Source organism: Salvelinus namaycush, chromosome 4, assembly GCF_016432855.1.
Source record: "Salvelinus namaycush isolate Seneca chromosome 4, SaNama_1.0, whole genome shotgun sequence".
NCBI classification, from domain to species: domain Eukaryota; kingdom Metazoa; phylum Chordata; class Actinopteri; order Salmoniformes; family Salmonidae; genus Salvelinus; species Salvelinus namaycush.
Window position 1 is genome coordinate 56,253,513 of NC_052310.1, and position 133,902 is coordinate 56,387,414.

Below are 133,902 nucleotides of genomic sequence, written 5' to 3' on the forward strand. Positions count from 1 at the left end.
CCAACATAGAAACAGAAAACATAGACTGCCCACCCAAACTCACGTCCTGACCAACTAACACATACAAAACTAACAGAAAACAGGTCAGGAACGTGACACATGAGCTTCCTGACTCCCTTGTCCAGCTGGATGCAACCCACCAGGCATTACATAAATATTGTACTCAGTATTGCTGCAAACTAGATGAATAACTCAGACTCTAAATCCCTCAAGGAATTGGAAGTCATGTTTTGGGTTCAAGTTTTAGGAAATATGTCTGGCTGAAGAATCTTTATGTTGGTAATGTTGTCTTTTTCTAGGGGGGGGTTATAATAACTTCACACCAGCGTCATTATTCCTGCCATTCTGTCATCTTGATCAAGGTGGAGAGCTATAAAGTGTCTTCACTGCCCCAATAACATCAGAGGTCAATGAGTCGGTCATAGAAGGGAAAAAAAGCCATATGGTGAACGGCACCGCAATGACCTGAAAAATAAATGCATCGATGGGTCATTTTAGAGAATTTTCTGGCATGTATCCCAGGTGGTGCATACTCCATCAAGCTTTAATGTACAGTAGCAAATTCAGGAATGTGCAACGTTAACTTTGTCGTCCAATCAGGTCTCTTTATCTCTTGGACAATGGTTGCCATTCATTTGTCATGACTACATGTGTTTGGTCACTATCCAGAGCAGGAATTTCACTGTCTGACGCCGTAAATGAATTCCATGTGGTTTCGTCAGAAATGTAGAATTATCCAGATCGGAGGGAAGTCGATAGAGGGAAAAGCCATGCTGACTGGCTCATGTCACAGTGTTGCTTTCCAGCGACTTCCCCCGGTGCTCAGGACGGGTTGGGGGGAAAGGGCCGGAACAAAATGGCCGGCTCTACCGTGGCAGCTTGGCCCCTCACTGAGCTGTGCCTCAAATCCTGGGTCAGGGAGTGGAAAAACCCAGTCATGTTATGGCTGTGACAACAAACCGACAGCACAGTTACATATGGTGGACGAGGGTTAGATCTCGGTCATTGCAGAATTGACCTATCCAAGTCTAGTCATTGTCTCAGGAAAACCCACTGCTTTAGGTTAATCGGTTGGATTGACTGAGCTGACCAAAGTCCATACCTACCTTCCTTCCACAAATCACAAATGCTTTCTATGGAGCATACTGTACAGTATCTGTTCCTCAATGGAGGCTGCTGAGGGGAGGATGGCTCATAATAATGGCTGGAATGGAGAGAATGGAATGGCATCAAACACATGGATACCATGTGTTTGATACCGTTCCACCTATACCAATCCAGCCATTACCACGAGCCTGTCCTCCCCAATTAACGTGCACCAACTTCCTGTGCAGTTCCTCATTTATAGCTGCTTCTTTTTATGTCTGCAGTTTCTTACTTTCACTTGCTGGAAACTGCAATGAAATACACAGTTTCCTAAAGCAGCCAGAGAGAAACAAAGAAGTATGACCAAAAGTATTCTGAGTACTCACACACACAGAGAGAGAGAGAGAGAGAGAGAGAGAGAGAGAGAGAGAGAGAGAGAGAGAGAGAGAGAGAGAGAGAGAGAGAGAGAGAGGGAGAGAGAGAGAGAGAGAGAGAGAGAGAGAGAGAGAGAGAGAGAGAGAGAGAGAGAGAGAGAGAGAGAGAGAGAGAGAGAGTGAGTGAGTGAGTGAGTGAGTGAGTGAGTGAGTGAGTGAGTGAGAGAGTGAGAGAGTGAGAGAGTGAGAGAGTGAGAGAGAGAGAGAGAGAGAGAGAGAGAGAGAGAGAGAGAGAGAGAAAAAACTGTCTGCAGTTCTTTGATTTGTTAACTGATTCGAATAATTGGAATGACAATTCAGCTATGCATGTGTTGTTTCCCTTTCCCTATAGGTGCACATTTGGAGTTTGGTACTTCAGTATCATGCGTTGCAAAACCAGATCCATGCATTGTGTCTTGCGGTGTCTGTGCTTCATGCTCCTTCACTTGTCTTGTGCAGCACAAGATGAGGACATGAGATTCAGTAAGAGTGCTTCTTCATCGTTATATGTGACACATTTCCATTGCATGGTGTCCATTATCGCTCACTTTTACTATAAATGCAGAATGGATGTTCAGGAAAGCTTTCTATGTACTGTATTGGTAAAGGCCATTCCTTTATAAGAAGTAAATACTCTTCATTCATCTTTTTTCAAGGCTGTGTAAAACCACTCATCTTTATCATCTCTCTTACAGGTTGTAAAACTGTTGCAAGCGATTTGGTCTTTATCCTAGACGGCTCGTGGAGTGTAGCTGATGTGAACTTTGAAATAGTCAAGCGATGGCTCGTCAACATCACCACAAGCTTTAACATCGGCCAGAAGTTCACCCAGGTCGGTGTGGTCCAATACAGTGATGATCCAATCATAAATATCCCGTTAGGGAAGCACCTTCGTAGCAAGGATCTCATCAGAGCCATGGAATCCATCGACTACATGGGGGGAAACACAAGGACTGGGACGGCCATACAGTTTGCTAGCGACAAACTATTTAACCTGTCTGAACGAGGCCCTAAGGGTGTTGCTAGAATTGCTGTGGTCCTAACAGACGGAAAGTCACAAGATGAGGTGAAAGCAGCAGCAGAGGAAGCCAGGAGAAGAGGAATAATAATCTTTGCCATTGGTGTGGGATCTGAGACGGAAGAGGAGGAGTTGAACGCTATTGGAAACAAGCCCTCCTCCACCTATGTGTTTTATGTCGATGACTATAAAGCTATTTCCAAGATGCGTGAGACCATAAGGCAGAAGTTGTGTGAAGGTAGGCATTTTCTAATGAAGAAATGGGGATTCTCATGAGCCCCATCCCTCAGCTTTACAACAAACCAAGTGGTGGGGCTGATATTTCTGTTGTTCAAAATTAAGGTGTGGTTCTCTAAAGACCCTTCGGTTGATTTAACATGTTTGCACATTGCTAAACATTCAAGCTCTTATACAGGAAATGTCTTGAAATGTAATGTTTTCTCAAGATCTAATGATTGGGAATCTAATGTTTTCTGAAGTTGTTTACTGTGTTGGATGACTAGCCAAACTGTGTCAAGAGAGTCATGTCAACGTGATGTCACTGCTTCAGGGTGAAGTAAAGGTTAGGGAAGCTATTGCTAGGACACCAGGTTAAACTTTTATTGACCTATACCTAATCTTTGTAAAACTGAAAGGGGTATAGTATGTGCATGGCTTTTGGCACTTGGCGTCATGGTAGTCAACATAACCAGAATACGGACTGGATGTTTACAGCCTTGTTGAAAATACTTCTAGAACAAAAGAGTTTTACCAAGAACAACACCCAGAACAAAACATAGAGCAATAGTTTGGAAAATAGTACCTATTTGAAAGGTTGTATCCACATTCAAACAATAAGGACGTATGATCCCTTGTAAATGAATAGCCTACTGGGACTAGAAGGTACTTTTCCATTAAGAACAATTGTGGGACTTGCTTTATCTCTTTGAAAGTATTTATGTGGTAGTGGAAGAACTGTTCTAAGTTTAGATTTAAATGCAGAGAAGTAGACTAAGATTTTGTCTGACTTGTTGGGAAAGTAGTTAACTGTCACGTTGTATAATGATCAGAGACAGGCGCAAGAATATGTAATAGGGCTTTATTACTCCCCCCAAAAATACATGTCATGAAAAAGGCACGGGGACGAATCCCAAAACAAACACGTATATAAAATACACAGGGATGTAACCCAAACAAAAGAGTGAGGTTTAAACCTCTAATAATTACACAGGACAAGACCCGTAAAAACACTACACGAGACCCGAAATAACAAGTGCACAATACATATACTACGAAAGTTGAAACAACAAAGCACAGGTACTCATAAGACAAATGGACATGGGAACAATAACCGACAAAGACAATGGGGAACAGAGGGCACATATATAACATACTAATCAGGGGGAATGGGAACCAGGTGTGCGTAATGAGACAAGACAGTCCGGGGCTGGTGGTAATGAATCCAGTTCAGTGATGCCTAGAAAGCCGGTGACATAGACCTCAGGAGCTGGTGAATGGAATGAGCAGCAGTACCGGGTGATCCGTGACATCAACATTCAAGTTATTTCGAAAAATGTAGAGAAAATGTATTTAATGCAGTTACTAAAACAGCTACATTACATTGGTATAATATGTCTGTTCTGATTTTAGATTTGAATAGCAGAGAAGTAGACTAAGATTTCAGGTGCTCTAAGCTTTTGTCTAAGTTGTTGGGAAAGTGGTCAAAGTAGCTAATATGTGTCAAAAGTCACATTGTTACCTAATTGTCTAATGTTTAGAATATGCTCCACCAGTGCTGAATTTAATTGAATTGAATTTATTTGGGTAACAGACATATACAGTCGTGGCCAAAAGTTTTGAGAATGACAGAAATATACATTTTCACAAAGTCTGTAGCCTCAGTATCTTTAGATATTTTTGTCAGATGTTACTATGGAATACTGAAGTATAATTACAAGCATTTCATAAGTGTCAAATGCTTTTATTGACAATTACATGAAGTTGATGCAAAGAGTCAATATTTGCAGTGTTGACCCTTCTTTTTCAAGACCTCTGCAATCCGCCCTGGCATGCTGTCAATTAACTTCTGGGCCACATCCTGACTGATGGCAGCCCATTCTTGCATAATCAATGTTTGGAGTTTGTCAGAATTTGTGGGTTTTTGTTTGTCCACCCGCCCTCTTGAGGATTGACCACAAGTTCTCAATGGGATTATGGTCTGGGGAGTTTCCTGGCCATGGACCCAAAATATCGATGTTTTGTTCCCCGAGCCACTTAGTTATCACTTTTGCCTTATGGCAAGGTGCTCCATCATGCTGGAAAAGGCATTGTTCGTCACCAAACTGTTCCTGGATGGTTGGGAGAAGTTGCTCTCGGAGGATGTGTTGGTACCATTCTTTATTCATGGCTGTGTTCTTAGGCAAAATTGTGAGTGAACCTACTCCCTTGGCTGAGAAGCAAGCCCACACATGAATGGTCTCAGGATGCTTTAGTGTTGGCATGACACAGGACTGATGGTAGCGCTCACCTTGTCTTCTCCGGACAAGCTTTTTCCGGATGCCCCAAACAATCGGAAAGGGGATTCCTCAGAGAAAATGACTTTACCCCAGTCCTCAGCAGTCCAATCCCTGTACCTTTTGCAGAATATCAGTCTGTCCCTGATGTTTTTCCTGGAGAGAAGTGGCTTCTTTGGTGCCCTTCTTGACACCAGGCCATCTTCCAAAAGTCTTCGCCTCACTGTGTGTGCAGATGCACTCACACCTGCCTGCTGCCATTCCTGAGCAAGCTCTGTACTGGTGGTGCCCCGATCCCGCAGCTGAATCAACTTTAGGAGACGGTCCTGGCGCTTGCTGAACTTTCTTGGGCGCCCTGAAGCCTTCTTCACAACAATTGAACCGCTCTCCTTGAAGTTCTTGATGATCCGATAAACGTTTTTTTTTTTAGGCGCAATCTTACTGACAGCAATATCCTTGCCTGTGAAGCCCTTTTTGTGCAAAGCAATGATGATGGCATGTTTTTCCTTGCAGGTAATCATGGTTGACAGAGGAAAAACAATGATTCCAAGCACCACCCTCCTTTTGAAGCTTCCAGTCTGTTTTTCGAACTCATTCAGCATGACAGAGTGATCTCCAGCCTTGTCCTCATAAACACTCACACCTGTGTTAACGAGAGAATCACTGACATGATGTCAGCTGGTCCTTTTGTGGCAGGGCTGAAATGCAGTGGAAATGTTTTTGGGGGGGATTCTGTTCATTTGCATGGCAAATAGGGACTTTGCAATTAATTGCAATTCCTCTGATCCCTCTTCATAACATTCTGGAGTATATGCAAATTGCCATCATACAAACTGAGGCAGCAGACTTTGTGAAAATTAATATTTGTGTCATTTTCTAAAAATTTGGCCACGACTGTACAATAAAATGTACAATGTGGACCCAAAGGATAGCACTTAAAAGTGGTCATCGATGGTAAAAACAATAACACATACAGTACCAGTGAAAATTTTGGACACACCTACTCATTCAAGGTTTTTTTAAATTTATTTTTTACTATTTTCTACATTGTTGAATAATAGTGAAGACATCACAACTATGAAATAACACATTTGAAATGATGTAGTAACCAAAAAAGTGTTAAACAAATCAAAATTAATTTTAGATTTTACATTCTTCAAAGTAGCCACCCTTTGCCTTGATGAAAGCCTTGCACACTCTTGGCCTTCTCTCAACCAGCTTCACCTGGAATGCTTTTCCAACAGTCTTGAAGGAGTTCCCACATATGCTGAGCATTTGTTGGCTGCTTTTCCTTCACTCTGCGGTCCAACTCATCCCAAACCATCTCAATTGGGTTTAGGTCGGGTGATTGTGGAGGCCAGGTCATCTGATGCAGCACTCATTCACTCTCCTTCTTGGTCAAATAGTCCTTACACAGCCTAGAGGTGTGTTGGGTCATTGTGCTGTTGAAAAACAAGTGATATTCCCACTAAGCACAAACCAGATGGGATGGCGTATCTCTGCAGAATGCTGTGGTAGCCATGTTGGTAAAGTGTACCTTGAATTCTAAATAAATCAGAGACAGTGTAATCAAATCAAATCAAAGTTTATTTGTCACATACGCTGAATACAACAGGTGTAGACCTTAGAGTGAAAATCTTACTTACAGGCTCTAAACAATAGTTCAAAAAAGGTATTAGGTGAACAATAGGTAAGTAAAGAAATAAAAACAACAGTAAAAAGACAGGCTGTATACAGTAGTGAGGCTATAAAGGTAGCGAGGCTACATACAGACACCGGTTAGTCAGGCTGATTGAGGTAGTATGTACATGTAGATATGGTTAAAGTGACTATGCATATATGATGAACAGAGAGTAGCAGCAGCGTAAAATTAGGGGTTGGGGGGGGGGGGGCACACAGTGCAAATAGTCCGGGTAGCCATTTGATTACCTGTTCAGAAGTCTTATGTCTTGGGGGTAAAAACTGTTGAGAAGCCTTTTTGTCATAGACTTGGCACTCCGGTACCGCTTGCCATGAGGTAGTAGAGAGAACAGTCTATGACTGGGGTCTTTGACAATTTTTTAGGGCCTTCCTCTGACACCGCCTGGTGTAGAGGTTCTGGATGGCAGGCAGCTTAGCCCCAGTGATGTACTTGTCCGTATGCACAACCCTCTGTAGTGCCTTGCGGTCAGAGGCCGAGCAATTGCTGTACCAGGCAGTAATGCAACCAGTCAGGATGCTCTCGATGTTGCAGCTGTAGAACCTTTTGAGGATCTGAGGACCCATGCCAAATCTTTTTAGTTTCCTGAGGGGGAATAGGCTTTGTCGTGCCCTCTTCACGCCTGTCTTGGTGTGTTTGAACCATTCTAGTTTGTTGTTGATGTGGATGCCAAGGAACTTGAAGCTCTCAACCTGCTCCACTACAGCCCCGTCGATGAGAATGGGGGCGTGCTCGGTCCTCCTTTTCCTGTAGTCCACAATAATCTCCTTAGTCTTGGTTACGTTGAGAGATAGGTTATTATTCTGGCACCACCCGGCCAGGTCTCTGACTTCCTCCCTATAGGCTGTATCGTCGTTGTCGGTGATCAGGCCTACCACTGTTGTGTCGTCTGCAAACTTAATGATGGTGTTGGAGTCATGCCGGGCCATGCAGTCGTGGGTGAACAGGGGGTATAGGAGGGGACTGAGCACGCACCCCTGGGGAGCTCCAGTGTTGAGGATCAGCGTGGCAGATGCGTTGCTACCTATCCTCACCACCTGGGGGCGGCCCGTCAGGAAGTCCAGTATCCAGTTGCAGAGGGAGGTGTTTAGTCCCAGGATCCTTAGCTTAGTGATGCGCTTTGAGGGTACTATGGTGTTGAACGCTGAGCTCAGCAAGGCACCCCCACACGATCACACCTCCTCCTCCATGCTTCATGGTGGGAACCACACGTGCAGAGATCATCCGTTCAACTACTCTGCGTCTTACAAAGACACAGCGTTTGGAACCAAAAATCGCTAATTTAGACTCATCAGACCAAAGGACTGATTTCCTCTGGTATAATGTCCATTGCTCGTGTTTCTTGGCCCAAGCAAGTCTATTATTCCTATTGGTGTCCTTTAGTAGTGGTTTCTTTGCAGCAATTCAATCATGAAGGCCTGATTCACGCCATCTCCTCTGAACAGTTGATGTTGAGATGTGTCTGTTACTTGAACTGTGAAGCATTTATTTGGGCTGCAATTTCTGAGGCTGGTAACTCTAATGAACTTATCCTCTGCAGCAGGGGTAACTTTGGGTCTTCCTTTCCTGTGGCGGTCCTCATGAGAGCCAGTTTCATCATAGCACTTGAAGAAACTTTCAAAGTTCTTGAAATGTTCCCGGATTGACTGACCTTCATGTCTTAAAGTAAGGATGGACTGTCATTTCTCTTTGCTTATTTGAGCTGTTCTTGCCATAATATGGACTTGGTCTTTTACCAAATAGGACTATCTTCTGTATACTACCCCTACCATGTCATAACACAACTGATTGGCTCAAATGCATTAGGAAGGAAATAAATTCCACAAATTAACTTTTAAGAAGGCACACCAGTTAATTGAAATATATTCCAGGTGACTACCTCATGAAGCTGGTTGAGAGAATGCCAAGAGTGTGCAAAGCTGTCATCAAGGCAAAGTGGAGCTACTTTGAAGAATCTTAAATAAAAATATAACGTTTTTTTATTTGTTTAACACTTTTTTTAGTTACTACTTGATTCCATATGTGTTATTTCATAGTTTTGATATCTTCACTATTATTCTAAAAAACCTTGAATGAGTAGGTGTGTCCAAACTTTTGACTGAGACTATATAATTATTAAAAGGCAAGACAAAATTTGAAACAACCATAAATACATTAATTTATATTGACATCCTAGAAAGTGGCACTATTCATTGCGCTTTTCCCTAACCTATCATTTGAAATGTATGTAAGTTCTGTGGCAGTTAATTCAACAGTGGGAAGTTAGCTTCATGAAATTAGTTGTTGACCTGTAGGTTGCTCAAAGACCTCTCCATCACGGTTGACAATTCCACGGTTTCCCCCTCCCAGAGTGCAAATAACCTTGGCATGACCCTGTTGTATTCTGCAAACATCAAGGCAGTGACTCATCCAGGCACTTCTCATCTCCCATCTGCACTACTGCAACTTGCTGTTGGCTGGGCTCCCCGCTTGTGCCATCAAACCCTTGCAACTTATCCAGAATGCTGGAGCCCGCCTGGTGTTCAACCTTCCCAAGTTCTCCCATGTGACCCTGCTCCGCCGCACACTCCACTGTCTTCCAGTCGAAGCTCGCATCCACTACAAGACCATGGTACTTGCCTACGGAGCAGCAAGATGAACTGCCCCTCCCTACCTTCAGGCTACACTCAAACCCTACACCCCAACCCGAGCACTCCGTTCTGCCACCTCTGGACTCTTGGCCCTACCACCCCTATGGGAGGGCAGCTACCCCCTTTTTTATTTTTTTTATATAAAATGCCTTTCGTGAACTAACATTCACACTTTACTTTTTTCCCCTCTTACTAGCTCTGACTTTGCTGATAGCTACTTTATTGAGGGAAAATGTACTTACTATGACTGTGATATGTGGTTGTCACACCTAGCTATCTTAAGATGAATGGACTACTTACTGTAAGTTGCTCTGGAAAAGAGCATCTGCTAAATGACTAAAATGTAAATGTAAAATGTTGATGTGGTTACTAAAACAGCAGTACCTATTGATTGGTGGAATATAAGTCTGTTCTGATTTGAATAGCAGAGAAGTAGACTAAGATTGCATACCATGTAAGTTTTTGTCCAACTTGTTGAAAGATGTGTCAAAATGTCAGTTGTTTGTATAGGTTGACAGAAAATATAGTTGATGTGGTTACTAAAACAGTTGTAACGTTTGATTGGAAGAAGATATTTCTGTTCTGATTTGAAATTTCAAAAGCAGAGACATTTACTAAGATTTTATACGTTCTATGTCTAACTTGTTGGGAAAGTGGTCAAAGTAGCGGATTTGTGTCAAAAGTTGTATTTATGGGTTGCACCTCTGTCACTCGTTTGCGTCGTTGCCACTGTCAATGATCTACATATGCTGCAGCATATTTATTTCCGACAGATGGGTAATGCTCAGTCTTTCTGAACGGGGGCTAATGACTGTTTCATCAAAATTACACTATAGTGGCCTGGAAATACGATGACTTTGCTAAAGTAGACAAATAATTAGTAGAAAACAACTTTGCAATCATTATGATGTCGTCAAGTTTACTTTAGAGAAATGGCAATGTTGCCATGAGCTAGCAAAGTTAGTCAGAAATAGCTATCAATGCTAATGTTAGCTAGCAAAAATTCTGGTGCTCTCCCCTCAATCTTAGTGAGGTAGCTAAAGTTTTACTGCATCTAAAGTCAATCTGGTGACATCACAATGATGACAAAAGCTTATCCTACTAATTACTTGCCTCCTTTTGAAATGTCATTGTGTTCCTAAGCCACGCTAATGCAATTTAGACTAAATCTTCATCAGCACTGACACTGCATTGAGTAGAATGCTCAGCTGGGCATCAGTCCTAAAACAGACATTCAAAACAATACTGTGCTGAAACGTGCAACCCGTGAATTGTTAACTTGGAATAGAATTTTGGAGGTCATGGGAGTTTTTAAGAACGGAACCTTTAGAATGCTGACAAAATCTTATTTAAGTAGATGAGGACAAAAACGTTTTGTAGTTTAAAATTATAGATGTTATCAAAAAGTTGTATAATAGCGTAATATTCCAGACAGTCTACACATTTGAATGTTTGAATGGCGTTTTTAGCTTAAACAATGTCAGAGGAGTAGCGTTCTAAATAATAAATATAATAAAAAGGCAGGAATAATTTTTACCACATTTAAAGTGGGCACTTTTGCTTTCGCAAGTCCTATTAATAATTAAGATGTGTGTTTAGGGTGTGGGTGTAATGGTCAAATTCTGTCTGTTTTTTTCCAATGAGAGGAATGTTCTTTAGCCAGACTGCATATTTGCAAAATGTCCAGTGTTCTATGCCAATGTATTTTATTACAGATTTTTTTACACTTCGGCGTCCAGGCCAAATGAAATAAATTATTGCGTTCCATGGATTTACTCTAAATGAACATACAGCCCAACCTGAGCAAAGAATGGTGGCGCTTCTATGAAAAAAACACACTCTGCCATGTTGTATTTCTGTACATTTCATTCAAAACTCTCTCATTCGCTCCATTTCAGAGACTGTTTGTCCAAGCAGAATCCCAGTCGATAACGGTGATGTCAAGGGCTTCGATATTCTACATTATCTGGATTTGGCCAAAAAAGTAAAAAAAACTCAAGGGTCTTTTTATGGTGCCAAGGCCTTTCAGGTGACATCTCGTGTTGACCTGAGTGAAAGCACAAAGTAAGCTTAAAACATCATGCCATGTCTGTATTGCTAAGTCTACTATATCTCTCTGGTACACATCAGTCTGGTTGTTTTATAGTGATGTGATTAACTGATTGTTTTATTTTTGGCCCACAGGAACTTGTTTCCAGATGGCCTGCCTCCCTCCTATGTCTTTGTGTCCACACTGAGGTACAAGGGGTCTCTGATCAGGGAAGAGTGGGACCTTTGGAGGATACAGACCAATGATGGGAAACCACAAATGGCAGTCACACTAAATGGATTTGAACGCAATATCATGTTCACCACAACCAGTGTAGCACCAAGTGGTACTCAGAAAGTGGTCTTCCAACAAGAACCTGCTAAGGTACGTGAACATCATGAGTGATTGGCTTCCAAATCACCAAAACAGACACATGACATGATAGTACTTTACCAAGGCTCAATGAAAATGTCAAAAAGGAAAAGAGAAACAAAAATAGTCTGTCTAAGTCATTCATTCATTTCTCATCGGAACTGGTAATCAACATGAACATCTCTAAGGCAGATGTATAATCCATAAAGTCCATAAAACACAGAGAGGGCTCATAGAAAAGTTATCACTGTGATATGGTTTATTATTGCACACATTAATGATATTACTATTAGTATACATTATACTAATGACATGACAGAAAACTACATTGGTGCTGTTATATTCCAAATAAACATTTTCAAGAAAACGACTAACGTTCATGACTATCTGAGGATTAGGAGGTGGGGGATTGAAGACATGAGAAGAATGGAAGGTAGAGAATTGAAATAATAATGTTTGAATATGGTCAGATGATCAAACTTCCTAGAGCAGTCACCATGTCAGACTATTTGAAATCATCCAAAGTTTTCCTAATGGCCATATGCTAGCCGAGGCCTACTTTAAAATGTATTCCTGACATGCCTAAACCAACACAATCTCACACTAAATTTGTGCAAATGTTTTTGTGCGTTTTTGTGTAGCTTAATTCATGTGAAAATACACACACTTTTGTGCGACTTAACTCATAGGAAAATACACACATTTTTGGGGGGCAAACTTCTGAACAATCTTTTGAAAGTTATTGAAGCAGTGCATTTTGGGCAATGATGTTCTACACTGCCTTTTTTTGTGTCCCACATTTATTTATATAAAACAAAAACGTGTTAACAACAATACATGGTTTCCAGATACTCCCATAAAGCCCAGCTCATTGGCTATCTAGCTAGCTTTGTTTGATCCCGATTGGTGCTTATTTGACAAAGATACAGCCGTTCAAGTAATGGCCGCCCACGTCATCGGCGTGCCATGAAGGCGTCGCTCTCTGACCAAATATGGTGTCCTATAGGATATACTACACCCCTAATGAAATATTGAAGTCTTGTTACCTTCTAGGATCTCTGAGGAATAGATACGATTGTGATTTGACTCATTGAAACAACGTTTAGGGTGAGATTTTCACAGATTCCTATCTTTGCAAATTGAATGAGTGTAATTACAAAATCGATCGTGCATGCTATATGGACCTTTTTAGGACATGAAAAAGGATTTTATCTAACAAAACGACACTTCATGTTATCTCTGGGACCCTTTGGATGATAAATCAGAGCAAGATTTTAGAATGTAAGTACACTTTTCACCTTCAGAGGTGAATTTATCAAACCTATCGCAGTGAAAAAACTGTTTGTTGTTAGGAGCTCGCCTCAAACAATAGCATGGCATTTTTTCGCAGCAATAGCTACTGTAAATTAGACAGTGCAGTTATATTAACAAGAATTTAAGTTTTCAGCCGATATATGACACCGACATTTGTTGTTTCTCTAAAATCTGCGATCTTGACATAACGCACTGCATGATTTGCAACGGGACGCTGATCCTTATTAAACAGGTTAATGTAAAATAATGAATTATGTTGGCTTGCACTTATAGCATTTCCAAGGCTGTTTCATGATGATTATTACGGTCATGTCACTCATGTTATATACTTAGGCTATTGTAACAAGGCATACGCCAGCATTGTAGGCCTACTGCCTGTGTCCAGAGGCCTACTAGGCTTTCATGCAATGGCCATTACACGGAACCCAAACCGGTTGCGCGCGTGCGCCATCATGCATACATTTATTTTGTCCCCCCACACCAAAAGCGATCACTATACGCAGGTTAAAATATCAAAACAAACTCTGAACCAATTACATTAATTTGGGGACAGGTCGAAAAGCATTAAACATTTATGGCAATTTAGCTAGCTAGCTTGCACTTGCTAGCTAATTTGTCCTATTTAGCTAGCTTGCTGTTGCTAGCTAATTTGTCCTGGGATATAAACATTGAGTTGTTATTTTACTTGAAATGCACAATGTCCTCTACTCCGACAATTAATTCACACATAAAACGGTCAACCGAATCGTTTCTAATCATCTCTCCTCCTTCTAGGCTTTTTCTTCTCTTGACTTTATATCACGATTGGCAACTTCCATAAATTAGGTGCATTACCGCCACTGACCTCGTTCGTCTTTCAGTCACCCACGTGGGTATAACCAATGAGGAGATGGCACGTGGGTACCTGCTTCTATAAACCAATGAGGAGATGGGAGAGGCAGGACTTGCAGCGCGATCTCCGTCACAAATAGAACTGACTTCTATTTTAGCCCTTGGCAACGCAGACGCTCGTTGGCATGCGCGAGCAGTGTCTTGGATTCCTTAAATTCTAACCTTAGTGATTTTAACAAAAAAGAAAACTGAAGTACTAAAGCTATGGCTTTTCTGCGCTCTGTGTCTTTGTTACATGTGAAGTTCTTTATTCTTTGTTTCTTCAATGTTCTTTCTATCAATGTTTTGTGATTGCACAACAATAATTCAAATATCCATTGCACTCAATAGTTGCCAAGTTGTTAGATTCTCCTAGTCTTTGTTAACCTTTGTACAGTGGTGTAGTGGTACATGGAGAAGTGGGTATACTCACATTTTCCTTCTAGTGTTTAATGAGTTTCCCTATAGTTTTTTCAGGTTTTCACTCTCAAAATAAAATATAAAACAAGAAAAGATGTGGATGTCCTAAGTTCACAACAATGCTAAAACCACATCAGGAGACTATTTTTGAGTAAAAATAATATCAAAAAATATAGTTGCCTTTTAATTCAATTGCGCACCTAGCAAGAGACCATTTGGCTAATTGTGGTTCTGTACTGTACATTGTAGGCCTACAGTGACTGAGTTTGCAAAACAAATGCCCTCCAGATTTTTGGAAAAGCCTTTAGAAATGTTCAATAAAACAAAGATTCAACCAAGACTTTCAGACAACTTTTTCCATACCTAATTTTGCCCATTGTTGCCTTAGCATTTACTGGTAGATATTATAAGTTGAAACGTCTTTCCTACATTACCGGCTACCGATGTCGTTAAATTCTGTGAACTGCTCCATGTGTCTTGAGGTATATGAGCTGAGAGGTATTGCTGCCTGATATTCTGCTGGAACTAGCTATGTGTATGGGCCAAATGTGAATGTATTTCACATGCTTTGCAGTTGTGTAGGCTACTTTGTGCATGATTTCTCTATTGTACTAGGGTGAATAAGGAATAAGTATAAATCTTTTTGCATTTGGTCTTCTGTAACCTCTTTCAACATCTATCCAACATATTAGCCCAACACATGATACAGTTCCAAAATCTTCAAGATATTTCCTAATCACACACACACACACACACACACACACACACACACACACACACACACACACACACACACACACACACACACACACACACACACACACACACACACACACACACACACACACACACACACACAAAATGTTGATATCATATTCACAGGAGGGATGACACACCCACCATATTTTCAGTTCACATTTGGTAGACTGGGACAGCAGGTTAGATTAACTGGGACACCATTATAGCCTAATTGTACCTCAATGACAATTCAATTCAATTGTGTGTGATTAGCAATAATCTGAAGATTTTAGCAATGTATCATGTGTTTGGCAGTGGCGGTCGGTGCCGTTTAAAATGAGGGAGGACGATAATTTTTTCTATAAGCATAGCCTTATTTATATTTCAGCATATTGGATGAATGTCATTCATATTCCATTCACCCAGCTCTTTGTAACATCGATAGGTTTAGGCTACTACCCATCATGAGGTTGCTACAAACAATCCTATGGATGAAAGTTTACAGCGTTGGTGCACAGGTGTAGAGAAAATGTTGAATAATCAGACAGTGACACATTCAATACCGCCTCGCACACTCTTGCCTGCATCTAGCTGATCTGGTGTAATCATTAGTAAGTTGCAAACAACAGTTTCTATTGGACAAATTCATGTATGTTTATCCCCGTTTAGTTCCGTTTGCTTCCATTTTAGAAACATTTTTCAACAGAATTGGCGGAATGAATACACCCCCGATTACACGCGAACACAGTTCACTTTCATAACAGCCACATACAAACAGCATGATAATTTTTTTCATTGTATAATTCCTTCTAGCATCTATGTGATCTCCTCCTCTCACATTTTCCATTCGCTTATGGACTTCAGTGCACAACACATCAGCTGTCTGTGACCAGGTCAAAAAACTTTTCCAAGCCAAAACTTCATATCATAACTGATAACCGTTAGAGCTCTACCAATTCGTTTTAGAGAATTTGGCAGTACGTCTAATCGGCCTCACAACCGCAGACTACGTGTATAGCGTCTTGTGGGTGAGCGGTTTGCTGATGTCAACGTTGTGAACAGAGTGCCCCATGGTGGCGATGGGGTTATGGTATGGGCAGGCATAAGCTACGGACAATGAACATAATTGCATTTTATCGATGACAATTTGAATGCACAGAGATACCATGACTAGATCCTGAAGCCCATTGTCGAACCATTCATCCGCCTCCATCACCTCATATTTCAGCATGACAATGCACAGCCACACGTTGCAATGATGTGTACACAATTCCTGGAAGTTAAAAAGTCCCAGTTCCTCCAAGTCCTGCTACTCACCAGACATGTCACCCATTGAGCACGTTTGGGATGCTCTAGATCAACGTGTATGACAGTGTATTCCAGTTCCCAGCAGTATCCATCAACTTCGCACAGCCATTGAAGAGGAATTGGACAATATTCCACAGGCCACAATCAACAGCCTGATCAACTCTATGTGAAGGAGATGTGAGGCAAATTATGGTCAATGACTGGTTTTCTGATCTTTGCCCCTACCTTTTTTTAAGGTATCTGTGACCAACAGATGCATATCTGTATTTTCAATCATGTGAAATCCATAGATTAGCAGCTAATGAATTTATTTCAATTGACTGATTTCCTTATATGAAATGTAACTCAGTCAAATCTTTGAAATTGTTGCATGTTGCATTTATATTTTTGTTCAGTATATTTAGTACAGTTTTTACATAAAAAGCATAACTTTTTTAATGTTTCACTATTTATATTTTTTATGAAACTCACCGAGGAGGAGGATTCTCCTCTTTTTCCTCTGAGGAGCCTCCACTGGTGTTCGGCTAGTATGTTGGATAGATGTCTGAAGAGGTTACTGAAGATGGAAATGCACACCATCCCGCTTTTTCTGAATTTACTCAAATAACAGTACTAATAACAGGATATAGTACTACAAGAACAAGAGCCCTGCCTAACCTAAGTACAGGGGATCCCTCCCTAATGTAGACTGGATCTCTTTCCTCCATTGCAAAAGCCTATAAGACTGTCCCGCTTCAGCTACTCTATGCTGTCCTAATTTAGCTAACTATGGTTGGTAACGCGGGACATCAACACAAATGACTGAATTACAAAATGTAAACATAATATTGGCAACTTTTTTAAATGTATTTTGATGCACAAGTATATAGAATGCATATTTACATCACAATTTGTCACAGTGCATTATTTATGTCAGTTTTATAACCTTAACATCAAAACAGAAAAAAATATATTTGAAGCTTGCTCTGCCCCCCTCTATGATGTCACACAAATTAAGTGATGTGCTTTTGTTAATACGGTTTCTCTGCAAGGGCTTAGTAACAATAGTTTTGATTTTCTCTTGTCAGACCAATAAATAAACGGTTCAGGATTAAGCTGTCCCAGTTTATATGATGTCCCATTCTTTCTGAATTCACCCTACATAATTGATACAGCGTAGGCTATAATACTATAATATTTTGATACGCATCAGTGGGGATTAAGATGTAAGAAGTGAGTAGGCCTATACGCAAAGCCCACTGAAAAAAAAGTGGGTATACGGCGTGTACTTGCGTATAGCTCCCACTACACCTCTGTCTTGGTACACATAATAATTCCTTATCCTCTTTTTGGTCAAATAGAAACTATTTGATGAGAACTGGCACCAGTTTAGGTTACTGGTCACTGAGCAAGATGTTATCCTGTATGTTGATGACCTGGAAATTGAAACCCTGCCGTTGGAACCTCCTGTTGGTATCTTCATTAATGGGAAGACCCAGATCGGAAAGTATGTCAGCAAAGAGACAACTGTACCAGTAAGTTTATCCAGAGACAACATTTTCACAACCAATAACCTGCATTTGTGCCTCTTTGAGCAAGATAACTGTTTATATTGGATCACATTTGAACCTCTACTGGTCTAACTGTTTAACAGTAGGATGTCAAGAGTCAAGGGTCTGCATTATCCTCTGAAACATACTGACCTTAGATTAGACAATCTTGGCATGAAGATCCTCTCTGTCCTCTACGTCTTATTTAGTCTTTATTTGGCCATGTTGATAATTGGTGTGCCAAACATGCTAACCTGCAATCATTCATAATGATGTTGTGTTTTAATTGGTTTGACATGATCTATTTTACAGTATTCAAACTACTTTTGGCTAAGCAAATTTGAGACGTGCAACCAGAATGTATCTGGATTTGTTTTTAAACCCATAAAACTATCGTAAATATATTGAAGTTGTCACTTAAGTCTAAAGAAATAACATCCTGGTACAGTGACGATACAGACTTATGACTCATTGATCATTAGAAAACTGTTAGCAAGATAAAGCAGCCTCTTGTTAGGGATGAATTGCTTTTCCCCCAGACTCATGGATGATTCCTATCTTTAACAGTTTGAGATCATGAAACTCAGGATCTACTGTGACCCCGAGCAGAACAACCGTGAGACCGCCTGTGAAATACCAGGAGTTGTGAGTATAAACACCTGTTTGGATCTGTGCTTGTAGTAAATGTGCCACATTAAAACCAAGCTCTGTTTTTTAAGGGATCTCATATTTTATTTATCTGTTCTTGATCACAATGCACCACTATATGCCACCATACCACCATGGCTTAGTATCAGAAAATCCAAGCCTACGATCAGTAGCGTGTCCAGGGGGTGGCCACCTAGTGGCCCCCCCAGAAATTATGTTATCTAATAGGTCGGCTCTGAATATATTTTTATATAAATTATATGCATTTTTACCAAGATGTGCACCGACAGCAAGACTCATCAATCTCACTGGAGAAAGCATTCGAGCGAGCGAAACAACGCCCCTCTGTCTTAATGTGTAGCCCATGTATCTGATGCTGTCTGGCCAAAAACAGTATGAAATCAACGCGGATAGATAGGAATGAGAAATCATTTTATACTTTTGTTTCTTTTTTATTGTTTCTTTTTTATCCATGAATATACGCCACTTTGTAGTCTGAACGTCATTAAACTTATGGTGTTTGTAATAGATGTCCCTTTCCATTCAAATGGCGGGTGTTGGAGATGTTGGATTTATTTTGGAGTAGATGAACGTGCGAATGTAACCTACTTAACCTACTTTTTGAATCATGACTGGTTGCGTTCATCATGACACATTTAAAGGTAATAGATTTTTACAGTTAAATTACGTCTTCACTATAAAGCCCATAACACATTTTTGACCTTAGTAGGCCCGTAAAAAAAATAGAGACCCCTGAAAGTAACATTATAATTCGCACTCTGGATGCCAATTACAAGTGAATTTACTCCTGTATGCTAATACCCTTATATAGAATCCCGACTTTGAACGCAAACACTGTAACAAAACATTGGAATTGATTAACAGGGAATTGTAGCAAACCTAAGCTGAAGCATTTCATGCGTTGAACCATCATAAAAATATATTGAAAAAAAATCCACCTTGCATCGATTCATGTTCAGCATTTTATGGCCCCTCTAAACTGGGTCTGTGCCCCACCTTGGCCACCCCATTCAAAATGACCTGGACACGCCATGGCCTATGATGTTATTTTGAAATCTGATGACATTTTGTCAAAAAGTTACTTTCTTATTTTTCCATTTCAGTTGTGCATTGAAGCATATGGTACCAGGAATATGATTAGCCATTATATAACCATTGTTTAATAGATTATTACATGTATCGCTTGTGATTTGCTTCATCCTGCTTCTACTGTGGTGGAGCGCCTTCACCTCTACTTACCTCATGCATATTGCTCTCATTGTTATTTTACCGTCTGACGGCAACCTCTCCCTGGCCGAGTCTGTAATACCTACATTCAAGTTTCAAGCAGATCACCATAGTCCCTGTGCCCAAGAAAGCGAAGGTAACCTGCCTAAATGACTACCGCCCCATAGCACTCACGTCGGTAGCCATGAAGTGCTTTAAAAGGATGGTCATGGTTCACGTCAACACCATCATCCCGGAAATACTAGACCCACTCCAATTTGTATACCGCCCCAACAGATCCACAGATGACGCAATCTCAATCACACTCCACACTGCCCTTTCCCACCTGGACAAAAGGAACACCTATGTGAGAATGCTGGTCATTGGCTACAGCTCAGCGTTCAACACCATAGTGCCCACAAAATTCATCACTAAGCTAAGGACCCTGGGACTAAACACCTCCCTTTGCAACTGGATACTGGACTTCCTGACAGGCCACCCCCAGCTGGTAAGGCTAGGCAACAATCCTCCATACGTGGGCCCCTCAGTGGTGCGTGCTTGGTCCCCTACTGTATTCCCTGTTCACCCACGGCTGCGTGGCCAAGCACAACTACAACACCATCATTAAGTTTGCTGATGACACAACGGTGGTAGGCCTGATCACCGATAACGATGAGACAGCCTATTTTGGGTATTTGATATTTTATTAGGGAGGAGGTCAGAGACCTGGCAGTGTATGTTGTGCCAGGACAATAACTTCTCCCTCAACGTGAGCAAAGCAAAGGAGATGATCGTGGACTACAGGAAAAGGAGGGCCGAACACGCCCCCATTTACATTGACAGGGCTGTAGTGGAGTGGGTTGAGAGTTTCAAGTTCCTTGGTGTCAACATCACCAACAAACTATCATGGTCCAAACACACTAAGAAAATCGTGAAGAGGGTACGACAACACCTTTTCTCCCTCAGGAGAAAAGTGCGTACAGCTCAGTACATCACTGGGGCCAAGCTTCATGCCATCCAGGACCTATATACTAGGCGGTGTCAGAGGAAGGCCCAAAAAATGGTCATAGACTGTTCTCTCTGCTACCGCACGGCAAGCGGTACCGGAGTGCCAAGTCTAGGTCCAAAAGGCTCCTTAACAGCTTCTACCCCCAAGCCATAAAACTGCTGAACAATTAATCAAATTGCCAACCCCCCTCCCCCCTTTGTTTTTACACTGCTGCTACTCATTGTTTATTATCTATGCATAGTTACTAAACCTCTACCTACATGTACAAATTACCTCGACTAACCTGTACCCTACGCACCTTGACTTGGTACCGGTATCCCCTGTATATAGCCTCATTATTGTTATTTTTTTCTGTTACTTTACATTTTTTTTACTTTAGTTTATTTAGTCAATATTTTCTTAACTCTATTTTCTTAAAATGGCTAAGTTGGTTAAGTGCTTGTAAGCATTTCACAGTAAGGTCTACTACACCTGTTCGGTGCATGTGACAAATAACATTTTATTTATTCTGTTTGTGAAGCAGTGGCCAAATGCTCCACTGGCTTGGCTATTTATTTCACAACTAATCCACAATGCCAGACCATTGTTTTGCATCTGTGGTTTCTGGATTTCAGTTTGGGAGCAACAAAGAGAGAGCGACGCACTGAAAATACTTCTCCGCATGCCAACATCTCTCTCTCTCTTTCTGTCACTCCCGGCATGACTTGCAATGATTAATTGACCTTCAATTCAACCTGTGTTATTGTCTTAATGGATTGGTCTATTATGGTGAGATTACAGGTTGCCAGGTGCTTCAATGACATAATCTCGCTCCTTTTATTTCCAGAACGGAGAGGTATGTATTTTGGCTGATGGCTTTGCTTTATTACAAAGAAACCCCTAGTTTCATTTTCATCACTAGAGGTAAGAATTATTTTATTGCATGGTCTTTTGCAACAACACTTTACCTTAAGTTACCCATATACCTATGTAACTACACAGGAATAACTGTAGTTATAACATTGTAATAACATGTAGTGACAAAGTAACTGCTTTGTAATCACATAGTAATAGCATTTAGGCACACTTTACCTTAGGTTGCACATACCTGTAGTTACATGGAATTTTATGGATTTCAGGGTAAGTGAGTCTAAGCTAATATTCTTCACTTATTTGAATGAATATGCAGTCAAGTACTGTGTTTGAATACCCATAGTAACATACTGTATTCTACATACTTAATGAGTATATACTACATACTAAATACTATTAGTTCACTTTGGTATACTGTAAACGAACGCTAGCCTTTCAGTTGAGCATACTAGCGCTACGCCTGTCTACCGGAAGTTGATTCTGTTGATATGCAAACTCTTGCTAGCTTGTTAGCATAACAAATTACTAGCTAAACATTTTTGTGTTTGAAAATTCAATCTGGAGAGCCAGAGTAGTTCTTAAATTCAGAGCGTTGTCTGATTGTCCATTCCTAACTTCTGAGTGTTTCCCCTCTCTGAGCATTCAGAGCACACACTGGCTGAGGAGTAGGGTTGTTCCGAGCGTTCTGACCATCACAACAGCACTGCAGTCAAGCACACAAGCTAACTGGCTAGCTACTTCCAGACACAAATAAGAAAACACCTCCCTCTAACCATTTTACTCACCACAGCAGAGCTGGTTAGACAGTTTTCATGTTATCCAGAGTGTTGGTGACTGTAACTGTGCTGCTGGCAACAATTTAATTCGCTTTTTTGCTGATGTTTACTGAAATCGGCCATATAAACGGGTGTTGAGCATTCGTAAATGAGTCAGTTATTCTGCGCTCTGCACACTCAGACGAGAGTGCTCTGTAATCGGAGTAGATAGCCAGAGCTAATTTCTGTCCATTGAGAACGCACAACGACTATACCACTTAGCTAAGACTGACGTGACGAATTAAGTCAATAAACTTTGGGTAGTTAGTTAGATAGCATATAATTAATATACTGGCAAGTTCGATGTATTAGTAGCCAACTAACGAGGTAGCTAGCTAACATTACCGGTAGTACCTACTGCTGTAATGATATGCTATGCGGTTCGTAAGGATAGCGTAGCCAACACATTGTCAGCCAACATAACGTATAGTGTAAGTAATTTAAAAAGTAATTACTTTATTACATTGCTCAACATTTTCTTAACATTTGTCATAATTATTTAAAGCAATTCATTTGTATCCGCTCTTGTCGGACTTCGGCTACATATTTCTTCCACCATTTTCTTCAAATCTGAAAACGTTGTGAAGCCCTGCTTCAAAAAGTACGGAAACAATGTCCACTGCGTGTATACTTTGTATTTTGGCAAATGTACGGTAGTACAACATCCAGGAACTTTTGGCATATCTAGAACTACAGTTGAAGTCGGAAGTTTACATACACTTAGGTTGGAGTCATTAAAACTTGTTTATCAACCACTCCACAAATGTATTGTTAACAAGCTATAGTTTTGTGCATGACACAAGTAATTTTACCAACAATTGTTTACAGTAAGATTATTTCACTTATATTCACTGTATCACAATTCCAGTGGGTCAGAAGTTTACATACACTAAGTTGACTGTGCCTTTAAACAGCTTGGAAAATTCCAGAAAATTATGTCATGGCTTTAGAAGCTAATTGACATCATTTGAGTCAATTGGAGGTGTACCTGTGGATGTATTTCAAGGCCTACCTTCAAACTCAGTGCCTCTTTGCTTGACATCATGGGAAAATCAAAAGAAATTGGCAAAGACCTCAGAAAAAGAATTGTAGACCTCCACAAGTCTGGTTCATCCTTGGGAGCAATTTCCAAACGCCTGGTACCACGTTCATCTGTACAAACAATAGTACGCAAGTATAAACACCATGGGACCACGCTGCCATCATACCTGGGGCGTCAGGTTGCCTAGTGGTTAGAGCGTTGGACTTGTAACCGAAAGGTTGCAAGGTCGAATCCCCGAACTGACGAGATAAAAATCTGTTGTTCTGCCCCTGAACAAGCAAGTTAACCCACTGTTCCTAGGCCGTCATTGAAAATAAGAATTTGTTCTTAACTGACTCAGGAAGGAGACACGTTCTGTCTCCTAGAGATGAATGTACTTTGATGCAAAAAGTGCAAATCAATCCCAGAACAACAGTAAATTAACTTGTGAAGATGCTGGAGGCAACAGGTACAAAAGTATCTATATCCACAGTAAAATGAGTCCTACGTTGACAGCAAGGAAGAAGCCACTGCCATAAAAAAGCCAGACTACGGTTTGCAACTGCACATGGGAACAAAGATAGTACTTTTTGCAGAAATGTCCTCTGGTCTGATGAAACAAAAATAGAACTGTTTGGCCATAATGACCATCGTTATATTTGGAGGAAAAAGGGGGAGGCTTGCAAGCCGAAGAACACCATCCCAACCGTGGAGCACTGGGGTGGCAGCATCATGTTGTGGGTGTGCTTTGCTGCAGGAAGGACTTGTGCACTTCACAAAATAGATGGCATCATGAGGGAGGAAAATGATGTGGCTATATTGAAGCAACATCTCAAGACATCAGTCAGGAAGTTAAAGCTTGGTCGCAAATGGCTCTTCCAAATGGACAATGACCCCAAGCATACTTCCAAAGTTGTTAAAAATGGCTTAAGGACAACAAAGTCAAGGCATTGGAGTGGCCATCACAAAGCCCTGACCTCATCCTGTGGAACATTTGTGGGCAGAACGGAAAAATCGTGTGCGAGCAAGGAGGCCGACAAATCTGACTCAGTTACACCAGCTCTGTCAGGAGGAATGGGCCAAAATTCACCCAACTTATTGTGGGAAGCTTGTGGAAGGCTACCTGAAACGTTAGACCCAAGTTAAACAATTTAAAGGCAATGATACCAAATACTAATTGAGTGTATGTAAACTTCTGACCCACTGGGAATGTGATGAAATAAATAAAAGCTGAAATAAATAATTCTCTCTACTATTATTCTGACATTCCACATTCTTAAAATAAAGTGGTGATCCCAACTGACCTAAAACAGGGAATTTTTACTAGGATTAAATGTCAGGAATTGTGAAAAACTGAGTTTAAATGTATTTGGCTAAGGTGTATGTAAACTTCCGCCTTCAACTGTACGTTTACAAAGTCATTTTGCTGGTAGTGTCTGCTGTGTCAATGCTTCTGGGCTGCTAAAAGCTAAATGATAAGGCTGCTGCTAAGAGACATGAACTGAATGCACTCTCTTGGCTTCTGTTGTCTGAGAGTGTCTGTTAGCAGGAAATCAGATACAGTGGGGCAAAAAACTATTTAGTCAGCCACCAATTGTGCAAGTTCTCCCACTTAAAAAGATGAGAGAGGCCTGTTATTTTCATCATAGGTACACTTCAACTATGACAGACAAAATGAGGAAAAAAAATCCAGAAAATCACATTGTAGGATTTGTAATGAATTTATTTGCAAATTATGGTGGGGTCATAGTTGAAGTGTACCTATGATGAAAATTACAGGCCTCTCTCATCTTTTTAAGTGGGAGAACTTGCACAATTGGTGGCTGACTAAATACTTTTTTGCCCCACTGTACAATAATTGATTAATTGTATAGCTTAGTGAAAGTGATGTAATGTGTGATTAGTGAAGGATGTGTTTCTTGTTTATTCCAGTGTGCAAACGGCCCTGGTGATATAGACGTGGACCCCACTCCAGAACCCTGTACCTGTCCTCCCGGACCCCCTGGCCTTCCAGGCATGAAGGTCAGTCAGAAGGCTTACACCCCGAGACTTGCCAGTTTCTAAATCCAGTGTCAACTCCTTCCATCCGGAACATGCTGCTGTGCAAATCAAATACACTTCTGAAAGCATTCCACATTTGAACAGTTTTGTAACAAAATGTTTTGTCTCCCCGCAACTTGCATGAGCATTTCGTCTAACACCATGTAAGTACAGCCAAATAGAAAGATAAGGTTGAGGCAGATGTGGCTGTCTGCCTACAGTACATCAAGGTGACAGCAATGCATGTGATTGGGTTGTGGTTGGGAGATGTTATCAATAAGACCTGCCCCACTGTCCTATGTCTTTATTGATGGAAATAACTAAACATTGAAATAGGGACTAGTTCCAGACTGTTTGGCAAGAGAATGACACGTTGACTAAAAGTGGAAACAGACTGGCTTCTAGGCAAAATTAAATGTACTGAAATGGGCCACAAAATAAAATGCTCTGTGACCCATTTCATTGTTCACAGAGCATGTGCCAAATAATTATAAGATGTTAAAACTAACACTAAAGCTTTGAAGTAGCGTACCTTTAAGCAATATTACCATAGCAACTGGTCCCTTTATTCTATAAGAGTGTACAAGGTTTCAGACATGTTTGTGTTTATAAGGGCATGGTCATGCATGGGTGCAAATCCTGTTTTTCAACAGGAAAAGATTGCTCATCAAGGTTTTGATGGTAGATCCAAAATGCTACAAGTGCTATATTAAATGCTATATTAACAGGAATTGTAATAAATGGCATCTTGAATAAAGTAAAGCTAAACCTATCCTGCTGAGACATGCACTTGGAAAGATGTGTTTTACTGATAGTCAGTAAAGCCGTGACATAAAATTTTCCAGGAAAGGTCAAAACCATTACTGTTTGATGCTCCTCACAAAGAACATGTTTTAAAACAATTTGCAGCATGCAATCGAAAAACGTTTTCTGAGTAGTTCAACGGTTTCATGAGTGGTGCACTTGCATTGTTTAAAGGTCCAAATGGTCCAGTCAATAACCTGCTGTGTTCTCTTTCAGGGGGAAGCAGGAACAATGGAAAGGCCCGGTCAAGCTGGTCCTGCTGGTGCTGATGGTAAGCCTGTGAGTACTCCATCGTTTTATATTCAAACATCCACTCATTGTTGAATGGGTATTCAAATCAGTCCGATGCCAATTGGAGCTCTTGAATATCAAGATAATTCGGTTTTAACGGTTAAAGGGCACACTTGGAGAGATGCACAGTACATAGCTGTGCTAATGGCACCCTTTCTCCAATAGGATTTGCCTGTCAAGGATTCCAGGGCATTTCCACGTTTTTAAAATGAAAGGAAAAGTGGTTTATACTATATCAAATCAAATCAAACTTCATTGCCACATGTGCCGAATACAACAAGTGTAGACTTTAACGTGAAATGCGTACTTACAAGCCCTTAGCCCTTAACCAACAGATCAGTTCCAGAAGAAGAAAATATTTACCAAGCTAAAATAAAAAGTAATAATAAAAAAGTAACACAATAAGAATCACAATAACGAGGCTATATACAGGGGGCACCGGTACAGAGTCAGTGTGCTGGGGTACAGGCTAGTTGAGGTAATCTGTACATGTAGGTGGGGGCGAAGTGACTATGCATAGGTAACAAACAAACAGCGAGTAGCAGCAGTGTACAAGATGGGAGGGTTGTCAATGTAAATTGTCCGGTGCCAATTTTTATGAATTGTTCAGCAGTCTAATGGCTTGGGAGTAGAAGCTGTTGAGGAGCCTTTTGGTCCTAGACTTGGCGCTCCGGTACCGCTTTCTGTGCAGTAGCAGAGAAAACAGTCTATAACTTGGGTGACTGGAGTCTCTGACAATTGTATGGGCTTTCCTCTGACACCGCCTATTATATAGGTTCTGGACAGCAGGAAGCTTGGCCACAGTGATGTACTGGGCCGTTCGCGCTACCCTCTGTAGCGCCTTATGGTCAGATGCCGAGCAGTTGCCATACCAGGCGGTGATGCAACCGGTCAGGATGCTCTCGATGGTGCAGCTATAGAACCTTTTGACGATCTGGGGGCCCTTGACAAATATTTTCAGTCTCCTGAGGGGGAAAAGGTTTTGTCGTGCCCTCTTCACGACTGTCTTGGTATGTTTGGACCATGATAGTTCGTTGGTGATGTGAACACCAAGGAACTTGAAACTCTCGACCCGCTCCACTACAGCCCCGTCGATGTTAATGGGGGCCTGTTGGGCCCGCCTTTTCCTGTAGTCCACGATCAGCTCCTTTGTCTTGCTCACGTTGAGGGAGAGGTTGTTGTCCTGGCATCACACTGCCAGTTCTCTGACCTCCCTATAGGCTGTCTCATCATTGTCGGTGATCAGGCCTACCGCCGTTGTGTCATCAGCAAACTTAATGATGGTGTCGGAGTCGTGTTTGGCCACACAGTCGTGGGTGAACAGGGAATACAGGAGGGGACTAAGTACACACCGCTGATGGGCTCCAGTGTTAAGGATCAGCGTGGCAGACATGTTGTTGCCTACTCTTACCACCTGGGGGCGGCTCGTCAGGAAGTCCAGGATCCAGTTGCAGAGGGAGGTGTTTAGTCCCAGAGTCCTTAGCTTAGGGATGAACTTCATGAGCACTATGGTGTTGAACGCTGCGCTGTAGTCGATGAACAGCATTCTCACATAGGTGTTCCTTTTGTCCAGGTGGGTAAGGGCAGTGTGGAGTGCGATTGAGATTGTGTCATCTGTGGATCTGTTAGTGCGGTATGCGAATTGGAGTGGGTCTAGGGTGTCCGGGAGGATGCTGTTGATATGAGCCATGACCAGCCTTTCAAAGCACATGGCTACCGATGTGAGTTCCATGGGGCGGTAATCATTTACGCAGGTTACCTTCGCTTCCTTGGGCACAGGGACTATGGTGGTCTGCTTGAAACATTTAGGTATTACAGACTCGGTCAGGGAGAGGTAGAAAATGTCAGTGAAGACACTTGACAGTTGGTCCGCGCATGCTTTGAGTACAAGTCCTGGTAATCCATCTGGCCCAGCGGTTTTGTGAATGTTGACCTGTTTAAGGTTTTGTGCACACGCTCTCGGCTACCGAGAGCATATCACACAGTCATCCAGAACAGCTGGTGCTCTCGTGCATGCTTCAGTGTTGCTTGCCTCGAAGCGAGCATAAAGGCATTTAGCTCGTCTGGTAGGCTCGCGTCACTGGGCAGCTCGCGTCTGGGTTTCCCTTTTGTAGTCCCTAATAGTTTTCAAGCCCTGCCACATCCGACGAGCGTCAGAGCCAGTGTAGTAGGATTCAATCTTAATCCTGTATTGACGCTTTGCTTGTTTCATGGTTCGTCTGAGGGCATAGCGGGATTTCTTGTAAGCGTCCGGATTAGTCTCCCGCTCCTTGAAAGCGTCAGATCTGGCCTTTAGCTCGATGCGGATGTTGCCTGTAATCCATGGCTTCTGGTTGAGATATGTACGTACAGTCACTGTGGGGTCGACGTCATCAATGCACTTTTTGATGAAGCCGATGACTGAGGTGGTGTATTCCTCAATGCCATTGGATGAATCCCGGAACATATTCCAGTCTGTGCTAGCAAAACAGTCCTGTAGTGTAGCATCCGCGTCGTCTGACCACTTCCTGCTTTAGTTTTTGCTTGTAAGCAGGAATCAGGACAATAGAATTGTGGTCAGATTTGCCAAATGGAGGGCGGGGGAGAGCTTGTATGCATCTCTGTTTGTGGAGTAAAGATGGTCTAGGATTTTTCCCCCTGGTTGCACATGTGACATGCTGGTAAAAATCTGGTAAAACTGATTTAAGTTTGCCTGCATTAAAGTCCCCGGCCACTAGGAGCGCCGCTTCTGGGTGAGCATTTTCTTCTTTGCTTATGGCCTTATAAAATTGGTTGAGAGCGGTCTTAGTGCCAGCATCGCTTTGTGGTGGTAAATAGACGGCTAGATAGTGTATGTGTGGTCGACAGCTTATCATAAGGTACTCTACCTCAGGCGAGCAATACCTCGAGACTTCTTTAATATTAGACATCGCGCACCAGCTGTTATTGACAAAAAGACACACACCCCCACTCCTCTTCTTACCAGCGGTAGCATCTCTGTTCTGCCGGTGCATGGAAAATCCCGCCAGATCTATATTGTCCGTTTCTTTGTTCAGCCACATCTCGGTGAAACAAGATGTTACAGTTTTTAATGTCCCGTTGGTAGGATAATCTTTGGTCATAAATTTTATTTGCACGTTAGCAAGGAGAATGGAAGGCATTGGGAGTTTACTCGCTCGCCTCCGGCTTCTCAGAAGGATCCCCAATCTGCGTCCCCATTTCCAGCGTCTTTTCTTCACGCAAAAGGCGTGGATCTGGGCCTGTTCCAGTGAAAGCAAGATATTCTTCTCATCCGACTCGTTAAAGGTTTCTTCCAGTCCGCGGTGAGAAATCGCTTTTTTGATGTCCAGAAGTTATTTTCGGTCATAAGAGACAGTAGCAGTAACATTATGTACACAATAAGTAAAAAAATAAGTCACAAAAAATGCAAAATAAATAAATAAATTGCACAATTGTTTGGGAGAATGTAAAACGTCAGCCATGTTCTCGACGCCATTTTATAGGCGACCAAAAGTATGTGGATACCTGCTCATCGAACATCTCATTCCAAAATCATGTGCATTAATATGGAGTTGTTACCCTCTTTGCTGCTATAACAGCCTCCACTCTTCTGGGAAGGGTTTCCATTAGATGTTGGAACGGGAACTTGCTTCCATTCAGCCACAAAAGCATTAGTACGGTTGGGCACTGATGTTGGGCGACTAGGCCTGGCTCGCAGTTGGCGTTCCAATTCATCCCAAAGGTGTAAGATGGGGTTGAGGTCAGGGCTCTGTACAGGCCAGTCAAGTTACTCCACCACGATCTCGATCTTGTCATGCTGAAACAGGAAAGGGCCTTCCCCAAACTGTTACCACAAATTTGGAAGCACAGAATTGTCTAGAATGTCATTGTGATGCTGTAGAGTTAAGATTTCCTTCACTGGAACTAAGGGGCCTAGCCCGAACGATGAAAAACAGCTCCAGACCATTATTCCTCCTCCACCAAACCTTATGGTTGGCACTATGCATTGGGGCAGGTAGCGTTCTAATGGCATCCTCCAAACCCAGATAAGTCTGTCGGAAGCGTGATTCATCACTCCAAAGAACATGTTTCCACTGCTCCAGAGTCCAATGGCGCCGAGCTTTACACTACTCCAGCCGATGCTTGGCATTGCGCATAGTGATCTTAGGCTTGTGTGTGGCTGCTCAGCCATGGAAACCAATTTAATGAAGCTCCCGACAAACAGTTCTTGCACTGACGTTGCTTGCAGAGGCAGTTTGGAACTTGGTGGTAAGTGTTGCAACTGAGGACAGATAGGTGATCCCGTTCTGTGAGGTTGTGTGGCCTACCACTTCGCGACTGAGCCGTTGTTGCTCCTAGACATTTTCACCAAACAATAACAGCTCTTACAGTTGACCAGGCGGCTCTAGCAGGGCAGAAATTTTACAAACTGACTTGTTGGAAAGGTGGAATCCTATGACGTTATCACGTTGAAAGTCACTGAGGTCTTCAGTAAGACCATTCTACTGCCAATGTTTGTTTATGGAGATTGCATGGCTGTGTGCTCAATTTTATATACAGTTGAAGTCGGAAGTTTACATACACCTTAGCCAAATACATTTAAACTCAGTTTTTCACAATTCCTGACATTTAATCCTAGTACACATTCCCTGTTTTAGGTCAGTTAGGATCACCACTTTATTTTAAGAATGTGGAATGCCAGAATAATAGTAGAGAGAATAATTTATTTCAGCTTTTATTTCTTTCATCACATTCCCAGTGGATCAGAAGTTTACATACACTCAATTAGTATTTGGTAGCATTGCCTTTAAATTGGGTAAAATGTATCGGGTAGCCTTCCACAAGCTTCCCACAACAAGTTGGGTGAATTTTGGCCCATTTCTCCTGACATAGCTGGTGTAACTGAGTCAGGATTGTAGGCTTCCTTGCTCGCACACGCTTTTTCAGTTCTGCCCACAAATGTTCTATGGGATTGACGTCAGGGCTTTGTAATGGCCACTCCAATACCTTGACTGTTATCCTTAAGCCATTTTGCCTCAACTTTGGAAGTATGCTTGGGGTCATTGTCCATTTGAAAGACCCATTTGTGACCAAGCTCCCTCATGATGCCATCTATTTTGTGAAGTGCACCAGTCCCTCCTGCAGCAAAGCACCTCCACAACATGATGCTGCCACCCCGTGCTTCACGGTTGGGATGGTGTTCTTCTGCTTGCAAGCGTCCCCCTTTTACCTCCAAACATAACGATGGTCATTATGGCCAACTACTTTTGTTTCATCAGAGCAGAGGACATTTCTCCAAAAAGTACGATCTTTGTCCCCATGTGCAGTTGCAAACCGTAGTCTGGCTTTTCTATGGCGGTTTTGGAGCAGTGGCTTCTTCCTTGCTGAGCGGCCTTTCAGGTTATGTCGATATAGGACTCATTTTACTGTGGATATAGATACTTTTGTTCCTGTTTCTTCCAGCATCTTCACAAGGTCCTTTGCTGTTGTTCTGGGATTGATTTGCACTTTCGCACCAAAGTACGTTCATCTCTAGGAGACAGAACACATCTCCTTCCTGAGCGATATGATGGCTGCGTGGTCCCATGGTGTTTATACTTGCGTACTATTGTTTGTACAGATGAACATGGTACTTCAGGCGTTTGGAAATTTCTCCCAAGGATGAACCAGACTTGTGGAGGTCTTGTTGATTTCTTTTGATTTTCCCATGATGTCAAGCAAAGAGGCACTGAGTTTGAAGGTAGGCCTTGAAATACATCCACAGGTACACCTCCAATTGACTCAAATTATGTCAATTAGCCTATCAGAAGCTTCTAAAGCCATGACATAATTTTCTGGAATTTTCCAAACTGTTTAAAGGCACAGTCAACTTAGTGTATGTAAACTTCTGACCCACTGGAATTGAGATACAGTGAATTATAAGTGAAATAATTTGTCTCTAAACAATTGTTGGAAAAATTACTTTCCATGCACAAAGTAGATGTCCTAACTGACTTGCCAAAACTATTGTTTGTTAACAAGACATTTGTGGAGTGGTTGATAAATGAGTTTTAATGACTCCAACCTAAGTGTATGTAAACTTCCGACTTCAACTGTACCACACTCCCTTGGGCCTTATTTCTTCAGTAAGGTACAGTACTTGGCAAGAGCACTTGGCTAACTCTAAAGGCTGTTGCTTCCTACTGGGAGGCAGGATAAACTTTGTTACTCCTACTGGTGTGATAACTGGGCATATGAGGAGGGCCAGATGGAGACCATTCATATATCATTATTTGCAGGAAAGCTTTGAGTTTTAAATAATACGTCAAGATCTACAGTACCTAAACTAGATTGTAGTCAAATGTAAGTAATCATTGCTGCCACAGTTTTTTAACATACAGTACATCTGCAGAGACTGAGAGTAGACTTTGATATAGTGATCTGGTTGGCACTGAAGATATTAAAACATATTGGATCTTCACCTGATTATATGTTAAGTGGCCTATAGTCAGAATATAATGATTATGAAACAGACCATGAAGATAGTAATTGAAGCAAGTCCTCCCTGAGATGCTCTCTAATATCAAACAGAAAGAAAAAGAGAAGAATGTGTCATTTCATTTGTGAAGGTGAATGTCGCTCTGACATACAGTACAGTGTCTAGGTTAATGATAAAGTGCCTACATATCTTCACTCTATGTTGGTGAATGGTTTCTTTGTGTTGGAGCGGAATTGTCTTACCGGAATTCATTGAATAGACCCCTCAGAGTGTGTTGAGATTGCTAGCTATGATGGAAACATGATGAAGACCTTGAGGGGAATATTACATTTGTATGAATGAAGCAAATGTTTTAGGGGGATGCATGGTCATTGTTTCCATGAAAGAGTACAGTATATCGTACCTTGCAGGGGACCGTCACTGTAACTTGATTCAGAAGGTGTTTGTGCGTTAGCAGTCAGATTTCATTGAAACTGTTGAGCATGAAAGGTAACAGTCTCTGCATGAATACTCACATAATATCTTTGAAATTCAGTAACAAAGATCATGACTGGCACTTTTTCTGATATTGCTTGTACCAGCTCTATTACTATCACACTGAACTTGTGGGGGCGGTTACCCAGACACAGATTTAGCCTAGTCCTGGACTATAAAGCAAGCTCAGTGGAGAATCTCCATTGAAAGTCATTTTTAGGTTAGGACTAGGCTAAATCTGTGTCCGGGAAACCGCCCTGAAATTTTTCAGTATTGTTTGCCCAAGTGGCATATATATATTCAATTTTAGAATATCATCATTATTCAAGGGCAACTTGTGTCCTTTTCTGCCTAAACTATATCATGGATGAAAGACCTATTGTTTCAGTAATTTTCATGACTTCAATTTGTTCATTGTTTTCTGTCAATGAACTATGTATCAACTCGCTGTTCGGATGACATTTTGAAGTAATATATTTTCATTGCTTTTTCCATTAGAGGCTTTGAAATACTGTAAATTGGTCTGTGTGGGGTGTTCAACTTGCACTCAATACTGATCTCTACTGATGACTGAGGTCATGAGAAGTGTCGACCAGTTTACAGTACAATATGTTCTTTGTGAACATACTGTGGCCTTTGAATACTGGCAGTGCATTGTTGAAGCAAATCTTCCTACAAAAGTGCAATAAAGTGATGAGAGAGTGTCTTTCACAAGTGTTTTGTGAAGTCATCACTTGTAATCAGAGGAAAGATATCAGTTTATTTCAAATTCTACACTATGTAACAATGAAACCCATACATGTCATCCTACCACTGAAGTTAGGGAAGATGTTACATTTGAGGTTATTCCAAAACATGGGGGCTGTTTTATTGCATATGTTAACGTCCTTAGCAACTAAGAATCTTTGAGTTCAGTAAACATCGTTTAGTGTTTTGAGTCATTAAATAGAATTGAGCAATTATGTATAGAATAATTATCTAATTCGGACAACCCCAACATTTTCCCCAATGAATTTGTCGGGCACACTTACTGTACATTAAATAAGCAAATGGTGCCCACTTGCAGTGTAATCAAGTATGGGTGTGAAAGTGTAAAATACATTACAGAATTGGCACTGTACCCTGTACAGTAGCCTAGTTTCCCATGGTACTAAGGGTAAAGATCCATACAGAATTGTAAGCCCAGACAGTTTTTTGGGTTATTACATACAGCCGGAAATAACTTTTGGATATCAGAGTGGCGGTAACTCACCAGCATTTTGACCAGAAATACAACTTTCCTGAATTGGATCCTTTGTTCGTACCACCCAACTCTACTGAACTTATCCCAGAGGTTGCTCCAAGACGCCGCCAGCAGAGAAGAGGTATTCTGAGTTGACTTTTAGTCTGACTCAGGAGGCGTGCACCTTCCTCCACCGCTTCCGAGTATATTACTCGCTAATGTTCAGTCCCTGGACAATAAAGTAGACGAGCTCAGGGTGAGGATCTCCTTCCAGAGAGACATCAGGGACTGTAACATACTCTGGTTCACGGAATCATGGCCCTTTCCGGATATACTGTCCCCGTCCATACAGCCAGCTGGGTTCTCAGTACATTGCGCAGACAGGAATAAAGAACTCTCCGGGCAGAATAAAAGCAGAGGTGTATGTTTCATTATTAACTACACATGGTGTGCTTGTGGTAACGTACAGGATCAGTCCTTTTGTTCATTCGACCTAGAATACCTCACAAGCAAATACCACAGCGGCTCTCAAGGAACTACACTGGACTTTGTGTAAACTTTGTGTAAGCTGGGACCAAGAGACTAAAAACAGCTTCTATTTCAAGGCCATCAGACTGTTAACTAGCCATCACTAGCCGGCTATCACCAGGTTACTTAACCCTACACCTTAGAGGCTTCTGCCCTATGTATATAGACATGGAACACTGGTCACTTTAATAATGGAACACTGGTCACTTGTTGCGCTCGTCGTCAGATGATAAATGACCGGACCAAGGTGCAGCGTGGTAGGCGTACATTCTCTCTTTATTTGAAAACGTAACACCGGGAAAAAACAATGAACACAAACCGAACGTAAAGCTAGTCGTGCAAGACAAGATCCCACAAAATCCAAAAGGAAACTGACAACTTATATCTGATTCCCAATCAGAGACAACGACTGGCCAGGTCGCAGTTGTAAATGAGAACTTATTCTAAACTGGCTTACCTGGTTAAAAAAGGTGAAATAAAAAAAATACGACATGAAGAGTGATATAAAATGTCTTTATATCTGATGCTTTCTCAAATGTATCAAAACCCCTTTGTTACCCTTCATATAGCATTCCTTATGAATGACTTTTGAAGCATCTATGTATATAAGCCTTAAAAAGAGCTTATGAAGGGTGTATGTATGAATGTTTTAAAAAGTTGGAATTTAATTTAACACACAGCTGATACATGTGTTTTATCTATGAACAACATTAATAAAGGGTGAATATCTCATGACTTCTCATCTCTCCGCTTTTTAAATTAAAGGGCATCCATGGCAACCGAGGATTTCCTGGGCCACAGGGTCCAACTGGGACAGAGGTATCAGCTGCACTCTAAAACAAATTATGTTTTGATCAGACTAGGGTATTTGATGGTAAATCAATGGAGCTGCTCTTTCTGTTCACTATTTCAGGGGCGACGCGGGGTTGATGGTAACAAGGGAGAACAAGGACGGCCTGGTGATTCGGTAGGAAGGTCAAAAAAGGGCATTAGTATTACGTTTTATTGGCATGATCTATTTTATGACACTGAAGACCCACTTTAAGCATTATCACTAATGATTGGATTCCAGAGTACTGATCAAAAGCTACTTCTAATAATCTACAATCCCTTTTATCAAACACACATTTTATGTATAAATTCTTGTCTTTTCAGGGTGAAAGAGGGGTTCCGGGATTACCTGGGCCATCGGGCCAAGCAGGTGAAAAGGTACGCCATAAAAGTGGCTTCACTGAATGAGGTTATCAAATGTTTGAATCTCTGTAGAACAGGGTTTCCCAACTGGCGGCCCGAGGGTGGTTTTATTTGACGCCCCATGTTTTCTGAGCAAAACATATATAAATATATACAGTATATATATATATATATTTTGCATTTTCATTGTTGGACATAAAAAAAAAAATAAACAGATCAGCTCTAAGTGATCTTAATTTGGGAAATCTGTTCCCAAGTATTTCCACGCATAGTAGAGAGATAAATGCAGTCTCTGAAGTATCATAATAGAACTGTCTTCAATTGAAATAAACAGCTGCTGAACTGAATCCCACATCAAATATGATAATGTGTATTTTATGAGATCAGACCAAAGTAAATAAGAGAGAACAGCACATGGATGAAACATTGTAGTTTATAAGGAAAACAGCAAGATGTTTTCCCCGGACATTCCCAGGTACACCACAGGATCTTTGAATCTGAACCACATGCAGTATGTCGTAGGCCTACAATAGTATCTATAACTATTAGTATCTGATGACTATTATATGTACAGTAAGAGTTTACCGTTGATATTATGAACATAGCAATGCACAGTAAATGTATGTGACAATACAACCCATTTTTCCATTTGAATCCAAGAGACCAGCTCTTTTTATGAGGCAGTGTCTGTTTTATTATCAGCACATTGTCACTTGTCATTTTGCTAATGGAGGTGTTATAGGTAAAGTTTCAAATACTTTCACTGCCTCAGTTTCCGGAGGCACTTGATCAAATGTTATCAGAGAAAGGTAGGTAAGGAGCGTTGCATTTTAATAACTTGTTATCAAACTTTCAGTATATTTCATTTCTTTCCCAGGGCTCTTTAGGTCTTTTAGGGGGACCAGGACTTTCCGGCAAAGATGGCCAAGTGGTAAGAATATCACAACACTGTCATTTATCACATGGTTATATACAATAGTGGCTAAATTAACAGTATATATTTTTTTTATTTTTTTATTTCACCTTTATTTAACCAGGTAGACCAGTTGAGAACAAGTTTTAATTTACAACTGCGACCTGGCCAAGATAAAGCAAAGCAGTGCGACACAAACAACAACACAGAGTTACACATGAAATAAACAAACATACAGTCAATAACACAATAGAAAAAGTATATATACAATGTGTGCAAATGAGGTAAGATAAGGGAGGTAAGGCAATAAATAGGCCATAGTGGTGAAATAATTACAATTTAGCAATTAAACACTGGAGTGATAGATGTGCATCAGTTGAATGTGCAAGTAGAGATACTGGGGTGCAAAGGAGCAACAACAAAAAATAACAGTATGGGGATGAGGTAGTTGGATGGGCTATTTACAGATGGGCTATGTACATGTGCAGTGATCTGTGCTTAAAGTATAGGTTAGGTAGTAGTTAACTGGCAACTTGCTTGGGCTTTCAAGTTGACAAATATATTGACAAATGTATACAGTACATTGGCCTCATTGGTCCTTTCAATATTGGTAATCTTGATGATTTGCTGATTTCAGGGAGACAAAGGAGGCAGGGGACACCCTGGGCCAGCAGGACATCCAGGAGAACCAGTACGTATAGGTACTCTGGTGTCAAACCAGGAGCTGATGTGCCTTTAAGTTTGAAAACATCTCTCCTTCTCCCATTCTTCAACTCAGGGTTTACCTGGAAGAGATGGAAAGAATGGACTTCCAGGACAAATCGGTCAAAAGGTTTGTTTTTATGTCACTGATCATTTTACATTTACATTTGAGTAATTTAGCAAATGCTGTTATCCAGAGAGACTTACAGTTAGTACATTCATCTTAAGATAGCTAGGTGAGACAACCAATTATCACAGTCGTAGTAAGTACATTTTTACTCAATAAAGAATTTATCAGCAGTCAGTGCTAGTAGAAAAAGTGCAAGGTTGTTTTTATATTTTTTGTTTTTTTGTGGGGTGGGGATAAGCCTGAGATGTTTTATTTAATCAAAGAAAAGTTAACTTGCAGAGGAATGGAATTGACGTATGAAAACATGGACCATCAGGTTGACTTGGCATAGTCGATCTGAACTGAACCCCCAAAGGATTTGCTGTTATTGTCTGGGAGTTCCCCAACAGTGGAAATATATTATTGCTGTTAGCACCAGTGTGATCTGTAAATGGGTTAACACCAGTGTGATCTGTAAATGGGTTAGCACCAGTGTGATCTGTAAATGGGTTAGCACCAGTGTGATCTGTAAATGGGTTAGCACCATTGTAATCTATAAATAGGTTAGCACCAGTGAGATCTATAAATGGGTTAGCACCAGTGAGATCTATAAATGGGTTAGCACCATTGTGATCTATAAATGGGTTAGCACCAGTGTGATCTGTAAGAGCGTCTGCTAAATGACTTAAATGTAAAATGTAAATGTAAATGGGTTAGCACCAGTGTGATCTGTAAATGGGTTAGCACCATTGTAATCTATAAATGGGTTAGCACCATTGTAATCTATAAATAGGTTAGCACCAGTGAGATCTATAAATGGGTTAGCACCAGTGAGATCTATAAATGGGTTAGCACCATTGTGATCTATAAATGGGTTAGCACCAGTGTGATCTGTAAATGGGTTAGCACACATTGTGATCTATAAATGGGTTAGCACACATTGTGATCTATAAATGGGTTAGCACCATTGTGATTTATAAATGGGTTAGCACACATTGTGATCTATAAATGGGTTAGTACCAGTGTTTCTTCTTGTTCCTTCTCAGCTCAGCCGTCATTGATGTTTCCAGGTTTCTCTGACACATGGTTTTCATTATCTTAACAGCAGTTCATCACCATTTAGGATGTTGTGTCTGCGTTATAAATTCTGGATTTATATTCTTCTTTTTTTCCTCACATATAGCACCTTAACAAAAGTAGTTCTTCATTGTATGTTCCTAATGTCTTTAGATTGGCAAATCTGATTGCCAGTTTATTGCAAATCATGGCTTGACATCATGGATAAATGGAGAACTAATCCTGTACAAACACACTGATACCTCATCTAACACCTATACTGCTAACGTTATGTATCAAAGATAGTTGAGACAGTATCCAATGACTAAATACATGATTGAGTGCTGCTATCTCTTTTGAGCTGTACCTGTAATGGGTACACTGAAATATTAGGCATGATGTCTGTGTTTATGATATTTTGATATTCTTTTAATCAATAGGGAGAAGTTGGAGCAGCTGGCATACCTGGTCTAGACGGAAGGGAGGGCCATCTTGTAAGTCATGAACACTTATATACTTTCTTTAACCATTGCTTATTTAGACGTTACATTCCAATGCACTCTAAATGGTCTATTTTTTCTGTGCTTGGGTTTCTATAATAGGAAAAATTCCAGAATTGCCCCCCCACCCCCTCAAATAAAACAAGTTCCTTGACTTTAGCAGGAGATATCCAAAACAGTCTTGGTCATCTGGGGCTATTTGAATCAAAGCAGACACCATGGAACATGAGAGTTTTTCTGACAGCTAGTACATTTGGAGTGGTTCCCCTGTAGTTCATCCCAGGATATTAACCCTATTATGGAAATACGTAACTTTATGTGATGCTGGGAACACAGCTAATTGGAAAAATGTTATAGTCATATGGGGACAGACATTTTTTTAATCTGAAAAATTAAGTTTTATGCAAGGGCATCCCCATTAATGTGCAGTTTGCCGATTTGGCCACACAAGCGTGATGGAACTAAAATGTTTGAGAATGAGTCAGTTGCTCCACAGGGCTGTAAGCCATGTGGTTTGCCAGAACATCTAATGAGCGTCTTTATGGACTAAACCGCACAATAGTTGTAGCTGCCTGCAATCCCCTCAAGCTAGTGTCTTTAAGAAGTGATTGTATATATTTTTTCTATTTATTTTCAATGTATTTATTTAGTTATTATTTTCCCAGATGTGTTGATGACAATGGCATTAATGGCATGGGAGGAGGAATGGGTTGAGTGATCCAGTTGGATGCTGTGGAAGATTAGGTGGCTATGGACATACTGTATTGGGTGACCAAAGGAATTGTAGCCAGGACACCAGGGTTAACAAGTGTCATGGTATTTTCAATAACCAGCGAAGATCATGAGTGTTGTATCTGAAAGATGCCACATTGAGCCATTGGAGGGTTTTTAGATTAGATGGATGAGCACCTCCTATTGGCCCTCCAAAACTACTTACAGGCCCTATCCAAATGGATGCAGTATAGCAAAACCTGCACGTGAGCATTTTGCTGACCAAGCAGGATACTGTAGCTCATGCGGTGTTAAAGGTCCTTCGGGGCATATTTAGTGTTTGGAATTGAAAGGATGTTGATTTTCCAGCTAGCAATGAGGAAGTGGCCCTCTACCGGGGGCTCGGAACTGATTGAATCGGCCCGGAATTGGGTGTCAGACTCGGCCCGGAATCAAAATGAATCACTGCACAGAATCGGTCCAAGTACATCGGGCCGTTTCCGTCTACCAGATTTCAGCCGACTTTGCCGGCATCTTACCAGAATCCCCCCAGAAGCGGCCAGATGTAAATGTAAATAAATGTATATAAAATGAAAGAAAATGTACCCCCTTTCGTCATATCCAATTGGCAGTTTCAGTCTTGTTCCATCGCTGCAACTCCCGTACGGCCTCGGGAGGCGAAGGTCAAGAGCCGTGCGTCCTCCGAAACACAACCCTGCCAAGCCGCACTGCTTCTTGACACAATGCACGCTTAACCCGGAAGCCAGCCGCACCAACATGTCGGAGGAAACACTGTACATCTGGCGACCGTGTCAGCGTGCATGTGCCCGGATCGCCACAGGAGTAGCTACAGCGCGATGGGACAAGGACATCCCGGCCGGCCAAACCCTCCCCTAACCCGGACGACACTGGGCCAATTGTGCGTTGCTCATAGGTCTCCCGGTCGTGGCCGGCTGCGACACAGACGGGAATCGAACCAGCATCTGTAGCAACGCAGTTTGCACTGCGATGCAGTGTCTTAGACCGCTGTGCCACTCGGGAGGCCCCATCCACAAAGTTTTGAATGCTGATCAATTGCCTTGTACAAAGTATCAAAATACTAAAATACTACTTAAACAGAAAAGACTCGTAAAAAATTTAATTGAAATGTTAATTATATTTTTGGATCACAGAAACAATGAGAAAACATGGAAAAATATATAATGAAATGTTAATTATATAAAGCAGCCCGTGTAATCATCTGCCAGAGAGTAGCCCCAATCGACCCGAGCCCCAAGTAATACATTTGGGCCAGATAACTCACACCAGAATCAGCCCGAGCTCAATCCCGCATTCTAGCCATGAGTAATACTGCCGAAGGCGGCCCAGACTCGGGCCAAATGACGTCGGGCCGAGTCTGACTCTCAGCCGAGTGCCCCGACTCACAGCCGGAATCGGCCCAGATCCACTGTGCTAGCTGGAGTTCTTTGCAGTCAAATTTCAAATGAGTAGAACACAATGTAACAAAGTAAAGAGAAGGTAACAAAGGCTGTTCTTGGACACTTTCATAGATAGGCAAATAAATATAATTCCATTGGAGGAAAATACTATTTGAAATGCTTTGTGCCAATATGTCTTTATCACCTTCAATGAGCCATGAGTAATTTAAGTGTCACAGTCACAACCTGTTCATAGAATAACACTTATCTCCCCCATACTCCATCAGTGATCCAAGAATACGTGTCACATACCATAGTTGACCATGATGTACTACTTAGCCTATTCCAATAACATCTTTGCTGTTTTACACATATATTAGCTTTTGGCTCATCTGATTCCCTGTCTTATATGACACATCAATGGATTTTTATTGTGTCTTAACTGATGTGGCTAATTGTCCTGATCTTTAATAAGTGATGTAATTTCTCGTGATTTGATCAATAGCATGGTCTAGGGAACAGCTTTTAATATGTTTGCAGCATCTGAGGATTCTTGAGGAGTTATTTTGCAACATGTTTCCATGTTCTTTTACAATCCCCTCAAGATATAGTCTCTGTCATTTGCCAAACATCTGCCCCCGTTTATCATGAAAAATTACTAAAGAGCCATTTCAAGGTAGTTTTGTTGGATATGCTCAACAATTATAAACTGTTTATTAACTCAACTGTACATTCACAAACGTTAGGCACTTTTCCCATTAGTCCATTAACATCAAATATTGCCACGCTCAACTGCCAAATATAGATCTATCCCACTGGGAACAGACGTCAATTCAGCATCTTTTGCACGTTGATTCAACGTAATATCATTGAAATGATGTGGAAACAATGTTGATTCAACCACTGTGTGCCCAGTGGGATGGCTTTTAGAGTACAAGACCGGTAGATCAGATTATGCTGTGAGGTATAACGGAATATGCATAATTTGGCTAACATAATGTTTTGATGGTTGTGTGTTTGATAATGAAAGTCTTAGGGGTCTTAGGGGGATTACCACTGAGGTCGTGAAATGTGTGGATTTTGACCACTTTGGCATGCTAGCTATATGAAAAACATCTGAGGAATAAGAAAGTTGTGGTACAGTGTTGCATGTCGTGATATGGCCAAGTAACATTGTTTATATAGTTAGTCTACCACATGAACATCAAAGGCAAGAAAGGGAAGCATTTTAGGAAGAACAGAGGAGCATACCTCTGAATAGGACGTGGTAAAAAAACAAAAAACATTTTCCAAGGCCCGGTCCAGGCACCTTCACACAGAGAAACATCTAGGAAAGCATGATTTTTTAAAGATGGTAGTTATTTAGAAATTGGCAACAAAAAAAACAAGGAGCCTACCAGTGTTGAGACTGATGGAGAAATAGATGCTATTGGCAAGGAAGATCAGGGATGAATGACATAACCACTTAAAGGGGAACAGACAACTATGTAGTCCCATGTAGCTCAGTTGGTGGGGCATTGTGCTTGCAACGCCAGGGTTATGGAGTCAATTCCCAAGGGGGACCAGTATGAAAATGTATGTACTCAATACTGTAAGTTGCTCTGGATAAGAGCATCTGCTAAATTACTAAAATGTAAGAGATTTCTGGGAAATTCTAGAGCATCACTCAATGTTTATTAATAAATGTAAATGTAAAATGCTTCTCAATCCCTGCTTGGGATGTGACATTGTTGGTTATTCTTCATTTTCTGCCAAAACACCAACTACGTAAGAACCTGTTACGTCACCCATATTCGTATAGCCTTTGAAATTATTCTTTGTTTGAAGTGTGAAAGAGATGTCTGTTTAAAATCTTTGAAAGGGAGGACATGTTTTCAACAGATAATATGCATGCAGCTATGAACATAAGTAGATCATACTGGTAAAAGGAGACATAGTCGTCTCTGGGACTACTTAAAGATGACGTATCAACTGACCTTGCCTGTACACAATATTTTGTCTTTGGCCTCATCTTGCACAGGGTTAGACCACAGTGAATTATCAGGGATATTTGGTATCACTAAATGTAGCAGGCCTTGTTTAGTATTTCCATAAACATGGCATATTTGTTCACTACACACATGCTGCTTATTATAAACTCCAGATTTGTGACACTGAGTGGTCAGATAAAATGGGTAAGCTTGCATGGAAATGGAATGCATCCATGCCACTTCATGGAACTTATCCTCAAGTATTTGAAACACCTATTATTGATATCAATTAGTAGTAACTTGTCTAAAGTATTTTTGGGACTGTGTCACTATTAATTTAAAACCATCTACTGTATATACAGTGGCTTTTTTATTAGCTTTGAGGTATGAGACGTTATGTCGTAATGAGACTCTGAAAGTGTCCAAGATACATTTTCCATGTTGAAATGACTGATTATATCCAAGTGAAAACTATTGTGTGCAGAGAACACTTATAGGTGCACATAAACATGTGTATTTTCTCTATACAAACTTTATGATTCCTCTCAACGTAGTGTACTTCTTGGACAACAAACCTATTTGTACTATTAGGTTTATCTTTTTAAGGAGTCAACCAGTTATTCATGTAAAATCAATCAACATTTTATGAAGAGATAAACAAAGGTTTAACACCTTTGTAGATTGGTACAATAATCTCTCTGATGCATTATAAATACAATGAGGTTTTACGGTTTCAAGACGCTATCTTCCGGTCCATTCATTGTGATACCCAATGATACAGTATATAGTACCACTGTTCTCTGCATTAGGGCTGTATTTGCATTTGTTTTAACAACATCCCGTGGAAGCCATTAAACCTGCTGGCTGATAAAGCAAGCGAAGCTCAGGGGAAAGACATTTTATATGTGATTAATCCAGACTCTCAGAAGAAAGAAAACAAAACCATACATCTGTGAACCATGTATGTTAGCTACATTAGAGGGGGAGGAAACTCTTAACTGTCTACCTTTCATCTATATACTGTATTGAATACAAATGCATTGTATACAATTGTAATGTATAGGCTAATACCATGATCATGGTAAGTAAAAAGTGACATTGTGTGCTGTCATATAGAGTAAGGGCGGCAGGTAGCCTAGCGGTTAGAGCCCGTAACCGAAAGGTTGCTGGTTCAAATACCCAAGGTGAAAAATCAGCAAGGCACTTAACCCTAATTTGCTCTGTCTTTGTTTCCAGGGTTTGCCTGGTGTGCCTGGAAACGTGGGCCAGAGTGGAACTAAGGTGAGCTCCTGTTATTATCATAAAGGTCTGCTCTTATATCAGGACATGCCCATACTGTCCATTAAATTGATATTATGGTGTTTTAAATAAAAACATTGATTCAAAGTCACAATCTCCTTTCCAGCAAGTTTTACATTAGCAAACATTTTGTGCTTGCAAGAAAGGCTATTATGTTATTGTACTTTTTTATTGTACATTCCCTTGGTCTATGTCTAAAACTATGAATGAACGTTATGCTGTGTTCAACCACAGTTTACATGCACCGTTATAAAGTATAGACTAAAATAAATAAGAAGATAATTAAGTGTTTTTGATGGCTTTTGGAAAATGCACAAATTGTTTTTGGATTATTGAAATTTGAAAATTCTTCAGCCAAGCCCACAAAGAAGAACTTTATCAAAAGTATTCTAGGGACTCAATAATTTTTTTCACATAAGATCAGACCTTTATAAACTATGGTTTGAGTTTTGATATTGAAATACATAAATAATCTTTAATAAAGCTGTCATGTGACAGATAGAAAGAAAACACATGTAATCAATGAAGAAAGTTGTTCTTATGTATAATTTTTTTTCAGAATTGGCAAACCGTTGCACAAAATTACAATATAAAAAAGTTACTGCATATGTTATTAATTCTATCATTATAATTACAGGGTGAAGCTGGTTGGTCAGGACTGAAAGGTGCCAAAGGTTCAACTGGAACATCTGTAAGTTGGCTGCAGTCAATAGATCCAGTTTCAATTTGTCCAAATGTATTCAGGATCACACTTACAGTAGTATATGTGGCTTAAATATGTATTGACATAGTGCTAAGTTATTTTCACACTTACTCAATGACAACAAATGTGTAGACATTCGGGGAATATTTAAATTTATGTTTTATTGTTTTTCTTCTTTAGGGTGATAATGGCTTTCCTGGTGAACCTGGATCGTCAGGGCAACCTGGACCTAAGGTAAAAGTAATTTCTCTTCTGTTCAAGAAATGTAACATCCTGTGAACAGACCCTTTCATGGATGATGTCAATTGTATTTTGCCCAATGTCCATGTGAATAATATTTGCAGAAATAGTCAAATGTACTTTCATGGGGTGCTAGGCTGAGAAAATCTCAATAGTAAATAGCAATAGTAAAGACCTGCACACTCAATTGCTCCAACACATACCTTTATTACACTATTAGCATTGAAACGTTGTGAACCAATGAAGGTACAGTATGTGTGGAGCAATTTGAGTGTTCTGACCCTATCTTACTGGTACTGTGTCAGGGAATGTACGCCCCAGACATGCAGTGTTGCAACACCACCACAAGAGGCAGTGATGACCACACAGAGCAACTGTAAATCCCTGAATGATATTGAGTATTGGTATGAAATCCCAAATACTGCTGAGCAGTGGTATGAAATCCCAAATACTGCTGAGCAGTGTTGTGAAATCTCATAATGCTGCCGGCTGCATTAACTCATCTGTCCTTACAAGGCAGGATTTTATAGTTGCACTGTGAATATCAGTCCCTTGTCTATTGGTGTGTGAAGTCAGTTCCTCAGTGTTATTGTTGATGCATATGGTTTTGCTTGGGTTAGGATTGAAATATTCCAACTAGGATTTCTAGAAAACGAGGGAATTTATTGAAAGTTCCTGGAATTTTGCAACCCTAGCTTGGGTTAGCATTTTCTACATGGATATAACTTCTAGCGAGTATGTTGTTTAGAGCAGTGCCATGGCTATACTAGTGATGCCAAATGAAGTGGTGGTCCAAGCCTACAGTGCTACTATTGCCTTCGTCAGTGGAATTTTGGGATGGAAATCAAAAGCGGTCTGTTTCTCTGGTATCGACCCTCTGTCTCCCTGTCACTTTTTATTAGCTGATCTCGCATTAACGAGAGCCAATGTGTATTGGTTAATGGCACAGGAGTGAAATAGTAGTTTATGGACATGAGCAGTGTTTTCATATTCATGGTTTCGTTTCAGACAGCAGTTATTGGAGCACATTCGTTTAGAAAAATCAATTGTCGCCTAAAACTCTAATGCTGATTATGAGCTTTTCTTTTTCTCCACAGCAGTATTTTATGATTTCAAAGCAGAATTGTATTTCCATATCAGTATCTACTGTGGTTTGTGTGCTATGTCTTACCATAGAATTCCGCCTTTAACTAATTACATTTTTTCAAATAAAGGGCAACAAAGGTGAATGTGGACTACCAGGTCAACCAGGGGTTTCAGGACCAGAGGTCAACATTTAACATTTCATATCTGTTGATTATGTCTATTGTGAGTGTAAATAGACAGTAAAGGTGATACATGACACAATTTAGAACTGTTTTCAGTACGATGTAAGCTACAGAACGTCTAAAAGACGAAGTGTCCTTACCATGTTCTTACCATATGTTCTTACTATGTACAGTATGATGCTTGATTGAATGAATGCTATTCCAGGGCATGTCAGGTGACCCTGGAATAGCAGGTCAGCCAGGACACCCAGGAATGCCAGGCTTGACAGGACCTAAGGTATTTACAAGCTCCTACAAAATCACTCTTAACTGCTGGGAAAATACTGTGTCTTGACAGTTTGATAGGGATTTACCTGTGTGTAGGCCTATTTAGCAATTACTGGAATTATTGGAATTAGCAATTATAGTCATTTTCACAAAATGTTCTGTTCAAAGAGGATCTCACATCCTTTTGAAATTGATATAAATGTTTTCTTCTTCTGAGATGTAGTGTACGATTGAGCTGGGATTGAGCATTAGGAATGTTTTCTGCAAATGTTTTCAGTGTTGCCATCCCGATCACATTTTGTTTATTTAATGAGAGAGGAAAAATACAGACGTTGCATTTTGATTAAGAATTAGGAGCCAGAAACCTACTTTATGGTGAGCTGTGTTTCCAGATTTACCTCCATTAACTTCAATAAAGAATATTAATTTATACTACAGCAAACAAGCAAGTCTTTCATGGGATGAAATAAATAAATTACCCCAAGGACTGCAATTTACAGGTGAGGGTTAATCGAATGCAGTAAAATACATAATTGATCTATAACAGTATTGTTTACAGGAACTGTTTCACAGACATTTTTTGAGACAATAGTTTACCATTTCAGAAATATCATAAACAGTACGTTTCAGTTTGCCTTTCATTTCATTTCTACCACTTCAGGACAAGTTGCAATCTTACTACAAAATATCTGAAAAAACGAGTGAAACACTACAAGAGGCTTGTATAATGTTGAACATACTGTCATCTGTCATATCCATAGCATGTGTCATGGATGTGGTGCAGTATGTGGGTATTGAAGTTGAAACATTTGTAATCGTAACTCTATATTCTCTTACTGCACATAAGAATAACATATGATTGCGGTGTCGTTTCTATCTCACCAGGGAAAAAGGGGAGATCCAGGTGAACGAGGAGGGGAGGTATTCATAACATTTCATTTGGGTTTTCTTATGTAACACCTGATGATATTTCAAACCCATTAGCAACACCTGAGGCTTTGGATGGAGAGTCTGTCCTCATGTTCCAGACATTTCAAGTATTCAGTTTGATTGTAATTTGCCATGTTGCTCAGACCAAGAGAACAAATAATGGTATACAGCAAAGAATGAAAGTGAACATACTGTAACTGTAGAACATATTGAAAAGTTATTTTTTACTTATGGACCAGAGATTGCTTGGGAAAACATAAATAGAGGTTGCTACATTTTCCATTTACAAAAGACCGCTTGGGGTGTAATCGGATGCTCGGTTCACTACCTCCTTCCAAATGTGGTTGCTTTTATTTAGCCGGAGTGGAATCATGTTGAACAACCTCTTAATTTAATGTCATGGAAAACAGGGACAGCTATGATCTTTGTGGGAAAAACTAGGTAGCATACCGAGTCAAATGACAATGTCACCACAGGACTGCGGTTAAGAAGTCACTTGGACTGAGTCTCTGGATGTAAAATATCCATTAAACTGACTGTCATGGACATACAGTTGAAGTCGGAAGTTTACATACATCTTAGCAAAATACATTTAAACTCAGCTTTTCACAATTCCTGACATTTAATCAGAGTAAAAATTCCCTGTCTTAGGTCAGTTAGGATGACCACTTTATTTTAAGAATGTGAAATGTCAGAATAATAGTAGAGAATGATTTACACTCTCTTAGTATTTGGTAGCATTGCCTTTAAATTGTTTAACTTGTGTCAAACGTTTTGGGTAGCCTTCCACAAGCTTCCCACAATAATTTGGGTGAATTTTGTCCCATTCCTCCTGACAGAGCTGGTGTAACTGAATCAGGTTTTCTAGGCCTCCTTGCTCGCACACGCTTTTTCAGTTCTGCCCACAGATTTTCCATAGAATTGAGGTCAGGGCTTTGTGATGGCCACTCCAATACCTTGACTTTGTTGTCCTTAAGCCATTTTGCCACAACTTTGCAAGTATGCTTGTGGTCATTGTCCATTTGGAAGATCCATTAGCGACCAAGCTTTAACTTCCTGACTGATGTCTTGAGATGTTGCTTCAATATATCCACATAATTTTACATCCTCATGATGCCATCTATTTTGTGATGTGCACCAGTCCCTCCTGCAGCAAAGCACCCCCAAAACATGATGCTGCCACCCCCGTGCTTCACGGTTGGGTTGGTGGTGTTCGGCTTGCAAGCCTCCCCCTTTTACCTCCAAACATAACGATGGTCATTATGGCCAAACAGTTCTATTTTTGTTTCATCAGACCAGAGGACATTTCTCCAAAAAGTACGATCTTTGTCCCCATGTGCAGTTGCAAACCGTAGTCTGGCTTTTTTATGGCGGTTTTGGAGCAGTGGCTTCTTCCTTGCTGAGCGGCCTTTCAGGTTATGTCGATATAGGACTTGTTTTACTGTGGATATAGATACTTTTGTACTTGTTTCCTCCAGCATCTTCACAAGGTCCTTTGCTGTTGTTCCGGGATTGATTTGCACTTTTCGCACCAAAGTACGTTCATCTCTGGGCGACAGAACGCGTCTCCTTCCTGAGCGGTATGATGACTGCGTGGTCCCATGGTGTTTATACTTGCATACTATTGTTTGTACAGATGAACCTGGCACCTTCAGGTGTTTGGAAATTGCTCCCAAGGATGAACCAGACTTGTGGAGGTCTACAAAAAGTTTTCTGAGGTCTTGGCTGATTTCTTTTGATTTTCCCATGATGTCAAGCAAAGAGGCACTGAGTTTGAAGGTAGGCCTTGAAATACATCCACAGGTACACCTCCAATTGACTCAAATGATGTCAATTATCCTATCAGAAGCATCTAAAGCCATGACATCATTTTCTGGAATTTTCCAAGCTGTTTAAAGGCACAGTCAATTTAGTGTATGTAAACTTCTGACACACTGGAATTGAGATACAGTGAAATAATCTGTCTGTTAACAATTGTTGAGAAAATGACTTGTCATGCACAAAGTAGATGTCCTAACCGACTTGCCAAAACTATAGTTTGTTATTAACAAGAAATTTGTGGAGTGGTTGAAAAAGGAGTTTTAATGAATCCAGCCTAAGTGTATGTAAACTTCTGACTTCAACTGTAGCAACAACCTTTCCTTAAAATCTCATTCTAAAATCATGACTGGCAAATTTGAAATCTGTTCTGAAGGACAATGACTTGATTACTGAAGACCTTACATTTAATCACAAGCAAAAATTACAAAAACATTGTACGACTAAAAACAAACATCATAATTGCTAGTTGAATTTTCTCTACAGGGATTAAGAGGTGAAAAGGGAGATATGGGGATTCCAGGTAATCATGTAAGTTGCACTTCCTATGATTACAGTGCATTTGGAAAGTATTCAGACCCCTTGGCTTTTCCCACATTTTGTTACGTTACAGCCTTATTCTAAAATGCATTAAATTGTTTTTCCCCTCATCATTCTATACATAATACCCCATAATGACAAAGCAAAGGCAGGTTTTTTGAAAGGCTTGCAAATGTATAAAAAAACAAAAACTGAAATATCACATTTACATAAGTTTTCAGACCCTTTACTTAGTACTTTATTGAAGCACCTTTGGCAGCATTTACAGCCTTGAGTCTTCTTGGGAATGAGGCTACAAGCTTGGCACACCTTTATTTGGGGAGTTTCTCCCATTCTTCTCTGCAGATCCTCTCAAGCTCTGTCAGGTTGGAAGGGGAGTGTCGCTGAACAACTATTTTCAGGTTTCTCCAGAGATGTTCGATCGGGTTCAAGTCTGGGCTCTGGCTGGGCCACTCAAGGACATTCAGACGTGTCCCGAAGCCACTCCTGCATTGTCTTGGCTGTGTGCTTAGGGTCGTTGTCCTGTTGGAAGGTAAACTTTCGCCCCAGTCTGTGGTCCTGAGCAGGTTTTCATCTCTCTATACTTTGCTCTGTTCATCTTTCCCTCGATCCTGACTAGTCTCCCAGTCCCTAACGCTGAAAAACATCCCCACAGCATGATGCTGCAACCACCATGCTTCACTGTCGGGATGGTGCTAGATTTCCTCCAGACGTGACTCTTGGCATTCAGGCCAAAGAGTTCAATGATGGTTTCATCAGACCAGAGAGACTTGTTTCTCATGGTCTGAGAGTCCTTTAGGTGTCTTTTGGCAAACTCCAAGCGGGTTGTCATGTGCCTTTTACTGAGGAGTGGCTTCCGTCTGGCCACTCTACCATAAAGGCCTGATTGGTGGAGTGCTACAGAGATGTTTATCCTTCTGGAAGATTCTCCCATCTCCTCAGAGGAACTCTGGAACTCTGTCAGAGTGACCATCGGGTTCTTGGTCATCTCCCTGACCAAGGCCCTTCTCCAAGGCCCGATTGTTCAGTTTGGCTGGGCGGCCAGCTCTAGGAAGAGTCTTGGTGGTTCTAAACTTCTTCCATTTAAGAATGATATAGGCCACTGTGTTCTTGGCAACCTTCAATGCTGCAGGAATTTTTGGGGTACTTCCCTTAGATCTGATTCCTTAGACCTTCCTTAGATCTGTGCCTCGACACAATCCTGTCTTGGAGCTCTACGAACAGTTCCTTCGACCTCATGGTTTGGTTTTTGCTCTGACATGCACTGTCAACTGTAGGACCTTATATAAATAGGTGTGTGCTTTCCAAATCATGTCCAATCAATTGAATTTACCACAGGTGGACTCCAAGTTGTAGAAACATCTCAAGGACGATCAATGGAAACAGGTTGCACCTGAGCTCAATTTGGAGTCTCATAACAAAGGGTCTGAATACTTATGTAAATACTAAAAACCCTATTTTGCTTTGTTGTTATGGGGTATTTTGTTTAGTTTGATGAGGGAAAAAAATGAATTTAGTCCATTTTAGAATAAGGCTGTAACATAACAAAATGTGGAAAAAGTCAAGGGGTCTGAATACTTTTCAATTGCACCGTACATCAATGATTGAATTATGGCTATAATATAAAAGTATTTTATCCAATTGGACAGTTGATTGGACAGTAGCCTCGGAAGCCCAGTTACATAGTACTTAATGCTTGCAAATGCTATGATTTTTCAATGTGAAACTGTTCTAACCACATTACAGTGATTCTTCCATAGCCTACACTACAGGTCAAAAGTTTTAGAACACTTACTCATTCAAGGGTTTTTCTTTATATTTACTGTTTTCTACATTGTAGAATAATAGTGAAGACATCAAAACTATGAAATAACAAACATGGAATCATGTAGTAAGCAAAAAAGTGTTAATCCGAGATTCTTCAGATAGCCACCCTTTGCCTTGATGACAGCTTTGCACACTCTTGGCATTCTCTCAACCAGCTTCATGAGGTAGTCACCTGGAATGCATTTAAATTAACAGGTGCTTGTTCTTAAAAGTTAATTTGTGGAATTTCTTTCCTTCTTAATGCGTTTGAACCAATCAGTTGTGTTGTGACAAGGTAGGGGGGTATACAGAAGATTGCCCTATTTGGTAAAATACCAAGTCCATATTATGGCAAGAACATCTCAGATAAGCAAAGAGAAATGACAGTCTATCATTACTTTAAGACATGAAGGTCAGTCAACACGGAACATTTCAAGAACTTTGAAAGTTTCTTCAAGTGCAGTCGCAAAAACCATCAGTCGCTATGATGAAACTGGCTCTCATGAAGACCGCTGCAGGAATGGAAGACCCAGAGTTACCTCTGCTGCAGAGGATAAGCTCATTAGAGTTACTAGCCTCAGAATTTGCTGCCCAAATAAATGTTTCACAGAGTTGAAGTAACACATCACAACATCAACTGTTCAGAGGAGACTGTGTGAATCAGGCCTTCATGGTCGAATTAGTGCAAAGAAACCACTACTAAAGGACACCATTAAGAAGAAGAGACTTGCTTGGGCCAAGAAACACGAGCAATGGACATTAGACTGGTGGAATTTTGTACCTTTGTCTGGAGTCCAAATTGGAGATTTTTGGTTCTAACCGCTGTGTCTTTGAGAGACGCGGTGTGGGTGAACGGATGATCTCCACATGTGTATTTCCCACTGTAAAGCATGGAGGAGGAGGTGTTATGGTGTGGGGGTGCTTTGCTGGTGACACTGTCTGTGATTTACTTAGAATTCAAGGCACACTTAACCAGCATGGCTACTACATAATTCTGCAGCAATACGCTATCCCATCTGGTTTGCGCTTAGTGGGACTATCATTTGTTTTCAACAGGACCATGACCCAAAACACACCTCCAGGCTGTGTTACCAAGAAGGAGAGTGATTGAGTGCTGCATCAGATGACCTGGCCTCCACAATCCCCCGACCTCAACCAAATCGAGACGGTTTGGGAAGAGTTGGACCGCAGAGTGAAAGAAAAGCAGCCAGCAAGTGCTCAGCATATGTGGGAACTCTTTCAAGACTGTTGTAAAAGAATTCCAGGTGAATCTGGTTTAGAGAATGCCAAGAGCGTGCAAAGCTGTCATCAAAGCAAAGGGTGGCTATTTGAAGAATCTCAAATCTCAAATATATTTTGTGTTATGTGTTATTTCATAGTTTTCATGTCTTCACTATTATTCTACAATTTAGAAAATAGTACAAATAAAGAAAACCCTTGAATGAGTAGGTGTTCTAAAACTTTTGACCGGTAGTGTATATAATTCATAACTAAGAATATTTTCCTCGTCACAATGTATTAATTTCATATTGTAGACTAGCACTGACTATGTTGTAATGCACTCATGTAGAGGAATTGGATTGGAAATGTGGTAGTATGGGAACAACTCTCAAATTGAGTTGTGATTTGAATTGTGATTAAGCAACATTACTAATCAGCCATCATCACTTTGATTGATAGGGCTCTAATGGCTCATCGGGACAAAAAGGGGGGGTAAGTCTGTCATTGACTTCTGTAAGTTGCTATAGCCCTGAATAGCCAAACATTCGTCCTCATCTAGAGTATAGCATTGTGTGTACTTATACTATGCTCCTGTGCATGCCAGAAAGGGACAATAGGAGACCCCGGTCAGAGGGGATTGGGAGGTCACCAAGGCCAGCCAGGATTATCAGGGCAGACAGGCCCGTCTGGGCCTCGAGGACAGAGCGGTGATGTTGGGCCTCCTGGGCCACCTGGACTAGAGGGTAGACCTGTATGTAACCCACCAGTACACTCACCACCATGCATGGTCTCACATTCAACTGCTCATTTATCAACAATCATCATAATTGTTCCATCAATGTCACATCTCCACAGGGAAGGGAGATGTCCAAGCAAATCATTCAGCAAATATGCAGAGAGGTACTTAGATGTGAGTATTGATCAAGTTTGATAATTGCTGTATTCTCTATACTGCACCTATATCTGAGCCCCCCTCCATTGTGTTTTTATCCCAGTGGAGATGCCTTCGCTACTCCTCAGTAACCAGCAGCAAAGATACTGTGACCACTGCCAAAGCAGGGACGGGACTCCCGGAGTACCAGGCCCTGTTGGACCCCAGGGATCAAGGGGCTTTACTGGGAACCCTGGTTCCATTGGACAGCCGGGCCATCCAGGTCGACCTGGGCGTCCTGGGATGTGTGGCTTGAAAGGTAGGACTCAATTAATCTGTGCAGTATGTACGGGTAAACAGTCGAGTAGAACGTAAGTAAACATTGGATTTTACTGGAACACATTGCGTTCTATTTGTGTTTCCAGGAGATCCAGGAATAAAGGGGGAGAAGGGGAGTCCAGGAAGAGCAGAGATTGGAGATCCGGGAACACCAGGGTCTCCAGGTAAAATATGAAATATATTTACTCCATATGGTATGCTACTGCACATCAAATTGTATATAATGTGCATTCGGAAAGTATTCAGACCCTTTGACTTTTTCCACATTTTGTTGGTTACAGCCTTATTCTAAAATGTATTAAATAAAAATCTCATCAGTCTACACACAATACCCCATAAAAAACAGAAATGCCTTATTTACACAAGTATTCAGACCCTTTGCTATTAAATTCGAAATTGAGCACAGGTTCATCCTGTTTCCATTGATCATCCTTGAGATGTTTCTACAACTTCATTGGAGTCCACCTGTTGTAAATTCAATTGATTGGACATGATTTGGAAAGGCACACACCTGTCTATATAAGTTCCCACAGTTGACAGTGCATGTCAGAGCAAAAACCAAGCCATGAGGTCGAAGGAAATGTCTGTAGAGCACCGAGACAGGATTGTGTTGAGGCACAGATCTGGGGAAGGGTACCAAAACATTGCTGCACCATTGAAGGTTTGCAAGAACACAGTGGCCTCCATCATTCTTAAATGGAAAAAGTGTGGAATCACCAAGACTCTTCCTAGAGCTGGCCGCCCGGCCAAACTGAGCAATCGGATGAGAATGGCCTTGGTCAGGGAGGTGACCAAGAACTTGATGGTCACTGACAGAGCTCTAGAGTTCCTCTGTAAAGATGGGAGAACCTTCCAGAGAGACAAACATCTCTGCTGCACAACCCAGTCAGGGCATTATGGTAGAGAGGCCGGACGGAAGCCACTCCTCAGTAAAAGGCACATGACAGCCCGCTTGGAGTTTGCCAAAAGGCACCTAAAGGACTCTCAGACCATAAGAAACAAGATTCTCTGGTCTGCTGAAACCAAGATTGAACTCTTTGGCCTGAATGCCAAGCGTCACATCTGGAGGAAATCTGACACCATCCCTACGGTGAAGCATGGTGTTGGCAGCATCATGCTGTGGGGATGTTTTTCAGCGGCAGGGACTGGGAGACTAGTCAGGATCGAGGGAAAGATGAACAGAGTAAAGTACAGAGAGATCATTGATGAAAACCTGCTCCAGAGTGCTCAGGACCTCAGACTGGGGCGAAGGTTTACCTTCCAACAGGACAACGACCCTAATCACACAGCCAAGACTGACAAGGCAGGAGTGACTTCCGGACAAGTCTCTGAATGTCCTTGAGTGGCCCAGCCAGAGCCCAGACTTGAACCGATTCGAACATCTCTGGAGAGACCTGAAAAAAGCTGTGCAGCGACACTCCCTAGAATGGGAGAAACTCCCCAAATACAGGTGTGCCAAGCTTGTTGCATCATACCCCAAAAGACTCCAGGCTGTAATCGCTGCCAAAGTAATTGCTGTGTTTCAACAAAGTACTAAATAAAGGGTCTGAATACTTATGTAAATGTGATATTTCCGGGTAAAAAAATAAAAATAAATTGCTAACATTTCTAAAAACCTGTTTTTGCTTTGTCATTATGGGCTATTGTTTGTAGATTGATGAAGAAAAAAACAATTCATCCATTTTAGAATAAGGGTGTAAAGTAACTAAATGTGGAAAAAGTCAAGGGGTCTGAATACTTTCCAATTGCACTGTATGTAATATAATTATTTCTACTTGGGTAGTCAAGATAGAAATGAAATCAGTACAATTATTTTAATATTGATGTGTCTGGGTCACTGCACATTGTTCCATTCATGTCCTCGGTCCAAGCTGTTTGAGAGCACTTTCTGGGAGTCATTTCATGTCTATTGCAACCTGTTTTCCCTCTTCTGCAGATAAACACACTGTTCGCCTTTTGTGACCTTAACTACCCCGATTCAGTAGAAACCGATCAAATAACAGGATTAGGAATTGTTGGCAACCAGTAGAACATGTTTTGGAACGACAAGAGAAACACCTAATTTGTAATTGTCTACTTTCCCAGGTCCAATGGGTCCCCAGGGAGACAGTAAACCAGGTCATCCAGGGAAACCAGGACCCCCTGGCCTAAACGGGGAGGAGGGGAAGAGAGGTAACCCTGGGGTGCCTGGCCAGCCAGGGGTGTGCCATCTATCCATGTGTTACGGTGTCATGATGAGGAGCAGGGATCCTTTTAGTAAAGGACCAAACTATTGACCCAACATGGCAGCAAGCAGGCAGGCAATCGAACAGTCTGGAGTTGATGCATAACGCTCAAAGAAAAACAGCAAATCTTTCCAATCTCAGGAAGATCACATTTCTTACAGTGTATCCCCTCAGTCACGGAAACAGGAAGTACCTCTTAACATGTACGGTATATAGCAAAGATATCCATGTGCGTCCTTTCATGAGCTTTCTCAAGCCCAGTTTATACCTGGTTCTAACATTTGTCCTTTGTCCTGATCTTGTCTCATTCTGATTGTGCCCACATTTAGATGATTAAAATATGCATTGTGATATGATTGGGATCAGATCTTCCTGACCCCCTTAGATAGTCAGGAACACATTGTGTCTGGATATCTTACAAGTGTAGAGGGATCTGAACAGTGAAACACTTTAAATCATCATTATCCCGCCTCCTAAAATCATTGACAGATGGCACCATTGACTTCCCACTGGGAACACACTAGTTGAATCAATGTTGTTTCCACATAATTTCAATGAAATTACGTTGAACCAACTTGAAATAGACGCTGAATTGACGTCTGAGCCCAGTGGGTTATGCCGTCATTATGTCTTCATTCTGTTCTTGTCACATTCTGATTTGTTATGTCACAAGCTCCATTTTGCTTTAAAGGGACAGTGTGAAGTCTATAGGAACAGCTACAGGGGGGAAAATTGCACTATCCCTTTAAGGAATGATAGTATTTGCTCCTACATTTGGTTGACTTTGGTTGGCATTGGTTGGATTCTGGGGCAAACTGTAATCCAATGTTAAGAATTCTGCACTGCTCAAACAAGTACACAGTAATAAAGGGCTGCACCTCCACTTGGACAGTGCTGATGATACAATTTATTGCTATACCAATTTATTGCTCTATACTGCCCCCTGTTGCTTTTTTTGCACCATACTTTCTGAATGGTCACCCAGAATTGGTCACCCCTACATTTGTTTACCAAATTTGTTTGTAGTTATATATGCAATGTTTAAACACCCGTATAATTATAATTTGTAAATTGATGAATGCAATTATCGTCAACAACATCTAAAGAATTATTAGAAAATTTCTGGGCAAATCTGTGAGCTTGCTACAGTATCTCTAGAACAGAGGCTGCTATGTTCAAAAGCCAAATGTTTTATCATCTAAAACAAAACCTTGTGAGCATTACTGCAATTTTAGTTTATATTCCTTTTTTTCACAATAACTCGTTTGTGTATTGTATGAAAATCCAGAAATACAAATTTTTCTTACGTAAAGGATACCTAGTATAACAAATGTAAACCTGGGAAATCCTATCTACTTTCAGTCAAAAGAGTGAGGGTGAAAAGAAACATGTTGACATCTTGACTTCATCTGAAGTTTGCTGTGTCTGTTGCAAATTCTTTGCTCTTGGTGGATATATGCATTTATGTGCCTGAGTACCTTACCTTTCCGTACCATACCTAATGTTACCTTAGCCTAGCAAGTTTAAGTATTTTTGGTTATTTATTAAACTGAGCTAATCGATTGTGTATTAATGGGCTTTAACTGTGAGAGCTTGGTCTGTTTTATTTTTGCTGTGTCTGATTTTATAAAACAAAATTATGTTTAATTGTGACCTTTGCAGTGATTTTTGGTATCCTTAATTAAATCCTTTTTTATGACTTATGAAGTTATTTTTGTTTTATTTCTTTGTGTGTTGTGTCATGCAAATTAAATAAGAATTCCACCCTTTTGTTGTGTTACAGCCTGAATTTAAAATGTATTGAGATTGAGATTTTGTGTCCCTGGCCTACACACAATACCCCATAATGCCAAAGTGGAATTATGTTTTCTTTTTTTTAATGTTTTTTTTTTTTTATGTTGGGTATGCTTGTCATCGGCAAGTACTAGGGTGTTTTTTTTTGTTGGCTAAAAATAAACAAAATAGTCCTAAGCACAGGCAAAATCCTAGAGGAAAACCTGATTTGGTCTGCTTTCCAACAGACAACTGCTTTCCAACAGACAATGGGAGATAAATTCACCTTTCAGCAGGATAATAACCTAAAACACAAGGCCAAATATCCACAGGAGTTGCTTACCAAGATGAAATTGAATGTTCCTGAGTGGCCAAGTTACAGTTTTGACTTAAACCGCTTGAAAATATATGGCAATACTTGAAAAAGTGGCCTGATGACTCAGGCAACCATCAAACACCCTGAAACCCAATGTGTAAAAAGTTGATGAATTAAATAAAATGAAAATTTTTGAAAGAAAGAAATTATATCCCTCAAACGAGGTTATAGTGAGCATTTTCGTAATGTCAACATGCCATCATAAAGGCCTATTATTTAGGCTAGGCCAGGGTTTCCCAAACAGGGTCCCCCCCCCCCCCCATCTCCTGTGTGCACGTTTTGGATTTTGCCATAGCACTACACAGCTGCTTCAAATAACAAACTCATTATCATGCTTTGATTATTTGAATCAGCTGTGTAGTGCTAGGGCAAAAAACAAAACGTGCACCTAGGGGGGGCCCAGGACCGAGTTTGGGAAACCTTGGGCTAGGCCATTGAGATCTAATCCTAATGCTCAAAGATTTCACTATCAATTAGCAAGTTATAAGTTCAACTCTTAGTGGATGCTCTGGTGATGAGGTGAATTATCCGGTTATAAATGCTAGTGTGTGTATGTGTGTGCGTGTGAGCGTGCGTGCGGTGTGTGTGTCTGTCTCGATCTCTTTCTGTTTTAACAGATGATGTAGGAATCCTACACTAGATGGCGCAATGGGGTTATAATTCAGCAACTGAGCTGTGAAATAATTTAATCAATGGGGATGCTCAGTCAATTGAATTAAAAAGAAATACTTTGTACAACATGCCTTATGTTGTGATATGTCTTGAGGGTCATATTGACAGCACAGCTATTGCACCTGAGCCAACCAAAAACTAATAACTTGGACACTTGTATAATACATATTAATAATAATAAAGCTGAGGTAGGCCTACTGTACAAAGTGGTTACAGGTTGTTTTTGCATGTAACGTTAACTATTGCAATCAACCCCTTAAAAAGTTTATATTTTATGTATAATATTTATATGAATTATAAAATATGTATATAATTAAATACCCAATCAATTATAATATTGTAAACCTGGCAAAGTATATGAATAGCCAATTTCTCACCGCATACACAGGCTTACACATGCCTTTAAATAATCCTCTTTGATACCCATTATTTACCATTGTAATTACGACCATATTCCCAGGTAGGACAGGTGTTGGTTGAGGCCTTAGGATAACTTGCATACATGTCACACCTCACCAGCCCATTGTCTTCTCATGAAGACAACGAGCTCAATTGTAATTTTTTCAGAGAATCAAAAAAATGTTACCTTTTGAAAATAGATGGGCCTATCCAAATAAGACATCGACCTATGTTGTATGTGGTCAAATATGAACGTTGATTGATAGATTTCTATATTCAATTAATTTACAAATGTGCCTTCATCACCACCTAAAATTATACATAATCAAATTACGCATTTGTCCAAATGTCCTCTCCTAAAACGCACGGATTTGGCCAACCCTGTAGAGGTAATTAAATGGCCATGTTGTTCTTCTTTGACTCGTTAAGACAGGTTTCAGATTTCAAGTGTCTCCCCTTACACATCTGAGCTGCCACATTCATCTTCATGTCGGTTAAGTTTTATTGCGGCCGCTAGAGGTGGATGCAAAAACTTGGTCCTGGCTGGGTGGTATGGACTCATTGGATGGACAACAAGCTTCAACACATTTTCCAAAAACGTTACGCGCTGTGGCAACGAGTGGCAACGGGTGCTATTATATAGTCTAGTGATTTCCTCGACATCACTCAAAGGGGCTGTTATCTTTCTATTCAATGAAGGTGTTGGGGTTTTTCGACTTTTATGGGCGTACCTCCATGCTATTGTGTATAAGTGGAGTTAAAGTGCGAGAGAATGTCACAATTCCACATTTGATGCGTCTACTTTGAAACATGTGACAGTGAGACATTGGATTTAAGCGGAGGACTCGAGAAAACTTGCTGCATGTCTGGAACTGGGACCTCACGCCGAAGAGAAGGGACAGCTCCACAACATAGATTGATGTGAGACTTCAAAGAACATCATTGCAGGCAGGCGTTCTCCTAAAAAAGTGATGTGACATAGTAACCTGTATGTTATCCTGCAAGAAAACATTCAGAAATTGTGATATTTGTATTAAAATGGAGATCAATTTTATACACGAGTAACAACTGTATACCTGTGTAACATCATCATCAAACACATCATTGTAAGATGAGAGCCTTCATTCCTTTGAACCGGGCCACATTTGGACTTTTATGGAGCTGCTTGAGTTTTCTACACTGGGTTCATTGTGGTTTAGGCGACAACCATGTGCATTCTAGTTTTATTTACAGGAGATTGCGTAACCATGAACGGAGAGAGATTCAAAGAGAGATTCTCTCTATTTTGGGTTTACCACATCGTCCAAGGCCCTTTTCCCCAGGAAAACAAGCATCCTCAGCACCCCTGTTCATGCTTGACCTGTACAATGCCATGACTACTGAGGAGGAAGAAGGATTGGGAATACAAGAGGTTACAGGGAAAGGATTCAGCGGGAAGGCTCATGGAAACTCGCGTAAAGGGAACTACGGCTATCCGCAGGGATACACTCGTGTGGCGCAACCTTACCGCGCGGCCCCTCTGACGAGCCAAATCCCTCCACTCACTACATCTCACGACACCAACTTTCTCAACGATGCTGATATGATTATGAGCTTTGTCAACTTAGGTAAGTAAGTGAACTGACTTGGGAAAAGTTTCAGGCTGCCTGATTTATGCCTTGCGCTCCAGCACCAAAAAAAAATACAAAATATGGTGGCCACTGATAAACCACAGTATTTTAAGCCTTAGAATTGTCACATGACCTTCTCACTGCTAATATCTAAAGGCTTAGATTCGTTTATATATGATTAAAAACAATGTATATTGTCAGTACACAATTTCCTTCAATGCTGAAAACATATGCTCAGACCATGTTTTTTTATATGTATAAATAAAAAATACCAGGTAGATTCGTCAAAATGTAAATTTAACAACCTTATATTAAATTAAAATGAATGATTATATTAAAATGAATGATTACTTGTTTTTCTTGAATTTGATCTTCATCATTAGACTACAATAAAAACCCTAAACATGTTAAACAAATGTTCCCACAGTAGCCAATGTATGCATATTCATTTTGTTGCAGAAAATGATGATATTCAGTTACATTTACAATTAATAGAAGTTATAGGCTATTCCTATTGTAGCAGGCCTTAATTTCCCATTTGTCACCTATAGCAAGAACAATGCCACACTGCTCACAACTATGTTTGCAAATTCTCTTCAAAGGTCACAATGCTGTTTGTCTGAGTAATATACATTTCATAGTACTGTTTTTGAAGTTAGAAGTCTTTTTCGATCTTAATATCAGATTCTACTTCAGACTTTCAGATGCCTGATATTAATGCAGGACCATATTTACACGTTAAAACACTGGTAAAAGCACAAACAATCCACATTTTGAAGACCATATCCATGCTCTTTGAATAAGGTTTGAATAAGCGAAAAAAGAGTTTGTCTGGACATTCTTGAAATTCTCAACTCTATGGAGATCTTAAAATATTCAACTGCAATATCATCATGTCACACTTCCCCTAAAATACATGAATTTTCTCTTAAACTGTCATATTTGACTTACATAGGAAACATGCCATGCATTTTGAATAAATATATGTTTATCAAAATATTTCATAAGGCCCGCATTGGAGTATTTATATGTTTTGAAATTGTCAACATTTCATTTATTGTAGCGTAAAGAAAAGCTTTCTTATAATTTACGCAATGTTTCATCAGTAGTTCTGACCTTTGACCCAGAAGTTCATAATAACTTATCAGATGACTGTCTGACCTTGGTTAAATTGACCTTAATTATTTCCTGTTGTTAAAGAAAGGAAAGCGATTGAGTGAGGCCTGCACTTTTTCAGCACTTATTCCTTGTGGCACTGGGTTTGGGCAGTTAGATGTAAAGGCAGTAGCATTGTTAATTCGTTTTGTGTCATTTTTCATTAAGCATTACGTCCCAATGGAGGGTGAAATGTGTATTTAAGGGTACACCAGCTGTAAAAAACAACAAAGTATACAATTTGTTGTTAGGGAGCTAGTGAAATGTTATACTTGCTTACATGTGCCAGTATGATAAACAAAAACGACAGTTACAGAGGACACATCTTACAAAAAGAGGCTTATAAGAGATATAGCTAAAGAGTGCTATAGCGTGAGCATGTAAAATGTATTAATGTGAAGGTGCTGTTGGATTTAAAATCCCTCACCTTGGTCTGTCACATCTGTTTCTACTTAGAGCTGCATGGCATGTACACAGTCAGCCTTGAAAGCTCTGTGCTCTCATTCTGGGGACAGTTAGTGGTAAAGTGTGCAATGAGACTATTTACACAAGTATTACTACTACAGCAATAATTGACTTCACTACACTAATGCTACTACTAACGCCTATAATACTAATAGTTGTAGCATAGAAGTATGTTGTGATTAATATTGATTATTAGATCATTTACGTGATGTATTCAGAAAAATGCATCTTCACTCTTATCGACATAACGATGAGAAATTATGCAAAATATGTATAAATTCTCTACTTCTTCTTCTTCCAAATTGTCATTAAAAATGAATTCCATAAACAAAGTTAATTCCCTGAAACTGTGGCAGACACTTTTTAGTGAGTCAAACCACCTTCCCAATTAATCTGCAGCTATCTGACACTTGAAATGCTTGATATACTCAGCTTCACATTACTGGCCATAGCTAATCATGGTGCAAGTCCAATCTGTAACAGGCAGACCTGACCCCTGACCTTTGTGTGTTAAGCAACCACAGACTTTCACTGTAGATAAACTATCAGTGAAATGGACTCACTGACTCTATGATTTCACTGGCTGTGCCAGAACACTAACACACCTCAACTCCCAATCCTTTTATGCTGCTATTTAGCAACAGTGTTGGATGGTTAGCTGTCACTTTGTGTCTTCTTGACTGCATAATGGCATGCCTTTGATTGCAGATAGGGTTAAATATGCACTCTGCTCGTCTTTGCTCTTCTTTGTTTGTGTTTGTATTGATAATTCCGTAACATTTTGTTATGTGCACATTTTATATTCAGTATAAACTCGTTCATCATTGTCCTCAGATAAAACAAGTTTAAACAAATTGGTCAGAGAAAGATAAATATGGGTTTCCTGTGTGAAACACGGCCAATGTATTGTATAGGAACTACAGGAGGTCAATATTAGGTTGGCAAATGAGGTCAAAGCAGTCACTCAAATCTTGTCAAAAAAGTCTGTCTGGTCTCTTTTTGTCACGTTGAGGGGCAGACGAAAGTGTCTTTAATTGAAATCAGCCTGTTTTTCTTAACTGACAGCCCCATTCATCATGGGCAGAGAATGCAGTTCGGCACACAGTGGAGGGCCTGTCTGGAAACTGCTACCTGTACTCAGTTGACTGATTAAATGGACTGGAGAGTGCTTTTGTTGGAGTCAAAATGTTTGGATTGGCTTTTGGAATGTGAAAACATTTGATAAATTACCTTTTTTTCAGTTAGGTAGGTTACTGCTGGCACACCACATTTTGTCTGTGCAACACATTTTGTATCTATTGTGGCTCAGGGAAGGTATCAGTAATAATAATCACTGATCTGAATCACTAATCTGAAGTTTTATGCATTGCCTCTAAATATTATGCAGTTATGCAAATCCTCTATTTAGTCCTCATGGACCAGTCTTCTTTTTCAGTGGAGAAAGACAAAGATTTCTCCCATCAGCGGAGACACTACAAGGAGTTTCGTTTCGACCTGACTCAGATCCCAGAGGGAGAGGCGGTGACTGCTGCTGAGTTTCGGATCTATAAAGATGGCAGTCATGCCCGCTATGAGAACATTACCCTGAAGGTCACCATCTACCAGGTCATCAAGGAATATCAAAACAAGTAAGCACCAGCTGACCTTCATTTCAACCCCCCAAATCATCCCAATTCAATTTTTTTTTATATATAAAGTACATCATCACCTTGTAAATTCTTGTGGAATGGGATATAAATTCAGCCATGTACATTTAAAATTCTCTCTGCAGAAACATAATATATTGAAGGCTACCTATAGAATAAACTGACCTTTATATTCTTTATGATTCGCATAAAGTTCCACAAGGTAGTTTTTCTCCAATAGTACTATGTACAGTAGAGTATCTTTAACATCCAGTTTTATACCTCTTTAGACTGTCACTGTAAATTGTGTCTAAATCTAAATGTTATGAACTGAATTGGCTTTTGTATGTAATTGATCATTCTATGGTTTAGAGTGGTGGATTCCTCAGTCAAAAACCTATACGAAGGGAAGAGAAAGCACATCTTATTCTGTTTAACTGAGAGGAACCAGTCATCTCGAATGTCCCCTATTATTGTTTATAGGCATCCTGAATCACTGTACATAAAAGGTGCAGCCATGTGAGTTTACAAACCAGTTTGCCTTGTTCTACCTTGGCCTTTTTGCCAGATAGAGAATCACAATGGTTGCTGATTTGGGTTTTGATGCAGGATATTTTGAGAATGGAAGAACTCTGTATCATATGTGAGATGTAATCTCTCAGTGATATAGTTGTAAATGTATTTTCAAATAAATACTTTAAATACTTTAATGAATTAATGAATCGATACATCAATCAGCCAATCAATTAACCAATCAATCAATCAACCAACCAATCTATCAATCACCATAGCATAAAAGGGAACCTAACACATTGTGAAATTGAACACAGCTTAAAGGGCCAGTCAGCAGTTGCTACATCCATTTTTGGACTTAGAAATGAACTACGTATACCTATTGATTCTTGGAGAATATGACTTATAAATGCCTCATAAGCTTAATTCAAATGTCATTCCCCATTAGAACCCAAAATATAAGCTTGTCTTACTCTAGTGTTTGCAAACAAAGTAAATGTAAACAAACACTATATAGCCTCAAAACATGGCTAGAACTATAATTTTTATACCATGGATGTCCTTGTATCCATAGCTCTGTCTATGAATTTGAGAGTTCTCCAGCTCCATCTCTCAGCTTTTAACCAAAACAGAGGCAGAGATACCGTTTTGTTATTGTTTCTCCTGCCGATTGCCACTGAATTGTTTTTACATTTATTTATTATTACACATTTTTTTAGGGGGTAGATCAGCTTTAATATTGCAGATGGATTGTGGCTTCCATCAATGTAATTGTCTCCAACATTTCCAATCCCCCATATATTTTTTTGTGTAAAAATATATATATATTATATATATTTACCTTTATTATTTTCCCCTTACCCTACCACCCCTCCTCTAATTTGAGTAAACTAATGGACAACAACACTTAGGCTTCTACTTCCAGCTTATACATACTATATACATTTTACGGACACAGTATATTTTACAATAGTTATCTTTTGTTTGTTTTTAGTCGCATCCTTCAGCTCCACTCTGACTGTCACTTTAAATGAGCTTCGAATTTGTGAATGGATGCATTTGAAAGTGGCTGTCTTTAGATAACATTGTCTAAAGTTGAGCATCTGCACTTGGGGACATGCTTGTGTCAGCGTAATCCTAGGGAGGCTTTCAAATGTCCCTTTAAAACCTGCACTGTTCTGTGAAACACTTGAGGCAGGCAATTAGGCAGAAAATAAAAGACATCCTGTTTACACTAGCACATCATGGAAGTTTGGAAGGACATTATCCTGATTAATGTGCTTATTTCAAGTGTCTTCAAGAAGGTCATTTGTCTCCTTTGAATTATAAAATCATGACCTGATATACACGTTTGGCGTTAGATTGGTAAGTAACACAAAGTCATCAGAAATGCCACGAAATGGAAGCTTGTCACAAGTATATATTATAATTTAGAAGCTTAACTATACCTTTGTCTTATCTTAACTTTGTTTCCAAATGGGGGAGAAAATTTGGGAGGGATTAAGGGCCAGATTAAGGTTATTTTTATGTTTCCTTTCTTTTATTAACTAAAAACATCCATTGTGCTGTTTATAATATGTCTTCTATGGAAATCAGAGTAGTAGCTGTGGTAAATGCAGTCAGTAGCCTACACAGCTTGGTGTAAGATGAAACAATCTTTTAAGATGAAGCAAACAAGAAAGGAGGCAATAAGGCTGCGTTTATACAGGCAGCCCCAATCTGATCTTTTACCCAATTATTGGCAAAAGATCAGAATTGGGCTGCCTGTGTAAACAGACTCAGCAACATGGTTAGGCATACATTCTGGTCCAATTATGTTTTTCCTTTGATTAAGACCAAACATACAGTTTGACTTAATTTGCATTTGGGCATGAATAATATGTTTTCAATAAGATGTTGAAACTTTAGAACAAACATATATTTCCATTTGCACATGTTAACTAAATAAATCGATTTCATCTATGAATTCTACAGTTTATCTTTGCCTGGTCTACAAGTGTTCTATATTCAGTACTTAACTTGGGTAGGAGCTCACCAGAGTTGAGGACCGGCACCTAAAATGTTCTAATGCTTGAGCTCCTGTTCCTCTTATAGAATATTAGCTCAAAAGTGTTGTGGAGCTCCTGCACCTAAATATAAACAGTACCAGCACCCAAAATGAGTACCGGAACCTATTTCACTCCAAGTCAAGCACTTCCTATATTGCTCTCCTTTCATCTGACTGACTATTTGTGAACCTCATCCTTGTATCTCCAACCTTGTTCCGCCTCATTCTCACCACACCGGGCCCTTACAAATATAGTCCACGGATAAAGCTTTTCCATTAGCATGTTCACCACTTGTGAATCCTCGGAAGTCCATCAGTTATCACTCCTCCTGGTCTATGTGTTGCCTGTCAGGCGGCTTGTTGCATCCCAGTTCAGTTGAAGCCATGTGGGCCCATTAGGGGCTGCCTAGGGGGCTCCCATCATAACCCTCATGCCCACCTGCTTCTCTTAACAATGTTCCGGAAGTGGGAAGCCGTGACATAGCTGAACACACAGGGGTCTACTTAAAGCAGGGCCCACATTCACTGGCCAAATATGTGTGAGGCTGATTGAAGGGGAGATATGACCCTCTTGGGCTTTTCTGGAGGTCCTAGTCATTGAACTCTCCCATCTGAAGCCCCAGGCCCCAGTCATCGCATTCTCTTTTATGGCTCACCGAGGTCTGGAGCCATCACACATTTAGCTCCTCAGCTCCTAACTGTGACTTTTCGGCTTGATAAACATTATTCAGAGTTTCACAGTTCAGCACCTTTTTCTCTGCTCCTCCCCCAAGGAGCCATCATTAAGCTGCTGTTGAACTGCTCAACAGTTCAGTCACATATGGTTTAAAATTGGTGGTAGAGCAAAGACAAATCTGTTACATAAATGTGTTTTTTCACTGCTTGGCAATTATGGCCTTGAGTACATGACTGGTTGATTAATATCCTGCTTATCCATATGTTGTGAGGTTGTGAAAACAGATTGTCTCTAATCCGGCTGAAGAGTCATTAGGCACTCCTTAGAGAGAGGAGTATATTTCAGAGAAATGTCAAAATATGGGGCTTAAAGGATGGATAGAGCACATAGAACAACAAATGTAACTAGTAAGATACATTTTTGTCAAAGGATGTTTTTGGCTCAGATCTAAGAGAGAAAGCTGGAATAAATTGCATCATGTAGTGATTATTTAATGATACTTTGTTTATGTAATGATATCCAATATGGCAGGTCAGGGCCTCATTAATTGTTTGACTGCTTCCAAGTCTAAACGACCCAGAGGAAGCATGTGTTCTCTCTTTGTGTGGCCCTTGCAAGTTTTAACAACATTAGGGTGCATAAACAGGAATTTCATGATTAGTTCCAGAGCTCAAAGAGCAGAGTGAGGTCCGTCAATTATAGCACCCCTGTGTTAAATATTTTTTATCCAGTAAATAAAAGTTTACCCATAGTAATATATGTGCATTGCCATCTGTCAAGTTACCACATGCATTCACTTGTTATTTTTTTAGTGATTTTATATAAATGTTTTCCTTAACAGGGATGCAGAGACATTCTTGTTGGATTCCAAAAAGATCAAGGCCTCTGATGGGGGCTGGCTAGTCTTTGACATCACAGCCACTAGTAACCACTGGGTGCTGAACCCACTGCAGAACATGGGTCTGCAGCTCTCTGTGGAGACTTTGGATGGTAAGGGAAGCAGTATTTTTAATCCGCCTTTGTTGTTGTAGGGAATTAAATATTGAAAAGCAGTTAAACTTTGTAGTTACCCCAGGCTTCAAAAGTAGTTTGCCTTGAAATTATTTTTGTAATTCAGTAGACACTCTTATCCAGGTAAGGAACAACCAGGCTTGGTCAATCCAGGAATTTATCTTTGCATACAGATTGGCAAGAGACATTTCCATCAAAACAATGTAGGCCAGGGCTGTTCAATGTCAGTCCAGGAGGGCCAAAAAACCTCTGTCCAAATCTGGTGTGCCAACTGTAGCCAGTGAAAGTGCTGAGAAATGGGGTGAGATTCTGGATAAACTGTCAGTGTTCTTGATGAGCTGCACAGCTATGATGGCACGACCGGGGAGCCAGACTAGGAAAGAGTTGCAGTAATCCAAGCAAGATGATGAGTGACTGGTCTAGGAGCTGTGTTAAATAGCTTGTGAGAAATTTGTAGATATTCACTGATGCCTTAGAGCAGGGTTCCCCAATAGGCGGCCCGTGTGCCAAATTCGGCCCGTGGGTGATTTTATTTGGCCCCCAAGTTTTCAGAGCAAAACAATTAAAATATATTAAAACATGATTTTTTTTGTCTCGTACATAAAATATTGTAAAATCAACAGGAAATTAGCTCAAAGTGATTTTAATTTAGGAAATCTGTTCCCAAGTATTCCCACGCATAAATAGGGGCAGATGTGATCGTATCTCAATGTAATCAAGGTTTGAAATTATTCTATTTTTGTGGGTTCTTGCGGTCAATTTGCAGTGTACAAATTATTTATATGTTCCGTCCCCCAACCATCCGCTCAATGAAAAATCTGCCCACGGCTGAATGTAATTGGGGGCCCCTACTTTAGAGGCAGTCTCTACCGGACCGAGTCATTGATGTTCTCTGTGAAAGAAAGAGAAACCTGGTTTTCCAAGGTCACACCCATGTTCTTTGCCATCTTGGAGGGAGACACAGCTATCGATAGAGGAGAGGACAGGTCTGTGTTGTCAAGGTTTGAGGTTGAGATGTTGATGTTCACCAGACATGAAGAGATACATACCATATCATAACCTGTGTGTCAGACGAGAGAAGGACAGATAGCGTTGTGTGCCCTATGTATAGCAAAGGTAGGATAATCCCTGTGAAGAGAAAACAGAGCCCAGTGACTGACTGGGAGATCAATGGGGGAAGGAGAACTAAGCCCAGGGGAACACCTGTTGCTTGGCTTCATGTCGAGGACAGATCATTTTCATGTCACATAGTAGGAGAGATCAACCTGAGATGCCCATCCCTCATAGAGGTGGGGCTTCAGAGCAGGATCTGATATTTCACATGTCAAAAGAGGCTTGAAAGATAAAGGCAGTTTTAGCTAATTTGTTCTTTTTTTAAAGAACAATGTTAATGTTACAAAGTTTATTTGGAAAATAATGCACGTTAACTATCATAAATTGAGCCATAATTCCTGCATCTAAGATTGGAGAAAAATCAAACGTTTTTCACTTTTTTCATTGGTGTGGGGAAATGAGGAAAACATTTCAAAACCCAAAGGAGTACCTGACTGTTTTAACAATTATGACAAGAATACTAGGAAGACGGATATTTTTATCTTCTTTAAAACCACAAGACATTGATGGAATGTTCTTTGGGATTATCTATGAATCAGATACATTAGCTGATGACATATGACAATAAATAAATAATAAATTATCTTTGTGGTTTGTGTGTTTTCCTCCATTTAGTATGATATATTACGTTACGTTAGGTTACATTATGAATGGAATAGCGGTCATATAGCAGTCGTACAATATCATACAAATTGGGAAACGGAACGTATCATACGTCTTTGCTCATATGAACAATGCAAGCTTACATTAAAATACTCTAATGACACCATTTTACCCAATTTTGTTTTGTTTAATTGCTCCCTTATATCAAGGCATTTGATTAGACAGGATCTAATTATGCTTCTGTTTGCTGCTATTCACATTGCTTGTTGTTTTAAAAGGACGGAGTATAAACATGAAGTCTGCTGGCATCGTTGGAAGGAATGGGCCACAATCCAAACAGCCATTCCTAGTGTCATTCTTCAAGGCCAGTGAAGTGTTGTTGCGCTCTGTCAGGGCCGCTGGTGGAAAGAGAAAGAACCACAACCGCAACAAATCAGGTGGTCAACAGGAATCACCACGGGCACCCAAAAGTGGAGGTGGGCTTATTAAACTACACTCTCAGAAAAAAAGGTACAGAATTATACTTAAAGGGATACAAACGCTTGTCACTGTAGTGGTACCCTGTAAGGTACGTCCATTGTAACATTAGTTATAGGTAAATAATTGTACCCTTGCAGTTTGTACCTTAAAAGAGACAAAATGTAGCATTTGCCTTTTTAGGGTACCACCACATTCTTTTTAAGCGGCAAAAATGTACTTATTTTCTATAACAAGTCCCTCAAGTGTACATGTCTCTCCACCATCCCACTTCTGACACAATTCAGGGGGTAGCCTGACCAGGACTCAAACCTGAATCCAGCAACTGTCAAGCCAACACCTTAACCATTACACCATTACACCACTTGGTCTGTACCTTTTGACAAGGTTACTCAGTGTTGGGTTAATATTAATTACAGCTCCTTTATTGTCACATAAGTAAGCCTTTATAAAGACTTCAGAACTGGCAAAGGACATGCTCAAACTTTCATTAACATAACCATAGACCACATAAACTGGCACATCACCTCCACTCACAGGTGGCCCAAAATAACTAACTGAAAGCCACGCCCCCACTAAGCCACACCTCCATTGATTGTACTTTTATGTTCAAAATATTGGGTCTAAAGATTTAGCATTATACTAGATTATCTGCACATGTACCCTAAAAAGTACCAAACAGTACCATGTGAGATCATATGTGTACCTCTGAAGGTACATTATGCGTATTTTTATCTTTTGTACCCTAAGAAACAATACTGTACCCTAACTGTACCCTTTTTTTCTGAGAGTGAACCATAATTGAAATTGTTTTGGGTTTGGGTTTGGACTGGAGTAGGTTGGCAAATTAACTTCAGATAATGAAAGGTTGATGGCAAGCCTTACAGTCCCATTTGTTATTCCCTGTCAGTGCATTAAAACAGTCTGTTACACACTCCAGGATGTTATGTCTACTCAAGCAGCCTCTTGTTGCCAAGGAACCTTGTTTTGACTGCATGCTGCTCCAATTAATAGATCAAATGTCTAAATAATCAACTGCAGTATAGATGAAGCTCCGGGATCGGCAACTCCAGTCCTCATGGGCCCGATTGGTGTCACACTTTTGCCACAGCCAACACAGCTGACTCCAATATTCAACTTATTTAGAATACAATTAGTTTAATCAGCTGTGTTTGCTAGGCATGGGGGGAATGTGTGACACCCCTTCGGCCCCTGAGGACTGGAGTTGCCCATCCCTGATGTAGATCAATATAAAACAGATACATTTTCAAAATAGTAAACCTACCTGCCTAATCTATTACCTCTTTCAGCTCCTCATAAAGATGGTACATGGATATGAATATGTACTAATCACCTCACACAACTACTCTAGCTAAGCTACACAGAACGTCCACAATGACCATCTCAGTTAATTATTTTAATTTGGCTGTAATTGTATAGAAGTCTTTGTGCACTTGCTTCAGCTTGGCAGCTGTTTTTAACTGATGTGGTTCAGTGCATTAGGGATACCCAGTCAACACCCCTTCAGTGGCCACATTAATGTAATAACCATACATGAGTTGGTGCTGCCATTTGCTGTTAACAGTTTGGTAATATTTAATGAATGATTGATTTGGTGTACATTTCCTATTGTCAAAAAATTATTGTACTGTGGGCAAACAATATACCACAGTGCTCACAGGTGCTGTATGAAAGAAAAAACTAATGTCTACAACTACAGTATATAATAGCCTAATGATAAACTTGCAGACTTGAGAGATGAATTCATTGTTTGTTGTTTTCAGATCATAACACCAGTGAGCAAAAACAAGCCTGCAAGAAGCATGAACTTTACGTCAGCTTCCGAGACTTAGGATGGCAGGTAGGAAAGATGGAACACTATTTGAACCATACCATATCTACTCTACATAAGCATGACAAGTGGTCATAACATGTGTGTTACAAATATGTGTGTGTTAAAAGCACCTCTTTTAGTTTCAACCATGATATTAAATGCAGTAGACCAGAAACATACAGACTTAAGAAAACCCATCAAGTGTCAATAAAGTGTCTTCAATATTAAAGAGGAGGACTTTGATGCTTATTTTGTCTTTTCTTTATTCTATTTGAAGGACTGGATTATTGCCCCGGAAGGTTATGCTGCTTTTTACTGCGATGGGGAATGTTCCTTTCCACTCAATGCACATATGAATGCGACAAATCACGCCATTGTGCAAACCCTGGTATGTAAAAAAAAAACTCAAAAGATGCTTATTTCCCATGAATTCATATTGAATTGCTTTACCAATATGGTAATAATTAATTCCACAACATATAGATTTTCTGAGCTGCTCAAGCTGCAGCTTTGGGTCATTCCACCAATTCAGTACAACTTTGATTTCACCTAATTGTAATATTCTGTCATAAACAGCACATGTTCAACTTAATAAAAAACAAGTTTAACACGTTTTCTCATGAGGTAAAAAAAAGTAACAGGGTTGACTGTAACAGGGTTGACTTTGTCAAAGCAACAAAATAACGAAGTGTTTACAATGCTGGTGAAAACATGGAGACATTTTGGGGTTAAGTGGGTTAAAATCTTCCTAGAAGTCACAGAGGGTGCACGGAGGGACATGTCAAAATGCAGAATGTTGTCACTTATGCAAGTCTTCATTCATGTAAAAAAAAATATGATTTATTGAATTCTCCATGTGGTCTATATTAAACGGGCTATTCATTTAATATAACAGGCTTTTAAAAATCAATATGTGTGCACAATTCCAACTGAAATATCAAAAGGGATGCAAAAGGCACTATTTTTGTGGGAATGACCCATCTCCTTTGTATACTCAGTCCTTTCTATTTGCTTCCACAGGTCCATCTGATGTTCCCTGACAATGTGCCAAAGCCATGCTGTGCACCGACCAAGCTGAACGCTATATCTGTGCTTTACTTTGATGACAGCTCAAATGTCATCCTCAAGAAATACAGAAACATGGTTGTTAGGTCATGTGGTTGCCATTAATGGGCAAGCAGGATTGTATTTCAGATATGTGGTATTGCTGGAAAAGTTCATATCAATATAGATAGATCTGAATTTGTGTTGTGCTGTACAGTATTATGTATATATTAGTTTTATTAACTTATTTATTTCCACCTATTTTTGTGATAACACTCAATATTGTACAATGAATATTAGTCCATGTATATTTGACATCACTTAGCACTCTCTCCTATAGGCCATAGCGAACATATACAATTACATTGTAATAGTTATAGCATTTCATTGTACATCTTAGTAAAAGGAAGCATCTCTCTACAATATCGATCTATTGGATCTTATTGTTTATTGGATACGGCTCAACAAAGTATACCAGTTTTTCCAAAATATTGCTTTATTCAAGCACACCTATATCACTGTTTTTCAAACTGTTACATTGGATTTCATTTTCAAACCATTGTTTTAAACCATTATAACCACTCAAAAAAGGTTTACATATTGCTGCTACAGTTAAATGAGGTCATATTTTAGGACATACCAGTTGAAAATGTTTTGTGTAGCTATCTTACTTAGATATAGTGTCAATTATTGCATCAACATTGGATTATTATGGTTTTATAAGCACATTGTATGTAGCCTATACTAACTTACGTGTATGCAACTTCCAACACTCTCTTTGATTTCTCCTTCAGATGTGTTAAAAGCAGAATCTGTATTCAGGTAATTTGAGTAACAGCCTGGCACAACATTAATCACATTAAAGGTATGATGTAAAATAGTAAATTAAGTATTTCAAATAGGACTCCTTGAATAACACTCTAGGGTTTTTCCTCTGGCCTTGACGATAACCATGTTTACACTGTACACAGGCTTCAAACAGTCTATCATAAAATATATAGTTAGACTTCTGGCTATAAAATATATGTATATATCATGCTTTCTATCAAATAAGTTATGCTGAAAGGTACTTCCTCTACGTCAAATATGTCATACATTCTGTTGAATATATCTTTCCATAGCATTTACTGAAAAAACATGAGGACTGGCCTGCTATATTCTCAGACCCAGGAAATGTCATAGTTCAGTAACAGTCTATTGTAGGAATATATGAGAACTAGACAAAAGATGTTGAGTAGCTCCCTAAAAACGTACTTTACGGCCAGTATATATTTTCATTTTACATACTCAATACGTAATGAATGAAATTACCCTAAGAAAATACATTGTTTGCCCAATTGTGGTTATATCACTGTTATTTTTGTATTATTATGGATATTATGTTATTGTTGTCATGTTGTTATGCTTCATAATAATTTGAGTAATATATGTTTGAGAAAAGTACACGTTATTGTATTATTAGAGTGTGGCTTATATATTATTAAATGATTTTTTGGAAAATATTGCTTTCAAATACTTTCAGTGTTTTATAAACTAAACCAAAACACTTTAAAAAGTAAACAGACAACTTACATTCCTTAAAAGATTTTCCATTTTAACTTGAAAATAACTGTCTTTTTTCCACCCTCAAGGGCCCTAAAACACCAAGCCTACCTTATAGAAACTCAATTGACAAACATATATTTATTCTATAGACTTCAATGCCTCTTTTTTCATCCAGCTGCCGGCCTCCAGGTTGTCTTTGTGTATTAGTGTTTGGAATTGTATGAATGTTTTATGCACTGTTGCCGGACTACCGTCTGAGATTTATAAATGTTTGACAAGTATGATATAAACATAGGGGTCCACCCAGGGAGCCTGTAAATCTGCGGTGTTGTGAGAGAGTGCTAGTATTTAGTGGTGCTGGGAGCTTTGAGCAGAGCTCTGCTCTCTCCTGACAGGGAGGATTACAACATCCTATTTGTTGCTGTGTGTGGTGATCTACAGTCACTAGGCACGAAAGAGGCATCCCTCCTATTTTGGAGAATGTAGAATAAATATATAGTTTAGACCATACAGTGCCCAAATGTTTTACCACTACATTATTGTTTGATGCATAGTATATATCAGTAACATCAGGGTTTGAGTTACAGTGGTGGGATAGTAGTGCTTGTTGTTGTGCTGTGCTCATCTTTGCTAGCACTAAATCATGAAAGGTACTTGAGCCCTGCCAAGCAGCTGTTGGTAAGCCCCGTTGTGCATGGGGTTGCCATAGAGAAGTGACCGTTTTAAATCAACTAGCTAGGACATCTAAGCTATTAGAAAGATAACTGCCAAGAGGGAGAATATCTAAATGTATTCTGTTTAATCTGTTACACACAAACACTTTGGAGACACAATTCAGTTCAAGACAGTTCTGCTTTTCTGACTACTGACAGTGCCCTCCTGTCTTTCGAGATAAAAAGAGAAACACCTCTTATATCAGGGCTATGATTTTTGACATAGTTGCCATTCCAGCTCCCACTTAGCTGAAATGGAAAAAAATAACAAATAGTTAACCATTAAGGAAATAGCCCCTAATAACCACTAACACACCAAGAGCTGGATTCATTGAAACTTAGACATGTTTATGCAGTATACATAAAGTATATTTTTTCATTTATTATTTATGCCGTAGCCTAGCGGCAGGTAGCCTAGCAGTTAGAGAGGCGAGCCAGCAACCGGAGGGCTGACAGTTTGAATCCCAGGTCTGACGGGAAAAATCAGGCGAGAACAATCAGAGAGTTGTTGGTATTAAATCCTAGATGGCGTTGCATGCGGTTGTGCCCTTGAGCAAGGCACTTAAAACCCCACAACATCTGCTCCACTGGCACCATAGTAGGCTTTGGCAGCCCACTGCTCCAACCTCTCCAACATGTGTGTGTGTGTGGCTTTCTTAGGGCTCCGGATAAAGCGGAAGCGAAATATCCGTTGGACCTTCTGTACAATTGGACGAATAAAGTCAGCTTAATCTATTTCTCACACACACACAAATTGTATTCTGGAAGCTGGAGGCTTGCACCTGTAAAGTGAGCAGACCAGGGACAAATCAAAGAAGGTTATATCAACAGGTGCATACACTCCCCTGACTAATACAAGCTCTCACGATAGCGGCTCACTTATGAAATGAGAGCAGAGACCTGGGATGACTCCACCCTGACAAATCAGTCCAAGTAGGGCTTCCTGAAGAGTGTGAGAGAACGTGCCACTTTCAGAGAAGTCCTTTGGTTGCCCAGCGATGTTCAGTACACTTGGAAATGTAGGTAACCAAAGGGATTAGGTTAAAGATTAATATGTATTTACACAACTGTATTGACATTCACCAAACACAGGAAATGTACTTTTTCTTCCCTCACCCTCCCCTTTTTATAGCATTTTTTTCTCACTTGGCAGAACATTGAGTGACTGTGTTTCACTTAATTAAAAACAGTGACCTGCCTCCCCAGATGTTATGCGCGCTCCATCGAAAAAGAGTGTTGACATTCAATGAATATAAGAGGCCACCTGCTAACTTAACTAAGGCGTGGAGGATGATTTGCATTCCTGTGGCCTGTTGCCTGGCATGATTACTTCTAGCACTTTACAATCCCATCTACTGTTTAATATCATGGATTCTTTCCAATCCAGCTACACTTCTCCCTCTCTATAACGTATGGGGCTAGGATGAATGAGCTCCTATTTTAAGGAACTCTCAGCAAGTATACAGGCTTCTTAGTGTAAACCTCCCAACCACATGAAAGGAAAGGGAAACAGTTGCCACACTGAGGGCAGATTGATACACTGCTCCCTTCCCCTTGGGAGGGCCCCATGCTGAATTACAGCCTGCAGTGAGTCAGAGGTGCCCTGCCACCCATCACATCAACAACCCTCTACTTCTGAGACACACCACAAAACGGCTGCTCTGAAAACAGACATAAAACAACCCATGACAATCCTCTAAAGTTTATGTAGGGTGTTTTTCTTTTTTTGCCGAAGAATGTTACAATTTCGAATCAACCTTCATATTCCTATGGTTTCATGGTCATGGTTAACTTAGATTGTCCTCATTTAGCATGTTATGCCTTTTGAAATAACTCAGACAATGGATAACAGAATATATTGCTGTTTAATATTCTAAGTTATTCTATAATCTTAGTCTGGTTTTTGAAGATGTCAATCAGCTCCTTTATATCTACTGCTTTGTAAGCCAGTAAACAGTAGCAACCCTGCACTGCACACAGTGCTGATGAAATGTCAGTTTTGTGTTTCAGCGCTCTCAGTACGGTTACTCTGTTGATTTAATATATAAAACAGACCCACCAGTACTAGCAGTTGTTCAGGAACATAGTTTCATCTTGTTCAGCAAATGTGTTATACTGAGCAGAGGAAGCTGCTCCTGAGATGGCCCATCCATCACATAGGGACGGTCTGAATTGCTACGTGTTGATTGGGTGGTTCTCTCTGTAATGTTCAAAACATAAGTCACAGAAAGCATGTAGCTCTACATCAGAACAGATGTATTAGAACACAGAAAACAAACACTATACAGGGTTTTTTGTAACCTTGTAATGCGCAAGTAGGGTAGGGACATTTGTTTTGCTGTTTCAATTCCAATCCCTCAGTTTCAATGTTGGAATTGAAGACCATTAGGGAAAAGGTTGACTTTTTCCTGTGCATTGTGAATCGTGGAACAGCACAACACCATTACATTGTACTTGTTGAACCTGGTTAAGTGCAGTAGTAACATGACAGGTAATCTCTTGTCTGTGCAATCAGTTCTCATCATAATTTATTATTTATGCAGATATACAGTATTTTATAACAACATAACAAGTGTCACCAAATGCCTCAATATGGCTGGCTGAAACATTTCTGAGGTTGCGTAACATCCCCGCTATAGACGGTGGAAGAAGGCGTTATGAAGAATAATATGTGGGAAAGGGGAAAACAACACTGTGTGAAGTTCTGATTCAAATAAAATATCCTTAACCCTAAAAACGGCAACATATTTCGACCCCTAAAAGCGCCAACAGGGGTCATTTTTTACCCCAAATTGGAAATTATGGCAAAAAGACACTTTCTGTCAAACAGTAATGCTTTTTATTGTTTTGTAACACAAATAAATGGTTTACGTTCCCAAAAATAATCATATGAGACTGACAGGCTGAATTCTGTTTTATGTAGCAAACTTTGAAATAGTTTTTTTTTTTTAAATTGGATAAAAGTAAAGACTTTTAGGAACGTAATTCTGGAACGTAATTCTGCTTTGAAAGTTAATAAACTTGTAACCCCACTTTTGAGAAAACGACACTTGGATGTTTTGGTACACCTACTGGAGAGCTCTTCTGTGTCTACACCCCGCTTAGCATCTTTCCCACCCTCTTAAGCCTTAGCCCCACCCATCTCTTTAAGGATTCACATGTGATGCCATGTACTAAACAACCAAAGATTTCAAGACGAAACGCTGAATTATACTACGTCTATTGACCGTTGTTGCAGTGACATCATTAAACATTCTATTGTTGTCCGAAATCAAACTTGTCATTGTCGTTATTAAAAAGTATGAACACAAAAACTACAGGCTGCATAACATCAGCAGCCTGGTGGTCCAAATTAGCATAACTGGTGTATTTTAACACCAATAACCCCACCTGTTTAAAAATGTATTTTGTGTATGTCAATCTAGCAAACCAGGTAACTAAAAGCAACTTTCAAAACAATGTTTTTGTTTATTTCTAGCTTGTCAGCTAGCTAGCTAACGTTAAGTTATAAAAAATTAAATAAAAGCAGGGCATTCTACAGGGTAAATTTGTCACGTTCTGACCTTAGTTCTTTTGTATTTTCTTTGTTTTAGTATGGTCAGGGCGTGAGTTGGGTGGGTTATCTATGTTTTGTGTTTCTATGTTGGGTTTTTCGTTTGGCCTGATATGGTTCTCAATCAGAGGCAGGTGTTAGTCATTGTCTCTGATTGGGAACCATATTTAGGTAGCCTGTTTTCTGTGGTGTTTTGTGGGTGGTTGTCTTCCGTGTCAGTGTTTGTTCACGTTACGGGACTGTTTCGGTTTTCTTATCTATGCACTTTGTTATTTTTGTATTGTTGTCGTGTTCAGTATTATTAAATAATATGGACACTTACCACGCTGCGCATTGGTCTGACATTTCTTACTCCTCGTCAGATGAGGAGGACGAATTCCGTTACAGAACCACCCACCAACAAAGGACCAAGCAGCGTGGTAACGGGCAGCAGCAGCAGCGGCAGCGATATCTGGAGAAATGGACTTGGGAGGAGATTCTGGATGGCAAGGGACCCTGGGCACAGGCTGGTGAATATCGTCGCCCAAAGGCTGAGCTGGAGGCAGCGAAATCGGAGAGGCGGCGGTATGAGGAGGCTGCACGAAAGCGCGGCTGGAAGCCAGAGAGGCAGCCCCAAAAATGTCTTGGGGGGGGACACGGGGAGTGTGGCTAAGCCAGGTAGGAGACCTGAGCCAACTCCCCGTGCTTACCGTGGAGTGAGAGGGACCGGGTAGGCACCGTGTTATGCGGAGATGCGCACGGTGTCCCCGATGCGCAGCCATAGCCCGGTTCGGTACATAGCAGCGCCTCGTATCGGCCGGGCTAGAGTGGGCATCGAGCCAGGTGCCATGAAGCCGGCTCTACGCATCTGGTCTCCAGTGCATCTCCTCGGGCCGGTGTACATGGCACCAGCCCTACGCATGGTGTCACCGGTTCGCCAGCACAGCCCAGTGCGGGCTATTCCACCTCGCCGCACTGGCCTGGCTACGGGGAGCATTCAGCCAGGTAGGGTTGGGCAGGCTCAGTGCTCGAGAACTGTAGTGCGCCTCCACGGTCCGGTCTATCCGGTGCCTTCTCTACGCACCAGCCCTCCTGTGGCAGCCCCTCGCACCAGCCCTCCGGTGCCGGCACCACGTACCAGGCCTCCAGTTCCAGCTCCCCGCACTCGCCCTGAGGTGCGTGTTCCCAGCCCGGTACCACCAGTTCCGGCACCACGCACCAGGCCTACTGTGTGCCTCAGCAGGCCTGAGTCTCCCGTCTGTCCAGCGCCGCCTGAGTCTCCCTCCTGTCCAGCGCCGCCAGGATCTCCCTCCTGTCCAGCGCCGCCGGAGTCTCCCGTCTGTCCAGCACCGCCGGAGTCTCCTGTCTGTCCAGCGCCGCCTGAGCCGCCCGTCTGTCCAGCGCCGCCTGAGCCGCCCATCTGTCCAGCGCCGTCTGAGCCGCCCGTCTGTCCTGAGCCGCCAGAGCCGCGCGCCAGTCAGGAGCTGCCAGAGCCGCCCGCCAGTCAGGAGCTGCCAGAGCCGCCCGCCAGTCAGGAGCTGCCAGAGCCGCCCGCCAGTCCGGAGCTGCCCCTCGGTCCGGAGCTGCCCCTCGGTCCGGAGCTGCCCCTTGGTCCGGAGCTGCCCCTCAGTCCAGAGGTGCTCCTCAGTCCAGTGGAGCCCTTTAGTAGGGTTGCCAGTCCTAGGTTGGCGGAGAGGGTCGCCGCTCAAAGGACGCTACTAAAGCGGAATAAGACTATGGTGGAGTGGGGTCCACGTCCAGCGCCAGAGCCGCCACCGCGGACAGATGCCCACCCAGACCCTCCCCTATAGGTTCAGGTTTTGCGACCGGAGTCCGTTTTTAACACCTATATCGAATAAAATCAGAGCCGGATAAATCTAACTCCTATAACGAGAGCTTTTCAGAATGCATTCCTGAGGTCTGTCTTGCGTCATGACGAACGTTGAAAAGAGTGCACCCCCGGTTCCAAGAGCCTTTATACGGCCTCAGATCTACCTAGCAACCCCATTCCAATTCTCACTGCTTACTGACATCTAGGGGAAATCGTATGCAGTGCATGTCGACTCATAGATTACATGCAAATTAATAAACTGACCCTGGAACAGAGTGCCCGATTTCAGATTTCTCACTTCCTGACAGGAAGTTTGCTGCAACTTGAGTTCTGTTTTACTCACAGATATAATTCAAACGGTTTTAGAAACTAGAGAGTGTTTTCTATCCAATAGTAATAATAATATGCATATTGTACGAGCAAGAATTGAGTACGAGGCAGTTTAATTTGGGAACGAATTTTTACAAAGTGAAAACAGCGCCCCCCTATTGAGAAAAGGTTGGACTAGTAGCGAGGCGACCCACTCTGTCGGCGCCATCTTGATATCTTTCAAAAAAGCTGTGTTAGAAAGGGTTACCTACACATACTGACCAGCTCATATTATAGACGGAAGTGTGCTGCATGGCAGACCAATCCGAACTCATATCTCGGCATGTCCAGCCCATCCATTATCTCATCCAATCATGGCTAGCGGGAAGGTTCAAGTTTTTTCCCATGGCTAAACCAACTTGGGTCGTAATTTAACAATTGTATTTGTATTTACATATGACATACAAGTTTGTTATTAAGACACATGAAGGTTCACATGTTCCAGAAGGCATTTCATTTTTTTTGAAATTTTTAATTTCAAATGCCTCTCCTGTGAAGTAGTGACGCTCAACACATGTCTAGTTTCCTGAAACAAGTCACATTGTCAAAAGTTTCAACACACCTACTATTTTCTACATTATAGAATAATAGTGAAGACATCAAAACTATGAAATAACACATATGGAATCATTTAGTAACCAAAAAAGTGTTAAACAAATCAAAATATATTTTACATTCTTCAAAGTAACCATCCTTTGCCTTGATGACAGCTTTCCACACTCTTGGCATTCTCTCAACCAGCTTCACCTGGAATGCTTTCCCAACAGTCTTGAAGGATTTCCCACATATGCTGAGCACTTGTTGGCTGGTTTTCCTTCACTCTGCGGTCCAACTCATCCCTAACCATGTCAATTGGGTTGTGATTGGGTGATTGTGGGGGCCAGGTCATCTGATGCAGCACTCCATCACTCTCCTTCTTGGTCAAATAGCCCTTACACAGCCTGGAGGTGTGTTGGGTTTCTAATCGACCTGGCCCGGGTATCCTAGAAGGATATTGACCTCATTCTGTCAGTAGAAGGTGCCGGGTTATTCTTTAAAAGTGCTTTCCTCACAATCTTAAATAAGCATGCCCCGTTCAAAAAATGTTGAACCAGGAACAGATATAGCCCTTGGTTCTCTCCAGACCTGACTGCCCTTGACAGCACAAAAACATCCTGTGGCGTACGGCATTAGCATCAAATAGCCCCCGCGATATGCAACTTTTCAGGGAAGTTAGGAACCAATATACACAGGCAGTTAGGAAAGCAAAGGCTAGATTTTTCAAACAAAAATGTTCATCCTGCAGCACAAACTCCAAAAGGTTATGGGACACTGTAAAGTCCATGGAGAATAAGAGCACCTCCTCCCAGCTGCCCACTGCACTGAGGCTAGGAAACACTGTCACCACCGATAAATCTACGATGATCAATATTTTCAATGAGCATTTTTCTACGGCTGGCCACGCTTTCCACCTGGCCACCCCTACTCTGGTCAACAGCCCTGCACCCCCCTCAGCAACTCCCCCATTTCTCCTTCACCCAAATCCAGACAGCTGATGTTCTGAAAGAGCTGCAAAATCTGGACACCTACAAATCAGCAGGGCTAGACAATCTGGACCCTCTCTTTCTCAAATTATCACCCGAAATTGTTGCAAAGCCCTATTACTAGCCTGTTCAACCTCTTTCGTATCATCTGAGATCCCCAAAGATTGGAAAGCTGCCGCGGTCTTCCCCCTCTTCAAAGGGGGAGACACTCTTGACCCAAACTGCTTCAGACCTATATCTATCCTACCCTGCCTTTCTAAGGTCATTGAAAGCCAAGTTAACAAACAGATCATCAACCATTTCGAATCCCACCGTACCTTCTCCACTATGCAATCTGGTTTACGAGCTGGTCATGGGTGCAACTCAGCCACGCTCAAGGTCCTAAACGATATCATAACCGCCATCGATAAGAGACAATAATGTGCAGCAGTATTCATCGACCTGGCCAAGGCTTTCGACTCGGTAAATCGCCACATTCTTATCGGCAGACTCAACAGCCTTGGTTTCTCGAATGACTGCCTCGCCTGGTTCACCAACTACTTCTCAGACAGAGTTCAGTGTGTCAAATCAGAGGGCCTGTTGTCCGGACCTCTGGCAGTCTCTATGGGGGTGCCACAGGGTTCAATTCTCAGGCCGACTCTTTTCTCTGTATACATCAAGGATGTCACTCTTGCTGCTGGTGATTCTCTGATCCACCTCTACACAGACGACACCATTCTGTATACTTTGGCCATTCTTTGGACACTGTGTTAACTAACCTCCAGATGAGCTTCAATGCCATACAACTCTCCTTCTGTGACCTCCAACTGCTCTTAAATGCAAATAAAACTAAATGCATGCTCTTCAACCCGCACGCCCGTCCAGCATCGCTACTTTGGATGGTTCTGACTTCGAAAATGTGGACAACTTAAAATACCTAGGTGTCTGGTTAGACTGTAAACTCTTCTTCCAGACTCACATTAAAAACCTATTTGGTGCTAGGTGGCAGTATTTGGAAGTTTGGATGACTGACATGCCCAAAGTAAACTGCCTGTTACTCAGGCCCAGAAATTAGGATATGCATATAATTGGTAACATTGGATAGAAAACACTCTGGAGTTTCTACAACTGTTAAAATAATGTCTGTGAGTATAACAGAACTGATATGGCAGGTGAAAACCTGAGGAAAATCCATCTGGAAAATGGTTTTTTTGAGCTCCCAGGCCATTCCTATGTTGGCCTATTGAATTTCCAAACCAAAAGCGCGCAGATTGCAGTACCTATGCCTTCCACTGGATGTCAACAGTCTTTATAAAAGGTTTCAGGCTTGTTTTTTGAAAAATGAACAAGTAGTTGTAGCTTTTCTAAGATGTCCCTCTTTAGGACTCTAGTCTTGTGGCTCGTGTGAATGAGGGCGCGCACTTCGTTATTTATCTCCGGTATTGAACATACTACATTTTGTCTTAAATTTTATCGTTTATTTACATATTAGGGTACCTGAGGATTGATTAGAAACGTTGTTTGACGTGTTTGGACAAAGTTTACCGGTAACTTTTAGGATTCCTTTGTCTGCTCGTTGAACGAGTTTAGGAATCAAACGCGCCAACTAAACTGACTTTTTTGGGATATTAGGAAGGACTTTATCGAACAAAACAACCATTTGTTGTGTAGCTGGGACCCTTGGGATTGCAAACAGAGGAAGATCTTCAAAGGTAAGTGATTTATTGTATCGCTATTTCTGATTTTTGTGACGTCTCTGCTGATTTGAAAAATGTTTTTAATGCTGGTGTATGCGGAGCGCTGTCCTCAGACAATCAAATGCTATGCTTTCGCTTTAAAGCCTATTGTACATCGGACAAAGCGGTTCGATTACCAAGATTCTAAGCTAAAGAATGATGTATGACACTTTCATGAATGATTAATATTACTTTTTTTGTGTTTTGAATTTGGCGCTCTGCAATTTCTGACCGGATGTTGTCGTTGTAGAACGCTAGCGGGACACCTAGCCCAAAGAGGTTTTTAAGCATCTCCAATACAAAATGAAATATAGAATCGGCTTCCTATTTCGCGACAAAGCATTCTTCACTCATGCTGCCAAACATACTGTCACTCCCTGACCGTAGAGATCCTTTTTATGTCTCTATTTTGGTTGGTCAGGGCGTGAGTTTGGGTGGGCATTCTATGTCTGGTGTTCTATGTTGTTTATTTCTTTGTGTTTGGCCGTGTGTGGTTCTCAATCAGAGGCAGTTGTCTATCGTTGTCTCTGATTGAGAACCCTATTTAGGTAGCCTGTTTTCCCACTTTGAGTTGTGGGTGATTATTTTCTGTTTAGTGTTTGTCGTCACCTTTCAGAACTGTTCGTTTGTCGTGTTGTTGTTTTGTTAGTGTTCATATTTATTAAAGAAACGTATTTATGAATACTTACCACGCTGCACCTTGGTCCTCTTCTCCTTCTCCCGACGACGTTCGTTACACATACCCTCGTAAAACTGACTATCCTTGACTTCGGCGATGTCATTTACAAAATAGCCTCCAACACTCTACTCAGCAAATTGGATGCAGTCTATCACAGTGCCATCTGTTTTGTCACCAAAGCCCCATATACTACCCACCACTGCAACCTGTATGCTCTCGTTGGCTGGCCCTCGCTACATATTTGTCGCCAAACACACTGGCTCCAGGTTATCTATAAGTCTTTGCTAGGTAAAGCCTTGCCTTATCTCAAGCTCACTGGTCACCATAGCAGCACCCACCTGTAGCACGCGCTCCAGCAGATATATTTCACTGGTCACCCCCAAAGCCAATTCCTCCTTTGGCCGCGTTCCTTCCAGTTCTCTGCTGCCAATGACTGGAACGAATTGCAAAAATCACTGAAGCTGGAGACCCATATCTCCCTCTCTAACTTTAAGCACCAGCTGTCGGAGCAGCTCACAGATCACTGCATCTGTACATAGCCCATCTGTATTAGCCCATCCAACTACCTCATCCCCATACTGTTATTTTGCTGTCTTTTGCTCCTTTGCACCCCAGTATCTCTACTTGCACATTCATCTTCTGCACATCTATCACTCCAGTGTTTAATTGCTAAATTGTAATTATTTTGCCACGATGGCCTATTTATTGCCTTACCTTCCTTATCTTACCTCATTTGCACACACTGTATATATACTTTTTTCTCTATTGTGTTATTGACTGTATGTTTGTTTATTCCGTGTGTAACTCTGTTTGTTGTTTGTGTCGCACTGCTTTGCTTTATCTTGGCCAGGTTGCAGTTGTAAATGAGAACTTGTTAACAACTATTCTACCTGGTTAAATAAAGGTGAAATTAAAAAATGTAAAATATATTTTCAGGTTATGTAATGTGGTGCTTTTATCACAGAGTCTACTATTGAGTCTACATTTTCAGCTTAGCTACGCACTAGTATACAACATATTTGTTAATTCCTCCATATTAACACAGGAATCATAGTAAATTGTGTTTTCTTGTTGGTAACTAGTTGCTTGACAAAGTCCCAAAATTACTGAGGGATAAATAAAGGTAAAAAATGTATTACATTTTTGACCACTTGGGTTCAAAATGTACCCCGGTTGGCACTTTTAGGGTTAACATTGGTTTCTCAGTGATCTAATGAATACATCTAAATGAATTGCCACAAAACAACAGCCATTGTACATTATGTTGGGTAATTCCCACTTCTGTTTCCCTTCGGTAAACTACAGGATTTTTTAATATTTTTCTTTGCCTCAGTTTATTTTCAAAGTGTCAGCTTGCACTCTGTCCACAAGGCTGGTGAAATTGTATCTAATAACAATGTTTTGCAGTTTACTTTAGTCATCGTTCCACATATGGTTCTCCATATTTGTCTTCTGTGGGTGGGCTGGAACTTCCATTATAGCTCAATCAGTGTCTCTTGAAAAGCACGTACATCTGGGTCAGATTTTTACATGTTGTTTGGTATGACAAGGCAAGACACGCAAGGAATGTCTCCGAATACGTCTATATGTATGTGTGCTTGTGTGCACATTTGTTTCCTGAACTATAAAAATGGGGTGGTGTTACAAAAAACTGCATGTGACCTGAAATGTCTTCTGCAATCATTATAAAATGAAGCACCTTTGCCTTGGCAATGTTTGCCCTGTGACTTTGACTTTCATCTTCAGCCATGCTTTCATGAGAAGCAAGCTTTTTCCCAAGGTTAACTTGTGTCTTGTTGTAAATTTAGGACAAATTCAAGGTTCCCCTCTATCGCTACAAACATAAATTGAGAATTACATCGACCCTATGTGAATTTCCTTCTTTCATGTCAATCAGCCTATACTGTTTAAAGTTCAGTGGATAACATCTTGCTATCAATCTTAAACAACAGTTTGCCAGTCATTTATTCTTGAGACTTGCTTACCAAATCATGCCATATTTCCCCATTTGATATTTTCCTGTCACAATTTATGTTTACTTTTTTTTGTAATGATAGGAGATTTCTCGATTTACTTTCAGTTATGGAATGCTGTGTTTTGTTATGGTTTTCATCTAAACAGAAATAAACTATTGTTGAGACTAATACAGGAAGCATGTCATGAAAATGTATGTACAATGCTGTAAAGGTGTTAAAGACTGCTGTTTCATTTAAAGTGTGACTGGTTCAATAAAATAACTTTCTTAAATAAATACATTCTCGTAAACCTGCCGTTCAAATGAAAGTCCGACATTGAGGCTTTTAACGGGAACATCGAAAGCTTTGAAATATAAAAATGCTACTCTCAATCTATAATGTTATCAGAGGCAGGGTGGTCAGTGCATGTCTCAAATCAAACAGGCTAGCTTCTGGATCCTCTCACTTGTTCCTGTATTCCAACATGAATAAAGTCAGAGCTTCTGACCACATCATGGGCACTTGGGAAGAGAATGTGTGCTTTCTTCTTACTGTACAAGGCTATAGGGCTGCTACTGTACCTCACAATTAGCCATGGTCATAAGCCTGCAGTCAAGAGGGCTTTTAAACAGTATGCATGTTCTCCAATACTACTCCAGGACAGAACAACACGACCATTAGCTATGTGATTTGCAGTGGAGAATACTTAGAAAGAAAAAGATAGTAAGGGGAAAAAAGGCTAAATCTGCTAGACAGTATATTAACCATCTTCTTCTGAAATGGTTTAAAAGGTCAGACATCGCAACCCTGTATCAATCAAACTGATTTATCATCAAGACTCAAAAGCTGAAGTCTGATCTCCTTCCAGAGTCCATCAGAAGTCAAACACACCTGGCCCTAGGACCCAAGTGAAATAGAAAAACACTACTGCAATGACGGTAGGCCGTCATTGTAAATAAGACTTTGTTCTTAACTGACTTGCCTAGTTAAATAAAAGTTAAATAAAAAATAAAACAAATAGAAATATTGCCTGTCAGTGGTCATACATCCAGAAGTAACATCCTTGACAATAGAAACCTGATGACCAAGAGTATCCCAAAATGATGTGTATTGAAACAGAATTTGTTGTTTCAGTCTTTGGATAAAATAAGAAAATATAATTTCCTTAGTCAATCTTCATCACTGTCGTGGTAGCCAAGACAAATATTTCATCAAAATGTGTCGAGTTGTGTAAGACAGATAGGTGGAGTAAAATGAATTTACCATGCTAGGGGACGCTTGCTAGCTTCTGTCTGTTGTTCTAGGCACAAGGAATAATACTGTTGCATTGGATACAAAATACGTTGTGCATTGGGGCCCTCATCAATCAGATCATTTTCTTGTGAAGTTCTGAAGGTCAGTAAAATGCATTAAACCTCACCAGAAGAGATGAGTTATGCTCTCTACTGTCTTTTCATCCTCTCACAACACCCGAGGAAGATATGTTTGCTTTGGAAAAAGAGATTCAAGTCACTTAGAAAGTAAATAGAGATATCAACAGCTGCCATTTAACTCTATTCATTTTTGTTCAGCTTCTTGTCAAGAATGCTATGAAATATAATTTCTTCCATCAAAGAGATGGGACAGTTTGAGAGATCATCATTTATAACCCAAGTGGACCCTCTACTGTACAATTAACCAATCTGCACAATACATCCTAAACTGCATTAAAACATCTGCCCAGTTACATCAATGTCAAACCTGTTGTTACCTACAGTAGTGTTCTATTTAATAGCCAGCCAGCAGTCTTCTCAGGAATCAAATCGACCATGATGTAGAACTCTTACAGCCAATCCATAATGTTTAAGCAAAAAATGCACTTTTCATCGTAACTCTGATTCCAAGCTTTAATGATGCAACGCACGGTAAGCTATTCTGCATTCCCACCTGCTGAACAGTACTTTAACAATCAACATTTTGCTGCTGTGTACATAGAGCTGTCATAGAGGCCATGTCAAGCGGTGAAGGGGCCTCGAAGCCAACTACGGCTTAGTGGAATGAGCATCCAAATCTGTTGAGAAATTACTTTGTAAAGTTGAATGTCCTACGTGACCCTCTTAGCCCTGCACTTGATGGTCATTTGGGGACAATGCACAGGTCAGTGACTTTTGTAACCAAAAACCAAGGGGTGCTAGGCAATGTGATTACTGCAAAGTAATCTTTAACACACATGCTGTCTCTGAGGAAAGCTGTGGAAAGTTGGCCCCAGCCAGTCGACCTTCCTGAAGGAACTGTATAAGGTAACCCGCTGTTTTTATAAAGGCTTTTACGTTTGCAAAAAATAATATTTCCCTGAGGTCATTTTTTTCTCTCTTTTACACACAGTTGAGTTGCGGGGAAGGGTAGAATGTGAAATAGTTAAGAACCATTCTGTTTTTTTAATGCATTCTCAAGTGTTCTGACAAATGTATCACAGATCTATTTATTTTTATCACATTGTATCTATTCAGCATATTTGATGCCGCCTACATACACATCTCAATCCATCCATTCTGACCAGATTTAGCTGACACATACCTTTGCAACCAGATAATCACTGGGAAGCTAATTTAGTGCTAACTTTCCATGGTTGAACAGTACATTTATAAAGCTTTCCTGCTGCCCATAAATAACGTACATTGTTGAAACTTATTCTAGCATTCACAGTTGAAGAATGAACAAGGCTCTTCTGTTGCAACCAGTGCTTTTAAGCAATTCAATCAAATCCAAGGTTTAGAATTGAAGACGGGTGGAGGGATGAAAATGGATTTAATCTGGATCCTGTTTTCTTTCTTCCATTTTGTTTTCAGTATACTGAGAGCTCAAAACCCTTTCATGCCATGTGAAAAACCTGCTCCCTATAAAGTGTGTTTTTCCACATCTGTTTCTTTCTGAAGATAAAAAGATAAAAATATACTCTCAATTTCTCATAAGCAACATTTTCCAGATAAGCTGGGTATTTAACAGGATGACTGTTGGCATTTGCCATAGAGTTTTATTTTTGATATCTACATTTGTTCATAATCTGTTTGTTCTCCAAGAGTTTAATGCTTAAAATATATTGTGCATAAGAGATACACAAAGGAATGCAGATGCATATTGTGTTATAGCTGTTAGCCCATGCTGTGCTGAGTGGTTGCATACGTGTAGGCCTACCACTTGTGAATTAAGAAAAGTCATCATGTTTTGTGAGATTCATTTATTTCGTTTTGTTTACACTTCTTGGCAGTAAATTATCTTTATTTTGGCACCTAAGTTGAGAAACATTGATCAATTCAAGCATTTGGAAAAGAGGAGTCCTTTCAGACCATACATATGCATGAATATTCAAGATGTGCATTAGTTGTATCATCAATTACTCTTCAGTGTGTGAGGTGATAAAAATATATATCATTTAGCCCTAATAGATGAATACTGTGGCTTATGTTTTACGGTAAGAGGTGTATTGGGATTTCTGTATAGGACTTATATTTAAACTGGAGATTGATCCTCTACACACAAGGGAATCACCAGTAAAACAGTGCAGAAATGTTTTGATATACTGCCAATGTGCTTCTGTGCTCTTAACAGACATATCCATTAATTCATTTATATATATACTTGCTATGAAAGCATTGTTGAAACGTGTAATTAGATTTAGATTTAAATTAACTTGCCAATAGATCTGAAGAATGTCTCATTTTCCTTAACATGAATCATTAAAAGCTATTTAAAAAAAGAAGAAAAAAACAATCTTAATATCCTTTTGATATGCATCTTGAACATAAAACTTCCTCACTCACCTGCACTGCATTGCTTTCAATAAGCAGGGATTCCCCCAAGGGTGCTTTCCCCCCTTTAAAAGTTACCCTTAGCAGCTGGCATTTGTCAAGATGAGCCTACATTTTTGTTCTTTTAGCTGCATAGCTCTTATGTAAGGGAAACATTAAATGCCCAGTTAGGGACATTGAACTTATGTAGTTTACTCCAGCTGTCAGAGATTCAGCACCAGCCTTTTGAAATTGTACCCTGTAGAGGCAATTCTTATTCGTCCAAGCCCCAGATAATAACATTGTCCTGTAGAGTAGAATTGAAAATGTGCTTTGGCAATAACACATTGCTGTGGGAATTCTTTACATTTAATGCATTTATCTAAAATGAAGTATTAATGCAGGCATACATTTTAATGATACTGTACCTATATCTACCTTCAAAAGTATTCACACCCCTTAACTTTTTCCACATTTTGTTGTGTTACAAAGTGGGATTAAGCTGGATTTAATTGTATTTTTTTTGTCAGCAATCTACACAAAATACTCTCTAATGTCAAAATGGAAGAATTTGCCAATTTTTTTAATAGAAAATGAAACAATGTATCTGTATCTTGATTAGATAAGTATTCAAATCCCTGAGACAATACATGTTAGAATCACCTTTGGCAGCGATTACAGCTGTGAGTCTTTCTGGGTAAATCTCTAAGAGCTTTGTACAATATTTGCCCATTATTATTTAAAAAATCCTTCAAGCTCTGTCATGTTTGTTGTTGATCATTGCAAGACAACCATTTTCAAGTCTTGCCATATATTTCCAAGCTGATTTAAGGCAAAACTGCAGCTAGGTCACTCCGGAACATTCACTGTCATCTTGGTAAGCAACTCCTTGTGTTTAAGGTTATTGTCCTGATAAAAGGTGAATTTGTCTTCCAGTGTCTGTTGGAAAGCAGACTGAACCAGGTTTTCCTCTAGGATTTTACCTGTGCTTACAACCTGATCTCAGAGCATTTCGTATTATTCTGTACCTAAATCCTTTATGTTCCATTTAATATGATATGTTTGTTTTGTATTATATGTATTAATGTGTGGATGTCCATCACCCATTTTGTATGATATGTTACGAATTTGCAAAATGTGCAAATGTTATAAATTTGTGAAACGTACAATATGTTATGAATTTGCAAAATGTATGATATGTTATGAATTCTAGCTAGGTGGCTAGGTGGCCAACGTTAGCTAGCTGGCTAAAATTAGCTAGGTTAGGGGTTAGGGTTAGGGGTTAGGGTTAAGGTTAGGGTTATGCTTAGGGTTAGGTTAAAGGGTTAAGGTTAGGGTTAGGGGAAGGCTTAGCTAAAAGGGTTAAGGTTAGGGTTAGGGGAAGGGTTAGCTAAAAGTGTTAAGGTTATGGGAAGGCTTAGATAAAAGGGTTAAGGTTAGGGTTAGGGGAAGGGTTAGCTAATATGCTAAGTAGTTGCAAAGTAGCTAAAAAGTAGGAAGTATTTGAAAAGTTGCTAGTTAGCTAAAATGCTAAAGTTGTCCGTGATGAGATTCAAACTCGCAACCTTTGGGTTGCTAGACGTTTGGGTTATACGCTCACCCATCGACACAGACCAACAACCATATTTTAATTTTTGCCTTAAGTAACCATCTGTCTTATCTAACCATACCAAACATAACATATCATAATAATTTATGTGTCCCGGATTTGCATTTAAGTTTAGTCTATGAGACCAGGCTGGTGCTTAGCTCTATTCTGCTTCTTTTTATCCACAAAAACTCCCTTGTCCTTGCCACTCACAAGCATACCCATGACATGATGCAGCCACCACCATTCTTGAAAATATGAAGAGTGTACTCAGTGATGTGTTGTATTGGATTTGCCCCAAACGTAATGCTTTGTATTCAAGACAAAAAGTGAATTTCTTTGCTACATTATTTGCAGTATTACTGTAGTGCCTTATTGCACACATGATGCATGTTGTGGTCTATTTTATTCTGTACCGTCTTCCTTCTTTTCACATCATTTATGTTAGTATTGTGGAGTAACTACAATGTTGTTGATCCGTCTTCAGTTATTTCCTATCAGAGCCATTAAACTCTGTAACTGATAGGAAAACCTCCCTGGTCTTTGTGGTTGAATCTGTGTTTGAAATTCACTGCTCGACATAGGGGCCTTACAGATAATTGTATGTTTGCGGTACAGAGATGGGGTAGTTATTCAGAAATCAAGTTAAACACTATTATTGCACACAAGTTTAGCACATTTTTACTCTTGAACTTATTTAGGCTTGCCATAACAAAAGGTTTGAATACTTATTGACTCAAGACATTTCAGCTTTTCACTTTGAATTAATTTCTTTACATTTCTAAAAACATAATTCCACTTTGACATTATGGGGTACCGTGTGTAGATCAGTGATGCAAAATCTAAATAAAAAACATTTCAAATTCAAGCTGTAACAAAACAACATTTGGAAAAAGCAAAAGTGGTGTGAGTTTTTAAAGGAAATGTATGTGTCCTCATTCTTGCCGCAGAAACTCCACAGAATAGTAAACCTACAGCCAAACTGTTTTTATTGAGTTGACTAAAATGACAATAGCAACCTTTCAATTTAATTTCAACTCTTACTTCCTATTTAACAGTGATTTATGCACCTATCATGGAAACCATCTGCAAACATGGCAGGGTTGGCATTCCCTTCTGAAACATTTCCCTATTTTCAGTGGCCTGGAAGAAGGTTGTGAGGGCGGGATTCTAAATGATCTGCCATGAGGGAGTTTTCAAATTTAGGGAGGTGACAAGTGATGGACATAAACCTGGGAGCCCAGTGACACAAAGAGACCTGGAGACCTTTCATGGGACGGTCATACAAGTTCCCTCTCTCCCCCTGAGTGGGGGGTAGGGGTCTCTCATCGCAGGGCAGCTTATTGTGGTGAAAGGGTTCAGTTCTAGGACTTCATTAAGCCTCTCTATTGTTAACATCTGGGTGAGGAAGAATGGGTCTTTCTCTGGTAAATTGTGCCCCGGCTTTACAAGGGGATTTTATTACGCTACGACGTTGACATTGGCAGCTACTGGCACGCCTGGCAATGGAAAACCTTCAGCTGTTTCAGTCACAGGAGATCAATCAAAGCAGCCTGTTTCCCTGAAGCCTTAGATTTCATCCTGAAACGGGGAAGTGAGGGACCTAGAATAAGCAGTGTGTGACTGTTCTTATTCTAAAGCCCAGAGACTCTGCAAGCAAGTACTTCCCCCTTTGAGCGCTTTCTGACTGCTCAGCTCACACACAGTCGGTTGTAACACTGTCAGACTAGTCCAGACAAAACACTTGCTCACACTTCAGTCCCCAGTGAACTACCTAGCCACTGACCATCCCATCCCATCCATGTGCCACTCTGTCTCACCCCCTCTTTTAATATCTCTCCCTCTCTCTCGCTGACTCTCTCTCTCTCTCCTCTCGCTCCTCTCTCTGTCTCCATCCATTCCCTGCTAGGGATGCGGCTGCCATAGCAACTGCTGAGTCACTCCCGGCTCTCTGCTCTCAGCTGCCGTCCTCTAATGTGATTGTTTTAGTGAGGGTGGCACCCAGGCCCTCAGTCATCCACCCTGTCTGCATGCGTGAGCATATTGATCAGAGTACTCCAACACGTACATTTGTTGCAGTCGATTCAGTCGAACGTAAAGATCCATCACTGCGGGTGTCGGAGCCAGATGACCCTGGGGGAGCTCTACAGGCCAAACGGGAGCCTTTCAGATGGGTAACTTTCCCACCACGGTGAAGCACTGCCTGAGCTACGAGGAACTAATCCAGGATTATCCGTGGCTAGCACGCTGGCTGCAGGAGGAGAAGGTGGGGGTCGTTGTCTTGCTTTTGCTGCTCTGCGCACATGACTCACTCATGACATAAAGGGATGGTGCAGGGCGGGGACATGTGAAAGGACAGAGAGGGGGAATCAGCCAGGGACGTAGAAACAGGCACTATATTAAGTGACATCACACTGTGCAAATGCTCTATTTCGGAATACATTCCATTGTCGTGATAAGAGCATATAAAATAATTAGTATGCCTATTAAGTAATAACCAATCTGTTTAGTATTGTACCACTGTTGACTTGAGGCCTAAAAGCAGAATCCTGTTCCTCCTGCATTGTCTGTCTGAAGTATTTTTATTGTCAGATAGAGTGCATCAAGTGAGAACCCTTTTACTTCCGCTCGTCCGCACATCTGTCCCTCTACCACAGTTAGATGAGTTACTAGTCAGGTATAACATCCCAAACTCTGTAATATTGTTGTTGGTAGACTGGTTTTGTTGTCAACTGTCAAATTGACTAGATACATTTAGATACTCAAAACTGACACACATTTGACTGTTTAAAGAAAACATTTCATGCATTATTAAAGTGCCAGCAGTGACCTGAAGCTCAATTGTTCTGGCGTAAGGGCTTAAGGTTGTAACACACATTATGGGAGAAGAGAAACAGAGTTGAAGGTGCAAATAATCATGTGTTAGTGCTACAGCCAGAAGAGACAGCCAGAAGAGGACTGGCCGTACCTCGGAGCTTGGTTCCTCTCTAGGTTATTTCCTAGGTTCCTGCCTTCTAGGTAGTTTTTCATAGCCACCGGGATTCTGCATTGTTTGCTCTTTGGGGTTTAAGGCTGCGTATCTGTAAAGCACTTTGTGACAACTGCTGGTGTACAAAGGACTTCATCAAATACATTTGATTGATTGATTAGTGTTTGTGACAACAGATCTAAAATGATGTGTTCAACGTCTAACATTACTCTTTATTTTCATTTTTCCGTTTTTAGCGAGCTTTAACACATGAATACCCCGAGTATGTTAAAATTGTTGAAGTCGGGCCAAGAGACGGACTTCAAAATGAAAAGGTATATCTTTAGTCACAGTCACCCATCTGACATACACAGAACCCCCACCACCCATGAACACCCAAATAAGTAATGTTAATTTAGGGGAGACTGGGGTTGGTTGTCTCACCATGGCCGTAACTATTTCAATTTTTTTATTATTCGCTGTTTGAGAGACAGGTGAATGTGCTGCTAAAAAGGCAAATCTGGGAGGCAAATCCAGGGGATTCCACTCGTTCGCAAAGAGGCAGGCGCGATTAGAACTCAGTCAGGTCAAGAATATAAGAAATCTGCCCTTTGATCAACACTGGGAGCAATATTTAGTTGACCCTTACTTGATTTTCTTTATTGTGTACTATATATATATATACATATATATATATATATATATATATACAGTTGAAGTCGGAAGTATACAGACACTTAGGTTGGAGTCATTAAAACTCGTTTTTCAACCACTCCACAAATTTCTTGTTAACAAACTATAGTTTTGACAAGTCAGTTAGGACATCTACTTTGTGCATGACACAAGTAATTTTTCCAACAATTGTTTACAGACAGATTATTTCACTTATAATTCACTGCATCACAATTCCAGTGGGTCAGAAGTTTACATACACTAAGTTGACTGTGCCTTTAAACAGCTTGGAAAATTCAAAAAAATGATGTCATGGCTTTAGATGCTTCTGATAGGCTAATTGACATAATTTGAGTCAAATGGAGGTGTACCTGTGGATGTATTTCAAAGCCTACCTTCAAACTCAGTGCCTCTTTGCTTGACATCATGGGACAATCAAAAGAAATCAGCCAAGACCTCAGAAAACAAATTGTAGACCTCCACAAGTCTGGTTCATCCTTGGGAGCAATTTCCAAACGTCTGAAAGTACCACATTCATCTGTACAAACAATAGTACGCAAGTATAAACACCATGGGACCATGCAGCCGCCATACCGCTCAGGAAGGAGATGCATTCTGTCTGCTAGAGATGAACGTACTTTGGTGCGAAAAGTGCAAATCAATCCCAGAACAACAGCAAAGGACCTTGTGAAGATGCTGGAGGAAACAGGTACAAAAGTATGTATATCCACAGTAAAACGAGTCCTATCGAAAGGCCGCGCAGCAAGGAAGAAACCACTGCTCCAAAACCGCCATAAAAAAAGACAGACTACAGTTTGCATCTGCACATGAGGACAAAGATCGTACTTTTTGTAGATATGTCCTCTGGTCTGATGAAACAAAAATAGAACTGTTTGACCATAATGACCATTGTTATATTTGGAGGAAAAAGGGGGAGGCTTGCAAGCTGAAGAACACCATCCCAACCATGAAGCATGGGGGTGGCAGCATCATGTCGTGGGGATGCTTTGCTGCAGGAGGGACTGGTGCACTTCACAAAATAGATGACATCATGAGGCTGGAAAATGATGTGGACTTATTCAAGCAACATCTCAAGACATCAGTCAGAAAGTTAAAGCTTGGTCGCTAATGCGTCTTCCAAATGGACATTGACCCCAAGCATTCTTCCAAAGTTGTGGCAAAATGGCTTAAGGACAACAAAGGCAAGGTATTGGAGTGGCCATCACAAAGCCTAGACCTCAATCCTATAGAAAATGTGCGGGCAGAACTGAAAAAGCGTGTGCGAGCAAGGAGGCCTACAAATCTGACTCAGTTACACCAGCTCTGTCAGGAGGAATGGGACAAAATTCACTCAACTTATTGTGGGAAGCTTGTGGAAGGCTACCCAAAATGTTTGACCCAAGTTAAACAAGTTAAAGGCAATGCTACCAAATACTAATTGAGTGTATGTTAACTTCTGACCCACTGGGAATGTGATGAAAGAAATAAAAGCTGAAATAAATCATTCTCTCTGCTATTTTTCTGACATTTCACATTCTTAAAATAAAGTGGAGATCCTAACTGACCTAAGACATGGCATTTTTACTAGGATTAAATATCAGGAATTGTGAAAAACTGAGTTTAAATGTATTTGGCTAAGGTGTATGTAAACTTCCGACTTCAACTGTATATATATATATATATATATATATTGTGCACAATAAAGAAATGTATACCATAAAGAAAATCAATTATGAGTCAACATCTAATGATTGCTCCAGCGTTGATCAAAGGGCAGATTTCTTATACTCTTGATCTGACTGAGGTCTAATCGTGTCTGCCTCTTTCCAAACGAGTGGAATCATAAACAGTGGTTTGTTCGTTATGTTCGCCTGGATTTTCCTCCCAGATTTGCCTTTTTAGCAGCACATTCACCACTCTCTCAAACGTCTAACTAAGCCCTCTCGCGGCACAGGTCGAGGGTGACCTGAAATAAACTACCCCATCTCTCAGTCAGCTCAATAGGCAACTAGTCTAGAGATGCTGCTGACAGTGTGTTTGTGAGATGTCGGACGAAAGGCAATTTTAAAGCCGTCCCGCGACTCCTGACGTGTCTACAGACATCCCTACAGACTCTCAGAGAATAAGTGCCCAACTGGTAAATAGTCACTTATAGATATGTCAGTCAGGTGGCTATCTGCCAGCAGAGACTTCTATTGCAGTAACAGTGAAGGGCTCTGGTTAGTTTTACTTATCTAGCTAGAAGGATGAAATAAGAAGCTAACGTTAAACGGAGCCTACCTCAGCAGGAGCAAAAAATACACTACTAAGTTCTAATAATAACATTGCTTTAAAGAGAGTAGGCTCCTGAGACAGACAGTGATGTGACGCTCAGTGGTGAGGCTGAGAGAGTCCCCCCCCTTCTGGACCTCACTAAAACAAAAATCCTAGTTATGGCCCTGTGTCTCAGGGGATGGTTGTCACCTGGAATATGGGGTTGGTTGTCACTATCAACATTACCACTGCCAGTATACAATAAATTCCAAGCTTTTTTTGTGCTTGTGCTATAAAGAGCTCCCTTCATTGCCTCTCTTTCAAACACATATTTTTTCTGTTACAAAACCACACACACACACACACACACACACACACACACACACATGCATAAAAGCTGAACATGCATACACAAATTTACTCAAAATGTCATGTTATTCTTAAGGCATAAATGCTGAATTTTGTTAGGAATATCGTTCAATCAAAGAAAGGCTATTTCTAAGACTCGCTTCATTTCCTGTTGCAAAAGGAATAAGCTACTAGCAAACATTGTGACGACCAACCCCATAGTGTGACATCCAACCCCGCAATGGGTCTGCTTGTCAGAAATTGACAGAGTGTGTTTGATGGCAAATAACTCCACGTTGGTATAAGATATGAGGATAAAAATGTCCCCATTTCAACCCAAGACCTTGGTCTTTCTAATATTGAAAAGAGTCTTATAAGATATACTGGTCCTGAGAAATACACATGAGAGTAAAATGTGTGAAAACAACCCCGGTCTCCCCTACAAATGATTTATGCTCACTACACACTACACCATTACAAACTCAATATGACATCTGAAAGCTGAAAGTTTACTTCCTTTGTGGCAAGCCCACATTTAGATTTGTATTATGTAACAATCCTTTTGATTGATTCCGGGTTGATTTGATGATCCCCTTAAACATATGGATTATTTTTCTATGATTACCCAAGGCATGTGTTTCACATTTTCTTCTCAAAAAAGGGATTGATCAAATGAACACCAACTGCCCTTGAAATCTATGGGAAACATGACAAAACTTTACCAGATGGCTCATATGTTGTATGTTTAGTATGAGTATAGTATGTCACAACTTTATCATTCCCATATTCAAGTCTGCTGTGGCTGTACAGATTGACATGATGACAAAGTCAAACTCTGGGGGTAGTACACGCTGTAATTGTAGGAAATATGTTTGGAATAAGTACAAGTAGCAGGTGAGTGCTGTAAATTACTCTGATTGCAAAGACATTGCAGCTGAATTGCCCAGATGTCCACTCCACGTATACCTCCAATCTTGAGAGGGGATCAGAATCAGATCCTGAAAGAGCTGGTCTCCATGTCATTGTTTTCCAGGAAATGGTTCCAACAGGAGTCAAAATCCAGCTGATAGACATGCTCTCGGAAACAGGCCTGCCTGTGATCGAGGCCACCAGTTTTGTGTCTTCAAAGTGGGTACCGCAGGTAATAACTCTTCTTTGTGTGCCCAGAAAGTGTGTTGAGTGATTTTATTAGGCTCTTATTGTTCTCCCCAGGACTACGGAGGGGAAACCTGCTTCTCCATCATCTCAGTTATTCCCTAGACCCGCAGATGTTTTGGGGGGGAAATCCTTTTTATTTATTTATTTTTTATTTAACCTTTATTTAACCAGGTAGGCTAGTTGAGAACAAGTTCTCATTTACAACTGCGACCTGGCCAAGATAAAGCAAAGCAGTGTGACACTGAGATATAGGCCTATTCCAAGCAGCTTTATTTTGTTCGCATATGTAAAATATAAGACATCTCACCTCATTAAATAAACTACAGATGACTGTATTATATTATATATATATATTTTTTTACTATTGAGACATATGATGTGGAACAGCTAGCTCTATTTCTATATGAGCTTCTGGTAAATATAAGTTTTACATACTAGTCTCACTTGCCAGTTGCAGGGCGCTTCACCAGCAGCTATGGGAAGAGACTATACTTTGTTGATATGTTTTGTTAACATGCCTTTGCTTTTGTCTGTTGTCCAGATGGCGGACCACACTGAAGTACTTCAAGCCATCCACAGATCTTCTCATGTCCGTTATCCAGTTCTGACACCCAACATGCATGGCTTTCAGGATGCTGTAAGCATTTCATTATTCATGCAAGAAATCACACTCTTCAAAATGAACAGATATCTCCCCAGGCTCCCCCGATACGACTACCGTTAATATATATAGTGCTACATCAAAGCTGAGTACACTTTATGCCTGAGATGAATGGAAACGTTTTACTGTGATTGTGTGTTGCATAATATTATATCAAAATAATTGATATCTGTTGCAACTTCCTTCTGTCCTGTTGAAGGTTGCAGCTGGTGCTACTGAAGTGGCCGTGTTTGGGTCTGCATCTGAGACCTTCAGTAGGAAAAACATCAACTGCTCTATAGATGAGAGCATTCTGAGGTTCGAGGAAGTCATTTGCACTGCCAAACAACGACAGATTCCAGTCCGTGGGTTTGTATCATTCCTCAATTGCTTCTTCACCAGAGTAAAACGATTTGACTTTAACATCTTGCATTCATTCCATAGGCTCTATAGCTGATGTCAACCATGAACAATGCAAAATGCAATTTCTTTACTCAAATTACAATCAAGTTATCAGTGCAAAAGTTGATGTTGATGATAAACAAAATAATTAGTTCAACATGTGTGTTCACTTCGCAGGTGAGTTGTGAAATAGTGTATGTTTACATTAACAATTTGAGACATTGAAAACACTACAGTGAAACGTTTCATAGGCCTATTGTTACTCTCTCTATTAGCAAAGGAACACAGCGTTAAATGACTCCAGAAATAATAGGTTAATAAGCGAAGTTCCAGATGTGTGCACTGCATCGCTCTATGTGTTACTACAACTACAAGTCCAGATGTACAGTACAGAACCGCTGACATGAAGCATGTTTAAATTCAGTGGTACAGTAGCACCCCTTTCACCCAAACAACTGCACATTGACATGGCAACGCATCAGTTTGACACAGGCATTCTGGCAAATGTGATTTAATGCCTGCTGTTGGAGATGGTTAGGGCAGCACTCCCTTCCCTGGAGTCCAGCTAGAACTTGCTGGAAATTCCGGTTGCAAACTGAAGTATCGTCTAACGACCGAGAGCCCAAGAGAAACATTTTCTACTTTTCACATGTTGTCCACTATTTCAAGCGGTGAACATTTCCTACACATATGGAATAGACATATAGTTTGACTTCATCCCCCTGCATCATTTCTCATTACTACTGTCAACAACATAAGGAACATATAACAAGATATTCAACACCAATTCGATATAAAATGTGAAGTCTATATTGCTCTGGCAGCTAGTGAATCGAGAAAAAAGAGCTGTTCATTTTATGCTCTACCATAATTCTAATGACAGACAGAATAAATTATATGAGTTTTTGACAAGAGAGAGATTACATTTTCGTACAATTCACTTTGTGACATTTGCCAAAGTTTACATGTTTATGACCCATGTATTAATATATGCCATGTGTGTTTATGACCCATGTATGTTTTCTTTTAGATATGTTTCTTGTGCACTAGGATGTCCATATGAGGGACCCATTGAATCCACTAAAGTTGCAGAGGTAAGACACAATTTCTGCATTGCCTACTTTATATGTGTACATGTAATCTAAACAATGTCAAATCCCCATAAGGACCGATTTCCTTTTCTAGACAAAGAGAAAACATTCAGATGTCTGTAATGCTGTAGCTATGAGCTGCTGTTTGTTTCTCCTGTATGTCCAAGGGACTTGTTTTGTTAAGTTGCTCTATTCTTGGCTATAGGTGGTGAAGAGGTTGTATGAACTGGGCTGCTACGAAGTGTCTCTGGGGGATACTATCGGCGTGGGCACCCCAGGCTCCATGGCCAAGATGTTACACAGCGTCATGAAGGAGGTACCCAGCAGCGCCCTGGCCGTTCACTGCCATGACACTTACGGCCAGGCCCTGGCCAACATCCTAACCGCACTGCAGGTAACCACTAACAGTAAGGCGCAATATGGTTTATGTCAATCATGTTCTTTTTAGAGACCCTGATAAAGTGCGGTTTAACTCAAATCTAGCAACATTTTTGAGAAAGGCTGCATGGTAAGTAACAATGTGGTAATGTGACATTATCAAGTGGTCGGTCATAGATGGTATCATATTTTGTGTGCCAAACTTATGTGCTCAGTTTTATGTGAGAATTGAGGAAGCATTGTTTGCGTGACTGAAAATATATTCATAAATAGCAAAAACAAAGGTATATGTTACAATACGACATATGAAAATAGGAGAGGACACATCACTCAATTTGGAATTGGGAACATGATCTGGGAGTCCCCTACAAAGGAAAATAATACAAAAACTGCCCACCCCAAAACTCCCAGAATCATAATGAACATAAGATAGGTCCACTGGGCTCTCTTATTACCAGCACCTACATTAAAGAGAATAAAAGAGTCTTTCACGGATCATTAATAAAGCTTCATCCTTTCCTTAGACCACAAAATCTAATTAAGTTGTACAAAAGCTTCCTGTAATAGCCCTCTTTCTATGGTGTTTTTCACCACCTCTCTGGAGTGAACCTATAACTTGAGATTCAGTCGGGACATAAACTAGCGGTAATGTAGACATGGCTGTATCAGTTCTCTGGGGCACCCATTGTGCTCTGTCTCCCAGTTTGTCATCCTCGGCAGTGGAGGGATGCTCGTTGGGGGCTGGGTGGGTCAGCAGATGTGAGGGGGTCCACACAAAGGCTCACCTATTCGGTGTCTGTTTCACATGACAGTGCCCTGGCCTTGACAAAGGTATTGAGTGCGAGGGGGGAGACGGGCCAGCCCTGAGGGGCTCCCAACTCATCTGTCGCTTGGTTGTTGAACTATCTGACAATGCTGCACTTAAAGGGCACAGGGAAAATGATCCTTTCATTGGCCTGCTAAGAAACACATGGCAAATGGAGAATGCGAAAGAAACCCGTCCTCAGCAGCAACTATGTAACTGAGACAGGGAGGTTGCAGTGACTATCGCTGGATTCATTGAGAAATGTGAGTCCCGGTCAAGTGTGTAAGACATTTCAAAAAGAGAAAAAATCTAAATGTCAAGAAAATGATCCAGTATATATATTATCCAAATGATCCACTTAAAGGGGAAATCTGTGATCGCTACATCCATTTGGGGATTTTTAAATGAATGATATATAGCTATTCATTCTTGAAGAATATAACTTATAAATGCACAATGAGCTTAGTTCAATTAACTTACCTCATCAGAACACAAAATATAAGCTTGTTTTACTAATTTATTTCTAAACAAAGTCATTGTAAACAAACACTCTATAGCCTCAAAACATGGTTAAAACTATAATTTTGATTTCATGGATGGTCAGTCCTTGCTTCCATAACTCCGTCTATGAATTGGAACATTTCGCCAGCCCCGTCCCTCAGCTATTTACCAAATCAGTGGCTTTGTTATTGTTTAAACCGCAGATTTCTCCTTTAAGAAAATCTATGACCATTTTCATTGCTGTGTTGCAATCCCTCTTACCCTAAGTAACCCAACGTCTGCATAACTTTTAGCACTGATTCATGGCTTTACTTATGAATTTATCTGCTTCCATGTTCAAAGAATTGTGCATGTTCACCAAACAGCATTCTGGTTTGTATTTAAAAATAGTGTTACAACAGATCCTAATGTTGGGCACTTTTGACAAGGGGTGAGAAGAACCAGAGGGTGGGTGAAATTCCTTTCTGTGGATCACATTGAAATTGATTTATCACAGCTGCCCCGTGACCACTGAAAATAATAACAGGCATGGATATTTAGACAACCATTTGTCCTCCTCCCATCTCAACAACCTCAGTGGAAATGAAAGATTTTATCATAGACTTTTCATTACTGAGTGCCAGTTGTCCACACCACCAACTGGGAGAGAAATGAACTCCACCATCCCCTGTCAGAACCGTGTTACCTCTGCTTTTGTTCATGATAAAGACATTCCATGCTCTTTGTACCTTTTGGGGGGGGGGAGTTCTGGGGGCCTTTGTTACGAACCCACCTTTGGTGGGTCACACAATGAGAAAGTATGTACTTTATTTTTCAGACTTTGCTGGGAAATAGATTTGATCCGGCCCAACGTTTCCATGTAAACTGCAGCTGACTGCTGGGCTATTGATAGAACTCAGTGTAGCCAGACGCTCTTGGCTGAGAAGTCAGACCTGTTCTTACGGATGTAGGATCTTGCTGAGAATTTTCCTGCATCGCAGGAAATGCGGATGAGCTTTGTGATTTACATAAATTCACTGAAAACCCACACTAACACATGGTTATATTAACAGTATTGCACTTTTCATGTAGATTACTTTTGGCCAGCTAATAGCCTAACCACCGATCAAGCAACATTATGGACTAAACGTTCTGTTTCTGCAGGATTATTTTGCTGTGACAATATAGATCAAATTAAGATCATACATCTGTACTCATGGTTAGCTCCTCTACACTAAGCAAAACAAGTTCAAGCCAAAGCTCATTGACAGGGCTTTAATCTTGTGACTCTCTCTAAATATTTAGTGAAAAGTATGGATGTTATTCTGATAATGGGTGTAAGTGGGTCAGTAAGGGACACTATTCCATCTTTTCCAATACATCTAAATACTCTAGATGAGTGTTTTACAAATGGTGACTTGAGAGACCCACTAATGGGTTGTAGCTAATTCCTGCTGGGTAGTGATTTCTGCCGGATTCCTGGATAGAGATGTTTATGTTCACTTGTGGTTTACAAGAAACCTCCCAAATTGTCCCAGAACCAAAGTGTTTGGGAACCACTAGTGACTGAGACAAAGTTGAAATTAGAATGATAATGTTTCATAACTGTGGTCATGACAAATCAAACAGGCACGTTGTCCAATAAAACCTATGGTTTTGAGTTAACCCATACAATCCAGAGGACATTACATTTGAGCTGTGTAGGTGTAACGTTGAGCGTCATGAAAGTGAAGTGAGATGGGTGTAAAGACCTGTCAGTGGTAAACAACTCAGCCAATTTTCAACAAAGTGACTAAACATTTAGACTGGTCCATTCATGTGGTTTCATGGTTGATTACGAAAGCCTTACTCATAGGTCAAGGAGCAAAGACCCCTGGAATAATGAGTGTTAACATTAGGTGAATGTTAATGTCTCTTCAAACAAGAATTTGGACCAGTCTTGGCGATGTTCATAAGCATGTTTAGTGCTATAGCTAGCTAGCCAACAGCACGTCATATGACAATACTTTAACCTTTCCCTAAAAATGGCTTGTGATCTGGCAACATTGCCAACATGACAGACTACAAGGAACTCCAATTTAATTGCCTGCTGAGGATATTAGCTTATTAGAATAGGCTTGTGGTGCAGGAGTCAGTGTATGTGCCAGGTGACCACAATGAGGAAAGCCAGTAACTTGGTGGAAAATACTCCTCTCCGTGTGCGCTTGACATCAAGGGCTGGATTCAATCCGTATCACAGAAGTATCAAGGAAGATCCACTTAATAGCTCAATTTTGATTTAATGGCAATGTTCCCGCGTTCCCGGAGACTGCATTCACGCTAAACGCTGACTGCATTCACGCTAAACGCTACATACAGTATGTCTGCTCAATCGGAAATTATCTTTACATTTTAATGCGGATCTTCCATGATACTTCCGCGATACGGATTGAATCCAGCCCCAAGACAACGTTCCCCTTTGCATGGTCTCTTTAGAGCACGAACACACAAATAAATGGTGCCTTATTAAAGATTAAAACACTATCAATGAATCAACCTTATGTTAACATGAAGTACTTGCACCATCCCAAGGTGGAAAATGTGTATTTTAATATTCTAAAAACCAAGCATATTAAAGTGAACTCTACAAACAACAAGGATAGATTGGCACAGGAAGTGGTTTAGCCCATGAGGCAAAATTTAGTATGAATTTAGTATGAATTACTCCTTCAGCTTACTGTACAAACCTTGGTAGTCAAATGCTTTGAGTGGTTTATAATGTAAGAGGTGCTTTCTTTAAGAGCGTGGTCTCTACTTTGCCAATGACCTCCATAGTCCAACAAGACAATAGATGGTTTTCATGCTTTAAGGTCTTCTGAGTAATCCATTTATGTTTTTGTCTACCTCCCTATTAGCCACAAATATCAAGGAAGAGGTTGTGGCTTTACAGTGGCAGGACTTATTTATTGCTGGAAAGAGCTGCCCCAGGTTAGAAATGTGTCAGCCTTGCAAGCTACCATTGAATACAATCTCCTTCAGTTCCACAGTTTATGTAGAGAAATGTCAAGGCTGAGTTGGCGAAACCTTGCTGCCTCAAACCCTTCAATGAACATACCCTTTCTGCCCCAACTGACGCACGGCCACACTTAAAACAAACAATACTGGGTAGAGTGTGGCCATCTCTCAAGTTGTTCACTTACAGTATATAAGCCGCCTTCCGTAATCCCATATCATGTGATGTGAACAGCCAGAGCACACTATAAAGTTTATTTTGTCAGGAATGCATTGTTTTTATACCTCCACGGCTCACTGAATGTGGCTCTTTAACAGCCAGTCCACATCTGGTTTCTGAGCTGTGAGAGGCTAATTGAATGCTGGCAATTTGGACCTTCTGACCACCAGTCCCTGTGCGTATTTCGTCCCATATAGCAGCAGGAATCAGACGTACTGTCGAAAGGGATCGCTGTGCTCTTGGTGTGCCCTGGTCCACCGGAGACCATCTGGCACTCTAGCAGTTAGTGGCAGAATGCGAGAGGTTTGGCACGGTAAATTACAACTCTGTGTTTACACAACAAAAAAGTCTGCCCAGTACAATATCCTGCCCTGGAGTTAACTAAGGTCTGGAAATCTCTTGCGCAGTGCACACCGGAGTGGATCACTTTAGCCAACACAAACAGCAATTACAGACAGCCCCTGGATAAAATAGACAATTTTCTCTGCGAAAAGGCACCAATTAGGACCGTTATTCAGAGAACAAACGGTGCTTCCATTATTGTTGTTTGTTGGGGCTGTCCCTCAAGGACAGAAGTCCTTCATGGTTTCAGTCTGATGTGTCCCCGTGCCACAGCGGGGTCAGTGGGAGGATAAGCTCGTTAATTTTGTCTCATTGTGGGATCCTCTGACATCTGGCTCTGCCAAGGAAGCAGGAAAACGTCTTTAATATTCTCCTGGCGGTCGCTGTTATGTGGAAAACCTTGCGGATATCTTAATCTGCGATGCTTCTGAAAAATAGATGCTTGGCTTCATAATTTGTCCTGATGAAGACGCAAGGTTCCGAGGCTGTTGTAAATAACCTGATAGCTTTGAGGCCTGAGGTCCTCAGAGGCATATCATATAGTCATTTTCCCCCATCCTGAAAGTAACAAGTGAAGCTGTGTAGGCAGGCCTACAACGTTTTTATCACGTGGCTCTTGATAACTGTATAAAACTCAGGTTCTCTATCGGAGCATATAAATCATGTTTAAAAGCCAACATAAAAACAACAGCATATCCTGTGATATGAGAATAAACATCTGGTAAAACTTCTCTATGGTTCATAATGTCTTAATGAAATGTAAAGGTATTCGACAAGAATAATTAAACTTATCTACCAGACTGAAGATGTTTTTATGACATCAACATTTTGGACGAAGCAAGCTCATGATCTTTTTCTGAAAGACAGGGTTAACATTTAATGGAAGACGAATTAGCAAAGTGGGTTGAAGGCGAATCCCACTGGGCACACCACGTCATTTAAATGTGGAAATTGGGGTAATATTTGGTTGAGCCATTGGTCAGCCAGAAGTTTGTTGAATTCCCAATGTGTTATCACTATGCTTTCAACCATCTAAAAGCACAACCAAATTACAATGAAAGACAATGTCTGATTTTTGGTTTAGTTGTCATCTAAATGTGTTATCACTGTGCTTTCATCTATTTAAAAGCACAACAAAGTTCAAATGGGAATACAATGTCAGATATTTTGTATTTACAGTATACAACAATGTAATGTGTTATCACTGTGCTTCATCTAATAGCACAATCAAATAAATGACCTGGATTGCAGTTGAGATTATATTAAAAGTAGCCTACATATAGTGCAAGTGGTCAATGCTGTTCGAGATTCTGCACAAAATTTTATAGCAATTGTAAAGATCTCCACAGACCTGCGACCTTTGCATGCTATCTTGAACATACACTATGATTACGTAAGACATTTATAGTTACAGTAGGCTAACTTCAAAATGTGGCCATAGATGTTACTCACTTTAAGGTTGAATAAATACGGTTGGCAACGTAACCAAATATCAACATTTCTAATGCTTGGATAGTTTCATCTGGGTCACTGGCTTAATCCTATTCTATAACTTGTACTTTTGGTTTAGCTCGAGAGGTGAATACAACATATGCTTTGTTAACTTGTTGACAACTCAATAGACTATTTACTGTATTGCAAAAGTTATATTGAATTGTGTTTAGTTGTCAAAGCAACCAAATATCAACATTTGAAGGAGGTATTTATTTTGTGCCACTGACAAGTCTGGCTTTAATTCCAGTTTGTCTACAAATTAAGAATTTAAATGTTGGATTCATGTCTCCATCTCAACCAATAATCAAAGTCAAAGAATGGGCAAAATCAAATCAAACGTTATTTAAAGTGCATTTAAAATTTGATCACATTTTATTTTGTCCTATTATTTAACTTTGATTTTTGGTGAGATGGATATGTGAATCCAACATATCAAATTAAAGCCATACTAAGTAAGTGGCACAGATGGAACTATCCAAGCAGAAATTGTGATATTTCTTTGCATTGACAACCAAACACAATTCAATATCCAGTATGCCTACAAATGAATAATTCACATGTTGGATTCATGTATCCAGCTCAACCAAAAAAACTAAGTTCATTAATAGGACTAAATCTAATCTAATCAAACTTTAAATGCACAAAAAATAAGTTTGATTTGATTTAGTCCTATTCTTTAACTTGGTTGAGATGGATTTGATTTATTAGGATCCCCATTAGCCGACGCCAATAGCGACAGCTAGTCTTACTGGGGTCCGACATATAACGAAAAATACATTACAGACAAAAGACTACAATTGACATACATTTAAAATCATGAACATGTAGTGTGTGTGTGTGCATCTATCAGTTACACATACTTGTCAGTACATACAAACAACAAGTAGGTCACATGGGGCAGTAATGGTTGCTGGGGGGAAGGCTGCTGTCTTATCGGCTCTTAACCAACCATGCTATTATTATTTTTTTCTCGCGTTGTTCGTAACTTGTTTTGTACATAATGTTGCTGCTACCATCTCTTATGACCGAAAAGGGCTTCTGGACATCAGAACTGCGATTGCTCACCTCAAACTGTCGGACGGGAAGGATATAATAAAGACACCCGACCAAGCCCAGATTTCGCGGAAAGAAACCAGGGTGCCATGTGAGGATCAAGCGACGAGTGGCTAATCTGCCCATGCCTTCCATCCTGCTAGCTAACGTTCAATCGCTGGAAAATAATTGGGACGAACTGAAAGCACCTTTATCCTACCAAAGGGACATTAAAAACTGTAATATCTTACGTTTCACAAAGTCGTGGCTGAACTACGACATAAATAACATACAGCTGGCGGGTTATACACTCTATCGGCAGGACAGAACATCAGCCTCTGGTAAGACACGGGGCGGGGGCCTATGCATTTATGTAAGCAACAGCTGGTGCACGATATCTAAGGAAGTCTCAAGGTTTTGCTATCTCATGATAAGCTATAGACCACACTATCTACCTAGAGAGTTTTCATCTGTATTTTTCGTAGCTGTCTACATACCACCACAGACTGATGCTGGCACTAAAACCGCACTCAAGGAGCTGTATACCTCCATAAGCAAACAGGAAAACGTTCATTCAGAGGTGGCGCTCCTAGTGGCCGGGGACTTCAATTTACCTAATTTCTATCAGCGTGTTAAATGGGCAACCAGAGGGAAAAAAATTCTAGACAACCTTTACTCCACACACAGAGACGCGTACAAAGCTCTCCCTCGCCCTCCATTTGGCAAATCTGACCATAATTCTATCCTCCTGATTCCTGCTTACAAGAAAAAATTAAAGCAGGAAGCACCAGTGACTGTGTCTATAAAAAAGTGGTCAAATGAAGCAGATGCTAAACTACAGGACTGTTCTGCTAGCATAGACTGGAATATGTTCCGGGATTCTTCCGAATGCATTGAGTATACCACATCAGTCACTGGCTTTATCAATAAGTGCATCGAGGACGTCGTCCCCACAGTGACTGTAAATACATACCCCAACCAGAAGCCATGGATTACGGCAACATTCGCACTGAGCTAAATGGTAGAGCTGCCGCTTTCAAGGAGTGGGACTCTAACCCGGAAGCTTATAAGAAATCCTGCTATGCCCTCCGATGAACCATCAAACAGGAAAAGCGTCAAAACAGGACTAAGATCGAATCGTACCGCACCGGCTCCGATGCTCGTCTGATGTGGCAGGGCCTGCAAACTATTAAAGACTACAAAGGGAAGCACAGCCGAGAGCTGCCCAGTAACACAATAATGTCTATGCTTGCTTCGAGGCAAGTAGTACTGAAACATGCATGAGAGCATCAGCTGTTCCGGACGACTGTGTGATCACGCTCTCCGCAGCCGATGTGAGTAAGATTACCAGGACATGCACTCCGAGCACACGCTGACCAACTGGCAAGTGTCTTCACTGACATTTTCAACCTCTCCCTGTTTGAGTCTGTAATACCAACATGTTTCAAGCAGACCATCATAGTCCCTGTGCCCAAGAACACTAAGGTAACCTGTCTAAATGCCTACCGAACAGTAGAGCTCACGCCTGTAGCCATGAAATGCTTTGAAAGGCTGGTCATGGCTCACATCAACACCATTATCCCAGAAACCCTAGACCCACTCCAATTTGCATACTGCGCCAACAGATCCACAGATGACGCAATCTCTATTGCACTCCACACTGCCCCTTCACACCTGGACAAAAGGAACACCTATTTGAGAATGCTATTCATTCACTACAGCTCAGCATTCAACACCATAGTGCCCTCAAAGCTCATCACTAAGCTAAGGACTCTGGGACTAAACACCTCCCTCTGCAACTGGATCCTGGACTTCTTGATGGGCCGCCCCCAGGTGGTAAGGGTAGGTAACAACACATCCACCAAGCTGATCCTCAACATGGGAGCCCCTCAGGGGTATGTGCTCAGAGACCTGACAGTGTGTTGCAAGGACAACAACCTCTCCCTCAACGTGATCAAGACAAAGGAGATGCTTGTAGACTACAGGAAAAGGAGGACCGAGCATGCCCCCGTTCTCATCGACGGGGCTGTAGTGGAGCAGATTGAGAGCTTCAAGTTCCTTGGCGTCCACATCACCAACAAACTAACATGGTCCAAGCACACCAAGACAATCGTGTAGAGGGCACAACAAAACCTATTCCCCCTCAGGAGACTGAAAAGATTTGGCATGGGTCCTCAGATCCTCAAAAGGTTCTACAGCTGCACCATCGAGAGCATCCTGACGGGTTGCATCACTGCCTGGTATGGCAACTGCTCGGCCTCTGACTGCAAGGCACTACAGAGAGTAGTGCGTACAGCCCAGTACATCACCGGGGCCAAGCTTCCTGCCATCCAGGACCTCTATACCAGGCGGTGTCAAAATTGTCAAAGACTCCAGCCACCCTAGTCATAGACTGTTCTGACTGTTACTGCACGGCAAGCGGTACCGGAGCGCCAAGTCTAGGTCCAAGAGGCTCCTAAATAGCTTCTACCCCCAAGCCATAAGAATCCTGAACAGCTAATCAAATGGCTACTCAGACTATTTGCATTGTCCCCCCCCCCCCCCCCCCCTTCTACGCTGTTGCTACTCTCTGTAATTATCTATGCATAGTCACTTTAATAACTCTACATACATGTACATATTACCTCAATTATCTTGACACCGGTACCCCCTGTATATAGCCCCGCTTTTGTTATTTACTGCTGTTCTTTAATAATTTGTTATCCTTATCTCTTACTTTTTTTAGGTATTTTCTTAAAACTGCATTGTTGGTTAAAGGCTTGAAAGTAAGCATTTCACTGTAAGGTCTACACCTGTTGTATTTGCCACATGTGACAAATACAATTTGATTTGATTTGAAATGGGGGAGAGGCGTTGTGCCATGAGGTTTTGCTTTATACATTTTTTGAAACCAGGCTTGCTGTTCACTTGCACTATATCAGATGGAAGGGAGTTCCATGCACTCATGGCTCTGTATAATACTGTACGCTTCCTTGAATTTGTTCTGAACCTGGAGACTGTGAAAAGACCCCTGGTGGCATGTCTGGTGGGGTAAGTGTGTGTGTCAGTGCTGTGTGTAAGTTGACTGTGCAAACAATTTTGAATTTCCAAAACATTAATGTTTCTTATAAAAACAGGAAGTGACGCAGTCAGTCTTTCCTCAACTCTTAGTCAAGAGAGACTGGCATGCATAGTATTTATATTAGCCCTCTGATTACAATGAAAAGCAAGACGTGCAGCTCTGTTGGAGATGGAGACGTGAATCCAACATATTAATGATTACCTTGAAGATTAAATGTGAAATCAACCAAGGTTTGAAACCTTAGGCCTATATGTATTGTCTATTTTTAGTTGAACCCTGGGTTGGATTGAAACAATAGCTGTTGATTACTTTTCAAATGCTATATAGGCCTAAATAGTATAATTGATTATTTATGACTTATAAAGTATTTTTACATTTCATTTGCACTGTTAAACCTACCGTTTGGAATGACTTCGATAGCAACAGTGAATATATTTAGTTATTGAGAGATCTCTCAATAACCATTCTCATGATAGCACATTGGTAGTAGTCATTGACAAATATCAAAGCTAACTTGGGCTGTGTCAAATCTTTGGATGGGAGACCAAATTAATAGCTGTAGATATATCAACTCTCCAGTAGGAAGTGCTGCCAAGCCTATTGTTTTTCTGATAGTGGATGTAACTTTGGAGATCTGATGTTGTTTCAAAGGTACTAATTCAACATTTTATACAAGGTTTGTCTATGTTGAACATTGGTTACAATGATGACATAATGCTGTGGTTGAAATTTCACCCTCAAACATTTTTCAAATCCAATGTATTTTCCATGTAGATTCCATGTCACTGTGCATTGATAAATTACACTGAAACAACATTGATTCAACTATTTTGTAGTCTTCATAACTTGGAAATGAATAACTGTCACTCTCAGCTCTACTTACGCCTACTGTCTCCTTTGCTTATGTCTGAAGGGACAACGTGTCGCTATGCCTTTTTGTGCTCTTTATACGGATTCTTCTCCCCAGGACCACATGAGGTGGATGTTTTGGGAATGTTTTACAACGATAAAGCTTTTTTTCCCCTGCAGCACCGAAGTTCAACCATAAAACAGTAAGCCTATCCCTTGCTAAGCAAAATGTTCTGGCTGTTTGGTACCGTGGTCCAACAAAAGCGCAGACATGCAGGGGAACAACCCACAACGCATCATTAATTCTCATATGGAGGCCAGACACTTGGTAGCCAGGCTGTAAAAAGCATTTCCCCACAGAAACTCTCTATGACAATTACTTTTATTGTGGACATTGCATGAACAAAATTGAAGTCGGAGACGTTAAACAAAACAAGAAATACATTTTAGAAGTGATTATTTTTACATATGGGTGTGCTCTATTTATTCAGGACATGGAAAAGACTGAGACATTGTATTCAAGGACATCAGAGGGTGTCATTGAAATTGAGTTATAGCCTTGAATTTAAACAACCCCTTTTCAAAGCTTAGTAACACACACCTTTGGAATTACCCATTTAGAAACGTACCATAGGGAGAAGGCTAATTATCCAGTGAATGGATTGTAACAAGAGTAGTGTGGTTACAATTGAGTAACACTTGATGTATATGAAGATCGCTGTGCCTAGTAACAAAAATGTATGTACACAAATGTATATTTTGTGAGGTGTGCAGAAAAAAAGAGGTGGTGCAGAAAAACACAAGCTACCATGAGGATCAGAAAACATGACACAACAATACGGAACTTTGTGCATTTACAAAGTCTGCTATTACCAAAAACATGCCGCAAATGATGTGCCACAGCTTTAGTATGACAAAGAGGATGAGTAAGCTGAACTGTGGGGGGACACTAGGCTGCTGCGCCCGCTCATCTCAAAGAAACAAAGACCACATTTCTCCTAACTGCCCATAAAAAAAAACACAACCCTGGCAGGGCACACTATACCAACACATTACAATACAGGAGAACAGTGAACATTGTTCTGCATGGGATTTTACCTTCTGCTTGCCCTGTGCGTGTGGTTGCTGAATGTCTCTCCTGTGTGTATGTGTCTACCTCAGATGGGGATTTGTACAGTGGACTCGTCTGTAGCAGGTCTGGGAGGGTGCCCATATGCTCAGGGTGCCTCTGGCAATGTGTCAACAGAAGATGTTCTCTATATGCTCCATGGGATGGGCATTAAAACCGTGAGTGTTGCTTCACATCACCTGAAAATAGCCTTTGAAAACGGCTTTGCAATCCCTAGTGAACCCCCCCCCCCCTCCCCCTTCATCTGAGAAAGCTTCATTCATAGGATAGATTTCTTGTTAAAATGTGTTGTACATGAAGTGGTTTCTGCATAACTTTCATGTGTATGTGCAGGCCTGCTGTTTCCATTTCCACAACTGTTTCTTTTGCAATTGCTCCCCCTGCCGGCAGGGTGCCATTCTTTCTTCTTTGATCTTTTGTTTCTTTCATTCCAGGGAGTGGATCTCTCCAAAGTAATTGAAGCAGGTGACTTCATCTGCAAAGCCTTAAACCGCAAGACCAACTCCAAGGTAGCCCAAGCGAGAGGCGATTACTCTGTGCATTGCCGCATGAAGAAGATAAATACTTGACACCTTGTCCTTTTGAACATTGTTCCTTTTCATGCTGCATATAGATAGCAAATTATACAATACAAAGTGCACTATACTTCATTTTTTGGACAAAAATGTATAGCCATTTAGCAGAGGCACTTTATTAAAGCGTTGCTGGATAAGGCCTACTTAAATTCAAGAAATAACTGTAAACTTTTTAAACCAAATAACTTGTATCACTGTATAGTCTGTCTGATAGGAGGTAAAAGAGATGACTCCTCACTAAGTTGTGAACGTTATTCATGATGTTTCTGTTTGGGGTCTCTTTCCATTCATTTCCAGCTCAATGTGGTTACAATTAGACAAGGGGACCTGAGAGGGTTAAGGGAGTCCTGCTGGGTTTAAAACCAGTGTGGGTCGATCATTATCTCCCTCAAAATGTATTTTCATTTCCTAAGTCGCTTGCTCTGTCAAGATGGAAGTATGTCTGCCTTCACATGTGAAATATGTATTTGTTTTCTCTCTCTTCATCCTTCTCACCAGTGCATGACCCCATTCCATAAGTTGGATAAGGTCATTCATTAATTACATTTTGTAGAGTTAAATGGACAGTATTCGGCAGCTTTATGTTGAACTATTGTATTTGCAATAGTCAGAAGGGACAAATGTATTTTAGCTGGTGAAGCATCTCATCCACTACTTTTGGTAGAAGTAGGCCTGCCAATATCTATAAGAACACTGAACAATATCAAATATTGGTAAATTAAATCCCGACATTAACTTTGTTATATAACAAAGCATTTAACCTCCCTTCCAGTAGACAGTCCTCCTTTTTAAATGCCTTGCTCTTGCAGATAAGTTGAGCAAATGTCAATATCCATAAGTATTTTATTAATTTGCTTTTTAATAGTAATGAATGTAGTATTATGTATTGTGTATTATGTGACAGTGCTATAATAATAAGTAATATATTGAATGTATGTAGTGCCTTTATTCTATGGGTTCAAGAAGGGTGGCATATTTATTATAAATTAAATGAAGAGTTAATAGTTAATAGCTAATAAATAGTTAGAAAGGTAATTTTGTTTTTGCAAACCAAGGTAACATACATCATGGTTTCCCTTTTATATTGTACTTGGATTGGAGAAAATATCAACAGAAATACACTGAAGAGTGTTATGGTAAACCACGGTGAATCCAACATGTTTATTACATTAAGATAATAAAGGTTGATTAAACAAAGTTGTTTACAGAGCAAGATTACTGTAGATTTCGGATCACACATGACCTTCTAAACTCTCAGTGCTTGCCTAAAGTGCTGCCTGCATATTGGCCCCTTCAGCCCAACCTTTCCCCAACACGAAAGCATTGTTATTGAAATTTTGCGACAATATTGTATTACTTTAATGATTATTTTACTTGAGATAAGTTTAAAAAAAATTACATTTAGTACCCTTTACATATGTTCCTGTAAGGGTATCTCCTTGATCACAGGATAAAACATACAATCATCATTTAATACGCTTTACCAAAATATTTTATGAATGTTAGAATACAATGTTTTATCCCCATTGCTTAAAAGGGGCTTAAGGAGGCACATCATACATTTTGTAGACATCTGGATTAAGGTGTTGTGGTTCAATGAAAAGGGGGACATGACAAAGCAATGCATCTTATCAGACATGAGACAGGGCAAAGACATGACCTTAAACATAAACATCTGCTACATACCAACATTAACCCTCATATATCAACCTAATTATGCAATTCTCGAACACAGTCTGTATACATGTAGCCAGCTAGCATATTGCAAATATAATTAACTAATGGTAATACATTACGCGTATTGTATAATACAACAAATATTTTATTGTCTTTGCTCCCTTGGGAAAATGGGATGGTTATTCGTTTATTCTACACTCTGCTACTTACAAGGTTTTTTATTTTCTTTGAAAGACGAAACATAACACTTTATTTATCTTTGAAATAAGTAGCAATGCAAGCTACAAGGTACTTGTTACTTCATAAAATACCAGGGAAAAAAGAGCTGAAACAGGGCTGTAAGGATTTTAAATGATTTTTCTTATAATTAGGCTGAATCAGCTCCTCAGTATTAGAGTGACAATAGAAGCAAGGGAAAAAAACATCACTTAATAGGGAAGAGTCACTATTTGACCATCATTACCATCATTGACCATCATTGACTTAACCAGTTGTATGTCACTTCCACACCACTTACGAGAGTGCTATCAGCTTTTTCCAGGAGTAATCGTGTAAACCATGCCGCTGTGTTATGACACTCACAGAAGCATGCTAGGCTTATGACTGTTCACTTGTTTTAATTGCACAAAATTATCTTAAAACTGAGTCATGTTTTGGCATTTTAGAATACTAAGTAAAAAAAACATTAGACACCAACTAATTTAAATTAGACAAGTTTTGCATTATCGTAAAACGTATACCGTAAGCGCCACTGGTGTAGTGGTATCATGGAAGATTCCCATTCTTTCGACCCGGCTTCGATTCCCGGTCGGGGCACAGATTGTTTTGCTCCAGAGTGGCACAGCGTTCTAAGGTACTGCATCTCAGTGCTAGCGGCGTCACTACAGACCCTGGTTCGATTTCAGTCAGCATAGCAACCGGACGTTAATGGAGTCCCATAGGGCTGCGCACAATTGGCCCAGCATCGTCCGGGTTTGGGTTTGGTCAGGGTAGGCCGTCATTGTAAATAAAAATCTGTTCTTAACTGACTTAGTTAAATAAAGGTTAAACAAAATTAAATTAAATAAAAATACCACTGCATACTGTACCATCATCATATACGCAATATTTACACAGATACAAGTGTGTTTGAGTGTCAACAGGGTCAGAAAGTTACAACACAATCTTTATCAGGAGGGTTCCCTCTCTGCATTCTATGAGAAAAAAAGCTATGGATTCTATTGCAATTGTATTTTTTAAAGTATTCTGCACTGTATTCTATTATTTATATATTGCACTACCGTCTGCGAAAAACAATAACGACTGCCAACAGGACTACTACAACAAGTAGTACATATGCAAAATTATAAACTGGGTGGTTCGAGCCCTGAATGCTGATTGGCTGACAGCTGTGGTATATTAGACTGTATACCACGGATATGACAAAACATGTATTTTAACTGCTCTAATTACATTGGTAATCAGTTTATAATAGCAATAAGTCACCTCGGGGGCTGTGGTATATGATCAATATAGTATCCAGGCACTCCGTGTTGCATTGTGCGTAAGAACAGCCCTTAGCCGCGGTATATTGGCCATATACAGTTGAAGTTGGAAGTTTACATACACTTAGGTTGGAGTCATTAAAACTCGTTTTTCAACCACTCCACAAATTTCTTGTTAACAAACTATAGTTTTGGCAAGTCGGTTAGGACATCTACTTTTTGCATGACACAAGTAATTTTTCCAACAATTGTTTACAGACAGATTATTTCACTTATAATTCACTGCATCACAATTCCAGTGGGTCAGAAGTTTACATACACTAAGTTGACTGCGCCTTTAAACAGCTTGGAAAATTCCAGAAAATTATGTCATGGCTTTAGAAGCTTCTGATAGGCTAATTGACATCATTTGAGTCAATTGGAGGTGTACCTGTGGATGTATTTCAAGGCCTACCTTCAAACTCAGTGCCTCTTTGCTTGACATCATGGGAAAATCAAAATAAATCAGCCAAGACCTCAGCAAAAAAATTGTAGATCTCCACAAGTCTGGTTCATCCTTGGGAGCAATTTCCAAATGCCTGAAGGTACCACATTCATCTGTACAAACAATAGTATGCAAGTATAAACACCATGGGACCACGCAGCTGTCATACCGCTCAGGATTGAGTGTAAACTTCTGACCCACTGGGAATGTGATGAAATAAATAAAAGCTGAAATAAGTCATTCGCTCTACCATTATTCTCATTTTTTTCTGTGAATTTAAAAAGTAAATACTGTAGACATAATAAGTCACACAAAAAAAACACCCAGGCAGGTACTACAATGTCTACATGGAAACATCAGAGAAATCACCTGCAGCCTTATAGAAATGTTTTATCATGATTGTCCAATACAGACCTGCAGAGCGCTTCCCCCAGGCAGTTGTCAAAGATTTCCAGACAGATCTTGGTCCTGGCCTCCTCCAAATGTTCTCCACATATGCCACTGTGCAGACCCCCCTTAATATGCATACCGTCCTGATCCTCTGGGTTGCATTCATAGAGGACAACCATCTCTGCAACGTTATATGGCAGACCAGCGTAGAACTGTTGAGTGACCTGTCGACAGTGGATGCTGTTGCATTGCTTTGTTGAACAAGCCTGCACAAAAGGAATCATGTGCCCTTTGCAGACCTCATTGTGGAGGCAGATTGTCATCTGTTGCAGACAGGACCCTCCACTGTCATGAATTGAAAAATAAGGGTTCGGAGTAAGTGCTACTGTTTATAACTCAAACTACAATATTTACAGTAACATAAATAGTTAAAATCGTCAAATCTGGTTCTAAATGTATGAAAATGAGGATAATCAGTCCACATTTGAACCCTTCTTCTGTTGCGCTATAGGGTGGGAGAAAGATTTGAAAACTTTATAAAGCTACCTACCTATGTCGATTTCAAAAGTAAATAAAAGTTGATCAATGTTATGTAAACTACTGTACAGACGATGAAGTGAGTGTCTTACCATTACCAGTTAACTTCATTCTTGTATTAGACCTGTCCTTTAAATCATGTAGACTCGTTGAACACAATGCCTCCAGTGCATTCTGAATGCAGGGGTTGTTGTTCATGACACTCCATATGCCTTGGCATTTTCTTCTGCTCAGGGCACACGTACAATTAGACAGAGAGGTGATCTGAAGTTCTATCCACAATGACAGGCAGCTGCCCTGAGAGCTTGGAGAGTTGCACTGGTCTTTTCCTATCTGGCATGAGTCCTTCAACTTCTTATACACCAATGCACAGTGGTGGGATTGCTGGCAACTATGAAAGGCAGACCAACAGCTATCTCTGGTGGTAATTGGGTGTTCCTTCAGAGGATTCCAGCTGGGTCTAACAAAGCTGCTCAGGCCTTGACCATCTACAGTAAATAATTAGCAAACAGATACAGATGTATTGTAATGTAAAAGGCACATGTAATGTACATACCTCCAAAGGAGTATTACATTTACCGTACTACAGTACGTTTACTTCATTAATTCCTTTTAGGTGTTGCCAATTTGATAGTACAACTAAAAACGCCGGTGTACTGTGTATGAGAGAATGAGTGCACCTGTCTCAGGGAGGCATTGTGAAGTGAGTTGTTCGAGAGAGGTAGTAGGCTCCTGCCATGCACACAGACACCCTCTCACGATAGGATATTGGTCAAGAATGGAGTGGATGGTCATGTTACAGACCTTTGAGGCTTTTATTTGGTAGCGTTCATCTAGGTACAAGCTTAAAAGAGAAGAGGTAGAAAAGCAGGATTTTCAAAGGCTTTTCAATAGATGCACATTTGCACTGATATGTATTCTGTGCAATAGGTGTTTTTTTTCTTCAGGCTGGGCTACCAACCACCATATAATTGGCAAAAAAGGAATTGTTTGATTTTCTCAGAATGAACACAAATAATTTTGGGGAATATTTGACGTAGCTTTGTGGGAGTCCAAAGAAAGACAAACATGTAAATGTCAAATCCATTTCCCACAACAATGTAGCGTATTTCAGCTCCCTGAATTACAGTCATTGAGGATCTATTTACCCTCTCCTTGAGACAACAATTTCATCTGCTCTAGGAAATAGCAGGTGGGGAATACATTTTCCACCTAAGACTATGGGCTTGAGGCTATTGCTTCAGTATTATTTTGTTTCCTCAATATCACACAGGGGTGGAATTGAACATTGTCTACTGTAATTTAATTTATGTTGCATGGCTTTTGACTTTATTCACTCAATGTCAATATGGTTAAATCCTAGGAATCACATAAAACAGATTAAATTCCCTACAGTAAAAAAATACCTTTAGGATTACAGATGTTACTGAGGGGTGTCTTCTCACAGACATCTGACTCTGACATTCAGGTGTCCATAAAAGCCAACCAGCCTGTGGATCTGGATGAAATCTGGATGCTGGATATCTAGTAAACATGAACACCTGGAATATATTTACAAAAACATTTGGATTGAACTCTTCTCCAACATTTTGGTCGATAAAACACTTTCCCCATCCTCTTCTGAGTGAATTTCACATAGTAAGTTGCAAAGCAGGCTACTGATTCACTTTCGATACAAAACTGTATTGCTTATGTTCCTCTTTAAAACTAGATTGTGTATCATTATTTCAACAAAGTTCAATGTAGGCTGCCTACTCGCTCATTTGTTTGGAAAATGCATACTAAACATATGGATATAATCATACCTTTATTTAACTTCACCACTTGTGCTACTCTTCAGTAGGAAGCTTCAGACTGTCTAAATAGGTCAGCTATCACAGAAGTAGTCGTTTCTGCTATCAAGGAAAGCTTGTCCCTTATTCACCCATTTGAGGCTCAGTGAAAAGAAGCAAAAAATATCTCAAATCACCGTCATACTTTAAATGCTCACCAATTACCACCATGGTTTTCACACCTGTTGTTCGCTGCATGGTAACACTATCCCTTCCCTTTCAGTTAGGACCTCTTCAAGTGCACAGCTCCGATCTTTGCAGCTGCGATTTCCCCTGTTGCGTGCCAATCGCTATTACGTCAGTTGTCTGACTTGCAGGTGGGCTCTAGGATAAGTACTTATACCTCTGAGGTTATGGGTAATTACACAGATAAGTGAATTAGAGTTTGAGGTGCAGCTGATTGAACTCAGGGTTAAATGTAAAATAGTAAATGTAAGTCTGAGACACTACAATTAGTATGATACGTTATGTTTCGTATAAGCTCAGCAAAAGAAGAAACGTCCTCTCACTGTCAACTGCGTTTATTTTCAGCAAACTTAACATGTGTAAATATTTGTATGAACATAAGATTCAAAAACTGAGATGTAAACTGAACAAGTTCCGCAGACATGTGACTAACAGAAATGGAATAATGTGTCCCTGAACAAAGGGGGGGGTCAAAAATCAAAAGTAACAGTCAGTATCTGGTGTGGCCACCAGCTGCATTAAGTACTGCAGTGCATCTCTTCCTCATGGACTGCACCAGATTTGCCAGTTCTTGCTGGGATATGTTACCCCACTCTTCCACCAAGGCATCTGCAAGTTCCCGGACATTTCTGGGGGGAATGGTCCTAGCCCTTACCCTCCGATCCAACAGGTCCCAGACGTGCTCAATGGGATTGAGATCCGGGCTCTTCGCTGGCCATGGCAGTATAACAGTATGGCTGGTGGCATTGTCATGTTGGAGGGTCATGTCAGGATGAGCCTGCAGGAAGGGTACCACATGAGGGAGGAGGACGTCTTCCCTGTAACGCACAGTGTTGAGATTGCCTGCAATGACAACAAGCTCAGTCTGATGATGCTGTGACACACCGCCCCAGACCATGACGGACCCTCCACCTCCAAATCAATCCCGCTCCAGAGTACAGGCCTCGTGTAACGCTCATTCCATCGACGATAAACGCGAATCCGACCATCACCCCTGGTGAGACAAAACCGCGACTTGTCAGTGAAGAGCACTTTGTGCCAGTCCTGTCTGGTCCAGCGACGGTGGGTTTGTTCCCATAGGCAACGTTGTTGCCAGTGATGTCTGGTGAGGACCTGCCTTATAACAGGCCTACAAGCTATCAGTCCAGCCTCTCTCAGCCTATTGCGGACAGTCTGAGCACTGATGGAGGGATTGTGCGTTCCTGGTGTAACTCGGGCAGTTGTTGTTGCCATCCTGTACCTGTCTCGCAGGTGTGATGTTTGGATGTACCAATCCTGTGCAGGTGTTGTTACACGTGGTCTGCCACTGTGAGGACGATCAGCTGTCCGTCCTGTCTCCCTGTAGCACTGTCTTAGGCGTCTCACAGTACGGACATTGCAATTTATTGCCCTGGCCACATCAGCAGTCCTCATGCCTCCTTGCAGCATGCCTAAGGCACGTTCACGCAGATGAGCAGGGACCCAGGGCATCTTTCTTTTGGTGTTTTTTAGAGTCAGTAGAAAGGCCTCTTTAGTGTCCTAAGTTTTTATAACTGTGACTTTAATTGCCTACCGTCTGTAAGCTGTTAGTGTCCTAACGACCGTTCCAAAGGCGCATGTTCATTATTTGTTTATGGTTCATTGAACCAAGCATGGGAAACAGTGATTAAACCCTTTACAATGAAGATCTGTGAAGTTATTTAGATTTTTATGAATTATCTTTGAAAGACAAGATCCTGAAAAAGGGACATTTCTTTTTTTGCTGAGTTTGGTATGTACTGTACTAATTTGTGGATGTCCATCATTTATGATATATTACGAATTTTCAAAACACATGATATGTTACAAATTCCAATTTGATGTGGCTAACGTTAGCTAGGTGGCTAACGTTAGATAGACTAGGGGTTATGGTTTAAAGTTAGGGTTAGGAGTTAGGTTACTGGGTTATGGTTAGGGGAAGGGTTAGCTAATATGCTGGGTAGTGGCAAAGTAGCTAAAAACTAGTAAGTAGTGCAATGTTGCTAATTAGCTAAAATGCATCCACCCTACTTTCATTTTTGCCTTAAGTAACCTTCGGTCTTATGTAACCATACCAAACGTAACATATCATACAAATTTGAGGGTCCTGGATTTAAATTGACTATGTTATGTCTAGTCTTGTAGAGCAGGCTGAATAAAAGTTTCATGCCCTATGTTATTAAAGGAAATCACTTGGTAACATTTACTTGGAATATTCTGAGAGAAATGCAAGTTAATTCTAATGTAAGATGTTGAAAGTTGGCAAACTCATGTTTACTGACATGACAAAATATGTTTAAGACAGGGTGAATTACAAACATCACTAATAAATGAGTAGTATAAGAAAACGCAGCACGGTCTCCACTTTGCTTTTCTCAATGTTAGCGGATAAGGACAGTAATGTAAGAGGTGGGTATATTCATTCTGTCAGGTATGCGTAAATGGTTGTAAGGGAGTCAGGTGCAGGAGAGCAGATATGGTGTAGCCAACGGAGCCTTTTATGTTGGCGAACCAAAAACACACGGCAAAGTGAACACGAAATAACAATACGGGTTAACATAACCCAGCGCAACAGATTAACGTGCACAATACATGAAACAGAATAAACAATACGACACAAAGACATGAGGGAAACAGAGGGTTAAATACACAACACATAATGAGGGAAATGAGAACCAGGTGTGTGGGAAAACAAGACAAGACAAATGGAAAATGAAAAATGGATCGGCGATGGCTAGAAGACCGGCGACGGCGACGGCGACCGCCGAGCGCCGCCCGAACAAGGAGAGGCATCGACTTCTGCAGCATTCGTGACATTACCCCCCCCCCCCCCCGGTGGAACTCTCACAGCAGGGAAGGATCTAACACGTCCTCCACCGGAACCCAGCATCTCTCCTCCGGACCGTACCCCTCCCAGTCCACGAGTTACTGAAGGCCCCTCGCCCGATGTCTTGAATCCAGGATGGATCGAACAGAGTACGCCGGGGCCTCCTCGATGTCCAGAGGGGGCGAAGGAACCTCCCGCACTTCAGCTTCCTGGGGCGGGCCAGCCACCACCGGCCTGAGGAGAGACACATTGAACGAGGGGTTAATGTGGTAATTGGGGGGAAGCTGTAACCTATAACATACCTTGTTCACTCTCCTCAGGACTTCAAATGGCCCCACAAACCGCGGACCCAGCTTCCGACAGGGCAGGCGGAGGGGCAGGTTCCGGGTCGAGACCCAGACCCGGTCCCCCGGTGCGAACACCGGGGCCTCACTGCGGTGACGGTCTGCGCCAACTTTCTGGCACAGAACGGCGTGCTGAAGATGGACATGGGCGGCGTCCCATGTCTCCTCCGCGCGCCGGAACCAGTCATCCACCGCAGGAGCTTCGGTCTGACTCTGATGTCAAGGAGCCAGAATCGGCTGATACCCCAACACACACTGGAAGGGAGAGAGGTTAGTGGAGGAGTGGCGGAGCGAGTTCTGGGCCATCTCTGCCCAGGGCACGAACGCTGCCCACTCCCCCGGCCGGTCCTGGCAATAAGACCTCAGAAATCTACCCACATCCTGGTTAACTCTCTCCACCTGCCCGTTACTCTCGGGGTGAAAACCTGAGGTAAGGCTGACCGAGACCCCCAGACGTTCCATGAACGCCCTCCAGACCCTCGACGTGAACTGGGGACCCCGATCAGACACTATATCCTCAGGCACCCCGTAGTGCCGGAAGACGTGCGTAAACAAGGCCTCCGCAGTCTGTAGGGCCGTAGGGAGACCAGGCAGAGGGAGGAGATGGCAGGACTTAGAGAAACGATCCACAACGACCATGATCGTGGTGTTTCCCTGTGATGGGGGAAGATCGGTCAGGAAATCGATCGACAGGTGTGACCATGGCCGCTGTGGAACGGGTAAGGGGTGTAACTTACCTCTGGGCATGTGCCTAGGAGCCTTACACTGGGCACACACCGAACAGGAGGAAACATAAACCCTCACGTCCTTAGCCAAAGTGGGCCACCAGTACTTCCCGCTCAGACAGTGCACCGTTCGACCGATACCTGGATGAACAGAGGAGGATGACGTGTAGGCCCAATAGATCAGCCGGTCACGGACAGCAGACGGAACGTACAGACGCCCAGCGGGACACTGGAGGGGAGCGGGCTCTGTACGCATCGCCCGCTCAATGTCCGCATCCAGCTCCCACACTACCGGCGCCACTAGGCAGGAGGCCGGGAGTATGGGAGTGGGATCCATGGGCCACTCCTCTATGTCATACAGCCGGGACAGTGCGTCTGCCTTCACATTCTGGGAACCTGGTCGGTAAGAGAGGGTGAAAACAAAACGGGTGAAAAACATGCCCCACCTTGCCTGGCGAGGGTTCAGTCTCCTCGCCGCCCGGATGTACTCCAGATTGCGGTGGTCAGTCCAGATGAGAAAAGGGTGTTTAGCCCCCTCAAGCCAATGTCTCCAGACCTTCAAACCCTTGACAACAGCCAACAACTCCCGGTCCCCCACGTCATAGTTTCACTCCGCCGGGCTGAGCTTCCTCGAGAAGAAAGCACAGGGGCGGAGCTTCGGTGGTGTACCCGAGCGCTGAGAGAGCACAGCTCCTATCCCAGCCTCGGACGCGTTCACCTCCACTATGAACGCCAAAGAGGGATCCGTATGAGCCAGCACGGGAGCCGAGGTAAACAGAGCCCTCAGGTGACTAAAAGCCCTGTCCGCCTCAGCTGTCCACTGCAAGCGCACCGGGCCCCCCTTCAGCAGTGAGGTAATGGAAGCTGCTCCCTGACCAAAACAGATAAACCTCCGGTAGTAGTTGGCAAACGCTAAGAACCGCTGCACCTCCTTTTCCGTGGTCGGCCAATTACGCACGGCTGCAATGCGGTCACTCCCCATCTCCACCCCTGAGGTGGAAATGCAATACCCTAGGAAGGAGACAGACTGTTGAAAGAACAGGCATTTCTCAGCCTTGGCGTACAGGTCATGCTCCAACAGTCGACCAAGCACCTTGCGCACCAAGGACACATGCTCGCCGCGTGTAGCGGAGTATATCAGAATGTCAGAATGTCATCAATATACACCATTACACCTTGCCCGTGCAGGTCCCTGAAAATCTTGTCTACAAAGGCTTGGAAGACTGATGGAGCATTCATCAACCCGTACGGCATGACAAGGTACTCATAGTGCCCAGAGGTGGTACTGAAAGCCGTCTTCCACTCATCTCCCTCCCGGATACGCACCAGGTTATAAGCGCTCCTGAGATCCCGTGCAAATCAAACCAAATCAAATCAAATGTTATTTGTCACATACACATGGTTAGCAGTTAACCTCTTGACGCTAGGGGTCAGATTTTTTTATTTAAATAACGTTCCCAAGGTAAACGGACTATTTCTCAGGTCCAGATCGTAGAATATGCATATAATTTACAGATTAGGATAGAAAACACTCCAAAGTTTCCAAAACTGTCAAAATATTGTCTGTGAGTATAACAAAACTGATTCTGCAGGCAAAAACCTGAGAAAATCTAACCTGGAAGTGATTTTTAATTTTTTTTTAATCTGTGTTTCCTGGCCAGTCTTTCTTCCATTTAAAGGGGTATCAACCAGATTCCTTTTCCAATGGCTTCCTCAGGCTGTGACCAGGCTTTAGACATAGTTTCAGGCTTTTATTTTGAAAAATGAGCGAGATCTTTCAAAAGTAGTCAGGCGTTCTCTTATTAGTTCCTGCGCGCGAGAGGGAAGCTCACCATTTTCTTTTTCTCTCTTATTGAATAGGTTACGGTCCGGTTTAAATATTATCGATTATGTTTGTTAAAAACAACCTGAGGATTGATTATAAAAAACATTTGACATGTTTCTACGAACATTACGGATACTTTTTGGAATTTTCGTCGAACGGAATGAGGCTTTGGTTTTCCGAACATAACGCGCAACCCAAATGGCGTTTTTTTAAAATAAAAGTAATATTTATCGAACAAAAATAACATTTGTTGTGTAACTGGGAGTCTCGTGAGTGCAAACATCCGAAGATTATCAAAGGTAAGCGATTAATTTTACTGCTTTTCTGACTTTCGTGACCAAGCTAACCAAGCTAATATAAGGCTAACTGTTCTAGCATTGATTGATACACTCACAAAAGCTTAGATTGCTTTCGTTGCAAAGCATATTTTCAAAATCTGACACGATAGGTGGATTAACAACAAGCTAAGCTGGGTTTTGGTATATTTCACTTGTGATTGCATGATTATAAATATTTTTAGTAATATTTTGAATCTGATACGTTTGGGAATTTTCTTCTGCCTTTCAGCACCGGAATGAGGCTGTAGTTTTCTGAACATAACGTGCAACCCAAATGGCGTTTTTTTGTTATAAAGGTAATATTTATTCGAACAAAAAGAACATTTATTGTGTAACTGGGAGTCTCCTGAGTGCAAACATCTGAAGATTATCAAAGGTAAGCGATTAATTTTATTGCTTTTCTGACTTTCGTGACCATGCTAATTTGGGGCTAGCTGTTCTAGCATTGATTGATACACTCACAAAAGCTTGGATTGCTTTCGCTGCAAAGCATATTTTCAAAATCGGACACAATAGGTGGATTAACAACAAGCTAAGCTGTGTTTTGGTATATTTCACTTGTGATTGCATGATTATAAATATTTTTGGTAATATTTTGCGCCCTGCAATTCAGCGGTTGTTTAGGAAAATGATCCCGCTAAAGGGATCAGTAGCGCAGAGAAGTTAAAGTGGCTAGTGATACATGTATTATATAAAGATGGCAAGATGCAGTAGATGATATAGAGTACAGTATATACATATACATATGAGATGAGTAATGTAGGGTATGTAAACATTATATTAACTTCTTTAGGCTGCAAGCCCGAAGCCGGGCACAATATGACAACAGCCACTTCAAGTGCAGGGCGCAAAATTCAAAATATATTTTTTAGAAATATTTAACTTTCACACATTAACAAGTCCAATACAGCATATGAAAGATAAACATCTTGTGAATCCAGCCAACATGTCCGATTTTTAAAATGTTTTACAGCGAAAACACCACGTATATTTATGTTAGCTCACCACCAAATACAAAAAAGGACAGACATTTTTCACAGCACAGGTAGCATGCACAAAACCAACCTAACTAACCAAGAACCAACCAAACTAACCAAGAAACAACTTCATCAGATGACAGTCTTATAACATGTTATTCAATAAATCTATGTTTTGTTCGAAAAATGTGCATATTTGAGCTATAAATCAGTTTTACATTGCAGCTACCATCACAGCTACCGTCAGAAATAGCACCGAAGCAGCCAGAGTAATTACAGACACCAACGTCAAATACCTAAATACTCATCATAAAACATTTCTGAAAAATACATGGTGTACAGCAAATGAAAGACAGGCATCTTGTGATTCCAGCCAATATTTCCGATTTCTTAAGTGTTTTACAGCGAAAACACAATATAGCATTATATTAGCTTACCACAATAGCCAGAAACACAAGCCATTCCCCAGCAGCAAAAGTTAGCGATCGTAACAAACCAGCAAAAGATATATAATTTTTGACTAACCTTGATAAGCTTCATCAGATGACAGTCCTATAACATCAGGTTATACATACACTTATGTTTTGTTCGAAAATGTGCATATTTAGAGCTGAAATCAGTGGTTATACATTGTGCTAACGTAGCATCTTTTTCCCAGAATGTGCGGATATTTTTATGACACTCAACTATTCTGACCAAATAACTATACATAAACGTTACTAAAAAATACATGTTGTATAGGAAATGATAGATACACTAGTTCTTAAGTGGCATTGTTTAAAGTGGCTAGTGATACATTTTGTACATGAACGCACTTTATTTGACTCTATGTAAACTGGAAACCACATATCCTGAGGCTGCATTCATTGTAGCTGGGGATTTTAACAAGGCTAATCTGAAAACAAGACTCCCTAAATTCTATCAGCATATCGATTGCGCAACCAGGGCTGGTAAAACTCTGGATTATTGTTATTCTAACTTCCGCGACGCATATAAGGCCCTCCCCCGCCCTCCTTTCGGAAAAGCTGACCACGACTCCATTTGGTTGCTTCCAGCCTACAGACAGAAACTAAAACAAGAAGCTTCCGCGCTCAAGTCTGTTCAACGCTGGTCCGACCAATCTGATTCCACGCTTCAAGACTGCTTCGATCACGTGTATTGGGATATGCTCCGCATTGCGTCCACAACAACATTGACGAATACGCTGATTCGGTGAGCGAGTTCATTAGAAAGTGCATTGGCGATGTCGTACCCACAGCAACTATTAAAACATTCCCAAACCAGAAAACGTGGATTGATGTCAGCATTCACGCGAAACTGAAAGCGTGAACCATTGCTTTTAACCAGGGCAAGGTGACCGGAAACATGACCGAATACAAACCGTGTAGCTATTCCCTCCGCAAGGTAATCAAACAAGCTAAGTGTCAGTATAGAGACAAAGTAGAGTTGCAATTCAACAGCTCAGACACAAGAGGTATGTGGCAGGGTCTACAGTCAATCACGGATTACAAAAAGAAAACCAGCCCCGTCGCGGACCAGGATGTCTTGCTCCCAGACAGACTAAATAACTTCTTTGCTCGCTTTGAGGACAATACAGTGCCACTGACACGGCCCGCTACCAAAACCTGCGGCCTCTCCTTCACTGCAGCCGACGTGAGTAAAACATTTAAATGTGTTAACCCTCGCAAGGCTGCAGGCCCAGACGGCATCCCCAGCCGCGTCCTCAGAGCATGCGCAGACCAGCTGGCTGGTGTGTTTACGGACATATTCAATCAATCCTTATCCCAGTCTGCTGTTCCCACATGCTTCAAGAGGGCCACCATTGTTCCTGTTCCCAAGAAAGCTAAGGTAACTGAGCTTAATGACTACCGCCTCGTAGCACTCACTTCCGTCATCATGAAGTGCTTTGAGAGACTAGTCAAGGACCATATCACCTCCACCCTACCTGACACCCTAGATCCACTCCAATTGCTTACCGCCCCAATAGGTCCACAGACGACGCAATCGCAACCACACTGCACACTGCCCTAACCCATCTGGACAAGAGGAATACCTATGTGAGATTGCTGTTCATCGACTACAGCTCAGCATTTAACACCATAGTACCCTCCAAACTCATCATCAAGCTCGAGATCCTGGGTCTCGACCCCGCCCTGTGCAACTGGGTACTGGACTTCCTGACGGGCCGCCCCCAGGTGGTGAGGGTAGGTAACACCATCTCCACCCCACTGATCCTCAACACTGGGGCCCCACAAGGGTGCGTTCTGAGCCCTCTCCTGTACTCCCTGTTCACCCACGACTGCGTGGCCATGCACGCCTCCAACTCAATCATCAAGTTTGCGGACGACACTACAGTGGTAGGCTTGATTACCAACAACGACGAGACGGCCTACAGGGAGGAGGTGAGGGCCCTCGGAGTGTGGTGTCAGGAAAATAACCTCACACTCAACGTCAACAAAACAAAGGAGATGATTGTGGACTTCAGGAAACAGCAGAGGGAGCACTCCCCTATCCACATCGACGGGACAGCAGTGGAGAGGGTAGTAAGTTTTAAGTTCCTCGGCGTACACATCACGGACAAACTGAATTGGTCCACCCACACAGACAGCGTTCAGGAGGCTGAAGAAATTCGGCTTGTCACCAAAAGCACTCACAACCTTCTACAGATGCACAATCGAGAACATCCTGTCGGGCTGTATCACCGCCTGGTACGGCAACTGCTCCGCCCACAACCGTAAAGCTTTCCAGAGGGTAGTGAGATCTGCACGACGCATCACAGAGGGCAAACTACCTGCCCTCCAGGACACGTAAACCACCCGATGTCACAGGAAGTCCATAAAGATCATCAAGGACAACAACCACCCGAGCCACTGCCTGTTCACCCCGCTATCATCCAGAAGGCGAGGTCAGTACAGGTGCATCAAAGCAGGGACCGAGAGACTGAAAAACAGCTTCTATCTCAAGGCCATCAGACTGTTAAACAGCCAACACTAACATTGACTCTATCACTGTAGCTATGAGCGGTAGCGGGTAACTATACCTCACAGTGATCTGATTCAGACCCCGATAGTCAATACACGGGCGCAGACCTCCCTCCTTCTTCTTCACAAAAAAGAAACTCGAGGAGGCGGGTGAAGTGGAGGACCGAATGTACCCCTGACGCAGGGATTCGGAGACATATGTTTCCATAGCCTCCGTCTCTGCTTGTGAGAGGGGATACACGTGACTCCTGGGAAGTGCAGCGCCTACCAGGAGATCTATCGCACAATCGCCCCGTCGATGAGGTGGTAATTGAAAGAAGGCGAGAGCCAAATCGACATATTCAGGGGGAATGCGCACGGTGGAGACCTGGTCGGGACTCTCCACCGTAGTGGC

General features: G+C 41.0%; 3 protein-coding genes across 5 annotated transcripts; all 3 read left to right on the plus strand.

The window, feature by feature from the left end:
* Positions 1–1,864: 1,864 nt before the first annotated feature.
* On the plus strand, positions 1,865–59,183 carry LOC120046638 (collagen alpha-1(XXI) chain-like). The gene is made up of 29 exons (XM_038992026.1): positions 1,865–1,982; positions 2,195–2,755; positions 11,237–11,402; positions 11,523–11,751; positions 17,730–17,903; positions 18,486–18,563; positions 21,629–21,637; positions 25,423–25,512; positions 26,551–26,613; positions 36,072–36,125; positions 36,220–36,273; positions 36,462–36,515; positions 37,378–37,431; positions 38,051–38,104; positions 38,192–38,245; positions 39,721–39,774; positions 45,116–45,160; positions 45,816–45,869; positions 46,062–46,115; positions 47,336–47,389; positions 47,595–47,666; positions 48,542–48,577; positions 50,891–50,935; positions 54,431–54,463; positions 54,576–54,722; positions 54,827–54,881; positions 54,967–55,161; positions 55,268–55,345; positions 57,267–59,183. Exons 1-29 carry the CDS (start codon positions 1,883–1,885, stop codon positions 57,455–57,457), a joined length of 2,907 nt encoding a protein of 968 aa, XP_038847954.1. The 5' UTR covers positions 1,865–1,882; the 3' UTR covers positions 57,458–59,183.
* Positions 59,184–61,152: 1,969 nt separating this feature from the next.
* Positions 61,153–76,306, plus strand: LOC120046639 (bone morphogenetic protein 5-like). Of its 2 annotated transcripts, XM_038992027.1 has the most exons (7): positions 61,157–62,233; positions 65,292–65,484; positions 69,559–69,707; positions 71,723–71,920; positions 73,706–73,782; positions 74,033–74,143; positions 74,776–76,306. In XM_038992027.1, the coding sequence occupies exons 1-7, from the start codon at positions 61,738–61,740 to the stop codon at positions 74,923–74,925; spliced, it is 1,374 nt and encodes a 457-aa protein (XP_038847955.1). In that variant the 5' UTR covers positions 61,157–61,737; the 3' UTR covers positions 74,926–76,306. The 2 variants fall into 2 exon arrangements, 1 of the variants encoding a protein (XP_038847955.1); XR_005476830.1 differs by lacking the exon at positions 74,776–76,306 and having other exon boundaries at positions 61,153–62,233; positions 71,723–71,954; positions 74,033–74,080.
* A 14,543-nt stretch (positions 76,307–90,849) lies between these two features.
* On the plus strand, positions 90,850–118,092 carry LOC120045662 (3-hydroxy-3-methylglutaryl-CoA lyase, cytoplasmic-like). 2 transcript variants are annotated; one of them, XM_038990592.1, is made up of 10 exons: positions 90,850–90,940; positions 96,096–96,282; positions 97,242–97,319; positions 101,291–101,398; positions 101,957–102,052; positions 102,276–102,424; positions 103,488–103,551; positions 103,754–103,942; positions 116,362–116,487; positions 116,764–118,092. In XM_038990592.1, the coding sequence occupies exons 2-10, from the start codon at positions 96,187–96,189 to the stop codon at positions 116,896–116,898; spliced, it is 1,041 nt and encodes a 346-aa protein (XP_038846520.1). In that variant the 5' UTR covers positions 90,850–90,940; positions 96,096–96,186; the 3' UTR covers positions 116,899–118,092. The 2 variants fall into 2 exon arrangements, with proteins under 2 accessions (XP_038846520.1, XP_038846521.1); XM_038990593.1 differs by lacking the exons at positions 96,096–96,282; positions 97,242–97,319 and having other exon boundaries at positions 90,868–90,940.
* The last annotated feature ends 15,810 nt before the right edge of the window (positions 118,093–133,902 follow it).

Coding starts and splice junctions, on each gene's coding strand:
- LOC120046638 (XM_038992026.1), top strand. CDS start 1,883: ATGCGTTGCAAAACCAGATCCATGCATTGTGTCTTGCGGTGTCTGTGC. Junction 11,752..17,729: donor TCCAACAAGAACCTGCTAAG/GTACGTGAACAT, acceptor TTGGTCAAATAG/AAACTATTTGATGAGAACTG. Junction 55,346..57,266: donor GGGAACACCAGGGTCTCCAG/GTAAAATATGAA, acceptor CTACTTTCCCAG/GTCCAATGGGTCCCCAGGGA.
- LOC120046639 (XM_038992027.1), top strand. CDS start 61,738: ATGAGAGCCTTCATTCCTTTGAACCGGGCCACATTTGGACTTTTATGG. Junction 71,921..73,705: donor ACGGGCACCCAAAAGTGGAG/GTGGGCTTATTA, acceptor TGTTGTTTTCAG/ATCATAACACCAGTGAGCAA. Junction 73,783..74,032: donor TCCGAGACTTAGGATGGCAG/GTAGGAAAGATG, acceptor TTCTATTTGAAG/GACTGGATTATTGCCCCGGA.
- LOC120045662 (XM_038990592.1), top strand. CDS start 96,187: ATGGGTAACTTTCCCACCACGGTGAAGCACTGCCTGAGCTACGAGGAA. Junction 101,399..101,956: donor CTTCAAAGTGGGTACCGCAG/GTAATAACTCTT, acceptor TCTGTTGTCCAG/ATGGCGGACCACACTGAAGT. Junction 102,053..102,275: donor TGCATGGCTTTCAGGATGCT/GTAAGCATTTCA, acceptor GTCCTGTTGAAG/GTTGCAGCTGGTGCTACTGA.